We start from the raw sequence: 140014 nt of genomic DNA on the forward strand, positions 1-140014 counted from the left end.
TTGCTAACCATTGACGTCATACCCTCCTGCTTTCAGGAAAGATCACACAGATGACACTATTGCTGTGGTATGTTTCTGTCAGAAGAGTTGTGAAGAGAATAGCAATGAGACAGAGGCAAGGGATATGTGTAAAGTACCAGGTAAACTGGGGGAAATAATTAGATGCTAGTAAATTGTCTGTTTCTCCTCTTTCAACACTGTTCATATCAAAAACAAACAAACAAAAAAACAAACAAAAAACATGTATCAATTTTCTCTTCTGTTCTGGTCAAGAAGACCTGGCATTCTAGGGGCCCACATCTCTCCCATCCTTTGTCTACCTTCTCTAACCTGTCCATGAGTTGTCTGGGGCCACAGGTTCCCATAAAGAGAAAAAGGGAAATAGCATTTATTAAGCACTTAATTTGAATAACTACTGCATCAGGTATGCGACATTCTTAATCTCTATGACATACCAATTTACAGGGAGCAGGTATTTTTAATCCGCATTTTATAGAGGAAATATACTAAGGATCAAAGAGGCTAAAAATATCTACTGCAAGGTGTCTTAGTTTGATTTCAGAGCTCATGCTCTTTTATCTGTGTTGATTAGTAAAGACAGGCAGAGACTGGAGTCCACTGGGATTTTCCTAGTAGAATCTCTTCTGGTTCTTCTAGGAGATTGATGATGAATTCCAGTTCTTGAGTATGATGAATATTCAAAATTGTGGGGATTGCAACACCAGAGTAAAATGAGAAGATTGGTATCTCTGTACTAGGTTGAGATATGGTCCTCACTATTTTTCTACATTTGGTCCCCAGGTGTTCTTCCATGTGGAAAGACCAGGGTCCAGAACTAGGCATTCTCTACCCTTCAGCCTTTACTCTTTCAAGGTAAAATGCTTATGTGTAGGAGAAAAAAGCCTGATTAAAATAAAGTCCTAAGAGTGTCATAGAGTCATGCTATGAGAAAATGGATCTTATTCTGGAAGACAAAAGGGAAGGCAGAGCTAAGGAAAGGGGGTACCTGGGTAGTTCAGTGGTTGAGCATCTGCCTTGGCTCAGGTCATGATCCTAGGGTAGGGCTCCCTGCCGGGAGCCTGCTTCTCCCTCTGCCTATGTCTCTGCTTCTCTCTGTGTGTCTCTCATAAATAATAAATAAATAAATAAATAAATAAATAAATAAATAAATAAATAAGAACTAAGGAAAGGCAGGTGGTTAGGCTCCAGGGCAAAGACCTGAACTGAACCTGACACCTTCCTGCACTTTCTACTTTCTCCTGCAGCACATCTCCTAATGCCCGCTTCCTCCACTCCCTGACCACTAAGCTACACACTTTTTTTAAAGATTATTTATTTATTTATTTATTTATTTATTTATTCATAGAGACAGAGAGAGAGAGAGAGAGAGAGAGAGAGAGAGAGGCAGAGACACAGGCAGAGGGAGAAGCAGGCTCCATGCAGAGAGCCTGACGTGGGACTTGATCCAGGGTCTCCAGGATCACACCCTAGGCTGCAGGCGGCGCTAAACCACTGCGCCACCAGGGCTGCCCAAGCTACACACTTTCTGTACAACCCTCTCCACCCACCACCCACCTTCCCTGTCCTCACCCAACACTCTAAAAGGACCCTTTCAGAAAAACAAAACAAAACAAAACAAAACAAAAAATACGGCTGTGGTTGGTGGTGTGAGTACAAATGTCTAATAAACATAAGGTGTCAACCTGTCTGAAAACCTGAGAAATGGAAATTTAAAACAAAGCTAATAAACCTTGGAAGAGTTTTTAAATAGGGGAGGGATGTGATCAGAACATTTTAAAAATATGCACCTTTGTTTGCCTTAGAATTTTAATGCAGTGTATAATTCTTTAGACTTATCCCAAAAAACAAATGCTTCAATTTCAGATTTAAAAAATATATACCAAAAAATACACTGATGTTTTGATATTTAAAAGTAATGTGGTATCCTTGCAAATGGAAATTTAGTTTTCCAACTGCCAGCTAGTTTTGCAATTGCCAATTACTTTCCCTTTTCCATATTTTTTTCTTTGTTTTCCCTTTTCCATATTTCAAGGACTTCTTTTACCTTGGGATTTTATTTAAAAAAAAAAAAAGCAGTGATGAAAAAGAAAAGGGCAAGGCATGTTCTACATGAACAATTTGCAGTTTGGTAAATATTGTTGAAACATATTTAGATATGCATAAATTCCATTTGATATGCAGACATACCTCTAGAGTGGTACTAACTGTGTAACTCAGAAATCCTTTGAAACTGCAAAATTTGAAAGCTTTTGAAAAGTTCTAAAAGCCAAAAGTTGGTGTTTTGTTTTGTTTTGTAACTCATTCCTGGCAAGACCTAATCTGACCTGAACTCATTTAGTGGCAAACCTGAACTGAGCTCACATGTTATATGGCTATTTATAGTCTTTATTTCCCACTTAGTATGAATATTCATACGTTTCGCTGCAGAATTAATGTTTGATTACGATTAGAGGTCTGCTGTGTAATCCACTAGAGTGTTATATAATATACTTTATATGCACACGTTATGTTTCTTAAATCTGAAATGTTGAATTCTGAGAACTTCTGGCTCCAAATGTTTTAGATAAGGAATTGAGGATGACCATTCTGGACTCAGGTATTAATAGCTGCATTAAAATGCTAAAGAAGGAAAATATCTTAGAGGACGTGAAGTTCACCATCTTCCTCTTTTTAAAGGGTAAAAACTAGTATCCATAGAGAAAGCATCTCCAAACACACAAATGGTAGGTAACTCATAAAGCTAGGGCCAACATTGCCAAGACATCTCCCTGATTCTGTAGAAATTCAGCCAGGGAGTGCTGCCCATGCTGTTCTGCCTGAATTATTTACTTTCACTGTCATGATTCTGAACCTGGCTTTCCTCTACCTTCTCTTGGTAGAGGTATGAGAATGAAAGAAGCCACAGGCCATGCATGGTTTTTGAGAATCTTGGCATGTTTTATAAAACATGCTAAAATAAGATTGTAAAAATTGTGATCATCCTTACATCATGTGGTTTTCAGTAACAGTTTTATTAACATTTGATAAAAACAATATATTTTTGCCATGCACAAATTAGGAGATTGTCATACTAAATGTCTTAATATTATTAAAAATGTCAGTTAACCACACATTATAAGTGGTATGGTTTAGTGATGAAACACAAGTTCAAAATTGCATAATGAACATGACCTTCTTTCAATTCTGTAAGTATATCTCCAGGACAACCACATATATAACTTTATTTGGAGATAACATAGAAAGTCTACACTGGAAAGATTTGAACATGAGGCCCAGGCCTTGCGTCAGGACCCTTGGACTATCCCTGGATTGTTTGCTTTTATCTTTTAATGCTGATATGCACAGAACTTTTACTCTCTCAAGCTGTTCTAAGTTGGGTCTTTCAAATATGTGTTTCCCTGAATTATGTATTTGTGTGGCTAATTTATATTATTCATATGTTTTGTTTCTGTAACTAGTAGTTATAGAACAGATACAAATACCAGGAGCCATGACTCTCTCAAGTCAAAACTCCCTGCAAATGTGCTAGACTGTCAGTGACTCTTCTCAGACCTATGGTGGAAGGACAGGCTCTTAGGGACCTCTCTATATCTAAAGTCTGTTGGAATAAAAGGGCGGTCTTCTGAGCCAAGTACCTCCCAGAAGACTTTCCTCTTACTCAAAAATCTTTTCCTCTTTGGTTGTTTCCCGCTTCTCACTGTAATTGTCTCTCTGGCAGAGGAACCACCTGCTCTGGTTCTCTGGGATCGGAACGTAGCCAACTGACTTGAGTTTTCTGTTTAACTGCTTCATGCCTGTCCCACATGGGTTGTCAGGCAAGGAGACTGAGAATGAGTGAGGTTATGTAATTCGCCCAAGGTCTTATCACTAGCAAATGGCAGAACAATGACATCAAAGTCCATGCTTTATTTCCCCTACGCTAGATTGGCCAGGTGGTCTATTCCTTCTGACTTTTACAAAGCGTTTGTAATTGATTGTTGAATCAATTACAATCTCCTAACTCCACTACCCTGTGACGTACATTTCTCTCTTTTATACTGCCAGGAATTCATGAAATGTGTTGTTAAATGTCTTGAATTCTTTACAAAGTGTGTGATAACTTCATCAAAAAAAGATAAAATTAGTTCCTGGGATAAATATTTTTTGGCTACCTACTATATGTCAAGCTCTGTGTCTACCATGATTTGTTCCTAAAGAATTGGTATGGGATTTTAGTGTTCAATTTTTCCTCTTTTAGTAATTCACAAAGTATTCCTTTAAAATGGCATTCTAGGGATCCCTGGGTGGCGCAGCGGTTTGGCGCCTGCCTTTGGCCCAGGGCGCGATCCTGGAGACCGGGGATCGAATCCCACGTCGGGTTCCCGGTGCATGGAGCCTGCTTCTCCCTCTGCCTGTGTCTCTGCCTCTCTCCCTCTCTCTCTGTGTGACTATCATAAATAAAGAAAAATTAAAAAATATATAAATAAAAAAAATAAAATGGCATTCTAGAATCTACCTGAGGATGAAGAAACCAACTGTAGTTTGCAGAATCCAACTTTTTTACTTTTTTTTTTTTTTTAGAAAATAAAGCTATTATATGCATCCCCAGGAAAATTTCTCATTCTCCCTCATACCTTAAAGAGATAACCAAAGTGGTTCTGCTTCCTCACTTTTAATTTCCTTCCATTGCTCCAATAAATCTCATTGAAGAGTACAACTTTATATTTGACTTTTATTTTTAATGGTAATGCCTCTTCTTTTAGCTATTTCTGAGGCAGCTATAATGTCTGCCATCTTCTTCCAAGATCTGCTCAAATAAGAAAAATCTCTGACCCCATGGAAGCCTTACTCCTGGAGCTGGGATTATTTGTGTTTTATTGTGTAAAATCAACCTATTTGTATTTGAGCAGAGGGTCCTTTGGCAGACTTGCTGCCTTTGGCATTTTTCTGTTTAGGACTACCTGCATCTGTTTTGTGAAAATGTTCTAATTTTCCCTTGCTGCATAATAAACCACCCCAAGACATAGTCAATTAAAATAACAATTTCCCATTATGTTTCATAGTTATATGGGTTGACTAAGTTCAGTTGGGAAGTTCTCACTTAGGGTCCCTCAAATGGTTGCAATCAGAATCTACTACATGGCGAGGGCAGATTTCATAGCATGTGACCTACACAGTCATTCAGGGCCCCATGCTTAGAAGGGCCTCACACTTGGTTCATCACTCTGCTGTTGCTGTCTTGAATCTCTTAACATCTTTTGAACAGGAAGCCCAGGATTTTCATTTTGCATTGAGCCCTACAAATTACGGTGCTGGTCCTGGCTGAGGCTGCAATTATCTGTAGAGTTGACTAGGTGGGATGTTCAAGACGCTTTACTCACAGGCTGTCAGCTGATGCTGGTTCTAGACTGGTAGCTCCACTGGGTCTGTCACCTGGAGTCCCCACATATGACTTATCTGTATGGTCTGAGCTTCTCAGAGAGAGTATTTTAAGAGTGAGTGGTCTAAGAGACCCAAGCCGAAGCTGAAATGCTTCTTATGACACAGCCTTGGAAGACTTTTTTTGTGTTTTGCCACTTGCAACACAAGTGACAAGATTGTGTCAAGCAAATCATTAAGACCAGCCCAGAGTCAGGGACTTTAAATGCTTTAAACTCCATCTCTCATTAAGGAGTTGCAAGATCACATTGCAGAAAGCACATGCGATGAGACATTGTTGTGTTCACCTCTAAAAAAATACATTCTGTTGGGACACTTGGGTAGCTGGGTCAGTTAGGCATCGGATTCTTGACTTCAGCTCAGGTCTTGATCTCAGGGTCATGAGTTCGAGCTCCAAGTTGGGTTCCACACTCAGCGTGGAGCCTACTTTAAAAACAAAAACAAAAAAAATCCAAAAAACAACAAACAAACAAAAAACCCAACATTCTGCCACAGGGCTATTCTATTTGGAGCATACCATTTCTTTGCTTGGGTGCTCCATCTCTCTTGCTTCCCTGCAAGCTCTGTCCCGCTGGTAGGCATTCATTACTAAGTGTGGATGGACAAGACAGGTATTGGCCTATCAAGGGTATTGGCCCTGTCTTTTGGTGTCTTTCTAACATTAAAGTGGGTCTTGCTCAGAATCTCTTCTAAGCATGTGCCTATAAGAAGTATGACATTAAGGAAGATTCTGATCTTGAGTTGGGTAAGGGACTGCTGGGAGACTACTTTTTTTTTTTTTTTTTAAGATTTTATTTATGTGAGGGGGGTGGGGAGAGGCAGGCTGCATGCAGGGAGCCTGATGCGGGACTCAATCCCAGGACTCCAGGATCATGCCCTGAGTCGAAGGCAGGCGCTAAAAAACAAAACCACTGAGCCACCCAGGGATCCCCTGAGAGACTACTTTTTGAGCTTTTGCTACACTTCATTTGAGTAAAAATATTGAGCATTTCTAGATTACATTGCTAAATCTCGAAGCTCTCAGCCTCAAGATTTTGTAGCAGAGATGAAAAAGAAAAGACAGCCTATCACTTGTCCTTGATTCAAGTTACTCCCTTTTAGGTTTCCTTTGCCCCGGAAACTCATGGTTCAGTTACTAGAACCACTCAAATCCTCTGGGGTTACTTACTGATGTAGAGACATAATGAAAACAACCAAGAGTGGCATGGTCCCGTAGCATGGTCCTAGAAGTGCTGGTATGAGGTGTCAGTTTTCTCCTGTCAATGTTGAGGGCTGGCAAAACTACTAGTAGTGGTAATTAACATTTACTGAACAAGGTACTTAAACATGTTAGGATGTTTAATTTAATCCTTATCACAACTCTCTCAGATGGATCTTGTGTTATTCTTAATATTAAAAATGAAGACATAGTAGTTAGGTGAGAATAAGCAATTTGTTCAAAAATCGCCAAGGTGAGAAGTAGTGGGCCAGGATCCAAACAAAAGTCTCTCTGGCACCAGGGCCTGTGCTTCACCATTGTACTATATGGACTGTCAGATGGATTAAAGTATTCACATATGTAAATCCTTTGCATGTAGCCTGAGATCCCAGGCTCTTGTTTAGAGACTGATTTGAGAGCTTACAGCCCTGATATTTTACCATCAAGTCTGATTGTAGGACCTTTTTGGGGAAAAGTTCCTCAGGCTGTCCAATTTTTAGGCTGTTGGTATAAATTCCGCTGGAAGATTATCTTGTGGTGGGCCAATCCCTGGTGCTTGTGGCTGGGTCGCTTTCAGCAAGGCCTCTGACATTTTGGCATTTTTCCTGGCAGGCAGCCAAGGGGCCTGAGTATTTGTTTTCTTTTACTTTCATTCTTAACCATTTCCTCTCTCTCAAAATAAACAAAAAAGAACTCAGGGGTTTTACCAGTAGAAATGCATCTTAAAAAGCAGTTTGTGAGGGAAATGTGTAGCTGGAGAAGGAAGAAAAAGGTGATTGAGGGAAAGGAGGAAACATAGCCATTAAATGATTAACAGAATTCAGAATCCCCTTGAGCTAGAAAGGTTCTAATTTTAAAAGCCACTTAAATTCCTTAGAAGAGAGGCACTTTCCAAGTATAAATATATTGGTCAGGCACTTCTTGATGAGCAATACAGAATCCCAGGTAACTATTTATTTGTTTTGTCCCCAACATTTCCCTTTATCAAAAGTTTACAATGGTGGTCTCCTAACATTTAATTCTCAAAGAGATGGAAAACAGCGAAGAGTTGCCTGAAGTGTGGATCCTTTTTCTTCCACCTCTACTCTTTTAGAAAAGGTGCTGGCAGCTATTTACAAACCACTGACTAGACCACTCGGTGTTAGTGACCCCCCCTAAGGGGAACCGCTTTTTCCTCCTTCTTTCTCTTTCCTTGAGCACTTAATTGCGTGCTCTGCTCTAAGTGTTTTGCATATCTTAACTCACTGAGTCTTCACAATCCTAGGAGATCCTAACAATGATAGCTCTACTTAACAGGTAAGAAATTTATGCTAAACAGGTTAAGACCTGAGCTCCACACACAAGGCTATGAAGTGGGGGTGATGGTCTGATGCGAGGGCTTTTAATTCCACAGCAGTCCATCATGAGAGTCAAATTTACACGCCCTGGGGATCAAGCCCAGACTCTGCCAACAACCAGCATGATCTTCTGCTAACTCACCGTTTTGTGTATTGCCTGCCTGTAAGGTACCTGAAGTTCTCACAAGTACTTCAACCATTCCCAGTGAAATCAATGAGAAATTAAGAGCCTCCTTATAAAGGCCCCTTAATCTCTCCTTAAATAGGCTCAGGACTCTTGGGCTTTTATTCCTGTAGAAGTTGGAAAGGATTCTATTTATTCAGTCCCTCACTGGACAGATACACACAGGCCACATGGCATAGTGTCAGAATGCAGATATTGGAACCAGACTACTGGTGACCCTCGAACAACTCGGTGGGGGTGGGGGGAGCAGAGGCACCAGACCCCACACAGTCAAAAATCGGCATATAATTTTTGACTTCCCCAAAACTTTACTAATAGCCTGCTGTTAACAGGAAGTTACTGATAACACAAAAAGTCGATTAGCACATATTTTGCATATGTATTACATACTGCATTCTTAACAATAAAGTAAGCTAGAGAAAAGAAAATATTAAGAAAATCATTAAGAGAAAATACATTCATAGTACTATATTGTGTTTAACGAAAAAAATCCACATGTAAGTGGACTTGCACAGTTCAAACCTGTCTTCTTCAAGGGTCAACTGTACTTTGTTTGAATTGTGGTTTTGCCATTTATTCACACTCAAGGTCACACCACTTATAAACCTTTCTGTCCCTCTGGTTCCTTATGTACAATGGGTTAATGGTATCACTGACCCCACACAGTTACTATGAGTTTTAAATGAGTTCATCCATATGAAATATTTAGAACTGTGCCTGGCACATAGTAAACGCTCAATAAATATGAAGTATCATTGAAGAGATATTTAGGATATAGAAGCATGCTAGGCACTAGAAATAAGAGTTTATATTGTAGTGGGAGATAGGGGGCATATTCTTCAATAGAGAGATTTATATGCTAAGCACCAGCACTGGGGGCATAACAGCTAAACACCTCCCTCCCCCGCAAAGATTTACAAACCACTGGAAGAGGTAAATAGACAATGACAATGCAGTGTGGTAAGTGTGCAATGGGGTAGAAATGGGTAATATTAGAGCACATGTAGGACAGGAGACATGATGTTTAAGAATCAGAAGAGGCTTCTTACAGGAAGTGAACCCAAGATAAAGACCTGGTGCATGAGAAGGAATTTGCCACATGAATTCTTGGAACAGGATGTAAACTGTTAGGTATATGAAGGATATGGAGCATGTGTGTGTACAAGGGGCAGAGTAAGCAGGTCCCACAGGGTTTGAGGGCTAGGGTACATGGGGTGGGAGGCTGGAAAGAAGGTAGTACTAGATTACTGAAGGCCTCCAGTGCTTTGCTGAGGGTTTTGGACTTTATCCCATATGTAATTGGGGAAGAGCTGTCAAGTCTAGGAATGATATGATCTGCAATCCAGACCAGATGAAATCTGAAGTCAGGACCACCAGATACAGTGATACTCCTAGATACTCCACATTGGAGTGCTGGTTATGAGGAAGGAGAAGTGGAGATGTTTGGGAGAAAACAGGAAAAAGTGTTAGAATGTAATGACTGATCAAAGCAGAATGGAAAAGCAGTAATATTGTATGTTGCCCTCAAAGATGATATCCTTCTACTTCTTATGGGTACTTAATTGGAAAAATTTGAGAAATACTGATGGCATAACAGAAAGAATATGAGTTTTTGGAGCTGGGTGGAATTGAATTCAAATCCAGTTTTATCATTTGTTGGTTTATGTTTAGTATGGATAATAATCCCACCTCAAATTTCATTATATAATTTCATTATCTGATAATATTATGTTAACATAATACATGCAAAACACCTAGTACAGTGCCTTGCGCATAGTAAGCACTCAGTACATGACAGTTGTGAGTGTTGTAGGATTAGAAAATAAGATATGATCAGGGGTTCATGCCAGATAGCAGTAGTTCTTAGTCTTTTGAATATCTTAGATGCTTACTATTAAAAAATTGTTTAAGATAAAATTCACATACCATCAAGCCACCTATTTAAAGTTTATGATTCAATGTTTTCCCATATATTCACAGACTTCTACAACCATCATCACAATCTAATTTTAGAACATTTTCATCACCCCTAAAAGAAACTCCATACCCTAAATAGTCACTGCCCATTCTTCCCTATGGTTCCTCCACAGCCCTAGGCAGCCACTAATCTACTTACTATTTCTATAGATTTGCTCATAAATGCTTCAGAAGAGCTGATGAAAGTAACTTCTACCCTGGGAATATGCAAAATTTTGCATGCAATTTCTTGGCAATCAGAGACTCCAGATTAAAATTTTAAAGGAATACTCATACTAAACTCAAACAGAATTTCTACAAAGTTGGCACTAGAAGAAAGAAGAAACTCCCAGAGGTGGTTGTGGTGGTGGGCAGCAAGAGCTCATAGTATTCACACCTGTATCTGTACCTAATCTGAAATCTCTGCACACTAAATCTGCTCCAAAGTTTCTACACATAATCTCCTCCTGGAAATGTTAACCGTGGAGGCTCCATCTCCTTCACCCTTACCAGTTGTTTCCTTTGGGAGCAGCAGAAACCTAAGCGATTCCAGTCAGCAATCAAGAGTAGTATCATTGAAGATCAGCCAAAGCTACTGAGATAATAGCTACCATTTATTATGTGCTTATTATGGTTGAGCATTGTGCTTATAATTAATTATCTCTCCTAATTTTTCAGTTTTAGGGAGAACACCTGGACATATTCTGTCTCAGCTCTTGGTAATTCCTGATAAATAATATGATATCACTAGGAAGGCTTCTGCCAACAATCTTTGGTGTTGTTGCCTCTAATCCACTTCACAGAAGCGAACAACAATTGGAATATGGGGAGGGGGGTGACTTTTCTCTTAGAAAAAAAAAAGCAATGCTTAAGTTCCCATTGGATCAAGTAGGAATGGCTTTGCCCTCTTAATGCCAAAGGTATCAGGTTAGAACTTCCTCAAGAATGTGTTGATCTGGCCTCTTTAGAATAACAAATGCTAATTTTGATTATAGACTATTTTCCTCATTTAAATTTTAAACTGTATTACCATGTTAGTTGAGGATTCCTCTTTAAATAGGAAACTGGAAACACGCACAGTCTTAATTATGTTTGTATTCACTTCAGGAACTGTCTTCCAGATCGCCATCCCAATCTTGTGCTCATTTGTCTACAGACACTCAGATATTTGGTTTTGCTTTTTTCATCTTGGATTCTATAAGCTCCTTCCTATCTCTCGGTCTCTTGCTTGCTGTTCTTTCTGCTTTCCTTTTTTTTCCAAATCATTGCAAAGCTGGTTTCTTCTCATGATTCAGACCTCAGCTCAGAAGGCTTTCTGATCATGTAATCCAAGAAAGTTGTCCCTTCTTCACATTACACTTGCACAGGACTTATCACTCTGAAAATAATCTTAGTGATGTATCTATTTACTTGGTTTTAAAATATGTTATTAATTATTCATGAGAGACACACAGAAGAGAGAGACAGAGACACAGGCAGAGGGAGAAGCAGGCTCTATGCAGGGAAGCCAATAAGGGACTCAATCCCGGAACTCCAGGATCACGCCCTGAGCTGAAGGCAGATACCCAACCGGTGAGCCACCCAGGCATCCCTATTTACTTATTTTTAATTTATTTCTTTCCACCAGTGTGTAAACCCCATGAAAATGGAAGCCTTGCCTGTTTTGTTCACCAGAGAATCCTCAGGGCTCAGAATAGTGCCGACACACAGGTGGATGTTTAATAAATAATTGTTGAATTAAATGTCTATTCTTAGAATGACTAGATAGTATTAAGTGTAAACCATGTTTTCTATTTTCAAAGGGGTTTAGACAGATGTATTTGGATCTTCATTGGATGTGTTTAAACCTAAAAACTTGCTATTTATTGTAATATCCAAAATAAAAAATTTTTTTAAATAATATGAATAATAACAGTATCTTTTTTTTTCTTCTCAAGTTCTTCATTTTGGTTTGACATATTCAAAACTAATTTAAATTAAAAAGAAGGGAGGGGGCGCCTGGGTGTTTCAGTCAGTTAAGAGTCCAACTTTTGATCTTGACTCAGGTCTCGATCTTAGAGTGGTGAGTTCAAAGCCCCACATTGGGCTCCATGGTGGGTGTGGAGCCTACATAAAAATTGAAAAGTAAAAAAATAGAAAAGTAGGAAATATATGAAACAAAAATAATTTTTAAATGGATGATAAGGGAACACCTGGGTGGCTCAGCGGTTTGGCGCCTGCCTTCAGCCCAGGGTGTGATCCTGGAGACCGGGATCATGTGTGTCCCCTGTCACACTCCCTATGGGGATCCTGCTTCTTTCTCTGCCTGTGTCTCTCATGAATAAATAAATAAAATCTTAAAAAAAAAATACATGGATGATAGGCCTAAGTGTAAAAGCTAAAATTATAAAAAAATATATATAAAAGTTTTGGAAGAAGACATAGATGACATTAGGGCAGCCTGAGTGGCTCAGTGGTTTAGCCCTGCCATCAGCCCAGGGCCTGATCCTGGGGACCCAGGATTGAGTCCCATGTCGGGTTCCCTGCATGGAGCCTGCTTTTCCCTCTGCCTGTGTCTCTGCCTCTCTCTCTCTCTCTCTCTCTCTCTGTGTGTGTGTGTGTGTGTGTGTGTCTCATGAATAAATAAATAAAATCTTAAAAAAAAAAAAGAAGGCATGGATGACATTAAATAAATAGATAAAATTAGGCATAGATGTAAATCTTTGTGATCTTGGTTTAGGCAAAGTCTTGTTACATATGACAATAAAAATACAAGTGACAAAAGAAGAATGGAAAAATTGGACTTCATCACAAATTAAAAGCTTTTCTGCTGTAAAGGTTACTATTAAGAAAGTGAAAAGTCAGCCCACAAATAGGATAAAACATTTACAAATCAAATAACTGCTAAGGCACTTGAAATCTGGAATATATAAAGAATTCTTACAACTTGATTATAAAAAGATAAATATACCAATTAGAACCTGAATAAATTTTCTCCAAAAGATACAAAAATGGCCAATTAATACATGAAATGATGGTCAATATCACTAGCCATTAGGGAAATACAAATCAAAGCTCCAGTAGATAGTACTTCACAGTCACTAGGATGGCTATAATAAAAAAGACAGACAAAGCAAGCAGTAGTGAGGATGTGGAGAAATTAGAACCCTCATAATTGTTGGTGGGATTGTAACATGGTACAGCCTCTTTTGAAAACAGTTTGGCTCTTCAAAATGTTAAATGTAGAGCTACCATATAACCCAGCATTCCGTTCCTAGATATACATACAAAAGAAATGAAAACATGCCCACACAAGCCCTGTAAACAAATATTCTCAATAGCATTACTCATAATAGCCAAAAAGCAGAAACAGCTCAAATGTCTGTCAACTGGCAAATGGATAATTAAAATGTAGTCTATCTGTGTAATGGAATATTATTCATTCAAAATAAAGTACGGATACTACTCTACTATAAGTGAATCCAGAAAACATGCTAAGTGAAAGAAGCCACTCACAAAAAACCACGTTATATAATTCTATTTATGAGATGTCCAGAATAGGTTAAACCTATGAGACAGAAAGTGGATTAGTGGTTGCCTAGAGCTGTGGGTGGAGGGAATGGGGAATGACTGTTAATTGGTATTGGTTTCTTTTGGGGGTGATAAAAATGTTCTAAAATCAGCGAGTGGTGATAGTTGCATAACTCAGTGAGTATACCAAAAACCTTTGAATAGTACCCTTTAGATAGATGAGTTATATAGGGTATATGAATAATATCTCAATAAATCTCTTTTTAAGAGTACAGTGCAGGGGAATAAAAGGAAGGGAAGTTTAAAATTAAGAGGATCAAACTTCAAAGTAAGTTTGAGTTGGCAAAATAGTGTAATATTTCTATTTTTAGCTTTGATATTCTAACTTTAGCAAGAGCGTAGACTTGCAATTTTATACTTAGCATTGCATTCTCAGATACAGAGGACTTGCCCTTTTCTTCACAAGTATCACCTCTATTGCTTTTGTTTTAAAGATGCATAATGTACTTAGAGTACACTAAATATTAGAGTCTTTTATTTACACTTATGTGGTGCCTATATCTAGTGTCCCCAAAGTATTATAATAATAGTTTTACTTTGCTAAAAGGTAATAGCAATATAAAGATGAAAGACTTTGTTCCCTCTGCCATTTCCCTCACAAGTATAACAGTTGGATGCTCAGACTGTGAGATCAGACTGCTTGAATTGTTTCAGACAAGGTGAACTTGGGAGAGGCACAAACCTCAGTTTCTCTATCTGTAAATGATACTATTTACTTCAAAATGTTGTTCTGAGAATTAAAGGAAATAACGCATATGTGGAACTTAGCACAAGATGTCAAGAACATAGTAAATGCTCAAATTACAGGAATTGTTAGCAATTATTTTTAATTTAGCAATAGCAAAAAGGGATTGAGATCCTTAAGAAATGGGTAAAAAGTTGTAATGCGGTTGAGAATGGAGTATTACAATTCTAAAAATGAGGACTGGGAGGACGTATAATATTCTTACTCTCAGTTTTGTTAAAATTAGGTAACTATTCAACATTAATCAAGATATTTGAATAGTTTTAAGCATTTACTGCTAGAAAACTCTTTGGAGAGCTTGCTAAAGATAAAGCTGTGAAGCTGCATGAATATTTTTCAGAGAACAATATGTGATTCAAGCATTGCTACAGAGACCTGATATTTTAGGCTACATTTCTAACCAGTGGTATCTTATCACTTGTCACTTTACAACTCAAGCCTTTGAGTAACAAATCTCCCAAGAAGTCTCCTTTCCTCCTCCCTTGAGGTTTACTCAGTCGATATTTTTCGCTATGGAGAGTAGCAGGAACTTCTTTTTTTAAGGACTATTTTAACTTCTTAGAAGAAGGAAACATGAGTGAAAATAATTACTTATAAAATAATAACTGATTGTGAATGTGAAAGAATTGCCATTTTGAGCTTTATTTGTATACTTTAAAAGTGGGCTTAAAAAAAAAAAGTGGGCTTTAAAACTTTCCCAGATTAACCGAAATTCCAGGAGATAAGAAAGGGAGAGAAGGAAGTTGAAAATACTTCGAAATTTCTCCCCTTTTCCCCCAAAACTTATTCTTATTTTTATATTAATAGGTAAAATTCTCTGAGGAGCACAAGTAAACCTCAGAAACTCATAGCCACACAATTCCTCTAAATGGGGCTTATCTGTAAGTATTCTTATTGTAATAACACTTGATAGTCATAAAGATCTGTTTGAGGAAACCAGGGATCTATACATAAGATAAAAATTGCTAAGGATAGTCCTACCCCACTCCCTAGCTTGTGGTAACAGTGGGTAAGTTAGTAAGAGTGTTACCAAATATGTTTGAATATGCACTGACATCATCTATTGCCTTACTGGACCTTAATATTCCCAACTAATATCAATACTTTTAGTAATGGCAATTAATTTGCTGACATATTTTCCCTACCCTCATTGCATCCCTCGGCACCCTTACACACTCGGATGCTTTAAAACGTTTCTTGAGCACATTTTGCTAACACCTAATCCTTGGCTTCCCGGACGCTAATGGACAATTGGATTGACTTCAGAAAGTGTTCCTACAAACAGTGCTTTTCGAGGCTTGCCCTCTGTCTAGTTAGTGCCGCACTGTTAGGAGTTAGCTGCGATGAAAGCACCCATCGCAACACTCAGGAAAGGCGCGCAACACCGCCCTGTGATACAGTTCAACTCGTCTCTCATTAATTCTGCTAACCGAGTTCGTGTCCCCGCGAGAGAAACCGTATTCCTCCTCACATTGAACACAAGAGTCTCGATTCATTATTGGCGGTGCAAGAGGGCGACTCCAGCACCTGGGCAGCTAGGGACTTGGAACGGATCTGGACCTGCCTCCGCGAGGCCCGCGGGGTACCTCAGCAACACCCTAGCACTAGAAGTTTGTAAAATCTGGAGTCACCTTGACCCACCCCCGGAGGTGAGGAAAGTTAGTCCTGGACTGGAGACGGGGTGAGTAAAACCAGAGACAGAGAACTTTCGCGAGCGAAAATCGCCGTCACGTTTTCCTGTTTTCGGTGTAGCTCAAGACCCAGAGAGTTTAAGGGTGGCTGGAGCAGGTGGCACGACTCCGCCCACCACCGCGCTTCCACTCCCTCTGCTAGCACGCTCCACTCCCTCCGGGAGGTCCCGCCTCTTAGGCGCGCGCGAAGAATTGTCACGCCACGCATCCTGGGAATTGTAGTCTTGGCGCCGGGGGCCGCCTCAGGAGAAGCGACTCTGGCCTACATACCCCATAGTGCCGTGCGGCGCTGGCCGCTCCCGGATGTGTGCCTGGCGCCGGAAGAGAAGCCGGCCCCCCTCTCTCGGCCCGGCCATCTTGTGGGAAGAGCTGAAGCAGGCGCTCTTGGCTCGGCGCGGCCCGCTGCAATCCGTGGAGGAACGCGCCGCCGAGCCACCATCATGCCTGGGCACTTACAGGAAGGCTTCGGCTGCGTGGTCACCAACCGATTCGACCAGTTATTTGACGACGAATCGGACCCCTTTGAGGTGTTGAAGGCAGCAGAGAACAAGAAAAAAGAAGCCGGCGGGGGCGGCGTTGGGGGCCCTGGGGCCAAGAGCGCAGCTCAGGCCGCAGCCCAGACCAACTCCAACGCGGCAGGCAAACAGCTGCGTAAAGAGTCCCAGAAAGACCGCAAGAACCCGCTGCCCCCCAACGTTGGCGTGGTTGACAAGAAAGAGGAGACGCAGCCGCCCGTGGCGCTTAAGAAAGAAGGTAAAGCTGTGGTGGAAGGTGGGGGAGACCGGGATGGAGGGAAGGAGCGAGGGGGACTTGCGGCTACCACTTGCTTTCGGAGTTCCGAGGGCCCGCGGGAGACTTGGCCGCCGATTGCCTCCCATTTCTCCTCACGCTACAAAAGCCAGGTCCCGCGAAGGTGCCGGGAGCGTGGTAGCCCCAAGTTGAAGCCACCTGCGAGGCTCCTGGAGTCACCCCCTTCCCGCCTCATTTTCTGAGCGGAGGAGCGTGCTCCGGAGATAAGCTGCTGCTGCTCGAGCGCGCCGGCTGTCCTGGGAGGCTGTTGCCTTCCCGCCGGATTCCTTGGCGGGCAGGCGCGGCGACCGAGGTCTGGGCGAGCTGGCCACTGACTGAAGCATTTGTAGTTACGGGCAAGCGTGGGGTCCACGGCCCCTTCCCACTCGGAGCTCGCTCTCGGCGTGCTGCTTTGAGGTGCGCTTGGCTTCTCTCCTGCCATCTTGTCCCACGAGGGCGCGGAGTACCCCCCAGTGAGACGCCGGGGGTCCGAGTGCACCTGACCTAGTTCTGGGCTCTGTGGAGTGGGCTACGGCTTCAGGTGCCCCATGTGCCTTGTAGTCCCCTCTCCTCCCTTCAACACGTAAGAACAACTAACTTGCTGGAGCGAATTAAGCTTTTGAGAAGACAAATGTGCTTACACTGTGGTAAGCAGAAGCGGGAATTCTGAACGAAGACTGGTTATTGCAGGAAATCCTGAGCTCGTCCTCTCTCCCCGACACCCCACCCCACCCCCTCACTCAATATTTCATGTGGTGGCCCGGCCGGGGCCTCGTGGTGAATTGAGTGCAGAGGCTGTCACAACGTTAGCCCCAGCAGAGCGCTTTTGAATCCGTAGCTTTTTTCTCCACATGTGCGTGAAGCATGGTCGGGGTTCATTGGCGGGTAATAGTTGTTTCCAGAGGTCACTGTAAACTTCGCGGGGTTGTCTTGAGGTTGATTTCTGCATTCACTTATTGCTGGTTTGCCTTCTGTGTGGACAAAAAAGCAAAACAGTTGGAGGATAAAACCTGTACCCGATCAGCTCCGGAACTTTAAAGTTGCCTTTTTATGTTAAAGTTGAAATTACCACGTGCTCCTGAAAGAAGTGGTTTCTCATTAGTTTTAGTTGAATTTTGTAGCATACAACTGATTTTCAGAATCACCAATTGTGTTAGGTTTTGGCTTAAGTTTTTTTTTTTTTAATACAGAACTTCTGTGATGCTTGGAATGAAGAACCTATGATGAATAAAACAAATAATTAATTCTTGTATCAGAATTACAGGTTGGGGAGAAGCAGAAGTTGGAGTGTTGGAAAGTTGGGTATACTTCGTTTAGACCAAATATCTATTCAGTCATCTTAAGTTTTAAAGCAACCTGTAGCACAGCTAAATAATTATTTAATTTCTGCGTTAAGGGACACAGGCCTGTGTTAATTATTTTTGCTCAAGTTTACCTCCTTGATCTCATTAATCCAAAAAAGTGCCTGAAAACGTTGAGCCTAATGTCTAAATCTTAAGTGTACCAGGTAGATGTATTTCACCCATTTTGAATGTTTAAAGCATGAAGCCTGGTTTAAACCCCTCAGTTGTTTTGATCATAAAGCCCATCTTGGAGGAGGTAAGCACTTAACCTGGGACCTAGGATTTTAAATTACAAAGGTGGAGAATTATTATATGAGTTTATAACCAGAATGGAGTTCACCATTTAGTACTCTTTCCTTGGGAAAACTTCCATATTAGCTATCAACGTCTTCCTTAGATCAGCAATACATAGCAGTCTTGCTCTTAAATTGCATAAAACATAGTCTTAAAAGGGAAGTGTTGAATGAAAAAGATTTTTTTCAGACCCTACTACCTGTCAGTTGATGTTCGGGGCATTGGAGAAGGGTAGACCTGTAAAAAGTCTATCCACTTCGTGCAGTGGGAAAAATTGCTACCTGATGATGTGATCTTTGCCTTTGAATATAGGTCCTGGCAAATGCTAGACATACCTTAGATACAGTATTTAACATGATAGGAGTTTTGTCGTTTGTCTTTTGTCCATTTGAAGAATTTGAGAACTGACACCACAGAATGTCATCGCTAAAAATGTAGACCAAGGCGTTTTTAAATTTTGTTTTTTTTTGTTCCGAAGCCTGGAATCGACTGAAAATCCAGTGAGTTTGCAAGTACATACAAGTAGGTTAAGAGAAGCTTGAATTTTTAAATGTCAGTCATTGGGTGAAATTATTTAGTAAATTTTTTAGATTCTGTAGGCATAATAGTGAAATTGGGTGAGGAAGGAAGCCATTGTTCATTTGGGTGTGTTTGGCTTGGATATCATTGTAAGGACTGGTTCCATAGCTCCACCCCAATACACTATACCTATGACAACATTTGTTTAAGATGCCTTAAGATCTAATATTTGTGGTTTATCCTGAGAGTTTATGTGGAATGGACCTTAAAATTTCATTTAACAGTTTGATATTTACCATTTGACTTTAGTTACAAGCAACTGTATGATGGGATATATACTGATGATGGGTTACTTTCTTAGAAGGAATCAGAGTGAGTCAACTTAAGATCTTGCTATAAAATCGGTTCCTCAGCTGCTTTTTGACTGTGTAAGAAATTATGGTTTGGGAGTTACAACATACCTGAAATTTTACAGTCATGAACTTATTTACTTCAGGCCAACGATAATGCATGTTGGTTGCCTTTGTGGGCCTCAGATACCAACAGGAAAAAATGATACAGGGGGAAATCAGTAAATGCATCAGCCATCACTTAGTGCCACAAGTTTCTATTGCTTAAATACTGTTTTTAAAGGGGGTCCGTGTGTGTGTGTCTGTGTGTGGCTTTTAAAGATTCTTTTGAAACCTACCTGTTAGAGCAAAAAAAAGAGAGAGCTCTCTAATAAACAACTGAACTATTTTCTAGTTGCATAGCATTATGTTTTATTTAGTGCATGTGTATGAATATGGGTAGAAACATGTGAATACATATATAAAAACTAATAGAGGAAAACAGTACGTTTTTCTGGTTAATTAGTTATTTGATACTATGGAGATCTAACCTTCAGTGCTATTTGTTTTCCTTTCAGTTTGTAATTTCATAGAATTATCACTTTTTACTGTAGTTTATTTCCTTCAGATCATGTAAATAGTGTGGCCTTCACTTTTTCTGAGAGTCCTTATCTGATGAGTATGTTGATTTCCTTGGGTATTACTAATGAATGGCCAGTGGTGTTAATCTTTTTTAATATCTTTAAAGCCAAAATGTATCATATACCTAAAATTCCTTAAAAGTCAGAATTTTAAATTAAGACACTGGCATCTTGTGATGGGGAATAGTGGCTACCCTGATGACTTTCAAGTCAGTTACAGGTAGGGGGAGGCATGATTTGGCAAACTAAACAAGTTTGAAACAAGTTTGTTGTCTTTAATAGGAATTTCTTAGGTACTTTGTTATATTTTATAGAGATGCCCAGTTTTTGCCTTTTTCAGCAGCAAGTGCTCGTTACTGGATTAAAAGAATGGCTTTTTTTTTTTTTCATCTTTTAGTAGTCTGCCTAGTTTTTTTTGTTTTGCAAAAATAATTTGCTTATGCAGGTTATTTATCATTTCAGGAATAAGACGTGTTGGAAGAAGACCTGATCAACAGCTGCAGAGTGAAGGGAAAATAATTGATAGGAGACCAGAAAGGCGACCACCTCGTGAACGACGATTTGAAAAGCCACTTGAAGAAAAGGGTGAAGGAGGAGAATTTTCAGTTGATAGGCAAGATCTTTTTAATCTCTTCATGTTATGTCAGTTTATAGAGTCATACCTTAACGCAAAGCTATAAATTGGGCATAATTAGCAAGGTAGCAGTGTGGCTGGTTACATTTATCAGTTTTTCAGAGAAATATCTGAGTGGATGCATTGTTCTACTAAGAACGTTTTAGTATCAGTTTTTTGTGTTCAGTCTTGGATTTCTTGTAATGAAACACTTCAGTTGAATGAATGGACAATTTCTTTTCCTTGTCATCCCCAGATGTTCGCAGGAGAGCCCTTCCTGTTGGGGAACTATTTATAGCAAAACATTACTCATATTATGCATGTTAGTTGTGTTTATTTTAATTTTGAAGTGTATTAGTAGTAGTGGTTTTACTGGATTATACCATGAATAATCATGGGAAAGTTATGGGCACTAGTAGTGAAGTTTCAGAGAAAACAAAAATGTTCTTGTTTGGTCCTGATTTCTTTTATGTGTTTAAAAGTAGATTATGTGTTTAGAAGTAGATTGTTTTGAGTTTTCTTTTTCTTTAAAGTTTTACTTTTTTGAGAGAGACGAGCAAGGGGAGAGGCACAGGGAGAAGGAGAAGCAGACTCCCTGCTGAGCAGGAAGCCCACCCAACACAGGGTTCCATCCCAGGACCCTGGGATCATGAGCTGAAGGCAGATGCTCAACGGACTGAACTGCCCAGGCTCCCCTGTTTTAAATTTTCTAAAACATGTGTTTAACTGTTAATTATTAGCCAGTAAATATGTTTTTACATTTGAGCCTTTGGATGCATTTGTTCTTTTTTTCCCCCCTTCCTGAAAACCTTGGAAATATATTTTTTATTTGTTATAGACCGATTATTGACCGGCCTATTCGAGGCCGTGGTGGTCTTGGAAGAGGTCGAGGAGGCCGCGGACGTGGAATGGGCCGAGGAGATGGATTTGATTCTCGTGGCAAACGTGAATTTGATAGGCATAGTGGAAGTGATAGATCGTAAGTCTTATATTGGTTTTTATTGTTTTTACATTGGAATTTACTTCTTTAATAAAACAAAATTTGAGTTTCTAGAATTAAAGAGTATTATGTTAACTCAGTTTTGTTAGTTCTTTTTCACATTACAGTGGCCTGAAGCATGAGGACAAACGTGGAGGTAGCGGATCTCACAACTGGGGAACTGTCAAAGATGAATTAACGTTGGTATTCTGAATTTTCTGAATAAATAACTTTTAAATAAGATTGATTCTATGCTTTATTAGAGTTTTAGAGTTTAAGCATAACTCTTATATTTTACTTGTCCCCAGGACAAGAACAAATGCTCTCATCTCAGAGCTACTTCCTTATAATATCTTGTTGGATATGTTTGAGTACAATATGTCATATGACAAATTTTTCTACATTATGATACACATGAATTTTTCTTTTCATATGGCTATATAGCTTTTCCTGAAACCTTACAATTTAAGTTATTTGGGTATTCTGATTCTCTGTGTGCTTTTAGTAGTTCCTATTGTAGCAATTGGCCCTATGGTCATTAGAAGAATTTGATAGGCTGGGGAAGTTTTGTTTTAGAGGAAGCTACTCTGTCCTGCTACTTTCTAAATCAAATACTTGAACTATAGTTTGGATCATAATGTATTTTTAAATTATTTTTTCTTAGAGGTCTACTGGGAAGTAAGTTTAGTAAGAAAAGGGTCTTAGGGAATGTGAGGATTTTAAATATGTAAAAAGAATCCTTAAGCTACATGTAAATGGACCTAGCTGCTTTTCTCTTTCTTTTTTCCTTAGAGAGTCCCCAAAATACATTCAGAAACAAATATCTTATAATTGCAGTGACTTGGATCAATCAAATGTGACTGAGGAAACACCTGAAGGTGAAGAACATCCAGTTGCAGACACTGAAAATAAGTAAGTGGTTTTACGGGTAGTGGTTTTATGTATGGTTTTACTCCATAGCATTGGAAGTAGTTTGGGTTTTTACCAAGAAAATAACATAGATTTAATGCTATTATTTGGTGTCTTTTAACAGGAGACTTGTACCCCTATTCCTCAAATAGTATCTATTTAGAGGAATGCTTTACACATTCAGTTTATTGGGCTATATAACGGTTTGAAAAATAGAATGGTTATTTCTATTTGAAAATACCATTGTTATCTCTGAAAAGATAAGGAATACATATTTAAGTGTGATACCTGTTTGCCATAAGAACAAAAATTAACTATTTAACCTGGGAATTGGGAGTAAGAATAAGTTGTCCTGCATTTTACTTAGCTATACTTTACTTCGGAGAGAAGTTGTAATGAGTAATCCTGGTGACGATGGCTGTCCAGACTCTGAATAAGTGGGAACTAGAAGCTGAAGTTGGGGATTTCTAAAAATGTGACCAAATGGTTGTCATAAGAGAAATTATAGTATTTATTTATTTTAAGGTTTTATTTATGTATTTATTTATGTATGTATGTATTTATCTATCTATCTATGTGAGAGAGAGAGTGGGGGGGAGCAGAGACATAGGCAGAGGGAGACGCAGGCTCCCCGCAGGGGAGCCCAATGCAGTGCAGCACTGGAGCCCAATGCAGCACTCTATCCCAGGACCCCAGGATCACGCCCTGAGCCAAAGACAGACACTAACCGCTGCGCCACCCAGGCATCCCCTTAACCAGCCAGGTGTCCAGAGAAATTATAGTATTTAGAACACATAATTCAAAGTCCTTTGAACTTTATATAAATTCTATTCTGAGACAGTTTAAACCAGAAGATGTGACCTTTTTAAAATTTCTCTGGAATTTTTTTTCTTTCCATCAACATAGAATTTGGAACATAGCATTATTGGCTTGTTTTAAAATGTATGGGGAGAGCAAAAGGCCAGAATATGTTATCGATTCACTGGCTTTTCTTTTCTTAATCCTTTTCATTTTTTGAGTTTTTAGGTATAAGATTTGGTTTTGAAGTTTCTATTCAAGGGTGGAAGAATTGTAATGATAACAAGTTATTCTGGTAGAAGTGATTTAATGCCTTCCTCTAATTTCCATCAACCCAGGCAGAAATTCTATGCCAGTCATTTCTTACAATATTATGGTTTAAAGTATGGAATTACCAGTTATTGAGGGCCTGTAACTCCTAACTGGAGGATATTTAAATTAGGGGATTCTTTGCTTTTTCTCCAAGAATTACCCCTACAGTGAACCATTACTGGTAATAGTATATTCTATTCCATATTCCATTCAGTTGGTTTGTTGAAAGAAGGAATAGTAATTGATTTACTATTAGAGTAGATAAAAATATATGGTATTAAGTATATGTTGAACTTGGGGTAATATAAATTCATTTATATAAAACAGTATGAAGTCATAATTTTTAGTGGTAATGAAATTGTCATAGGTGACTGAAATGAACCTTAATATAAGTACTTAACAATGCCCAACACAACTGTTCCTTTAACAAAGCCCATGTTTAAGTGACCTTAAGAGTGATTTGCAAAGATTATAGCTGTTTATCAGAAGAAATGATATATATTGACAGTGTATTTCAAATAAATCCTTCATTCATTTCAGGAATGAAATAGGGGTTTTTAAGCTAAAGACCAAGGTGATATTAGAGCAGTCTCTAGTCTTACTCCAGGGTAGGGGAGAATGCAAATATAGCATTGCATCTTGCATGTGAGCGCATGGATTTAAGAAGCACAGGATGACTTTGATTAACTCCCTCATATATAGTTTCCAGGACTTCTGTTTAATTTCATTTGATCCTTACAACCTCTGAAGGTAGGTGTTGTGGTTTCATGATGTGGTAAAGGTATGCCAAGTTCTATTCTTGGCTGTGTCATGACTTGGGAGTAAGTAGGACCTTTTCTTGATCTTTAGTTTTCTCATTTGTAAAGTGACAGAGTTGGACTTGATGTTGATAGCCAAGATCTTTTTTTTTTTTTTTTAAGATTTTATGTATTTATTTATGAGAGACACACACAGAGACACAGGCAGAGGGAGAAGCAGGCTCCCTGCAGGGAACCCAATGCAGGACTTGATCCTGGAACCCCGGGATCATGCCCTGGGCCAAATGCAGATGCTCAACCTCTGAGCCACCCAGGAGTCCCAAGATCTCATTAGTAAAATGTAAACTTGGTATAGGAAGTTTTAAGATAGAATTTGTCAAATGGTGAAGAGTAGAGTGGAAGGCAGATATTTGAGCTGTAAGGCTAACTGAATCACCTGCTATCTTTGGAAGGAATCAGAGCTCCCAAAATAGCAAACAACTTGTTTGGTGACAATTGCAAGTTGAGATTAGACTAAAATAATGAATTCCTAGGCCCATGCTTTGTTTTTATAAATAGGGAAAAGGATAGTGTATAATAGTTATATCCTGAGACTTGTATTTGGAAATAACTAATTTAGTATTCAGTACTGAAACTGCTGTGTTTTGTGGAGGGTTCCAAAACCAGTGAAACCACAGCCTCTCCTGTCCATATACAGGTTGCTTGAAAGTTTGGAGAACATAGGATTTTGGATTTGTGGGAACCTGGCTTTTAAAATTGTTTGCTGTTAAATGTTGATAAAAGCTAGAGGAACAGTTCTTTCATTTTTTTTTTTTTATTTTTTATTTTTTTTAATTTTTATTTATTTATGATAGTCACAGAGAGAGAGAGAGAGAGAGGCAGAGACACAGGCAGAGGGAGAAGCAGGCTCCATGCACCGGGAGCCCGACGTGGGATTTGATCCCAGGTCTCCAGGATCGCGCCCTGGGCGAAAGGCAGGCGCCAAACCGCTGCGCCACCCAGGGATCCCGGAACAGTTCTTTCATACTCTAAAATATGGATTTTAGTTCACAATCATCTAGTCCTAGATGATTGCCTTTATTTTTGTTACATGTGTTTTAGGAGAAGCTAGGTCATCTGTTAATCACATAAGGATACAGTTTTAAAGTAGTGTGATTTTAAGAAATGTATATTTTGGATAAAGATTGTTTATTACCGATAGTTGATCATTTCATAGTTTATGAAGTTGAATTGTATATTCCTCAGTTATCCATGCTTTCACAATTCAACAAGCACTGAATTTCTAGCCTCTACCAAGTTATGTGTTAACCATTGGGTGACAAGACTGTATCCTCTTGTTCTTGGATAATCTTTTAAAGATTACCAAGCCAAGATTAACTTCTTCCTTTTGATCATAAGTTAAGATTTTATCAGCCCCTTACCGCTATAAAACATTTTTTTCGCAGGGAGAACGAAGTTGAAGAAGTAAAGGAAGAGGGTCCAAAAGAAATGACTTTGGATGAGTGGAAAGCTATTCAAAATAAGGATCGGGCAAAAGTAGAATTTAATATCCGAAAACCAAATGAAGGTGCTGATGGGCAGTGGAAGAAGGGATTTGTTCTTCATAAATCAAAGAGTGAAGAGGTAAAATTAAATTTTGTGATGTCTGAAAATGTTCAGATGTTTATTGAATGGTATTTATAGTTTTTCAAAACATGGCTAATCCGTTTATAAAGAATAAAAGCTTTACATAGGATCATTTGGGGTAGATAAGTTGTTCAAAAAGGAAATAAACTGCATTACCATATATTTCAAGAAAGGTAGTCCTTCAGTCAATAATGTATTTAATGTGGTGGTTTTGTTGTTTTTTTCTAGAAAGCAATCAGGTGTTTATCATACAGTTACTAGTGTTTTAGAAATAAGGTAGGTCTTTTCAAAGTTGTGATAATATTTTTTAAAATCTTGCCTAACTGAATTGTTGAAAGGTTTGCATTTTCCTATGGTTTAACCTAAGACCGTAGCTTCATCAGTATTCAGTTTTTCAAACTCTCTGCCTTTGTCATTTATAATGATCAAGACTCTTTAATAAATGATGCTGTACTTATTGAGGACTGATGTCTTATAAGAACCAGCAAAGTAATTTACTAATGAAAATACTTGAGAAAGGTATGTTCGTGGTTTTTGATTGGGTAATCCCTGGAGCACATTATTAGAGGAAAGTCCCACTGCTACATCATTTAAGGCTTATGCAAGTAGGAGATTCTAATCATAAAGTTAAATTGAAATGTTACTAAGGTAGTATAATTAAAAGATTCAATGAGATACTGCATCTTCATTTTCTAAACAAATAGCTGTGAAACAAACTTGGAACATTGTAAAATAAAATTAAGGTTGAGACACTTATGGTTTAGAAATGATTTTTTAACAACATTGACTCCATAAGATAATATAAACAGGGATATGTTGTAAAGTGTGAAGTCGTGTCGGAAAAGACATTCTGCTTCATTTGAATGCTTTTGCTTATTTAAAAAAAATTTTTATAATTCTTGCAGATAAAGTTGTGTATCTGGGTTAAAGTATTCCTGATTAAAGAAACAATGAAAATTCATCTTGGGGAGATTGTTAATTTGTAGTAATGATTAAACTGCTTAGGTTAATATGGAAAAGATTTACTTAAGGTACCTTTGGCGTAATTTGTAACTTTTTTGAGGTCCTGACAACTTTTCTCCAAAACAAGACACATACACAAAATACTGATACATTTTTCTTGATTCATTAATTACTCTGAAGTCTCTTCATGCATTTTGTAGACATCAGGTTAGGTATCATATTTTTACATTGAGCTTCTCAGAAATAACCGTTATATATAATTAGAAAGTTTTAAAATTAAAATGTGAAATTATGAATAACTGAATTAGGGTATTAATTGACAGAGCTGAAGCCAAAGCTCTTATTTCCTGATTATCATTCACTGCTCTAGAAAAAAAAACCTGCAGATTTATCCTACTAGCTGTCTTAAAGGGATGTTCACCAACATTTAAACTTCCTCTATATTATTGTAATAAAACCTTTGAGGTGTTTCAGTAGTATATCAATTAGGTTTTTTTGCTTCTGTTTCCTAGAAACTTAAATGCTTCTAATTAATGAATTGATAATATTGTTTTGCAATAGCAAACAATTAGTATGTATAAATGACTTTGCAGGTTTTCTGGATTTACATTTAAACATTAATTTAAAATTGATTGTGTGTGTGTGTATGTGTGTGTGTGTATATATATTTAAAGATCTTATTTATTTATTCATGAGACACAGACACACACAGAGAGAGGCAGAGACACAGGCAGAGGGAGAAGCAGGCCCCATGCAGGAAGCCCGATGTGGGACTCAATCCCAGGTCTCCAGGGTCAGGCCCTGAGCTGAATGCGGTGCTAAACTGCTGAGCCACCCGGGCTGCCCTAAAGTTGATATTTTAAGAAGAACATCTACTGCCTTTAGATTGGCTTAGCACTAAGGAATGACAATTATTTTGGATATTAGACAAAGGGGCGAAGACGCAGATATAAAATTCATTGGTACTTAGAGTGGTAAGTTATTAACAGTTGTGGTGTTACAGGATTTTAAAAGAACAAAATGTTCATTATTCCTTCAGAAAAGGATTGTACCTGCATTTAGAAAAACTAAAACACACTCCAAAGTAGTATAAGAAAAGTTTGGAACTAGAAGGTGAAAATTTATTCATTCCAAACATACAGGAAGAAATTAGGAATTAAGCCGTGTAAAATTGTCTGGCTTTTGTTTTGTTTTTTTACAGAGTGGGTGGTATACCTTATATATAAATACAAAGGAGGACCTGGATTTCACAAATATGTTGACATTAAGGTTACCTGGCTATATTTAAGGCTTGGATTTATTTGTGCTTATAGCTTTTCAAGGTTCCCTGATTTCACTTTTGAGTCTGTAGTTCTGCAGTTTTCCCAAGTCAGACTTGGAAGAGCACAGAGCCCGAATTTTCTTTAAAACTCAAAAAGTGATTTAGTATTAATCACTGATACAGACCTCCCATGCAATCTGTACAAAAGTCTTCATCAGGGGTTCACATTGGAATCTAATCTGAAGGACATATTTAAAATGTACTTACCCAAACTTCACTAAAGATTATGATTTGGTAGGTTTCAAATGGGCCCTAGAGACTTGAGTGGTTGTGATTACATACCTCTGATCAAGACTTGCCAATATCTCATATAGTTTATAAAGTTAAGAGAAAAGTGAAAGGAATTCATCCTTTAAGATCACAGCTGATCTCCAAGTTTACATATTACCTGTAGTGGCATTGATATTTTTAAATTATCATTTGTTGTATTTGTTCACGAAGTACAGATTGGATTTTTGGTCTTTTTTTTTTTTTTTTTTTTTTAAGATTTTACTTATCCATGAGAGACCCAGAGGGAGAGGCAGAGACACAGGCAGAGGGAGAAGCAAGCTCTTTGCAGGGAGCCTGATGTGGGACTCGATCCCGGGACCCCAGGATCACGCCCTGGGCCAAAGGCAGACACAACCGCTGAGCCACCCAGGGAATCCCGATTCTTGGTCTTCTTAAGAGAAACCTCAGTAATTAGAAATTTGCAGTGTTGCTTTCCTGTTAATCACCCCATGACCTACTCTTAAATTTTTAGGCTCATGCTGAAGATTCGGTTATGGACCATCATTTCCGGAAGCCAGCAAATGATATAACGTCTCAGCTGGAGATCAATTTTGGAGACCTTGGCCGCCCAGGACGTGGTGGCAGGGGAGGACGAGGTGGCCGTGGGCGTGGTGGACGTCCAAACCGTGGCAGCAGAACTGACAAGGTAATTTTAAGAATTCTTTTTAAAGTAATTTGAGGACCTCTTTTGGTAAATCAGTGCCCTGGGTCCTTTTGGGGCTAGGATTAGAAGGAAGAAGTAGTTAGATATACCTTCAAGAAATTACATTTTAGGCTGTATTTTTGCTTAAAAGCACTTAAATTGACTGAGTAGTGCTGCTAGTAAAGTTAAATTTTCACTTTTTTGAGTATTTGGTGCTGGTCATGGTGGTGTGCTAGGTATTTTATGTACTATGGCATTTCATTCTTATTACTACATTGATATCCCCATTTTACAGAAGAGGAAATTTAGGGAACCAAGTTAACTTGAGCTTTAGCTATAAAGTCTACTTGAAATGCCAACTACCTCCTTTGCCTTGACTCTTGGCTACATTTTGAGTATCAGTGTAGTATTTGTGTGCATAATTGTGTGACGCTAACCGGATGATTATTGGCACTTTTTCTAGATTATTATTTTTTGTTTTAGAAAAAACTAGACTGCAGTGTTGAAAGCTGGGATTCATTTTTGTCCTCTTTATAATTTAATGCCTCATACAGTGTATATGACAGGTTCTTAAATATTTTGATAGAAGACCTAGTGATTGATAAATTTTTACTCTGATCATTTGATGCCAAAGTATATGCTGTTAATGACTGAAATTAAAATATTAGCAGTAACCTTTGCGTTAGGTTAATTCATGGTCTCTGGCTAGGAAACCAGTGATGTCCTCCTGAATTCTCAACCCCTGATATGCAAATTGGGGACCTGATTGAATCTGTCAGTGTATTATAGTGGTAGCTTAATATCATAGAATGGTCACCGGTAATAATGGAGTGATTTCTTTTTCTTCATCTGAACATTAGGCTTTTTAAAGGGCCAGTGTTGTGTGTATGGATCTTTTAATACATTTTTGTTGTTACTTGTTCTTTGATTGTAAATAGCAGTTGGGTCCCTTCCTAACATTGATGAATGAATCATTATATATAATAGGTTTCTTAGGCTGCTTTCAAATTGATGCCATTCTTATTTAGCAAGTGAGGAGAATAAAATACTAAAAAAGAATCCACATACATAAGTCCACATACATACATACACAGGTGAATCTACCTGTGTGATTTATTAGAAAATTAAACCCACGATATTATTAAAGAATTTTCCTATTTTTTTTTTTTTTAAGATTTTATTTATTTATTCATGAGAGAGATAGAGGCAGAGACACAGGCAGAGGGAGAAGCAGGTTCCATGCAGGGAGCCTACCTTGGGACTTGATCCTGGGACTCCAGGACCATGCCCTGAGCCAAAGGCAGTGCTAAACTGCTGAGCCACCCAGGGGGTCCCCCCCCCCCCTTTTTTAAAAAAAAGATTTTACTTATTTATTCAAGAGAGGCAGAGACCTAGGCAGAGGAAGAAGCAGGCTCCATGTAGGGAGCCCAATGTGGGAATCCATCCCAGGACTCCAGGATCATACCCTGGGTCGAAAGCAGACTCTATACCGCTGAGCCACTCAGGCATCCCGTCCTAGGTTTTTTTTTTTTTTTTTCTTTTAATTTTTATTTATTTATGATAGGCACAAGTGAGAGAGAGAGGCAGAGACACAGGCAGAGGGAGAAGCAGGCTCCATGCACCAGGAGCCCGATGTGGGATTCAATCCCGGGTCTCCAGGATCGCGCCCTGGGCCAAAGGCAGGCGCCAAACCGCTGCGCAACCCAGGGATCCCCTGTCCTAGGTTTTGACAGACATTCAGGACAAGACTCATTGCAAATATTTATGGTCCTGATCCTTAACAGTAAAGCTTTGACACATTTTTACATAGTACTTAATGTCAAGATTTTTTAGGGTTATATGCCTAAATGTAGACACTAGTAATCCAAGATTTGAGAATTGTTAATTTTGATTTGTTTCTTTTTCAGTCAAGTGCTTCTGCTCCTGATGTAGATGACCCTGAGGCATTCCCAGCTCTGGCTTAACTGGATGCCATAAGACAACCCTGGTTCCTTTGTGGACCCATCCCATCTGAGGTTTTGCATGCTTAAGGATCCCAAACGACTTAAGAATTTAAAAAAAAAAAAAAAAAAAGACTGTCATTCATACCATTCACACCTAAAGACTGAATTTTATCTGTTTTGAAAATGAACTTCTCTCGCTACACAGAAGTAACAATATGGTAGTCAGTTTTGTATTTAGAAATGTATTGGTAGCAGGGATGTTTTCATAATTTTCAGAGATTATGCATTCTTCATGAATACTTTTGTATTGCTGCTTGCAAATATGCATTTCCAAACTTGAAATATAGGTGTGAACAGTGTGTACCAGTTTAAAGCTTTCACTTCATTTGTGTTTTTTAATTAAGGATTTAGATGTTCTCCCAATTACAAACTGGTTTTAAATATTGGACATAATATCAGTTTTAATACCTGCTTTGCATTTTCACACATGGTCAGCTGGGTCATGTAAACTTTGATTTGTCAAATTTTATGCTGTGTGGAATACTAATACTATATGTATTTTAACTTAGTTTTAATATTTTCATTTCTGGGGAAATCTTTTTTTCACTTCTCATGATAGCTGTTATATATGCTAAATCTTTATATACAGAAATATCAGTACTTGAACAAATTCAAAGCACATTGGTTTATTAACCCTTGCTCTTGCATGGTTCATTAGATTCAAATTTATAATTGACTCACAATTTCAACTATATTTACTTTTAAAATGTGTGACTTTCCCATTTTAAAAACCAGACTAGACACCTTATTGTTGAAAATTTAAGCTACTTATTGTTGATACACATCCTATCAAGTGAAGTAGTTTTATGGGTGTTGGGATTTTTTTTTCCTCCAAAGGGTGGGTGGAACAAGTTGATTTGGCTACTGCATAATATTTAAACTTGTGTAAAATAAGTGTCTGGCCACTCAGTATGATTTGTGTGTGTGGAAGGTCCCAAATCAAAATTGTTCTTCCATAATCAATAACCCTTAAACCTTTCCTTTTTCTAAAGAAACCAAAGGGCACTGGTTTGTATGGTAAGATGGGGGAGTATGTTAATTTTTAGAATTTGGAAAGCAGACAGCTTTACTTTATAAGGTTGGAACAGCAGCACCATCCATGAAATATACCAAAAATTTTACTGTTTCTGAATTTCATATATTGCTATTAATTTTGGTCTTAAGTTGATAGATGACTGTTCCACAGAAAGTGATAAGTATCTTTGACCTCTTCCTCCATTAGAAAATTAGATTAATGGATTCCTTAAATGGGAGCATCACCACTTACTAAAGCATACATGGAGAGAATTATCAACAGATTTTTTAGGATCTTTTTTTTTTACTCTTATGCCACATTTATTAGTAAACAGGAAAGGAATTTTCATGTACAGTTTTAAAGATCTTTTGTCACTCAGTATTTTCTACCTGTGTATGGTAATGTCCAGTTTTAAAATATTGAAGATCTTAAATCATAAAATGTCTGCTATTTAGCTGATTCATTCTCCCATATACTCCTAAAAGAAATTGTACAGTACCAGAGTTAATTCATTTGGATTAGATTTATTAATCTAGTTACCTGCTGGTTGGACATCTTAGGAAGGAGGTAATTGGTTTTTAATGATGGATAAACTTTTGTGCTGGTATTTTGGATCTTATGCTGAGCATGTTCTGCACTGGTGCTAATGTCTAATATAATTTTATATTTACAAACATACCTGCTACCCAGAGGCAAGTATTAATTTAGTCCATATGGACTATTGACCCCTCTTGAGATTGCAACATACACTCCTAAATCATTGTGGTTAGACTTGCAAGTATCTTAACTTGTTTCTGGACATGTAACGCGTTTATAAGCCTCTTGATTTTTAGCAACATATAGAAAACACCTATTAAAAACACTTCACAAGTTCTACTTAGTGTCAGCCATTGCTGGCATTCTGTCACTAGAGAATACAGCAATATCTGGTATGTTGCAAGCTTTCAAGATAGCCTCAACTTTAAAAAGTTGGTCCATTAGTTGTATCTGATGGATGTAAATTTGCCTCCTAGTTCACTTTGTGTCAAGAGCTAAAACTGTGAACCTAACTTTCTCTTATTGGTGGGTAATAACTGAAAATAAAGATTTTATTTTCATGCTCACTTCTTAAAAATCATGAAAACAATCAAATAGGAACCCATATATCGTTACATGTTTTCTGACCTGTGTGTGCACTCCAAGGTAATCATATTTCATCCCCCCCCGCCCCTTATATTTAGCGTTTGTCTGTGTGGAGTTTTTGTTAAACCAGGCCATCAGATCACATTTGGAAGGGATAATGCCTACTACAATTAGAAAGCTGAATTTTTAACTTGTAAAATGAATTTCAAGGACTGACATGGCAATTGGCATTTCTTAGTAATTTACATAAGTGTTAAGGTTAATCATACTGAATGCCACTCTTTTTAAAAATAATATAATACTAAAAAAAATCCCTTAATACACATCTCTAAATAATGGTAGCTGATATAACGTTTTAGTGAACACTTATCTTTGATGCTTTTACATAGGAATAATGCGAGAGTTCATATTAAGACATTTTCAGCTTGCATTGAAATGATTGGGATCTAGTTTCTCATTTAGTTGTCTTTGGAGACCTGTGTGGAATCAGGAAAGATTTTTAAATGTGCCATAGGTATTATATATCTAGTTATTTTACTGTACTTTAAACTGGAAGCATGACACATCATCTCCATGGTTGTAAATATATTTGGGGCTTATTTCTGGGTATGGGTTTGGAGGGGGCATATTAAGTACTCTGATTTTATTATTTTTCTAATTGTTGCTAGAGGTCATTGCACTGAAAAATTTAATTGTGCCATTAGGTAGTTGCATACAAAGTCTATAATGTATTGGATATTTAAAACATATCTTAGAGCACTAACATGTGGAAGGAACCAACAGCTATTAAAAGGTTAAAACAGAAGTGTGAAGCTTCTGGAACCTGAATGATTGTGACTTCAAGGTAAGATTTAAGTCAGGTATATTAATGTCCATCTTTCCCAACTTTGAAGTAACTGGTATGCAAATTCTAGGTTTCTCAGGTACATGTAAATTATACTTCCTAAAGAAAGTAAATTAATACTTAGCTTCCAACCCATACATCCGTAATTCTGAAATTACCTGTGTTTAGCGAGTCTAAACAGAAGCCACATCTCCAAATTAATTGGAGAAAGCCCAGAATGATTACTAGTACACTTTACAGGATATCTAGTAACAAGCTGTAAAATGATTGCTTACCAAATTTTCAGACCTAGTAATTATAGTGTACTAATTTATCAACCTGATTTGCAAAGTTGTCAAAGCTGTATCATTAAGATTATATTAAGTGACAGCTTTTAGGAATTGGGGTGGTTTCTTTTTGCTCAGCCTAGGTTACCTTGGAGAGGTGTTCTCTTCACCTTGAAAATCCTACTTGATTTTTAGGTTAGATAAATAGAGGTATGAGGACTGATTGAAGTGAGCCTGTTTCAGGGTGAGAGGAATTCATGAAATCAATATAAGGAAAGAAAAATTGTAACTAAGGAGGAAAAGCTTAATTTCAGAAAATGATTAGAGTATAAAAATAAAGGTATGGAGATTCTGGCCTCAGGAAGGGAACACTGGAAATGAGTGTTTAGGTTCTAGATCCCCAAACTTCAGCCTGTGGCCTGCTCTTGAACAGTTGATGAGCTAAGAATACGTTTGCATTTTTAAAGGGTTAAAAACTATAACTATACAAAGATGCATGTAGCCCACAAAGCTTAAAACTAATCTGTCCCTTTACAGAAAATATTTGCTGACTCCTGATCTAAGCTATCATTCCCAGGTCAACATAAAAGTTCTTTTAAATGAAAATTTAGTTCTAGGTACAAATTAAATCATCCTACCCTATGAGAAGTTGAGAAGTTAGAAGTATGTTAAAGCAAGTTACCTCTTCTACATTCAGAATAAGGGCATGAAATCTGGTAGCCTCAAAGATGGTCTTGTTATTTTTTAAAAGATTACATAGCTTGTAACTTAAATATATTCCGAAAACTTTATAAATTTGCTCTAAGAGTAAGCTTAATGCCACAATTAGTTTAGTGTTTTATGTTTAGTGCTAGTTTTTGTCAGTGCTAAAGTCTGTTCTAATTGGTTTTTTTCCATGAGGTGAGAGTTGTGAACATTTTGTATGGATGAGAAAACAAATGTCTTTTAATTAAACTCCATAGGTTGAGCTGGGGTGTGAAAGAAATACTGGCTTCCTAACTGCGTTTCTCAGCTTAGAATATTCATTTGGGCAGAATTTAGATTTTTGTGCCATTGTTTACCTCATAAATAATTAGGAGTCAATTGTTCATTTTAAATGGAGGGAAAGAAAAGATGAAAAATGACCATACAAGTTAGGAAATTACCAAATTACACTTTTGAGGTGTCAATTATATAAGTACTTACATGTTTTAAACTAGTAACAATGTCCCTTTTCCTGCCTGCTTGGGTAGGATGTAGTAGTTCCTAGTGTGCTTATGTGTATGCTAAGCTTTGTGCTTGGAAGACACAAAAAATATTTGGTGATAACTAATAGGTGATAATTCTGATTAATTAATGGATTTTTTAAACCTATTTTGGATAACCGATACCAGGTGTTGAGAGAGTTCTTCTGACCTGATCTTGATAGGGCTTTTATTTCTTAAAGTGTTACTGGTATGGAAATGTGGAGAGGAGAGTAAAGGGCTAGTTAATATTCAGGATTTTGATACTCGAACTGAATGGGGAAAATGGGCAGTATTGATTATATTATCTCAATTGCAGTTGTAGCTGATTATTTCTCTTAAAAGATTTTAGGAATTAAAGAGTTGTCTTAATTTGAAGAAATGGCACTGGTGTTCATCTACCTATCATGAAGATTTCTGTATGAGGTGGTCCACCTGAATATGGTTTTTGACATTTGACTGCATAGTTTTGTAACCTTGGGCCTAAAATATATTAGCTGATGAATAATGTCAAAATGTTTTGGGAACTTGAATTCCTTGTTTCACATGTTGGGTGTAATGTAATTTCCATAGGGAATTGTTGCTTTGTTTGGCAACCACACTGTCAAACTGCTCAGACTACCAAAGGTGGTTGTGGAAATTGATGACTAAATACATCAAAGAGGATGGTAGTTCTTGCCACCCACGTACCTCCCCTTCCAATTTTTAGGCTTTGGTGATTGGTGAATTGAACTAAACACAAGTACCTTTCTGTTCAGAGAGAGATAGTTTGTCTTTTCCCTGGAAATCTTGAATTTCCAGTGAAGCTTCCACACTTTGTTCCAGTAAAGGAAAAAGTTTTCCAAAAACTACAGATAATTTTGTTTCAGCATGATTTTATGTACATAGTTACCAAGATTTCACTTAAGTGTTAAAGTCTAAAGAGCTGAAGAGTGAATGAGAAGAATGGACCTGTTTATTGGTCACTAGGAAGGAAATAAGCATAACTAGCTGGTATATTTTATTCATAATGGTATCCCTTGAAGATTGAGTGGTATTTAGTTACTGTATTAAGAAAATCCAGTAAATTGAAGTTTTTAACAATTAGACTGACATGTCACCCTCTTCCCCCCTGCTCCCAACACATCTTGGGTAGAACTCTGGAAGTCGTGTTGACTGAAGTAGAGAAGGGCTTTGGATGCTGTGTAATGCCAAGTGAAATAATCTGAGAAGACATTCTCTTCAGGAGAAAATGGGCAAGATTTATTAAGAGAAAATTGCCAATATATTATCGATTGAAGAACTGGAGTAACAAGCACCTCCCAGTTACAGGAGGCTGTGGATGTTCCCCTTTTTTTCAGGATCATCAGTCTTGCTACTTAAGAGTTATTAGACTTTAAAAATAACTGCAGGTTTTTAGATTAAAATTGAATTGATTTGAAGATTGCATCTGTAGCTGGAGAAATGACTTAATTATCCTTGCAAGTTATTTTGGTCTATTGCAAGCAGGTCAAAGTGGGTGTTTTCTAAAAACTTTGCTGCTGCTTTGAAATCTACCCTGCCATAGACCAGGAGGGATAAACTAAAGGGAGTATATAGGAATGCAAAGGAACCTAGTCATAATGAAGTTACAGTACAAGTATTAGGAGAAAAACTTTAGGAAAAATATTTTCTGCAGGGTTGTGGAAAGATGGCAAATGATCTTTTACTCTCTGTGATGGAATAAAGTAGGATTTCTGTTTCTAAATGAGATCTTGCGACACCCTATTTTTACTTCTAGAGTTTTTGTTTGGGAAGGGTTGGGAATGGGGGTTCCTAAGGTTTCTTGGTTTAGCTGGCACAAGAAATGTGCTCTGAGCATAGGCCATACTGTCTGCTATGATTGTCATTTTAGCAGGTGAATTTTTTCTTTTCTAAAGAACAAGTTATGTTACTGGTTTTCATCTGATTTTGAAAGGATGTTTTTGCAGGTTTTTTTTTTTTTTTTAAGATTTTATTTATTTATTCATGAGAGGCAGAGACATGGAGAAGCAGGCTTGCTGCAGGGAGCCCAGGTCATGACCTGAGCCAAAGGCAGACTCTCCACCACTGAGCCACCCAGGTATCCCTGCAGTTTTTTGAACTAGTAAAAGTATCCTGCTATGCGATATTCAGGCCTTTTCAAAGACAGTTCAGGGCCTTTGAGAACAGTTTTTTTCTCTGAGAAACTCTTAATAGTTACTACAGTATTTCTCTTGGGTCCTATTGACCTATAGGTAGTCAAATATTGGACACTGACAAGGAAGGGTATTTTGAATCTCCCATAACATTCTTTTGCCTAGGGCAAGTCCAGGGTGTCTTAATAACTTTGGAAACTAAAAAGAGGCATGAATTGACATAAAGGGAACTCATGACAGCACATGAATAGGTTTGTAGGTCTTAGAGATGTGATTGAAATCTGGGAGAACCAACTTAATGGTTTTGCTGCTGTAAATAAATGACCACTAGCTAAATGTGGAACCAATTTACCACAGAATGGAGGAAGGACATTTATGTTTCAACAGTTCACATACACAACAAAATTAAGTCAAATGCAGCCCCAAGAAAGCCTTCATGTGTGAAAAATTCAATAGGTCAGTTGGCTGGGGTAATAGCTGTTTTAATTAAAGAGAAAATCCGATGCTGTGGTTAATTTTCTATTTAAAAGGCATAATGCACTTACAGCCTTAAATACTAAATTCCTTAAAATAATGGACTTTACTGGGAGTGTTACTTCCTTTCTGTGGCCTACCTGTGCCTTCTATGAGAAGATTTAGATTAGCTGGGTAGATAAATTTGTAAATTCAGGGGTGCTCGATTTTTTTCTGGTCATTTAAGATTTACGAGTTTTAGGTTAGATTTCTCAAGAACCAATAATCATCTAGAACTTTAGAAGTATGGGAATGCACTTTTTGGCTACCTAGTAAAAATAGGCATCAAAGGTTTTTATGGAATTAATAGGCACCTAGAGTCAGGACCTTGGTTGATATAAATTCTAAAGGTTATGCTCTGAAACAAGACTGCCCAGTATCAGGTACCAATTGAGTTAATTTGTATGTTTCCCCACCTCTGTAGTGGTAAAATACCTTAACCAGAGTGAGCATTGTATTACGTCCTTCAAAACTGCATGTACTAAGGACTGTGTTAGATGTATTGATTATTATCCCTCTTTTAGACCTGGGGATTTGGGAAAAATTGGCTTGTGATATAAACTATTTACAAGATCATTCTTTAAGTTACTACCCTAAAATTTCCAAACCCCACCGTCATTGAGTGTGTCCTTTACTTTGCCTCTATTACTCTTCTGCTATACCCTCTGACAGGAGTACTAATGGTCAGTGAACGTGCCAGACATGGTGGAGGATGAAAGTGGCATGGGCTTAAAGAAAGTGCTCAATAGGGTCTGTCTCTAGATCTACTGTTTCAAGTCTTCGGAAAGAAATTGGTAATACTTCATATTTATTGACTTTATCCAATTTTAAGAGTAATGAGTATTTATGAAAAAAATGCAAAAAAATGTAATTTAAAAAACCTGTGGCTGGAGATAACCACTATAGCATTTGGGTGTATATTCTTCCAGGTTTTTTTTTTGGGGGGGCGGGGGGTTGGCATTGGTTTATAAAAGATGATTCTATTCAACCTTTTGTAACTATTTCCATGTCAAATTTTGTTAAACTTCTAAGGAAAGATTGTATAGTATATTTGTCAGCAATTCTAAAATCCATTCCAATTTCTGCCATGTTAAAATGGTGGGGACGGGATCATCCACCATAGAAATTGACGGCATATGACAGTTTAATTAGCAATTTTTTCTTCTCAGAACATAAAGTAATGGTGTGTCCTAAAACTGGTGGAATCTTAGATTCCATGAAATTGAGTGTTTTATTATATAGATTATGATATAATCAGATCCTTACTGAAGGACATTTAGGGCCTCTCTCCATTTTAATCTGTGGTGTGATCAATCATTTATCCCACTTAATGATATTTATACTGTTCTTTGGTCTACAGTGCTAGGAGTGGAGTAACTTATTCAAATTTTGCTGAATATTACTGCCCAACTGCCTCCAGATAGGAGCCAGCTAACATTCCTGGTGTGAGCACCAGTTTCTCTGATTAATACTGGCTTGGTTTTTCTCTTGATTTTGCTAGTTTGATAAGTGAAAAACGGTATTTAACTTTCATTTCTTTGATTACAGGTGATTTTTTTTTTTTCATGTTTCTTGGGCAATTGAGTTTGCTCAGTCCATTTTTCTTTAGTGTATGTGTTTTGCAAACGTTTTAATTACTGGAGATTTATTCTAATTAATCTAGGTTGTGATGTAACGATCTGACTTCTTTCCTCATCTCTTATTCTAGAGAAGTGATTTATTTCAGAGTTCACTTATAAGCCTTTCATAGAGTGGATAATGTGAATGTCCAGGAGTCCTGCAGGTTAGGAAAAGAAAAATGGGTCTCTTTGGAGGGTTTAGCTGCAATATTGGAACAGATCACAACTGTATCAGATGAAGGAAAAAGCCTAGTGGAGAAAAACCAAGAATCAAACATAAAGAGATTGACTAGAATAGAATGTGCCTAGCTTGGCTTGTCTTTCACTGGCCTCAGGGCATTGGTGAGTTGCAGCTGTGGGCTATTAATGGCAGCTGAGAAATTAGGACAGAATGGAAGGGAAAAGTCAGTAAAGGGAAAGAACTAGCTAACATTAGTTTGACTTTATTGCCAAAAAGAATGGTAGAGGTCCAGGAAGTAGAATCTCTGACTTTTGGCAAGGAGGGCCCTTTCAAGGAGCAATTTAAAGAGAAGGATCTCTACACAAGAATTAATGGTGGAGATTCCCATGAATGCACTAAGAGAACTTGGACTCTATTTGTAGTAGTTAGGTCTCAGAGAATTAAGGAATTTGGTGTGTTTCAAAAGAGCAGAGATTTCTGGGTTGGCTTTGCGAATGTACAGGAGTGAGGATTAAGATCAAAGCTAATTTTCCTGAGTAATGAAAACTGGGTATATGAATATACATGAGCCCCACCTAGTCCTGGTTAAAGGAGGCAACCTGATTTGGTATTTTGACTGCATCTGCAGGATAAGGGGATTGTGAAGACTACTACCTGGCGAGGTCAGAACAGTTACCTATCCTCTTGTTTGTGAAAAGGTTACTTTATCTGGTAGAGTGAGCAGCCAAAGGCATGCTCAAAGAGGGCTTTTTAAAATAACCACTGCTACATGTATTATATAGCAACATCGTTAGTGAACAGTCGTGTAGAGTGTTGGGAATGAAGAACAAACACAAACTCAGTAGCCCCGGTAAAGAGGGAAGTAGGCACAACTAGACTGGCTTCTGGAATTGAAGGAACAAGGTGAAAACAGTAACAGGTGATGGTTCTTTTTATCGATAGCCTATTATGAACCAGGTGTGCTGGGGAAGCAAATTACCATCATTCTTGCCTTTAAGTTATTTAGTCCAGTAGAGAAAGTAAATGGTATGGACATCTTAATTACGAAAGCATTGAGGGGATGAGAGCTCTGTTTTCTTAAAAGGATCCTTTAGGAGTCAAGGAATTCTCTTTTAATTTTTTTTTTTTTTTTTTTGTATTTTTTAGGAAAACAAATGCAATATCCTCTTGGGAAAGGAAAAGCGCCTAGGGGGTAATGAGATGGGAGCTGGGTGTTGGGTCCAAGCGGGGAGGGGATGAATGACTAAGAATGGGCAATCAGAAAATCAGAGATAGGTAAAGCAGGAATTGTAAAAGAAGTTGCCTCTCATTGTCAAGAGGTGATAGGTTAACCAGCTTCTGAGGGGGTGGCCTTGTTGTATGACTCATTGTAAACAACAGGGACCACATCTTGGGTATAGACAAACCAACTCAAACTGCTGAGATGCAAGGAACCATGTGCAAGGGTGCTCCTCACCACCTAAATAGAATAGAGATGGAAAGAAGGATCTGCTTTTCAAAGAAAGCCTGAGGAAACTATATTATATCTGGAATGGCAGGAAGACTAGATAAACATGAATAAGCAAATATTCAGTTCAATTTCTAGAGCTCTGAGGGACATCTGGTAAACCACCGCTGTCTTGGTGCCAGTGTTTGGGTTGGGGTCAAGGTCCGGGGCTTAACAGGGATTTAAGAAAAAGGTTCTTGGACTTTCATCTTGTTATTTTGGGAAGGGTACTATTAGCATTTTAAAAGACTTCCCTACCATCTTTGCCCAAGGGCCTGTAGTGAAGGGATAGAGGCAGTGATGGGATAGGGGAAGGGGCCACAGCTTTAAATGAGTAAAGCATGTATCATGTTCTAAGTTCATGCTGGGAAAAAGAAGTATCTTCTAGGCTCAACTTCAGCTGTCTGAGGACCAGCTCAGTCTTCCTGAGGAAGGAAAACAGGATGCCTTGGAGAGAAGGGGATGACACGAGTTTAAGTAACCTTGGTGGTTTGGGTCTTAGACCCGGAGACAGCCCTGATTCTGAAGGCAACAGCTGCTGCAGCAGAAGGAAGAGGAAACAAGGTGTCAGCCTTTGGGCCACTACTTTCCAAGACACTGGATTTCAGAGAAGGGAAGCTGTTGGCCCAGGTTCTTTACAGCGGCTTTATGGTTAACTTTCCACCATCAAGCTACTCTTGCTTCACTGAAATAGGGTGAAGACAAAATAAAATAGGAAAAAGGTACTTTTGTGTAGGCATTTGAAGAAGTCCTGGCTATTGTGGGAGGCCTTTTATATTGGTGTTCACCAGCATTTTTTATGTCCTCATCTGTAAAATTGGGTTGATCTGTTTTGAAAATTCATATTCTTTATAGTCTGTCATTTAGATTTGTGCCCTCCAATACAGTAGCCACTAGCCAAGTGTGACTAATTACAATCAAAATCCAATTCCTCAGTCATACTACTACACACATTACAAAGTGGTCAGTAGCCAATGTGGTTCATATCTACTGCATTGAACAGTGAAGAACTATAGAAAACATTTCTATCTTAGTCCTGTTGGGTGCTACTGACCTAGGTATATGACCTGTTATAGAGCTACTTTATGAATAGTTGTACATGAACCTGTCCCCTGGACTGTTAGTGATTGCTAGTAAGAGCCTTGGTTTCTACTTTATCCTTTCCCTTTACTGGCCAACATAGCCAAGAAAGTTGTAGGAACTCAGATTGTAGATGCACATGGTGTACAGGTGACCCTTGAACAACATAGATTTGAACTGTGCGGGTCTATTTAGGTGGATTTTCTTCAGTGAATATAATAAGAGTACTATACTTTCCTTATGATTTTCTTAACATTTTCTCTAGCTTTATTGTATGAATACAGTATATAATACATACACAAAATATGTCATCAGTGGTCAAAAGGCCAACAGTAGTTAACTTTTTGAGGAGTCAAAAGATATGCTGATTTAAGCCTGTGCCCCTAACCCTCACATTGTTCAAAGGTTAACTATGATCCTAAGGCTCTGGAGAAGGCAAGTTGAGGTATCTGGGCTACAGCCAATTCTCAATCCCCAAGATTCACCCCGAGCTGCCTGTCTGCCCTCTAGTTGCAAACATGCCTGATGGCAGCACCCAGAGGTGATGACTGGGGAGGTGGGACACACTGCAGGCTTCACCACTCAGAGCATGAGGGAGCTGCACCCCATCTTTAACCGATCCAGAGTCAGCTTCTTGTCACAGGAGAAGGTGAGAGGGTGAAGGGAACTTGAAGGGAAAACAGAAAGACAGATGTGCTGAGGCTCCAGTTCTTCCAGAGAGTCAGTCATAGGATCCTCATGTGAAGGGAGATACTCTATGTTAGAGGGTAAGTATCCCTCATGAGTGGGAAGGTAGTCCACTGAGAGGACTGTCAAGGGGCTGGTTAGGTGTTCTGGCTTTGAGTCAGGGCCCCTGCTCCCCAGCATCTTGTACAGATCCACTAGTTGTCCTGTCTCTGCTATGAGAGCTTTTGGAGGTGGTAGGCTTGGGGCACTATATGCTGCGTCTTCCTCAGAGGTATAGTGACCCTGGACTCCTTGTCCCTTGTCTGGCCAGTTGGGGTGATGGGGATGTCTGAAGACTGGGGTCACTTGAAGGACTTCATTGATGACCAGGAGTTCAGGTTCTTCAGGATTAGACCAGTCTGTCAGGAGCCTGTCCAAGGGTAGCTGTGTCTTCTGAGAAAGGGGAAGAAGAGGCTCATACATTATGTAAGTAGCCCTTGACAACTGACTTCTCCAGGGTTCTGAAAGGCCTTGCTGCCTGCACTGCCTAGTTGGTTTGAGATGGGACACTGTGGGCCCTTGACTTTGTGACAGGTTTGAAGCAATTAACATTGAGAAAGACAGGAGCCATGAACTCCTCAAACCCACCACCCACCCCTCAAGCCAATGAGTGACTCACTACCCAGCTCAACCTTCAACCAGACTCTGATGAGTCCAACTGCACTAGCTCTTTATCTAGGATAGAGGGCAGGGTGGGTGCAAAGGAAGGCTGAGCTTGCTCCTGTCTGTGCAGGGAAGACTTTGAGAGTCACACTAGAGCTGAATCTTAAAAGATACTTCCGAGGTATGGAGGTAATGGGCAAGGACTGATCTGCTCTGGAACCTGCTAGTTCTTTTGATAGGCAAACTGAGGCTTTGGAAATCTGAGGTCACGTGATGAAATTTTTAAGGGTTGTTAATGAGTTTGGGCTTTGATGAAAGGTTGAGGGTAATACTCTATCAGTTCTGCTCTTAAGAACCCAGAGTAACTTTTGGAAAAATGTTCATTCTTTTTTCCTGCATGGCTAATTTTGTCTGTCTTCTGTCTTCTCTTTGTCAGCATCACATCAATTATCAGCTCTTCAGTGTCCTTTCCTTTCCAAACTAACTGCGGATTCCTGAGTCCAAGCCCAAGCACTTTGATAACATTTCTCTTTCTAGGCTTTATTGGGCTCTACCTACACCCTAAAAACTATCACACTGATCATTCTAAAGCAGAGTTCCAAAGCCTTTATCAATTCAGACTCACAACTGCAGTGAAGCCTCTAGCCCTTAGTTTGGTAGTCAGGTTCCTGCACCTTCCTCTACCTCTCCAAGTTTCCATTCAGAAAGGATTTCAGGTACACCTCAGTGTGCTTCCACTGCTAGCCTCCACCCTGCTCTGTTTGCTGCACCATTTCCTGCTTGATGCTCTTCCTCCCTCATGAAGCCACGACTGATTGTTTCCTACCCTGGACTCCTACAGCAGCAAAGAAACCACCATCAGGTTCTTGGCACATGATGATTTATACTGTCACTTTTTTTTTTAACATGTTCATAAACCATCTACAAATGGGGATCATTCATGAGAGAAGTAGGATGACAAAAAATACCCTTGGGACGGGGAAAACCTGAGGACTAGTCTCAACTCTGATACTCTACAGCCTGGGGAAACTCCATCAACCTCTGGCCTTTGGTTCCATCATCTGTCAAATGCCAAGTTGTGTAAGAGTGGTTTGGTTTGGATTGGCCTCTGATGTCTGCTGCTTTCCTTGAGCATGGCAAGCATCCAACAAATGAATGGTGGTGCTGTCTCAGGACAGCCTTCTGTAAAGGACACTGACAAACTAGAGGTAAATGTGTGCCCTTTTCTGATCATTACCCATACTGGCCCTGGCATAGTGGTCTGGTTTGGTAGATGGCCTTCAGCTCTGGAAAGCAGAGCTAATCAAGCATTGTTACCCTAGATGTGGGAAAGACTATACAGGATGCAGAAATGGTTTGTTTTTGTTTTTGTTTTCATAAGGTGAGGCATCTGCTCTGCCTTCTTGAAGGCTTTGGCAGTATCGATAGAGCCTGCTCCTCCGAGCTTGTACAAGGCAGGCCTTCTGGCTAACGAGTCCTGGGACAAGGAGGGCCTCTGAGACCAGTGTTAGTTCAGGTGCCTCAGACACAGTTTGGTTTCTAGAAGTTTAAAATGGAGAACACCCCAGTGATCCCCCTTTATGATTTGGCCTTTTTCTCAAGAGCTTGAAGACCTATTTTAGCCCATCTTAAAAGTGGTAAGGGGGAATCTAAGGCCTGAGAACTCAAAAGAATTCTGAGAATTTTGTTGGAGGTGAAAGAATATTGTGTTTCTAATGTCTACCTCAGCCTGTCACCAGGAGAGCAGTTTGGTTCTTTTAAAATAGTCTACCCACTTTGGGGTTCAAGTGACATGGGGTTCTGAGGCAGCCTCAAGGCCATCATCACAGATGCCATGTTTAAGCTAAATTTTATTTTCTAATTTACCGGTTATTTTTACAAGAGATATATATGCACACAGTTTTGCAAAAAGAATTTAAAAGTTTGAAGAGATTTTTTTTTTTTTTTTTTTTTTTTTTTTTTTTTTTTTTTATGATAGTCACAGAGAGAGAGAGAGAGAGAGAGAGAGGCAGAGACACAGGCGGAGGGAGAAGCAGGCTCCATGCACCGGGAGCCCGATGTGGGATTCAATCCCGGGTCTCCAGGATCGCGCCCTGGGCCAAAGGCAGGCGCCAAACCGCTGCGCCACCCAGGGATCCCTTGAAGAGACTTTGTAATGAAAATTAAGTGGCCCTCTTACCTCCAATCCACCACTTAAAGGCAACAAACCTTATCAGTTTCATATGTAGGCTTCCAGAAATATCCTGTCCATATACTGCAGTTGTATATGTATATAAAATCGCCCTCCTCTTTATACAAATGAGAACCCATTTCAGACAACTGTTACAAACTGTTTTTTTCACCTTTAAATTATCTTAGGGATTTTTAGATGCCTTTTTTTTAGTAGTTGCACATTATTCTGTTGTGGATGTACCCACATGTTTAACCTCCTCCTCTGGTGGCAGGTTATATCATGCCCAATTTTTTGGCTTCTACCATGAACATACTATATAGCTTTGGACACATGTATGCCAATTTCTGTTATCTTCTCCCTGTGTTACTATCTTTAACCCATTGTGTGTCTTTTTCAGCATTTCTTCTAGGTTTCTATGGGCCCTTCATAGGCCCTGGATGCCTCTGTATCTCCTCATGCCCAGGCAGAGGCAAACAGAGACCATGATGCCAAAGCTGCAAGTTTGGGAGCCAGGTGTCCGGGACTGACCCAGAGAGATGCTTCCCACTGTGCTATTTCAGGCTCTTAGGACATGGGACTGTGGAATCTCAGCATTGGAAGAGAGAGATCTTAAAGCTCAGCTGATTCAGCTTCTGGTACCTGAATCCCCTCTGACACCAGCAACGGCATCCTTATCGAGTGCATGCCCATAGGTCATCAGAAGATTGCAACCAAATGCATTGCACACTTAATAGACTGCAGTGTAGTATAAACATAACTTTATATGTACTGGGAAACCTAAAAATTCATTTGATTTTATTGCAATACTTGCTTTGCTGCCGTGGTTCAAAACCAAACCTGCAATAAATCTGAAGTATACCTGTATATATGTATATATAAACATGAATATATTAAATAATACAATTGTATCATGTATATGACATATGATGTAAAAATATATATAATTAAATATAAGGCTACTGTTGTTGTTATTGTTCTTGCTATTGTAACTTAACAGGGAGGCAGTCCCTCAATAGTGAAAGGAGATGTCAAATGTGAGTCTTCCTGGGAAGAAAGTGAACCACCTGTGCCTTGTCTGACCCACATGCCTTACATGGCCTCTTACTTAATCCTCACAACAGTTTACACTAGAGATACTGTCAATTCCTGTTTCACAGAGGGTGAAACTGGGGCTCAGATCATCAGGCAAGTTGCCCAAGGGCCATCCACATAGTGAGTGACAGAGGTGAAGTTTATGCCCCACCTTTCGATTTCAAAGGCACTGACACCAGTGACTCGGTGCCCAACTGAGGCAGACCTGGCTGAAACCTGCTCTCTCCCTGAGCAGTGGCTGGTACCACTGGCTTGTGGCCTGAGGAAGGGTGTGGATGAGAGGATGCACAGCGTAACTGAGGAAAAGAATCTTGGAAGAGAAGCTCTAAGGTGTGAGGAAGAGTGCAAGGCTGCCAGGGAAGAACACTGTCATAACCTCCTTCCTCCACTTTGTTCCCCTGAAATGCACAGTCGTGCTCCATGTGCAGAAGCCTCCAACTCCCAGACCCCTCACCCTAGATGACCATCTTGCCCACCGTGAGCTATTCTCACCTCCTCGGGCTGTGCAGCAATGACCTTCTCATCCTTTAGTCTCTGCTCTCCCATCTGCCAGCCGAGCAGCCTCTCCTTTAAAATCCTTTCCTTACACAATGGAATAACTTACTGGCTTCCTGCCAACACCAAAATAGTCAGAGCTCTATTTATCTGTTCTATGCTCAGGACAGGAAATGTCACGTTATAAAGCTCCAATTCTCTTGAATTTGGATAAGTCAGGCTAGTGCTCAGAAAATGGCAAAAATACTTGCTTTTTAAATTTCTTTTGAAGTAGTTGAGGTAAGGAAGGGAACATAAGGCATAAAGAGGAATGAAAAGCTATGGGTCTGTCTTTTGGTCATAGGCTTCAGAAAATTCCTGTGCATGGAAGGGGGTGACTCAGTAACCTAGCAAAGGAGGCTTCAGCTCATCCATAGGAAGTAAGTACCTAGGTCTCCTTGTAACTACAATGGGGAGTTCGCTGGAATCCTATCAACTCACCACTAAGGCCTTATCACCTTACCTCCATGATGGGGTATTTCTTGGCCCAAGTGCTGTTCGCCGGGTCTGGAATTTCTTTACTACACCACTGAGGTCTGAGGGCCGAAAGAAGAACAAATAGCCTGTAGATAAAACAATGACAGCTGATTAAGTGTGTATATGGTGGCATGGAAGTGTTGGGACTTAGTGCACTGATTTCATTGTAGAGGTGGTTCAGCATAGGGGTATGCAAATGAATAAAGTAAAAATCCTGAAGGAGAAAGATGATGCATCATGCAAGGCTAGACTAGTTTTCTGTGAAGTTTGGATAGATGATAGAGTTATGATGCAGCCATTTGGGATTTGCTAAATAAACTATGAAACTTTTACTCAATGTAATGTTTAGATGTCACTATCCAGCAATGCATTCATACCGCAAACATTGACTAAACCCCTAATCTCTGATGAGTATGTGCCACATACTGGGGATGGACTAGCAAACAAGAAGACATAGTTCCTATCTGTGGAGAGCTTACTATTTAGTTTAGAATGTTTATAAAGAGTTTGTATTAACAGGTAAACTATTATGCTAAAGGTAAAGAAACAAAACAAACCGAAAATCCTTGTAAAGAGCAAAACAGGATACAAGGACACCTGGGTGGCTCAGTGCAACGTTGAGCATCTGCCCTTGGCCCAGGGCGTGATCCCAGAGTCCTAGGGATTGAGTCCCGCATTGGGCTCCCTGCGAGGAGCCTGCTTCTCCCTCTGCCTGTGTCTCTGCCTCTCTGTGTGTGTCTCTCGTGAATAAAAAAATAAAATCTTCAAAAAAAAAAAAAAAAAACCAAAACAGAATACAAATGGCATAAGTAGCTTGAACATAACCATGTTTTAAAAGAATGCTGAGAGGGGATCCCTGGGTGGCTTAGCGGTTTGGCGCCTGCCTTTGGCCTGGGGCACGGTCCTGGAGACCCAGGATCAACTCCTGCGTGGGCTCCTTGCATGGAGCCTGCTTCTCCCTCTGCCTGTGTCTCTACCTCTCTCTCTCTCTCTATCATGAATAAATAAATAAATCTTTAAAAAAAAAAAGAATGCTGAGAAAAACAACAACAAAGGAAAATAATTCAAACTGTTAACCGTAGTTGTATTTGATGATCAGAAGAAACACTGGTCTTTTTTTTTTCCTTTATCATTTCTGGGTTTTTGAAAATATTTTAAAATGTGTTTGTATTACTGGAAGGAAAAAAGTCCTAAAAATGTGTCTTATAAGTGCATGTGACTTAAATGTTTTGATTATTTATAAAAAACTCAAAACTAGTAAATATTTTTGAAGAATTTGCTTTAATAAGCTTTGATGTTTAATAAGAATGGAAGGCTTCCAGGATGTTCAACCCTTTGAAGCAAGAGATGTGCCCATGTGACTAGTTTTTCTCCAAACGAATGTGAGCAGATCATGCAGATGAGGACAATGCCCAAGGAACGGAAGAAATGCCAGTAAAGTGGAAGAAAACTGGGTCCCTAATGACTGTGTGGAGCACAGCTGCCAACCAACCTGGATGACTTACCTCAGGACTACTCTATGGGAGAGAAATAAACTATCATAAAAGCCATATATCTGGGGACTTTTTTTTTAAACAAAAAAGCCTTCACCCTAACTGATAATATTTCCCTGAAGAGGATAAATGTGATCCTACTTGACTATTTAAATTAAACTTTTTCAAAGTCTACCTAAAGAGAGGTCTGCTTTGAAGTATCTTTCACATATGAGAGCTCCAATACATGTAAAGCCTTTTAGACAAGTTCAATGACTAGTAGGATGACTCTGAGCTAGTTTTATTTTGGCCTCTTCTCTTACTTTACACAACACGATGAAGACTCTGTGTTGAATAACTCATTATAAAATTCTCTTTATAAAATAATACTTGTTTAAAGAAATTGTAGAAAATTAGTTAAATAGAACTAAAATCACCTCTTATTCTATCCCCTGATATAACCATCATTATTATAACCACTCTCTTCCTCAGGAAGAGGATCCTGATTTACTGGGATGACAATCAGCCAAATATAAGACCACAATTTTAAGTCTCCCTTGCCTTGCCAAGTTCTGGCCAATGAGGTGTGACCCAAAGTGTCACGTCTGACTTCTTCATGTAAAGGCTCTTGAACAGGGAGGTGTGGGCACCTTCCTTCCTTCTCTCTGCAGTTGTAGAATGCAGGTATGATGGCTATAGTTCCTGCAGTCATTGGACCAAGTGAGCTTGAGGATGGAAGCTAAAAGAGGATATTGGCACAAAAAGATAGAAGGAGCCTAGATTCCTGACCATAGAGCTACTACACCAGTCTTCAGCCTCAGTTTACTTCCTTGACTTGGATGAGAAACTGTCAGCTAGTTTCAGTTATATTATTTTGGCTTTTTATGTTATATAGAGCCAAATTGAATGCTAAGATACATCTTGCATATGAGGGTATTTATATGTACTTTTTAAAAAGAGAAAGTTTGTACCTCTTTGTAACATTTTTAAAATGTAATATTGCAAATAGTATACCATTTAATTTTCTTCTGCCTCTTTAATGGATATAATATGCCATACAGCATGAGATATATTTTGATGCCTTCAGCTCAAGGCATGATCCCGGGGTTCTGGGATCAAGTCCCGCATCAGGGTTCCCTCAGGAACCCTGTTTCTCCCTCTGCCTATATTTCTGCCTCTCTCTGTGTGTATCTTTCATGAATAAATAAAACCTTTAAGAAAACAAAAAAGGACTGAATAAGGAAAAAATATTTTTAAAAAAATTATCATATACTGTTGTCCAAGAAAGTTGAATAAATTTAGTCTGCTACCAGCAATGTTTGAGGAAGCCCATTTCTTTGACCCATAATGGCAACAGCTATTACCGTTTTAAAAAAGTGAATTTACTGAAATTGGAAAAAGTAACCAACTCACTTTTGCCGGAAGTAACGCATTGAGAAAATGCCCACTATGACGACAGCAATGCAAATGCTTGGTGCCACAAACACACTCCAATTGGCTTTACCTGAAAAGTTAGCAAACCCTGTGACTGAGTTATCTGCAATGAATATCTAAAAATACTATTGTGTGAACCCTCTGGCACCTGCCCACAGCAACTAGGTAGCTGGGCTCAGGAATGAGGCCAACTTGTTTTTGTCCCTTCAGTTCCAGGGAAAGGGCCCTAAGGGGCCAGCCCTACAAGGACTCTGTCCTCCAACAAAGGCAAAAGGAGATGGGGGGGGGGGTATACAAATCACTGGCTGTGAACTGGGAGCCCTGAACTCTAGTCCTGGTTTTGCCACTGACTGCTATGTGATCAGTGGACTTCAGATTCTTGATCTATAAAAGAGGAATGATGACATCTACCTTGCAGGTTGTTGTGAAGAGTAGAGATGGTGTATATAAAGCATGTGGTGATGTATCTGAACATAGAGAGCCCTTGAGAAATGGTAGTACTGATTTTCCCAAACCACTGGATAAGCCTTCTGTCTAACTAGGGTCTTTGAAATTGTTCTGATTCCTTGCTATGAATAAGTGTTTTGCTCTGCATCAGGATTCTTCATTAATTCATCCATTTATTGAGTTATTAATGTATCAGGCAGGCCCTTGTAGGAGCTGGGATGCAAAGATGAAAGGACATGGGCTCTGCTGTCTTGGACTAGTCATGAAGCTAGTCCAGGAGACAGATGTGTAAACGCGTAAGCCATGATGCCATGGGATACACATTTAAAAAAGGCATGTACAAGGCAGTGTAGGCTGGGACCAGCATGGGAAATGACATCAAAGGCAACCCAGGATGTTCTCCCAAAGGCATGTCAAAAGTCACAGATTTGAAGGATGGAGCTAGCAAAGTAGACAAATTTAGGGAAATGGACTACACAGAACTAGGCAAAGGCGCAGAGAGAGCAAACAGGGCGGCACTTTCAGGGGACTACAGGTAGTCTGGTCTTGCTTTCAAGTATGAATGATGAACCTGTGGCAGAGGATGAAGCTAGATGAGTGATCAGGAGCAGATCATGCAGGGTTTGAGAACGGAGCAGTTTGAATTCCAGCTTGAAGGCCTTTGGGGAACCACTGATGAGTTGCCACAGGAGGTGAATGCCAGCAGGGATCAAGGTGTCTTGCAGAAAGATTCTTCTGATAGTGTCAGGATAGGTGCAGGTGGAGGGAGGAGAGTGAGCAGGGAGGGACAAGAAGCCACAGACCTGCCAGCCCCCGTGAGAAATGTGTCACCAGGGCTGAACAGGGGAGTTGACGCAGGCAGCTTTGCTACCACCTGGCACAAATTGACATTTATTTAGCATCTGCCTTCCTTCCTGGGCAGATGGGACAAGTCTGGAGTACTACAAACAGGAAGATGCGGAGTTGTTAATCCAATTGCTTGCCCACAAGTTAACTTTCATGGGAGTACTAGGGGATGAGAAGAGGGCTTGCCAGCTTTCCCAGTGGAGAGGTACCTGGCATAGAACAACAAAGTCCTGGATGATCAACTTGATACTCCATGTTGCAAAGCAAGAATAGCTTGTTTCATACTTGGAGCAGACGCAGACAGGTGCTGCCAGAGAACACAGCACCATTTAAGCAATGGAGGGAAGCCCATGTTAGCTAGTCACTTCTTTATATACTCCAATTTAACTGAAGTCACTATGATCTGAGTTTGATTTGTAGTTTTGCCACTTACCACTTCTATGACTTTGGGTAATCTTTCTGTACCTTCTGGACCTTATTATAAAAGTTATCTGAATCCCTTTTTATTCATTTATCTTGAATTGAGTGCCTGGTACTGTGGCCAGGTAAATCATGTAAAGCAAGGACTTCATGTGGCTATGGTCAAGGATTAAATGAGTAAAAGTAGTGTTATGCAGGTTGAATTGTGTCCTCCCACCCCCAAAAATCCATATTGAAATTATAACTTCCAGTACCTCAGAAAGTAACCATTATTTGGAAATAGAATCATTGCAGATGTAATTAGTTAAGACTGGGTCAGACTGGATAGGGTGACCCTACTCCAGTATGACTGGTGTCCTTATTAAAAGACAGGAGATTTGAATGGAGACACACACAAGGAGAACTCCATGTGAAGATGAAGGCTTCTATATATAAGATCTATAAGCCAAGGAACACCAAAGACTGTCACTAGACTTGAGGAGGAGAAGCAGGGAACTGATGCTCTCATAGGTCTCGGAAGAAACCAACTCTGCTGATACCTTGAACTCGAGACTTCCACCTCCCACAACTGTGAGAAAATAATTTTCTGTTGTTTGTGGCACAATGTTACAAGAGCCCCAGCAAACTAATGCATTACGCAAAGCACTTAAAGACTGGTGCATGGTATATGTAATAGCTGCTATTATTATTGTTGAGATTATTTTCATTGGTCATTGGAACAGAGATTTAGTGAAAAAGTACTATGTGCTGGGTACCATACTAGACCTTGAAGATAAACAGGTAACAGTTTCTGCCTATTGGATTCAGAGTTTCGTTTTTGTTTTTGTTTCTTTTTAAAGATTTATTTACTTGAGAGAGAAAGAACAGAAGTGAGCACATGGGGGAAAGGGAGAAGCAGGCTCCCTGCTCAGATACAGGCCTCAATCCCAGGACCCTGAGATCATGACCTGAGCTGAAGGCAGATGCTTAACTGAGAAACCCACATGCCCCAGGATTCAGAGTTTTTAATAGGGGCCAAATGTAGTGCATTATGAAAGAATTATGGAGGTGCATTTGGGAAGGCTTCCTGTAGGAGGAAACATTTAGGCTGAGTTTTGAAAAATAAGTAGGTACTATCTTTAAGGAGACATGAAGTGATAGGATACTCCAGTTAAAGGAAACAGCAAGTGCAAAGGTGTAGCAGCAAGAAAGTAGCTAATGAATTACAGAACATTTGATCATCTCTATGCCAGACACAGTGGGAATGTAGGCCTATGTATGAATCCAGGATGGACGCACCATCTTTAAAGTTGTTTCTTACCTGGCAGACAAAATTCCCTCTTGTTTCCTGGGGGGCTTTCACCAGCAGCTGTCAGAGCTGTCATCCACAGGACATATGTCACTCTGGGCTGCAGGTTGTCTATTGAATGTGAATTTGGTGATACTCTATAGGGAATTTCTGAAAGGAGGATAAAGATAAAAAAGAAGAAAGGCTTCTATTAAAGGAAGTATTTTAATGTATGATTTTACTTGTTTTTGTTCTTGTTGTTAATCCTGTAATTAATTTGAAAGAGAAAGGCACATTGCTGTTTTAAAACAGTCCTGATTCATTAGTACATACTTTACTAGGCCCTAGACAATGTCATTTATGGTGGTCCCACTTGACAGCATACTAAAATAATTAAATGCATTTCCTGCGGTAAAATCTTTTGAAAGAATTTTTATTATTCTGCTTTAAAAAAAAAGATTTTATTTGGGAGAGAGAGAACATGTCCAGGAGCATAAGTTGGGGGAAGGGGCAGAGGGAGGTAGAGAAGCAGACTCCTCACTGAGCAGGGAGCCCAATGTGGGGCTCAATCCCAGGACTCCAGGACCGCAGCCTGAGCCAAAGGCAGACGCTTAACTGACTGAACTACCCAGGCGCCCCTATCTTTCTGCTTTTGAAATTATGTAGCTGTAGTAACTCCTTTTATTTTCTATGACTATAATGTTTCCAACATTTTTAGATATAGTTGAGAACTCTTGGGGAAGAAGTCAAATACACAAGTTGTTTTCAATGGAATTTTTAAGCAAGCTAAGTTTAGCAGTTAATGAAATAGACATTTAAGTAACATTAATTTTGATTTTCTGCTTTTTTTTGGGTAGGTTCTAGATACAAGTCTTAATGGGTTTAATATGATGATCTGCTTTAATTTGACATAAAATCTAAAAATAGGAGCAATGGTACCTAGATTGGATATACTTGGCTGTTTAAGCCTAGATTATCAGACTCTTTTGCTCTTGACACTCCTGGGGGAGTCTCAGCAGGGAAGATTTGGGGTTTTTTGAGCAATGCACTGATGTTGTTTTCCTCCTCCATTAGTACAGAGCCATTCTTCTCTAGTGATCTGCTGGGTGTGAGCTTTGGAGTGACTTCTCAAACGCTGGGGATACAAGATCCACAGCAGAACTCTGGCAGGAGTAGCCTGCTGGCTCCCTCAGCAGACACGCCTGTGCTGGTGATCAAAGTAGAAACTGGGACCCAGCACTTTGAACCTCAACATCAGTTACCAGCTCACAAACCTCAGGGCAGGTCAGACAACGCTTCCGTTCGCTATATTTATTTTAACAGCCACAAATATTTATTGAGCTTGTGCTCTGGACAAGTCACCAAGTATATAAAGGCACAGAATCTGCCTCAAAAAGTTCACCATCTAGTGGGGAAAACAGACCCCTCATACTTCCACACCCAGGCTTACTATGGGTAAGCAGCGAGGAGTCCTGTAATATCATGGCCACTCCACCCAAAGGGACTGAGGCCTGAGCAGATCACTTAACAGCTGTGACTATCAGAGCAATGTCTATATTCAACATCCTATTGAGAAAATGTACCATGTGGAGAATTGCAAGCTGACTTTAACCTGATGAAATTGCTTGGACAGACTTAAGTGGTGTGATTAAACTCAAAATCTCTTTCTTTATTTCTAAGGCAGGAGATTAAAAAATTAATTTTGGAGAGACCTTCTACTCATCTTGCTGCAGCGAAGCATCAGTGAGCATCAGAGTCAACTGTCCAACTGTGTGAAGGCATCATTAGCTCTGAGAGTGAAATGAGACTTTAGAAATGAGAATTTACACTTTAGAAGGGATTTGAATTGTTCGCTGGGCCAAAGAAGTTTATATGCAAACAAACACATACACATATGTATATTTGAAGATCAAAAATAGTAACTGTGGAGGGAGCAGTCAGGCAGGTGATGGCGCCAGCAGTTTGGCTAGCAAAATAGGTTGCATTGAGTAATGGGAGAAGGCGTGCCAGAAATACTGGTTCTGCTGCTTGGTCTGGACAGAGATCAAGGGGGGCATTCAATCCGTGGGGGTCTGAAACTTTAGGCTCAGGGTGGTGAAACAAGGAGGTACCAGTTTAGGAAGATGGGATAGTTGCCAATCATTTGAAAGGCTGCAGGTCGGATGGTCAAGCGCTACCAGACAAAACAGCTGAAATTACTGGGAACTAGTTATAACCTAACAATCCACATTGGTTTAACAAAGTGGAGGGCAATATTCACTCATGTGTTAGTCAACGAATACCGTTTTTATTAAGCACCTCCTGTATTCCTGGCTGTATTGTAAGTATGGGGAGATACCTTCTGCCTTCATGATGCTTAGAGTCTGTTGACAAAGACAGCCAAGTGGTAACAAAACACAATGTGTGTGACAGTAGGGAAATGCACTCCTGGTGCACATGGCAGAGGAGTGGCTGTCCACCAGAATCATCTGTGCAAGGTACTAAAAGGCAGACACCCCACTCTAGCTGTACGCCGCCTTTCTGTACAGGCAGGACTAAGTGCTCCCACTGCACTCCCCATGGGCCATTAGTGCTGCTGCCTGCTAGACTGAGGACACAGAGAACAGGACCCCCCCTTCCTTGGCACTCCGTCCTCCTCTTCCATTTGCAATGCTTCTCTCCGCTGTCTCTTTCCCTTGTCTTCAACCTAATGCCCTCTACCACTCTCTAAAAACTGTACTTGTGGATTTGTCAATGATTTCTGGTTGCCAAATACAATAGGTTGTTGTCAGTCCCTGAGTAAAGTGGCTATATCACTTCCACGTACTTTCCCATCTTCCTCAGTAGACTGAGAGCTCTCTGAAGATGGGGGACAGGTCTAATTCATCAAGTGTTTACTGAGTAAAAGGAAAACTTAATTTAAATTGGTGTGAAATAGGACTTTGAATCTGCACCTTGCTTCAATGTATTTTAAAATGCTCTTACATAGGGGGTGCTTGGCTGGCTCAGTCCATGAAGGGTACGACTCTTGATCTTGCGGTTTGAGTTGAGTGTAGAGATTACTAAAAAAATAAATAAAACTTAAAATGCCCTTACATAGACTTTAGATGATCAGATTTGTGATAAAATAAGGTAGAGGTTTTCTTCAATATATATAAGATCAGCTTTAAGAACCAAATGGCCATGTTGATTGTAAATAGGCATCATGGTTTAAATTCTGCTAAAATGACAATAGGAGGGTGGGGAGCAGAAGCAAATTTCACACGGAGAATTCCAAAAGGCCCACAAAGAGGTCAATGAAGTCATTAGGTTCTGGGGCGCATTTCAGAACTGACTTACATTGACAGGCCCGGTAGGAAGCAGTTCTGTTCAATTATATGTTCTATTTATCGATGGCAGATTAGTGAAGAGACTGATTGCAAGGACTTATGATAGAATTCTATAGAGCTGTTTTAAAAAATGATGTAAATCCATATGGAATGATGTGAACTGATGTATTATTGAGAGGTAAGAGCAAGGTGTAGCTCAGAATACAGATGATTATCCCAAATATATGCTTGTATGTGCATTAAGTTTTTCCTGGAAGACATGTGAAGAACTGCTATTGCTTAAAATGGAGAAAGAGATAATTTCCATGGTAAATCTCTCTGAACTATTTGAATATTTGTTACCATGTGCAGGTGTTATTTATACAATAAAAATTAACTAGAATTAAAAGTCATAACTTTCAGAATAGCAATAATGAAGATCTTCTAAGGTCAAGAGAAAGGACCATCCTGTAAAGTTTCCCAGGTAAAAGTTGCTCTTGCAGGCAGCTCTCTGGCACCCACATCTCAGGGTGGCCTTGTTGCATTCTTCCTGGACCTAACAGCTCTCATGAAGGGATAAAAATATTGCTTCTTCATGATAAATGCTCCTGAAAGAAAGCCAGTTGTTTATGAAATGAAAAGAAGGTCAATCCAGGAAAAAAAAAACAAAAACAAAAACAAAAACAAAAACCATGATTCTGAATAAATCAAAGATTAGAACATCAAATCTGGCAAATGACTAGGAGCTGCTACATAAATGAGAGATGAAATCATTTGGGATAATGCTCTAGCCAGAATTTAATTGCTTTCATTTTATAGTTATAGAATAATTATGGGTCATAAGAAGTTACTTAAACTGTATTGTATTTTACCCATTTTAAGGAGAAAATAATAAGCTCTGATAGTATTTATAGATGTGGGAGTTCAAAATTTCTCTAAACTCATCCCTTGCAAACCTCAGGGGTATATATAATAGTGCTGAAGTGCTATTACTGCTTTCTGAAATGCCATGTGCCCACATGAGCGGCTCCTGAGAGCCTAGTCCATTATCTTCATTTCTTCAATTTGCTTTGCACAAATCATATTCAGTAACTTTGTGTGTGTGTTTAGATATCTTGTATTTTTCTTTCTTTTTTTTTGTATTTTTCTTCATTCAATTAATTTCACAAATATTTATTGATCACCTACTGTGTGCCACTCACCGTGCTAGCACCTGTGTGTATGTATGTGCATGGACATACTTATGGTTCCCCAACAGCTAAGTAAGAAAGATCCCACTGCATTTGTTTCTCACACATACCACAAAGTTGAGGCTGGGAATTGGAGTCCTGTTCCTTCCAATATATCCTGTAATGGAGGAGGCAGCCCATTTGTTCTTGGGCTGGAATTTCGTTCCATGAAATTAACACGCTCCCCTTTTCCTCTGAGATGGCATTAATGTAGGGGCCCCTCCGTGGTGCTGCAAAGTAGAACACAGGAGGCTTTTGTCATCCTCCAAATCCAAACTGTTGAACTAAAGCAAAATTTGACAAAAGGTCCCAAGACTCACCTTTGTGCTTAGAATTACCCCAGGTGGAGCTACATCCTCTCTGGTCCCCTGACAGTGCATACACATTGATTTCATAACAACTGTAGGGTTTTATGTTCTCTGCAAGGAAAAGGGAGTTCTTATAACAGGTTTGGCATCACATGTGAGTCACTAAAGGGAGACATTTAAATGTCTGATATGGATGCATTCAAGGCATTTCTTTGCTCTCCTTAGTTTGAAGACAGCTCAAGTACAGTCTGGAATGAGGGTGAAGGAATGACCTAAGTCACAAGATCTCAGCATCCTGTTTGCCACGTTGGGCTTCTAGAAGCCACTGTTCCCACCTCCCAAGTTTGCCTCATGGTGAACAGACAGGCAAATCTGAAGTTTCTTTCCAGGGTCATCATGATTAAGGAGACAAAGCTGTTCCATTTCCAACAAAGATTTAAATATAACCATAGAGACTGCTTTTGAAACACAACTCACTTTCAAGAAAAAAACCACTGACTTCTACAAACAAATCATTTGCTCTTTACAGAGAAGTATGGCTGGTGTTTTGCAGGCATAGAACCTGGACAGATCTTCTAACTCTAATTGGTGCTTATCTGGATCTGACATGGCAGCAGGGTGATACATTCAGGTGTGACTTAACCAGGGCACGTTCAGCTCAGTGCAATCCAACCTCTCTTTCTGCCCCTCCTTCCTCATGTTCCCCTCCATGCTCCAGTCAGATTTCACTTGCTTCACAGCGTGGAGATGAGGAGAATACCTGGGAATGGTAATGCGACTCCCTAGCTTTTAAAATGCCACATCTCGCTATCTTTTGTCAGTCATGAAGTTTTTTGGTAATTGGCTCTTTCCTATCAAAACTCCTTATTTGCATGAATTTCAGATTCTACTTCCTGTAAAGAAAAGGGCCTTCTCATAGATACTGTGACATGTCTTTAAATTCCCAAGGAAATTTAAAGGGAAAAGAGAAAGAATCCCTATGAGGCAACTATAGGATCACATGGTCAGAGTAAGGACTCCCTCCCATAGTGTTTAACACCCAGCCACAGGCAGATCTGGTCCCCTCCACTGACAATTGATTAGGGTTTAACATTTTATTTTTGAGGGAGAGGAATTTTATATCACAGAATAATTTACTAAATAATGTGTATTTTCTATGAAAATCCATTGTCTCTTAAATATTCCAGTAAATGGCATAGGAAAAGAATGTTAGAGTTCAAAGCCAATAGCCAAGGAAGAATTCTTGAAATGCCTTTGGTGCAAAAAAGTGATTTTATTAAAGCACGGGGACAGGACCCATGGGCAGAAAGAGCTGTGCCAGGGTCATGAGGAGTGGCCCATTATATGCTTTCAAGTTGGGAGGGAGTTAGGGAGAGCGTAAGGCTCTGAGGAATTTTGGAAGCAAGGTTTCCAGGACTATGAGGGGGTACCTATTGTTAGGAAAAGGTCATTTATTATTGTCTAATAAAACCTGATGTATATAGGTGGGTCACATGCTTGGGGGATGATTGCCAACATGTATCTTCAAGTTCAAAGATAAAGGAAATTTCTAAAGGAATTTTTATATGTTAAAGTAGATTTACAGGATCCTTGGGGTTGGGCTAAGATTGACTTTAGCCCTTGACAAACAAAGTGTTAACATCAAGGCAGTTGAGTCCCTAGAGGAATGTCACTCTGTCTGTTTCAAGGACTTGTCAGTGGGCGGTAGGCAGTGAGGAAATTTAATAACTTTACTTCTGCCTTTGTTTCCCACATCAGCAAGTACCCTACATAAAGCTCAGCTGTGCAACCAGTACTGTCAGAAGAGACCATGAGGAGATCCAAACTCACACTGTGGTGAGTTCCTATTTGTATTCATGAACCAAGTGATATGGACAAAAGGACATAGTCAGTTTAGTCCAGTCATCCAAAGATTCTTTGTAGTGGCATGCAGACCTAGAAGCCAAAAGGGCAACACGGAATATGGAATCATATTTCATTTGGGAGAGAGTAGGGTCTGGCTGCTACCTCTAGTCCTAGAAGCAGCTGACCAACTACCATGCTGTGTATAGGTGTGGGAATTCCAGATAAGCTCATTAGGCAAATGCTATCATTGCATTTTGCCATGCAAAATATGAGTTCAGGGTGGAGGCCTTGGGACTGCTATATCAGAAGCTGTGGAATTCTTCTTGTGAACAGCCTACCCTTAGTGGAGGAGGGAAGAAAGTGTGGCATCGTAACCTAGCTGACACTTCCCTTTGCAAGAAGGGAGAGACCTAACAAACTTGTTCCCTGGTTCTGACCATAAGGACTCCTGTTTTATTGGCTAATTCTTACACAAACACACCCTAATCATATTTAATTCCTCACCTCAAAAATTCCTTAGCTTTGTTGTCCACTGCACAACATCCACATTCCTAAGATTTTCATTTCTTTCTACAGTCTGGCCCCAACTGGCTCATTTCCCACTACTTTTGTGCATATACATATAACTGGCACCCTTGGGCAAAGGCTCTGACCTTACATTTATAAACCAACCCTTTGGTGGATTTTCTGCAGAAAGCTGTTTTCATCTATTAGGTATGGGAGAAGACAAACAATAAATGATCAATAATGAGGAGAGATCCTAGAGGAAGTACAGTGAGAGAATGCAGAAGAGGGAACCAAAGAACCAAGGCATTGGGGAAGGCATTTCTAGACACCTACAGATTTCTACATACTAAAAGGAGTGGCTCTAAATGGTCAGAATCATTTTTACCTAATAAGACAGTACTGATGGTCTTTAGCCTAGACCCACCAAACTATAAGCAGGAGTTGAATTATATTCTGGCCTCCTGAATATACTCCAAAACACCCAACTCTGCCCCAGCCAGGTTCTAGGAAATGACTTAAAAAGATCTGATAGCAATGAGTTACCTCACTTACTGGAGAGCACCATATTGAATTTGTAAGTATAGATTACCTAATTTTTTAAGTGTTTTTTTTCCCCCCAGAGTATAACATCAACACTAATAGCTAACCAAGTGTCTTCAAGCAGGGGAACAGCTTTAATAGTTATTTTACCCCAGTATTATACTGATTTCATTCAAATGAGTATTTCTAAAGTACTTAAAAATATTTTAGTTCCCTAAATATGCAAAACATTCTCTCTCGTCATCTCTTTTATGGTATTTGGATAGTGTTATAGAATTTCTAAAAGGAGGAAAGTATAGGGATCACTGGGTCCAAACTATCCCAGAGAGGTAAATCCTAGTGTAGTTTATAAGTGTTACAATTTTGTAGCAGTTTAGAGTTCAGTAAATGCCTTTTCCACCCACTGTTTCATTTGATTTGATGGGCATAACAGCCCTAAAGGGAAATTGGTTCTACTGCAACAATTCTAGGGACAGGGAATGCACTACCTTGAGGACCAATCAATTGTCCTATTGCAGACTATCACATGTAAGGAAAATTGAGCTGAATCTGCCTTATAATTTCCATGTAGAGGACTTAGTTTTGTTCCCCACAGTAACAAAGGACACATACTCTTTCTCACATATGCATCAAAGCCAGCAACAGCCATTAAACTGCCCACCCACATCTAGAATTCTCTTCTACAGGCTAAATGGTTCCCACATTATTATGGAGCCCAGCATGGAGCCCAGTGTAGAGCTTGAACTCAACGACCCTGAGATTAAGACCTGAGATGAGATCAAGAGTCAGATGCTTAACAATCTGAGCCATCCAGCAACCCTAAATGGTTTCAATTCCAATTAAAAGTTCCAGACCCCAAATGACTTGTTCATCTTTTCTGATGTTCACTGGGTTATCTAGACGACATTATCTTTAAGTGTAGTGATTACAACTGAATGCAATCCACTAGAAGTTTGAGCAGCTAAACTATAAGAGACCTACAGTTTAGGACTAGATCTCATATTGCCATGTAGTATGTATGCTTATTTAATTTATCTTGTCTCCATCCTCTTGGACAGGTGTAATGATTGCCATGGTGTAATAAAAATATAGAATTTAGAGTCTGAAATCCTGTGAGAAGCTTAGCCATGTCACATATAATAACAGTGACAGCTAAATTATCAAGTACTTATACTGTGTTTTTTCTACATTAGTTCAGTTAGTCCTCACAATAACCCAATGAGGTAGGTATTATTTCCCCCCTTTTACAGATAAGGAAACTGAGGCAGTAAGAAAGAAGTTAAATAATTTGCCTGAGGTTACACAACCTAGTAAGTGGCAGAGCCAGGACTTAAACCCAGATAGTCTGGCTGCAGAACCTGCGCTTTCTACTATGCATCACTATCATCAACTTATTCTAAAAGTGACATTGACTAAGTTCTGTCCAATCATTTTAATATCTTTTCAGATGCTTTCTATCACTTGATAGAAACCTCTGACAGATTTAGATTTGAGGCCTGAGATGCCAATTATTCTATAGATAATTCTGGATTTATTATCACACAAACAATATGCAGCAGAACTAGGAATGAAAGATCTCCTGGTCTTCTCATCTGTATAATGGGTATAATCAAACACTCGGCTACACATGATTGTTCTGAGAATGACCTACACTCCCAAGTGAAAGGTGCCCATCACACTGACTGGTTACTACTTAGCTTTTAGCCATGCTTTTTGGATTTAATGATGCATTTGTCTTATATGGCTCTGTGCCAGGCACTTGACTTTTCTAGAGTTTTTAGTCAATCAGTTGGTCTTCTATGGCTGCAGTGGTGTATTCTGAGGATCTGTCCTGAAGAACACTACGTCATCACTGTCCCTCTTACGCAGTTTCCTATAATTGAAGAAGGTTCTGGGTTCCCACCTGTGACTTCTTAAAAAAATAAAAGTGAACTTAGTAACTCCCCAAAACGAAGGTGAACAATTAAATACCTGAAATCAGAGCGGACACGTTGTAGGGGGTACTCCGCAGCCAGTTTAGAGGGGGCGTGTCACCCCTGGGATGGAGCTCCCTCCATTCCACCACATACTCCTGGACAGCAGGAGCAGCTTTCCCGGGATGCTCCCACGTCACCATAATGTCGTCCACACCCTTCGAGTTTGCAGAGACCTGGCGAGGAGCCAGCAACCCTTTTTGAAGAAAAAGGGGGAAGCACAAAAACAAAATCACAGGTGGAAAAGATGTAAAAAACAATTCATCCCAGCAAAGTTTTAGGAAGAACCAATTTCCTGTTAAGAATTTCAGATTTGTTCTTAATTAGTGTAAGGACTCGTGTAAGGTTAGTTGTAGAGTTATTTTCCCCTGCACCTTCCACTTCTGTGTCCCCAAAGGTACCTGCTTTATGGATACATGCATCCTTCTAATCCACCTCCCACATGTTTATTTAGGTATTTGTGTATCCTTGAAAGTTAATGTTGCTTTGTGCTTGTGTTTTGTATTTTCATGAAATGTGCTGAGAGTAAATTTAATGCTTTTTCTTACTTTTTCCTTCCTACTCAATATTATATTTCTGGAATATGTCCATCCTTCTGCTATATGTAAATCCAGCTCGTTCCCTCCAACTGCTACCTCAAACATTTTCTGTCCAGTCCCAACTGATGATCAGGAGGTTCTTTCCAACTTTTTGCTAACATAAACAAAGATGCAATGAACATTCTCTTGCATGTCCTCAACTGTGCTTGTGCAAGAGTGTTTCTGAATATATCTGTACAGAGCTGCTCAATTATAGAATCAGTCCACATATTATTTCATTAAACACAGCCAGAGTGATCTCTAAAGTGGCCAATCAGTTGATATTCCAACAAGAAAAGCATGAGGATTCTTATTTCCCCATCAGCACTTGGTATCCTCTTTCAAATTTTGGCCAACCTGCTACCTGCAAAGTGGCATTTAACTGTGGTTTTATTTTTATTGTCTGATATATTTATTTATTTTTAAAGATTTTATTTATTTATTCATGAGAGACACACAGAGAGAGGCAGAGACATAGACAGAGGGAGAAGCAGGCTCCCTGCAAGGAGCCGGATGCAGGACTCAATCCCCGATCCCGGGATCACACCCTGAGCTGAAGGCAGATGCTGAGCCACCCAGGCGTCTCTGATTTATTTATTTTTTAATAAATTGCTTTTAAATTTCTTATGAAGCTGAGCTTTTCTTTATGTATTATTAGCTATCTGACTTCCCCCTCTGTAAAATCCCTGCTGACATTCTTAACTCATTTTTTGTCTTTTCTCTGATCTACAAAAATAGGTTTTATACTCTAGATATCATTTGTAGTTTTCAACACTAGAAATATTATACTCCAGTCTTTCAACGTTCTGATAACTTCATGATGTGTTTGCTGCACATAATTATTCACTTTGACATATGTAAACTTATTTATCTGTGGCTTGTGCATTTTGAGTCTTGTTTTTTAAATTCTTCCATCCTGGGATCACAAAGATACCCAATTACATGTTCTCCTATTGGCTTTTGGTTTTACCTTCCCCAGTTAAAGTTTTTTTAAAGATTTTATTTATTTATTCATGAAAGACACACACACACACACACACACACACACAGAGGCCGAGACACAGGGAGAGGGAGAAGCAGGCTCCATGCAGAGAGCCTGACGTGGAACTCAATCCCGGGTCTCCCGGATCATGCCCTGGGCCAAAAGCAGGTGCTAAAACACCGAGCCACCCAGGAATCCCCTTAATTTTTAAAAAATATTTTATTTATTTATTCATGAGAGAGACAGAAGCAGAGACACAGGCAGAAGGGAAGCAGGCTACCTGAAAGGAGCCTGAAGTGGGACTCGATCCCAGACCCCGGGATCACGCCCTGAGCCAAAGGCAGATGCTCAACTGCTGAGCCACCCAGACATCCCCCTAGTTAAGTTTTTAATCCAAATCTAGCTAAAAGGCTTTTTAAAAGGTAATAAATTTTATTCTTTTTTCCATATTGTGAGTCAATTTTTCCAAATGTGATACTATCCCTACCATATACCAAGTTCCACTTATTCATGGGTTTGTGTCTGGAGTCACCTTCTTTGCCAGAACACACTGCTCTCATTAGGCCTTGTGATGTCTAATTATGTGGTTAGTAAATCCCCTCCTCATTCTGTCCTTCATTTTTCAAAGTGGTCCTGGATATTCATGACACGTTTTTATTCCATATAGCTTTTAGAAATCAGTTTATCAGAATCTTTGCTCTCAGCCCCCCTCCACAGTTAGGTGTCAGGGCTTCTTTGAAGTTACTGTGTTCTGCTCTCTGGATTTCCCTGCTCCATTGTAGAAATGTCCAAGCAATGTTTATATCAGGGCAACAAGAGCAAGGAGGAGGACTAAAACCAGAAAGTGCTACCTCAGTGCTCCCCCTTATCACTATTCACCACTGCACTCAGCCATCTATCCTGTCCCTCCTGTGGCATCCTCAGAACTGTGCTTGGTTGGTGGTGAGAACCTATAACCTGTGTACTGTCTATTTTGCCAGGGAATGGAATTCCCTAGTAGAGGTTCCCTTACATTCATTTGTCTTGGAATTGTATGTCGTGGCTATGCCATAAGATTTTTTTTTTTTTTTGAGAATGAAATGCATTCATTAAGTAAATATTTATTGAGCACCTATAGGTTCCAGTACACTTTGCCAGGTGATGGACTAAAATAGCCAAAGAACCCTTCTGACCACTGCTTTCTCTGGAAAGAGAAATTAGCCAAGCAAATCAACTTGGCATTGCCCTGCCTGAGTCATCAGTCATCATATTTACCAGGAACCAGCCTGAATTTTCAGGGCACATACTCTCCTTTAGAACTCTGCTGACAACTCACCTTATTTCTATCACCTTTGAAAATTATTTCTTTAGCTCAATCATTCCCATCTCCTTTTTCCCTGAGAGCCTCTGAGCAGAGTTATAAAATTCATAAGGTATTTAGAATAAGTGCCCACCTAAGAGACAGGTGGCTTGGTTTTTCAGTCCAGCTCTGCCACTAATTGGATGTGTGGTCCTGTCTAGGTTATTTATTTCACCTCCTGAGGCCTCAGTCTCTGACATCTGTGTGGGTCTCTGTTTATGATTGTTTTGGCTTCTGACTCTCCGTGTGGTTTCAAGAATTCTTGCACAGGGACTGGTCTGAAATATTAAATATGTTTTTACTTGTTGACCGATGGGTTTAGCACACATTCAATTTTCATTGTAAATCAACAAAATCATTCTTATGCTTCTTTATAGGCAATGCTGTGGCAGGTGCTTTTTACGACAAAGTTGTCCCTACTTCCTCAAAATCAACATAATTCTGCCCCCCCAGGGGTGGAGGGAGGTGCTATTTTTCCTTCCTAAAAGGAAAGCTATATATGTGAGTAGTGTGAACATATACTCAAAGAGACAAAGACAAAATCATGGTATGCTATTCCTACAGATCATTCAGAATATGGGTGAGACAAGAGTACTCAAGGATGGGACTGTGTAATTTGCCAATGTGTCCTCCATGTCACTCTGGGATACAAAGAGTATTGGGTAGTTGTATTGGGTGGTTCAGATGCGGTCTTAGAAGACACAACAGACCCTTGATATTCCAAGATTTCCAGGACCAGGACCCTCTTAGTTACAGCTCAGTTCATGTACTGTCCTATCTTACTTACCTCCTTTGCATGTTCATTCTTATTGAGTCTTATCCTTATGCAACACCTGTCCAATCTGGGAAGAACAGGTTTCCTCTTTCTTTGCCATTGGTTTCCATCATCTTCCCACTCCCCATGGACCTCATTCCATGAGGTCCTCATTCCACTAACTAGCCCTCTGTCCCCTTTATCTCTAAATTCTTCCCTACCCAATTCTTTTCCTCAACTTCCATGCTTGCTCAGATCTCACTTTAAAGCAAACCCTCATGCCCACATATCTCCACTCCCTCACCTGGCTCCCACCAACTTGTCTCTCCATACCCAGTCACATATTGCCTCCTTCCCTGGCATCCTTCAAGCCCATGCTTCATCTTTTGTCTATTCCTAGAATTACCTGGGCATCCCTCTAATCTCACACTTATACTGCACCACAGTTTACTCATTTATGTCTGTCCCTCTCATGTGACTAAATATAACTGGAGGACCTCAACAGTATTTCTAACCTATTGCTGGATGCTAGCTGCCTTATGTAGTATATGCTCAGTAAATAACTGTTGAATGAATAAAGAAGCGGCTAGCTCTAACATAATGAATGTGTCATTTTAAGAAGTTGTTACCAAATCCAAATAAAGCACCTGGAACAGACTCAGAAAATTCATCAAGTTTATAGTTTCAAGACTCATCTGCAGTGACATTTGAAGAAGTAAAGTATTCTGAAATACTACATTTTAACAATAGCAGGATACTAAATAGTGGTAAGAGTTCAATTTCCTCCACAGAATTCACTTTAAAAACTACATATGCAGAACTTAGCCATAGAAGAAAAATTATAAAAATATAAAGCACAAAAGGGAAGGAAAATCACTTGTAATCCCATGATGCAGTCATGGTCTCTATTAACATTTCTATATACATTCTACTAGATTTTTTATCAGGCAAAAAATGGGTACTCATGTAAGTACATATTTTAAACAGCATCATCCCATATATACTATTGAAAGCCTATCTTTTCACTTATTATGTACATCACTCCTTGTCAATAAAAGCATAGCTACAACATGGCTTTAATGCTAGTGTGCGGTTAAGGCAGGTGAGAGTCATGATATATTAAACCAGTCTCTCTATTATTTTACATTTAGGTTGTTCATAGTGTTTCACTATTTCAAAAATTTTCCACGATCATCTTTGTGCCTACACTTCTAAGCACTTACCATTTACTGAGGATACATTCATAATGATAAAATTTTTGGTCAAAGATACATTAGTATTTAAAGTTTGTTACATATGGCCAAATCGTCTCCAGAAAGTTATACCAATTTACATACCCACCAGCAGGGTACATACAGCATATCTTTTCCCTATACACCCACATGGGTTATACTAATTCTACTTACTCTTTCTCAGTCTGATTTGGTTTCTCATGTTTTCTCAAGATTTGCATCTGACTGATTGCTAGTTAGACTATGCATATATTCATATCTTTATTGCTACTCTTCTATTTAGTTTTTGAGTTGCCTGTTCATGGCTCCAATCTCTTATTTATTTGAAAAAGTAGATAGATAATCCATCTCCTTTGGTCAAAAAATGTGACATATACTTTTCTTAAATTGCTATTTACACTTCTAAAGCTTTGTTTATGGTGTTTTAAAATTTTTTATTTAACTATGCATAGAGTTTGAGCTTTCTCCACCCCCCCCAACTAATTCATCTTTTCACGTTTCTGCCCTACATACCTACCAACAATAGGCAGAAATTACCAGTTGCCTACCAAACATTTTGTCCTTTTTTAGCAAGGGAACATTGCTGCCTGAAATATATTTCTAAGCCTCCTTTGCAGCTAGGTGTGACCAGATGACCAGTTAGAGACAATGACCGTAAATGTGTTGTGTGACCTGGAGCAGAGCTCCTCAAGGGTGAGGGGTGGGCCCTTCTCTCCTCTTTTTCCTAGAAGGAAGTAGATAGAGCTCTGGCAGCCATCTTAGACCATTTCCATCTTGAGGATAGAAGCCAATTTGGCAGAGGAAACAGAAAGAAGGAGTTTGGAATCCTAATGATGTCACCAAGCTGTCACACCAGCCCTGAACTGTATACCTCTGGACTTCTTTTATGTGAGAGAATTAATAAGCCACTGTAGTCAGGCCTCTAGTAAGAGCAACCCTTACTCCTAAGAGCAATTCCTAATTCATATACCAATTAGAAGTTACATTAATATTTACTTGTACTTTCTTTTAGTTATTTTTTATCTACTCTATCATCTCTATGTTTATGGAATATATGACTGAAAAGATATATAACTAGAATTTAACAGTGTATATAAAATAATCATATTTGGGTAGAAGCTTCTTTCAAATGATGATTGCTAGGCTCATATGTAGATAAAATGTTCCACTGAATTTTTAAAAAGGATTTAATTATAGTTTTATTAGATATTTTTGGAAAAGTTAGGCCAATGATCTGACATTGAGAAACAGCATTTATATCCATTTTATTGACTAATCATAGGCTTTTATCTTGAAAAATGAGTTTTCTAAGCATGCAGCTTAAAATGTGTATCACTAGCTGGGAGATTTCAATGTAGATAATTTGATAAATGTCTACATTTGTGTAATAAAGTGCTGTAGTATAGAAAATTTTTACTGCAGTTTCATTACAGCCAGAATTTCATTTTAGTATTATTGGTTTTAAAATATGTTTTGCTGTGGAAGGAGCCTCAGTGTCCTGGATAAAGAAGATGTGGTCTATGTATACAATGGAATATTACTCAGCCATTAGAAATGACAAATACCCACCATTTGCTTCGACATGGATGGAACTGGAGGGTATTATCCTGAGTGAAATAAGTCAATCAGAGAAGGACAAATATCTTATGGTCTCATTCATTTGAGGGAATATAAAAAATAGTGAAAGGGAATAAAGGGGAAAGGAGAGAAAATGAGTGGGAAATATCAGAAAGGGAGACAGAACACGAGAGACTCCTAACTCTGGGAAACAAACAAGGAAGGGGTGGTAGAAAGGGAGGTGGGCGGAGGGTGGGGGTGACTGGGTGATGAGCACTGAGGGGGGCACTTGATGGGGTGAGCACTGGGTGTGATTCTATATGTTGGCAAATTAAACACCAATAAAAAATAAATTAAAAAAATAAAATAAAATATGTTTTGACTATAAGTGCAGAATGTTTCCTAGATCTTGACATCACATAGTAGTCTTACACCTAGAAAAATTAGCTAGACATTAGTGTTCAATTTAATGTAACTAACATTTTCTTAATAACATTTTTAAGCACCTGCTATGTTAGTCTCTGTATTTAATCTCACAATGACCTGCAAGACAGATAATATAATTCCTACTTTAGAGAGGGAGAAATTGAAGCTCAGAGGTGTTAATTCACTTGTCTAAGGCCACTCATACTCTAAGTGCAAAAGAATTCCTGTAGGCTGTCAGCTCCAAAGTTGAAACTCCTGTGCTATTTATGCCAGGCCCTAAGCTGAGCCTATGGGAGATGAGAGATAAGTAAGAAACAGTTTCCCATAGGTAATATGAAAGGAAAGTTGGTACTTACCTGCCCCACACAGGTCTGTTATGTTAATATAAGTAGGCAGGGTACTGCCTTTTGAGTTAGTTGCAGACACAGTCACAACCCAATTCCCAGTTCTGGGAATGACCCAGGTCCAGAAGGTGTGTTCTGTGATGTTCTGTAGTGTGACTTTCACCACTGCCACCTCCTGCAAGGTCACTCGATAGTGGAGGATTTTTCCTCTTGCCTCGGACATACTCATATTCTGCAACAAAACATATCCACTTACTTGTGTACTCCCAGACAAGGTCACTGGATGCTTTGTGGCTGAACGTGATGGCCTCCACAACAGGAGGTTACATATGAGTGACCTTTTTATTTATATCTTATCATCTTCTCCACTGTGTATCTCTACGTCTCCACCCAAACCCACCATTTAGGGGGAAAAGTAAATTTATATTTTTAAAAGCTAATTCTTAAAAACACATTGAGTTTCTTTTCTTGCTTCAAAATGAAATTTCCTAATAGTAGAAAATTCAAATACATCCAATGGAACAAGAGTGGAATCTGAATTCCAATGATCTGGGTTTCAGTTCCATCTATACTAATCATCACTAGCTGTGTGATCCAGAGCAAGGTACTCAGCCCCTCTGAGTCTCCATTTTTAAATCTGTGAAACACACACACACACACATACACACACAACTTTTTATATAGAAAGTGTAATGCTGCTCATTAAATCAAAAATGAGATTTTCAAGAGCTAAACTAGTAAAATTCACACTTAGTGAACTGGATTAACCATCTGTGCTAGGAAAGTAAGACACTGTTTATAAATGTGTGGCTAATGAGTTTTGAAATTGCAAAAATTCCAATTGAGATCATTTGGGAGCAATCCCAGAAAATAAGCAGAAAACTAATTATTTGTATTATAACCCTGTTTGGATAAGGACCATGGGAAACAGAAGCAATGAATATGAAGAGCTGCCAAGCGCAGCGCGGGCAGTGCCTATCCATGCTTAGTGCATGGAGAGAGAGGTTGAGTTCACTAGACTTAAGCATGATGGTTTTCTTGGCAAGGCTATTCCTTCTATGGGTTCAGGTGCTATAAGACACATATTAGGACTGGCAAATGCCCCTTTCTCTGGTTCCTACCCCTTAAGCATTCTTTTAATAATTTGGTTTCCTGTGTATTTATCTGTCAGAAGAGGCTGGGGTAACATGAACATCTGGTTCACTTAAAATTAGTATTTTTCACTTTAAGTGAATAAATTGGCCTACTGATGATAATTTGGCTTCTGAAATAATTAGCATGCTGAGAAAGAATGTTCCTATCTGCTGACTCAAGCCTTCTGGGTAGCCCAACAGCTGCATTCCTCATTGTAAATTAATCCATGAACATTTAGCTTTTTATATTTTAGTCTCTGGGAACTTGATTAAAGCAGGTCCTACCCTGGGTGCCCTTCTGGATCCTCAAAGTCTGGGACTGGATCTTAAACCATGGTCAATGCACCTGGTGAATGTCGTGTTGCTGAGAGCTCTTTTGGGTGCACTTTCAGCCTTTCCCTAGAAGACATCTTTGTTTTCTGGCAGGAACCAAGAAAGTTAGCATTTTCATTGTCCATCACAGTCAATCTTGTAGGCCTGTTGTGTGGATTAAAGTAAGTGACTGCTTTTGAAATTGTGATGTTCTGAACTGTTATTAATAAACAAGTCCTTTGTCACAGGAGAAAAGCAGGATAAATTAAAGCAAAAGCTGGCTGGAGAAGACCATTCCCTCAACTCTCTATCCTTCCCTGTCTCCTCTGTAGGTTCAGAGGTAGGACTATTATTTCACCTCCACATCATGCACCCTTCCCTAAGGCATTCCTCAAGAGTTAACTAAACTCAAAAAGTTCCTCAGTCTTGTCAGGAACGCAAGGGGCTTCAGTCTTACTCTGACAACTGAAGACCAGAGCTCTAATTGAAAAATAACACCTTGTAAATCAGCTCTTACTACTTTCCTTTCATTGTCCATCATAGACCTCTCAGCAATCTCATTTAATCCTATGGTAGAGCACTGAAAGAAGAGGGAAATGTCAAATCATCTTACAGGAAGATTCAATGAACTTGCCTCATGACTGCTGTGGAAATCTAACTGAGGTCCATGCACTACACACTACAGTCATCTTGTAAAGAAAGATGTGGATCTGAAAGATGAGTAAAGGTTCCTAGAGGGTAGTGAAGGGCCTGGGCCTAAACCCTTACATCTCCCCTTCGATATCCCATATTTTAGAGTTGAAAATCTCATTGAGAAGGTAATGGTGGAGTTAAGGTAGTTAGAGAAATAAATATGGTATCCCATGAATTATGCTTGTATAAAATATCAGGCTCAAGTTTTGGGATAAACATTAGCATCTCTCAGGCAATTGATCTCTTTCACCAATTTGAAAATGGGCCTCACTTGTCCAACATGGTCCATGGAACAAAAAACCTAATAAGACAATAGGGAAGTAGGTATTTATCCAGCTGGCATGTAGTCTCCTGAAGCAACTGAAAAGTTTAATTTGGTTTTAAAAAAACAGCAATATAAAGTTTGCAAATAATGCATATATCTGGATTATATTTGGCCCTGATGTAATGGAATATCATCACAAAACTACAGAACCAGGAAGGATTAATAATTAATTCAACATTTCATTCTATCAATAGGAAATAAGTCCAGGACATGAAATGACATACTTAAGGCCACTCAAGGAATAGATGGAGGAGCTGAGAGTGGAATCCAGGGCTCCTGACTTTTAGACTAGCAATCTCTCTCCTCTGATGTGCTACTCCTTATGTTGGCAAGCCTGAGACAATGAACTGGTCACCACAGGACACTATGTTTCATGCTGGAATCCCCAGTTACCCTTCTGGCCCAAAGTTGGAAAGCAGCTTGTCTAATTGTGAGGTTGTGGTACATTTTAATGTGGAGCATCAACAGAAGACATCAGGTCAGCAATTTTGGGACGGTGGAGATCCAGAATTCTTTGTTCCCAGAATCAACAGGCCTTGGGTCACTGGCTGTGAACCCAAAACTGTCACCTGAAGAGCCAGCGGGTCTTTTCAGATGAACTTACTTTTGCTCTAATGTTTACATATTTGAGTGGGAGATAGGGAGAAACTATCATTTATTGGAACATATCATGAGCCAGAAGCTTTACATCTATTGTCGCATTTAGTCCTCATATCTCCTTGACCTTGAGGGAGCTTGGAGAGATTAAGAAACTGACTCAAGTAATCCCCACAGAAAAGTAAGGTGAGATCTTAGTGTGCCCCCTGGTGGGCATGAGAGAGGAAGGCAATGTCCGGGATGTGTGTGGTGTCCTGGTACTTCTTGTACCTTTATGGGCAGTGCTGAAAGGGGTGTCAAGCCAGTGTTCCTGTCATTGTCACCCTCTCCTACTGGTAAGAGTGTGCTAAACAGGAAAAGCTGTCTTATTGCCTCCTTCAGTTTTTTTTTTCCTCTGTGTGTGAGAAATAATCTAAACTTAATAAACTTAGCTTTTCTGACTTAGGTTTATGAGAGAAGCGGGAATGTAGCCTGCTGCCTTATAAAACTATTGTGAGAGTTCTAGTGGCTGAAAAGGCTTTCAGCACCAAAAATTACCTGGTGAATATATCCATGACAGGACAAAAGTCTGGTCCATTTTAGAATGCAAGACCTCTGTGTTTTGTTTTCAAGATTTTATTTTATTTTTTTAGGTAATCTTAGACCCACTTGGGGCTCAGACTCACAAGTCTGAGATCAAGAGTCTCATGCTCCACCAACCAAGTCAGCCTGACACCCCTGTTTTGTTTTTAAGTATATGGGAAGAAGGGTGTTTCTATGAATTGACAAATAATTTCTTCTTAGGACTTAAAGAAAAAGCTTCTGTACTTGTCATAAAGTGATATTTTATTCTGAACTCCCCCTGATGCAAACAAGCAAACACACACCGTTTGTCAGAGCTAAGCCTACATCAAATAAGAGAAGTTATAATCAAGACCTCTTTGAAAGCTGGGGAATTCGAATATGTCACAGACTTTTGGGGGGATGAGGTTAGTTTTTATTATTAGGGCAGATCCTTTGCTTTCCTGCTCCATCACAGAGTAGCTCTGTGACTTTGGGCAAATTATTTTACTTCTCTGAGGCTCAATTTACTTATCTGTAAAATGAGATAATTCTATGTACGGCATAGACTTACAGGAAGATACAATGGGTTGAGGGAGGCAATGGTTTCAACGAGTACTTGGGATATGGTAGATGTCAGACACTTGATGAGTTTCCTGCTCTCTGTTACTCAAATATAAAAATCTTCATAGTTAGCACTTTTCCCATTGTATTCATATGACTCTTCTACCAGTGTATGGAAAGACAGGCCATCTTGACTCGGCTCCCACCATGGGTCTGTATGGAAGTCTCACCAATGTCATACAGTTGATTACAAAGGACATATAATTTGTGAGGTAAGCCTAGGTACCTTGATTTCAGAACTCATGATTGCTTTCAGCAACCCTAGTCCAAAGTGAGGGAGCAACTCAAAAGACAAGCTCATCTGGAAGTTTTAAAAATCGCTGTATTGAAATGATCCATCTGTGGATCTGTCCTCCCACTTGTCTATCAGCCCATCTTTGTGTCTCAGCGTCCTGTACAATGTTTGCCTCCTAGTGACTCAGCCAACACTTTTCATGATTCTCTCATTAATCTTTGCAACAACCTCAGGTGGTGTATGCTATTACTATCTGCACTTTATTTGTAAGGAAAGAAGGCACAGAGAGGATAAGCACCTTGCTTAAGAACACACAGCCAGTAAGTGGTGAAGCTGCAACTTGAACCCAAGTAGCACAGCTCTACCTAGAGGATGAACTCTGAATTTCAGCTGTGTTAGTGCTCAGTAGATACCTGCAGATGTTTTGCTACCCTGAACTTATTTAATTGATACTAATACCTCATGTTAGTTATCCTGACATAATGATTTCTACCTTACTTTGCAGCAGAAAAACAGCAAAATAATAGAAAATTTGTTAGAGCAAAACTTGAACCTCCCTTCCATCTGTTTTCTATCTTGTTAATGCACTGCTACCCACTTTATCTTCATCATTGACCACATTCTGTTACTCAACTGAAATTCCCTACATTACAGTTAGTATAATATGTACGACTAGTAAGCAGGCAAAACAACCCCGTTCTTTCCAAAAATACCTTCAGAAATGCTGTGCCAGCCTGTTGGGAAAGGGAAGGAGACAGAGCTGAATATTACAACAAAACTATCAAAAGCTTCCCATTTGCTGCTTTTGGATTTAAATATCATTTTTTGAGATTGGATGCTTCCTCTAATCATATAAAGGCCTCAGGCTCCTGATAGCCAATCTTCCCTGTGGATTTTTGAAAGATCTTTGTTTTACATCAATATAAATCAGATTACAAATAATACTTTCCCTCGTTTACAGGATTTCTTTCATATGAGAAGCCCAAAGCACACATCCCCTCAGTGCAATGTGATATGTATTGGAATATTCTTCATACAACATAGAGAGATACAGGGAGAAAAAGACAAAGGAAATGTACTAAAGAAGCTTCCTCTGAGGCTCTGCTGTAAAGTGGTGTACGGGTCTTGTTACTTTCTCTTTCCTTTAGCCTTCTGTGGTTTGAGGGTAGCTGTTTATCCGAATGAGTTACTTCATTTAGCAAATGATTAAAACCGACCGAATCTTTCCCCCACTTTTTGGAATCAAGTTTGCCTAACACTCTTCCCTACTGCTTGTGAAGACCCTACAGGGGCGCTGTTCATTACAGTAGGGAGCCACCAGCCGCACATAGCCGTGGTGCTCTTGAACTGTGACTAAGATGTATTGCTTTCTGAGGGTGAGCTCTTAGCCAACATACCCACTGGCACTTAGTAGACACATTAGTTTTCAAAGATTTAGTAGGATAAGGAGAATGTAAAATAGCTAATCAATAATTTGTAAATATTGATTACACGTTGAAATGATAACATTCCATACATACTTGGGCTAAATAAAATATATTGTTAAAATTAATTCCACCTGTTTCTTTTTTATTTTTAAAAGTAGCTACAAGAAAATTTTAACTTATAGATGAGGCTCTCATTTGAGGTGTGTTTTATATTTCTATAGTGATCCTTCATATGCTGAATCCACAGTCCCCAGTTTCCTGCCAAATGTTCTCCCATCTTTGTCCCAGCTAACTCGTTCTTCTGGGGTCAGTTCTAGCATTACCTTTCAAGAGGTCTTCTGTGATTCCTCACCCATTCCCCTGATCTACTGGTTGACCCTGATCATTATTCCCCCAGCTGAATCTTAAACTCCTTAACACCTGAATGCCCTAATCAGACCCATTTTGTCCTTCTGCTGGTCTATGAGCTCAAGCACCTGAGGACTGCATTTGTCTTATTCACTTCCATATCCCTGGCATGCAGCACAGTGTCCAGTATTAAAGAGAGGCTTGAATATGTTTGTTGAAATAAATGAATGAATGAATAAATAAATAAAGTGGAGTTGCCTTCATTTACAAACACATATTTCTCTTCTCGATCGATGGCCTCAACCACAATTTCAGAAAGTTTATGATCTGCCATGATTAAGAAATTAACAGAGGAAACTGGAAAGGTTAATGTGGTTTTAACCCTTTGTCATATCTTTTCATATACTGTCTGTCTATCAGGTGATTTTCTTCTTAAAGAATACATGTGTTAACTGGAAGAAAGGTGTATTGGAATCATGGGTTGAAATGCTTAATCGAAGCAAAGGAAACATATGAGACTTTGCACAAAAGGAAGATACAGGGGATGTGAGAGAGAGGATGCTAAAAGCCCCCATGAAGGGCTTTAACACGACGCTGAGGCTGTTCATTACAGGGCGACACTTTCTACTTATTATTGCATTTATTGTTTTAACAATACCTAGGTGTTTTTGTTTTATTTCATAGATTAAATTGTACTTTTTGGCTTAAATATAGAAAGAATTTTTGTTTTAAAAATAGCTATGGCAAGAAATTATACAAAATATTTTTTAGGAAACAGAACTTTCAGAAGAAACCTTTTTAAGAGAAACCTGAAGTAGGTAAGAACCAGAACAAGAAAGCAAAGGTTTCCTTCATCTTCAACACATTCCCACACTCACATTCATATACACACACACACACATTCACAAATACACCCACACTCATACCCCCCACACACACCTTCCACACACTCATACTCACTGCGATAGTCTGAATGTGTGTTTGTGTCCAAGATTCACATATATGTTGGAGTCCTAATGCCCAGTGTGATGGTATTAGGAGGTAAGGCCTCTGGGAGGTGATTAGATCATGAAGGGTGGAGGCTTAATGAATGGGATTAGTGCCCTTATAAGGAGCTCACTAGCCTCTTCTGCCACGTGAGGATACAATAAGAAGTCTGCAGCCCAGAAAAGGCCCCTCGTTGATGACACCTGGTCTTGGACTTCTAGCCTCCAGAACTGTGAGAAACCGATTCCTATTGTTTATAAGCCACCCAGTCTGTGGTATTTTGTTATAGCAGCCAAATGGTTTAAGGCACTTACCTACATGCACCCACACTGACATGTATATTTACATACCCACACTCATATTCTCACCCCACACACATATTAAAAACTCACACTCATTCACACACATTCACACTTATCCATTGTACTCACACACATCTACAATGCACTTGCACACACATCACTCACATACATGCATACTCACACACACATACTCACACTCACCTACATCCACACCTTGTTCCTTCAAGGTGTGCTGATTCCATTTAGCACCAATTACTCTCTTCTGATGTAAACATCCTACAAAAATGAAAGGACATCTCACATTTCCCCAGCTGCAGGAGAAACATGTCCCACTTTATTCATAGACTAATGGGGTTTTACTTGGTGCTAAGACCTGAAATCCCCCTCTCCGCAGTGGCAGGGTGTCCCTCTCATTGGGTTTCCCAGTATTGATCAAAGTGAAAACAAACAAAAAAAACCAACAAACCACCACACATACGTCTTTGCTTTCTTTCCTGAGGTCTGATTTGGGTCCCACCACAAAGCACCTGATCTGGCTGCAGTATTTCTTTCTAGTCTGACATTCAGATGAATCCCTATGTCATGGCACCATCCCAACAAATTCCCAAGCCTGCCTAAGAGTAGCATAAGAAATCCTCAGTTGGATGAGTGGGACAGGAAGGGTTCCAGACAGAAGGGCAGTGATTTCTGCCAGCAGCAAGCATCATAGTACCTGAAATCCTTTCTCTGGCATCACTCAGCTCCCTAGACCTGTATCTGTGTTTGTAACATGAGGTAGGACTGCATGCTGCTTACATTCCCTCTAGCTCTTGGGCTCTGTAGTTCTGTGGTCCAAAGCAGGCCTGCTTGTCTCAGTAGTTCTGGTCAGTCTTTCAATCTCACTGCCAGGTGAGTGGCCTACTTGAAGCCACTAAAGAAACCCAGAGTTTTGCAGGAAAAGACTTACTTCTGTATCAGGCCTGCAAAACTGAAGACTAGATCCAACACTCCTTAAGGAGATTCTCAGGCTGGACTCAGGAGATTCTAAGGTTTTGAAGATGCCCTGTCTTGATCACCGTCAGGTGCCAATTTGTAGAAGTTTCTAGTATTTACATTTTTAGGATCTTAAGCCAGTACTGGTCCAAAGCACTCATAATTCTGACTCTGCAAAAGGGAAAACTTTCTTTTTTTTTTTTTTTTTAGAGTTTTATTTATTGATTTGAGACAGAACGAGCGCTTGTGAGCAATCACACAAGTTGGAGGAGAGACAGAGGGATGAGGAGAGAATCCTCAAGCCGACTCCCCACTGAGCATGGAGTGCAATCCAGGGCTTGATCCCAGAATGCTGAGATTGTGACTTGAGTCAAAATCAAGAGTCAGCAGCTTAATTGAGCACCTTTCCCAGGTGCCCCAAAAGGGAAAATTTTCTAACAGTAAGAGATGCTCACCATAGCATGGATTGCTTACAAAGTGAGAATTCTCTCTGTCCCAGATGGTCCCACCAGAGGTATCCGTCTGTCCTGGCTGGAGTGGGAGCAATGTTTATGACAGGAAGGGTAGACTAGAAGAGAGTTAAAGTCTTTTTGAATTCCAAAACCTCACTTTAGAATTTAGGCTTTTCGAGGATTAGGGACAAGATTAAAATGAGAACCAGAGAAGAATTTGCATATGCACCTTGGCTGAGCCTTACCTGTGGCTAACAAATGTTTATTGGAATGAAAACAATATATTTTTTCAGATCACTGCTGAGGACATTTTGGGAGACGGAATCTTTACGGAAGGAGGAATTTTGGTTTTGACCAGTTGCTTACTTGTGAAAATGAAAACCAACAGCCAGGAACTAAGCTGGGTTCTTCTATAATATTCATAAATTATGGCTGCTCTAAATGTCTTGCTTTGAGAATTATCTTGCTCTTAAACAAGGCTTTATTTTAAAATAAATCTTAAGCTGCAGTTTTAGTTTCAAAGTGAAGAGCTTGATTATGACTCACTAAGCTATTTATAGTAGTCTCATACCAGACATTTTGTGTGCATGTGAGAGAGAAAGGAAAAGAGGGAGAAAGAGCTCATTTCTTGCCTGGCTCATTTCTTAAAACTGAAGAAGATTGCAGTTATCAAAATCTATCATGCTAACCCCATCAGAGGACTTTATATTCATTTCTCTGACTGTTGGGGTTTCATGCTCATCAGCTTCATAATTGCAAAACTGTTGATTTACCCTTAACTGGAAGAGGTGTAATGAGAGGAATCCAGGCTTGGAGAAGTAAAGAGGAGTACAGCTCACCTGAAAACCTTTTATTATGAGCATGTCAATCAGGAGTTCAATTCAAATAGTATTTTCTTTTCATAAAGATGAGTCACAATGTAGCAGAAAGAATTCTGGATGGGGTTTTAGTCTCAATTCTGCACTATGTAGCTGGGTGACTGTGGGAAGAACATCTTCCTCTCTCTGACCGTTTTTCCATTTGTTAAATGGGGATACCTAGTACTTACCTCACAGGGTTTTTAAAGGATTAAGTGAAACAACCACACCAGATTTCAGCATTTTGTGAAACTCTCACATCCTGTAATAACATTAGGCCTCATCATTTTCTGGAAGGTTGTTCAAGTGACTACTGTTTTACTGCTATTCCTGAGGAAGAGCTGTTTTCCCTTCTGTTCATAATATTTTCTACTATTACTTGAGTTCTTGAGGCAGAGCAGCCTTCCTTCAGAGAGAGCCTACCCTCTCCCTTTTTGGTGACTATAGAAAATATATTTCTGAATATCCATATACACAGACTTCCCATCTTTAATTTCCCAAAAAAGTGAATAAGTAAAAGGTGGTATGGTCACTGCTGGGCAGTTTGTATGTAGAGGACATAAGGGTGGCAGGGAGGGACAAGAGCCCAAAGAAATGATGCAGTGGGGTCAGAGGATGGACATGCCTGGAGGTGGGAAGGGATGGAAGTGGATGAGGAAAAGACATAGCTGTGTGTGGGACAGAACTCAGAGCTCTCACCCTTCTTTGGCAAAGGTCAATGGCATTGAATCAAGTGTCAGGAGGATATTGGTGAGAAAATGAGCTCCAACCAAGTCTCTGAAGCCTCATATAAAGCCATTATGGAAATAAAACTTAATTTTTGGCCTTGAAACATTGTTCAAATATATAATTCTTTTTATATATCAATTATATCTCAATAAAAACAAAGACAAAAAACCACAACTAAGTATATAATTCTCTTAAATTTTACATTGACACTGAAGACTTACCTTCCAGAAAAGAGAAATCTGTTGTCTACTGTAATCAATGTGCTTTTTCATGTACCAGACATCTAATGTACCTGTAGGTTCTGTTTTGAAGGGGGAAAAAAATATATATATATATACACACACACACACACAGATATATATATGCACAATATAAGACCTTTCAAAGTCAATTACTTATTTAATAAAAATTCTAGGAGAGTAGGATTTAGGACAATTTTAATTTTCTTTGTACCCCAGTATTGTTTCCTTTCTGTCAAACAGTGAACATGTATATTGTTGGTCATAGAAAAATCAAGGTTACTTAAAAACAAATTTTAAAAAATGATGAGGAGGAAATTAGATTCCTAACTTGCCCTTAAAATATGTATTAATAAAATAACTCAAAGAAGGTATGTGTGGTTATTTCTTTTTTGTTGGAATGCAGAAAAAATTCTCAGCAGAAATATAACCTAAATCACAAGGAGCACATTTTTTTGATCCTGTAAAAAAGGCAAAAAACAAATGATAATCTCTGTGTTCACATCTATTCCTGAACTTATCATGTTGTGGCATAATTATTTGGTTTTATGATCATTAGGTAATGATCTACTTGAAAGGAAAACCTATCTCACATATCTTAATATATCCTTCATACCTACACAGTGCCTAGAATGTAACAGGCTCTCGATAACTCTTTGTTAGGTGATGAATGAACAAATGGAAAATTCAGACAATATTAGCTACTTGATGCAAAAACACAGGCTGAACTGACAGAAGGAATGACCATCAATCTATAAGACAATGGTCAAATACGACCTGCTTTAATTTGAAAAAGTCAATCAAATAGACTTGAAAAGAAACTGAATAATCAGCTCCTGTAAGAGAGAGTTTGTGTGCACGTGTAAGTGGGTGAAATAGTTTTATTTCTCCCATTATCAGATTTGTTTTGATTTATAGCCAGGGGTGGAATCTATAGAAGCAGCCACTGAAAACAGTGATAAATGTAACTTGTTTATCTCTGACACTTAGAGTGTATTGAGATGAGGCTACACAGAGGTTCCTTCTGGAGTGGCAAGTTCCATTTAACCAGATGTAAGTTTCCAGAACATTAAGTCTCACTGGGAAAGCAGAGGACAAGAAGTTAGGGAGAGGAGAGGAGGAGAGGGAAAGGAAGGGAGCACATGCACCCACACATAATATGTGCAGGTCCTATGGGGGCCCACTCACAGTTACATCCATGTTTTCCTCAACCTTGTGACATACACAGGTCAAGAGCAGTAGTTAAAGAGTGAGCGCCAGAGCAGGACTATAGGGGCAAATCCCAGCTCTGCAATCTTGAACAAATGTTAACCATGTCCTTAAGCCAGTTTCCTCATCTGTTGAATGAGTGTCATAGTTCTCTGTTACATGGAGCTGTTGTGAGAATTAAATGAATAGAAGAATCCTGATCCATGGTAAGCACTCAGTAAATTTAGCTGTTGCTATTTTCTTCATTTGGAAAATGAAGTGCTGAGAACTAAAGGAGCTTGTTCAAGGCCCCAGAACTAAAAGTGGAGAAGCCAGGTTTTGAACACTAGTCTGTTTCATCCCAGAGCCCGAGCTCTTTGCTCTGCACTTTGCAATTACCTGGCTCTGAGAAAGCTTAAAATTTCTCTACAACACTTCTACCCCCAACAAGTTCCCTTTCATGTTCTACTCTCTTCCTTTGTCACTTCCTTTTCCTGCTTCTCTCACCTTCTTCCCTGTTTTTTTTTTTCTAAATATTCACTTATTTTCTTCCCTTCTCTTCCCACTAGTGATAGCTTCTACCCTTGCAGTGAGGACCTAAGACATTCTGAAAATGCTTTCCATGCTGCTTCAGGATTATGAATAGTGACCCAGAAATCAAGACTATGACTTTTTTTTCCTGCTAGTCCAGATGCAAAAGGGAAAAAAGCATAAGCAAGAGAAGGAAAGGGGACCTGACCATTATCAACCACATACTATGTGCCAGAAAATATTTGGACACTTTAAAATACTGTACATTATCTTACTTAATCCTCACACAATGCAGGAAGTGCATGTGACTACACCTGCTTTAGAGCTGAGGACAAGGAGCCTGATGAAGGTTAAATGATCTACAGAACACGTGGAGCTGGTAAATGGTAAAGCCAGGGGCTGAGCCCAGGTTTCACTGTTTCCAAAGATTCTGCTCTTCTATTACAGTTCACTACATTGAGCAAAGATCTGAGCAAACTAGATTATCCAGACATTGATTACATAATCAGTATTTGGAAACTTGGGTGTGCTCAATGGCAAAGCCAGCTGACTTGTTAGTGCTAATGTCTCCAGTTAATTACATGTTGGTAAGAAATTTAAAGGAACATTCATTGCCTCATTAAAGATCTATAACCTACCAGATTACTACAGAGCTAAGAATTGAATTCTAGAATCACAGTCTCTTCAAAGGAAAAATTGCAAGTGAAACTGAAATTTTAATGGTGCCCACCTGCAGTGTTAGCCTCTATGGGAGAGAAATCATTAGTTGAATCTGTGTGAGTTTCAAAGCGTAAAATTTCATGACCAGGGGTGTCAAACACTGCTGCTTAAAAGCAACATAAGAGCTGATATTAAAGAGTATGTTTGATATTCAACTGACACAAAATCACTTGAAGTTCTAACCTCAGTGTTATCTAACAAAGGCAGGTAAAACTATTATAGGTAGGCCAGAAAAGGAAAGTCAAAGGCCAATATCCAAGTGAATCCAAAGCAAGTGGGTACAAATTATTAAAAATACAAATATTGAGAAATGGAAGTCAGGTCTCCTGAGATGAAATTACCTCCTATACAATAAATGGGGAAACTATAGGGTTGGATAGAGTCACCAGTGTGGGAAAAAAAAAAAGCAAAGATACTAAATTAAGCAGGAGATTCGCCTAAATGACCTTGAGTGTGCTTTCAATTCTAAAAGCCCAAGATTCTGTGATTCTGTGCAACAGTACGTGTGGCAAACAAATCAGAGCCAACCAATGTGCTTCTGAAATGAGCATCCATATCTGAAGCCAAGGCAAGTGCAGGAACGTGGACAACAGCAACTGAATCGCAGGTGAAAAGCAATCCCTCAAAAAGAAGTTTTTGCAGGCAGTAAGGAGGAGTATAAAGATTTCCAAGAACAGTGAAAATGGAGAATTTAACACAAAGAGAATATGGAAAAGGTATTATCTTGGGAGGTTTCAGGCAGTGAACTAAATGAAACACACGAGAATTTTTTTGGTCCAAGTCATGCTCCCAGCATGGCAAGGCAGAGATGAGTTATTCACTGCCTTGGTTCCTTGATGTGCACTTTTTGGGGATGACACATTTATCTAAAATCTAGTTTTAAACAATTTGATTCAAACAGATCTTACAGGTATCTATTTGGTTAAACAAGTTTTACATTGAGACATTATGACCTGCTATGCCTGCATGGGAAGCCCTATACAGACTCCTACATTCCTCTTCCTTCTTGATTAATAATATTTAAAACTTGGTTCACTCTCTCTTTTCACCTTTTTCTGTCCACTCTTTTTAGTCATGATCTGAAGGGCCACCATCCATAGGTTGTTTCTGCCCTGGAGCTGGTACCGTCAATCCTTCCACCTATCTACTTCTAATGATATGTTTCTCTTCAGTTGCTGTTCTTGTTTCATACTTCACTGAGCAAAAGGAAGTAATCAGACAGGGATTCTCTCATCTTTCCACCATGAAAACCTCCAAATTTTTAATTAATTCCCAAACATAGCACCCCTACTTCCATCATATTTCAACCCCTTAACCTGAATGCTGGATCCCATTCTCTTGCTTTATCAAGGACTTCTCCCCCACTTCTCCTGTGTCATTAATTTCACCCTCTCTGCTGGGACTTTATCATTACCTTGAAAATATACTATATTTCCTCTGGTCCTAAAAACAAAACCAGGCAAAGCATTTCCTGATACCTCATCCTGCTTCAGCTACTGCCCTGCATCTCTGCTCTCCTTCACAGAACTTCTTAAAGAGGTGAACCGTCACTGACCCTCACCTCACACTCACTCTCAACCTTTAGCACCTAAGAGTGTCTTCCCATCATTCTACTGACACTGTCTCTGGTTGGCAGTGAAGTTTGTGTTGCCAAATCTAATAGTTACTTCTTTATTTTTATGTTATTGGACTTCTCAGCAGCCTTTTCTATAGATGAAGACTCTCTCCTTTATTTTTTTTAAGAAACATAACCTTTTAGCATTTTTTTTTAAAAAGATTTATTTATTTATTTGAGAGACAGCCAGGGAGGGGCATAGGGAAAGGGAAAGAATACCAAGCAGACTCTCTGATTAATGTGGAGCCTAATGTGAGGCTCAATCTCATGACCCTGAGATAATGACCTGACTGGAAATCAAATGTCAGACACTGAAGCAACTGAGCCACCCAGGCAACGCAACTTTTTAACATTTTTAATATCCAGGTCACAAGTGAAGACCTTGTTTCTCAACAGAAGCATGAATGTTTTGCCTATACTAAAATTAATGGAGGCATTGTGCCAGAGTGGTAATGGGAAAAAAGCAAGTTACATATACAGTATATAATTTTAATTAAGCTCAAAAACAACCAAAACCAATAATTGTTTAAAGATAGATACATTTCTGAAAGCTATGAGAAAAGTACTGATAAATGTACAGGATAATAGTTACCTCTGGGGAGGCATGACAAGGGTAAGAATATATTGGTAATTTTATAGTATTTAAGTTGAATGGTGTGTTCATAACTGTTCATTTTGTTGTTATCCTTTGTAAGTAGAAAGTAGCTTAAACTAGGATAATCATAGTGGCAACAGAAGGAATGAACAGATTTTGAATATGTTTAGGAGAGTCAAGTGCTGATATAGGGAAATGGGGGGAAAGGAGAATGTTTTTAAAAGAGAATTTAAGGAAAATTTCTCAATTTTTGACTTCAGTAAGTAGGAAGATGGTGACAGTGTTTACTGAAATAGAAAATATCGAAACTGAAGTATTTTAGAGACATTTTGTTTTGGAGAAAAAAAGTTCTTGTCTAGGCTATGCGGGGTTCAGAATGCTTGTTGATATCTTGGTGAAGATATGGAACAGGATACCGGAGCACAAATTCTGGATAAGGTCATCTCAGAAAAGAAGGAAGCCCTGGGTAAAGCCATAAGGACTGATACTGAGAAGAGAAAAATTACCAGCAATTCTGGCCAATAGAGCAGAATAAAATCCAGGAATATTAGATTCCACAGAATTCAAAAGAATCTAGTACTTCAAGGAGGAAATAGCTCCCTTCTACTGCAATGATCATGGAAACCATATGTTCCAGGTAAGGGAAGGCCACAAGATTCTCTTGAAACTGTGAATTTCTTCTTGGTATTGTATCCTCCAGGAATCTTCCCCTAATGTTTCAATATAGATGATAAGCCCCTGAGTCTGAGGATCTGATTGTTTTTCACTGTATCCCAGCACCTGGCATAGTTCTTGATACACACTTTCCTCTAAGATCCTCCAGAGGAGCATATTTTTTCATCTGTTTTTGTTTGGAAGGCTTCATGGAAAGCATTTCTTCCTATTGGGATAATCACCATCTTATCAAATAATTGAGCCCAGACATTGACTTCTTCCAGGATAAGGATTGGGCTTAGAGGGCACCAAAAGAAGAAAGGAGAGCAGGGCCTGTCATTGGATTTCAAACCTAACATTTTCCTTCTAATGAAAATGTTTGCATGTAAGTCTCTTTTGAAGGCTAAGAATCTTTCATTCTCATTTTCTTAAGCCTTAGGCAGAAAGACACAAATATGATATTTTCAAGTTTTGCTAGCTTAGGAGTCAGCAAATTCTGGCCTGAGGGCCAAATCTGCTCCCTGTTTTGGTACAGCCTGTAGACTAACAGTGGTTTTTACAATTTTTAAATGGCTGAAAACAGATAAAAGAATATTTTTTCATGATATATGAAAATTACAAAAAATTCAAATTTCAGTGTCCATAAATAAGGGTTTATTGGAACACAGTTTGTCTATGTATTTATCTACTATCAATGGCTGCTTGCACACTCGAATAGGAAATTTTAGTACTTATGATAGAGATATGGTCTGCAAAGCAGACAATATTTACTGTCTGGACCTTTACAGAAAATGTTTGCTGACCCGCGAGCTAGATTGCCATGAAGTACCTGCTAACTAAAATGGTAAAATAACCTCTAGTATTTAATTGGCCTTCTCAGAGCCAGGTAACTGAGGGGTGCAGAGCAAAGAGCTTGGGCTATGTGATTAACAGACAGACCAGTGTTCAAAACCTGGCTTCTCTGCTTACTAGTTCTAGAACCTTGAACAAGCTCCTTCAGCTCTCAGAACTTCATTTTCCAAATGAAGAAACAACTAAATTTACTGAGCGCTTACCATGGGTCAGTGTTTTTCTATTCATTTAAATTAACCCATTTTAGCAATATTTCAGAGTTATGAATGAATGAATGAATGAATGAATTGTCTAGTTTCTCAATGTGAGAAGAGGTGGCTACAACTGGTCTGCATCCTCTTTGGGGGTCTCTAACCAATCACCCATGCCATCACCTATGATGGGGGAGGATTACTCTTTTACTGCTTCGGCATAAGTTTGAGGATGTAGCATTTCTTTTATTAAATTGTCCATAAACATGTAAATAAGACTTTAAAAATGGGGAATGAACAGACGGAACACCTAATTCATACTACAGCTCTAAGAAATGGCTTGTTCATCTTTATTTTGGAGTCTCTCCCGGGTGTTCTGAGTGGTGAGGGAATCAACTTCCCCCAACACCTGGGCATATTCTCAGGCATGTCTGGGTGCCATGCAGCCCAAACTCAAGAATGTTTTTCCACTACAGTCAAAATATGGTTACTCAGTTCCCAGTATCAGGCTTGCTTCTGACAGATATCAAAGAACGGGCTGTCCTCCTAAACAGAGGAAAGCAGTTTGTTCCTTCCTACTCCATACTTAGGGGCCATTTAAAAAGTGTTTTTCATGGAGGACCATGACAGGAGTTGAATCTAATGACATAGGAAAGGGCCATATGGAGTAAATAAAGCCCTCATTCTCTGCTGACATGATCTAAATAACTGTGCCCAATCCACCAGGAGATAACATTGCTCTCAGTTTTGAGCAGCAAAGGCTACAAAGAGCTCTATTGTAAGGTCATTCACAGTTTTAAAAACTAAAAAAGAAAAAACAAAAAACCTAAAAAAAAAGCTTACTAGTAATTTTTTTTAAATGCCAAGTTACATATGAGTACGCATTCAAGGGTTGTAAAGGAAGAAGTGCTAAAAAAATTCACACCTTTTTGGCTGACATCAGTTGGTGTTTCATAAAGAAACTGATGACAGAAACAGCGGTAAGGGGCAAAAACCATGCCACTCAAAGTAAGAGGGAAGAGGTCTTGCATCAACCCACAGAAAGATCAAACACAGACAAGGGAGATGCAGACATTGAAAGGAAGCCCACAGAGCTTGGTAAAGGTGGTGTCTCAGAGGATGGGTTTCCTCACAAACACCTGTGAGTACTCTGAATGAGCCAGTTCCTTGGTTCAATTCATAACTGTCCATGAGTTCACAACCCTAATTAGTACTGCACTCATTGTTACGATAGTGGTTTATCTTAGGGGCTATGAGAAAGTTATTGTCCTACCTTGAAGTCTTTTCAAGTCAAGAGATAGACACTTAAAAAAAAAAACTTTTTCACACATCTCCAAACCGGTCGTTATTAAATGTTAGTAAGAATTACAAGAATTCACAAGCTCAGAGCTTCCCTGGTTTATAGATTTAAGCCTCATGTGACAGAACATGAAAACTTCTCAGCTTATTTATTTACTACCTTGGCCTTGGACATAAAATATGGCCCACTTTCAAATATTGCTCCAATAAAATGTTTGGTTATACCTTAGTAAGTTGTCTTCCCTATAATTGTCAGAAAGAAAAGCCCATCAGACTGAGAACTATATTTGACATCCTTTCCATAGCTATAAGCAGTCTGGTGGCCATCATTTGAGCAGTAAGTATCAAAGGCATGATGCAGTGCAGTGCCATAATATTTGGAGGAGAGATGATTGCTGGATGTTAAATTTTATTTAAAATGTTATATCTCCAGAGTCTACCTTCTTTCAAGCTTTTAATTTTCATAGAATCCAAAAGGTAAAATGTATCAAGTTTTAACTATAAAGGAATAAAATTACTGGTAATGGTTTTGTGGAATGAGAGAGTTCCTGAGATAGGAAGTGAAATAGAAATAAAGTTATAATCAAACATTACTGAAGCATCAACTTGCAACCAACACGACAACATGTGGCAAGCAGGAGTAGGACTTACCTAATGTTAAAAATTTCCTAGCAATATAAACACTTCACCCTGGACAATTACAGTACTTAAACTAATGTAAAAATTAGTTTGTTAATTAAGGTACTCATTTACTTGTTAGTTAATGCTAATGTTAGTAAGAGTACATTTACTTGTTAGCAATACACTCGTTTACTGGTTAGTTATTGGTACTGAACTTGTTGATTCAGTACCAGTATTTTAGAGATCCTGATCCAAAGAAATCCCTGTATCTTCCTCTCCCCCTCCTACCTCTCCTTCCACTCCTCTCACTCTCCTCTTTAAAATACATACCTTCTTCTGGTGTTTGTGTTCTCAACGATTCACTCCAATCACTCCAAATACCTTTATGTAGGTGTAGCTTAGAGGAAATCTGAAATTCATACTCTGTAAATGGTTTCAGATCCAGTAAATCATATCTTCCTTTGGCATTTGTAGCATGTACCTTGAATCAGATAAAATTTTTAAGGTGGTCTATTAATATTAAATTAAAGGATTTTGACACACATAGGTAAGAAACTTGAGTAGATAACTTATTCCTTTCTATTTTTTTGAGATCTGTCATTCATTGAGAAGAAAGATCAATGACTGGGTTACTGAACACATGACATTACCTGAATCAGCTTTTCAATAAAAACAAACTCTGGGGACTAAGAACTCATCTCTAAAGGCCCCAAGAGAGATCCTAAAACAAGCTGAAAAATGAGTAAAGGCTAAAAAATACCAATTTTCAAAAAAAAATTACCAATTTTCAGAAAAGCCTTGGAGAATTTTCTAGAGATTATTTTTATTTGGTCACAAATACAATGTGTAAATGTTTTAACATAGACATAGAACTGGCCTCAAAAAGAAAACTTTAATTGTATTAAAATTAATTACTATAATTCTCCTGAGTTTCAGCTATATGTGAAACTTATTTTTTTGCTATTATAAGCCACTATGTTTTACAAATATACTAGCAGAAATTATAATCTTAAAATTTAATTGTAAAAAAAATTGATGTCTAATATTAGATCAAAGTGTGGGTCTTTAGCTTTGGAATATTCAATTCCATATAAGCCTCTATGCACATTCCCTAATACTCCTCTTTCTAATATGTTAAAAAACTACTAAAAAGTAATGCAGAGGGAGGGTGAACCTAGCATAGCAAGGTGAAACGAATCCTTTACTAGAAATAAATTGCAGAAAATTAATATTTTAATATTAATATTAAATATTACAATATATTAATTAATATTAATATTTCAGGTTTATAGAAGCCTGTGGCTTAAAAAATTTCAGAATCAATGATCAAAATTCAAGATATTTCTTAATAAACAAAAGTGTATATGTCTATCTGATCTATCTCAAGTGTGTACTTTTGGACTAACTATTCTTAAATCACATACATTGATGGCATGAAAAGACAGAGATCTGTGCAGTGATATTAAGAGCCCCTCCCTAGTTTTCCCCTTAACTCTAAAAACCATTACCATTTTCCAGGACTTGCTGCTGTTGGGGCGATATCTGAATCGATTAAGCAACACCAGCCCCTCATCTCTCCACTGAAGGATACATTTGTTCACAGAAGCATTTACACATTTGATTCTGATGTCCCATGGAGGGAGAGGCCTCACTGGTAATCAGGACAAACAAAAAGAGTGTTATTCAGGTTCCCCAATCAGAAATAACATTTATTTTTACATGAGCTAGAAAGAATTGAACAAAATGCATTTCTAAGATATGTGACCACCAAAGTTGGTAAAATATATAAAAGAGAAACCCCTGGCTTTTACAGAGAAGAAAAAGTTTGATTTACTACTAAGTAATTTAAATAATTCTCCTTAACCTACCCTCATTTTTACCAAATAAATTACTTCCAACATTAGTAATAGTGTCAACTGCACTTAATCCAACGTATAAAGAAAACCAATGTGCCAAACCCGAGAGTTCTGATGGCTGAGAAGGCAGAGGTGGCTAGTAGTGAATCACCTCTCAGAGAAGAAATGCTAGCAGGAAAAATACAGAAGGGAGAGAGGAGCAGAGGAAAAGAATAAGAGGAATATTCTTTCTAGGAGGAATAGTCAATGTAAAGAAATGGAACAGAAGTTGGGGAGAAGTATGACAGGAGACGGTATAGTAAATGCCTATGTCCAGACTCATAGCAGTATGTGTGCAAAGAGGTGTTGTGGGAAGAAAGAAGAGACACACACAGTGAAAGGCCAGAACTTAAGGCAGGCCAGAAGCCCAATCCTACCTGGGATGCTCAGAACGTGAGGATGCTTGAGATTGGTGTCTGATTCAACTGGGCTAATTATATTTGCTCAGAAATGTGCCAGAACTGGTTCACTCCAACTTCCAAGGTGATGAGAGGAATGGAAGTAGGTATTCTCAAAGCAAGATGCATTTGTACCTTGACACACCCTATTGATAGTTGGCACCTCTGCTCTGGCCCAGCAGGCCCACATGTAGCCTATCTCAGAGCAGTGGCATTAACTGTAGAGGTAAGAAGATGCCTCTGCTGAGAAGTGCTTACACTGAACTTCATGAATAACCTTGCAGGACATTTTCCTCAGTTGAATGGTATCACTGGCAGCTCGTGCCTCCAGGGGACTGGGTTCTTTTTTCTCCAACAGGGAGAATAATGCTGACTATTCCATTTGTATGATCATCTCTATAAAGCTCTAGGATTTGCACCCTTTTCCTTGCATCAAAGTAATATCTATTCTTTGTGCCACTGTCCCTCTTGAAACAATCAAACATAGAATATTCGAGTGATTTTAAAGATAATGTTCATGTACCAATGAACGACACCTACAAAAAGTGGAATAAAATGTACCTATATCCAAGAAGGTAAAGGTGGATGGGAGTGAAGAAGCACTTCCAAGGCTATTGATAGCAGTAACCTGGGCTGTGTAGCTGGATTCAGGCAATTCAGGTGTTAGGTTGACTCCAAGGTCCAAATGGTCACAATAATGATCATTACATTGCTTCCACCAAGTTAAATTTTTTGGTCCATTTAACCTGTAAATAAAAGATAATTGTGTTTAGCATGATACTTTATGAGCTACTTGCTCCTTCTATTACAGAAGAATAGAATAACCAAATATTTAAAATTCTAGACATTTTGTTAAGGTCAGTCTTATTACTAGAGGATACACTATGGAAATATTTGTATTATATGTTCATAAATAGGACCATATTTTCTCCCTTCTCTCCTTTTTTTCCCCCTCTACCCTTTTTTGGTAGGATTTGATGTTCATATAGCTAAGTAGCCATACATATACTGCCTAAATTCCCAAAACCCTGGCTAGCATCCTGTCTCCTCAGGGCAGATCTAATTGTTATACAAAGGACCCATGGCCATCGAGGCATTTTCTGTACAGAGTGCCAGCTTCTAGTACAGACTGGAACCCTGGGCTCCACTTCCTTTCCCTCATTTCCTGCTCACTTAGGCATAGTGCAAACAAGCTGGATCTCTGGATGAGATTATGGGATCAACTCCAGGGAACAGGCTCTCCCAAACTCTCCTTTGTGTGGACTTTCAGGTTAGGCAAAGGTGCTTTAAAAAGAAACTCCTCCAAAGCTAATGGAAAGCTACCACAAGGATGAATCTATTTATATATTATGACCCCAAGAGTCTGCAACCGCAAAACAGAGAAGGGATATAATGCAGCCAGTTTAACTCTATTAGAGCAAGGAAGAACATCCATATCATGGGCCTTGGATGCCCTGAAGAGAATTCCAAGTTATATCTCAGACCCAAGACCTCAGTTCACACTTCAGATGAAATGATAGAACTTTTTCTTTTTAAGTACCTAATTATCTAGAGGTGTCTATTGCTTCTTCTCTCTGGTAAAAATAAAACTATTAGATATTTCTAAGTGTAGTCTAAGATAACACCTACAAAACAGCTGCAAAAATACAATCTCTCACTCACTGTAAAGTATATGCAGTATATAGATGGGTGTCTCGTCCTCTGTCCCAGATGCAGGTCACAGTCCCATGTGCTCCCTTCTGTATACAAGATAAGTTTTGAGGTTGTTCTGGAACAACTTTAAAAAGAAAGTGCAAAGCACAGTTGATATCACACAATTGCATTGTTATTATTTGGCAATAAAATAACAATACTTCCCCTACGTCTAGATTCTGTCAAGTTCAAATTTGCTTCCAAGGCATGACATCTTCTAATAACAACAGTGAATATGGATCAAACACTACGTGCCCAGTCCTATGCGTTACATGAGGTTTTTCTCAATTAGACATTGGAGCAGCTCCATCACTATTATCCTCAATTTACCAAAGAGAAAACTAAGACTTAGAGGTTCAGTATCTTGTCCCCAATTACAAAACTGTGAAGTGACAGAGTCAGAGCTCCAGCCCAGGCATGGCTGACTTGAGTCCAAGCCTTTTACTACCACATTCCACCATTGTCCCTGACAACTGAACATCCAGTGCTAGATCTATTACCACTGGTGATGATGAGCTTACTGATTTAGAGTCCATTCAAATATTAGATATCTCTAAAGATTAGGGTCACTTTCTTTCCATAGGCCTGATATTTACAGCCAATTCCACCCACTGGCCCTAAGCATGTCCTTCTAGGCTGTACCAGAAAAATCTAATTTCTGCAGCATCACTTGGAACACTTCATAAACATTTATGAACTAATTCTTTATGTACATGGACACTGAGTACCTCTCATGGGCTGGGCATAGTGCTAAACATGGATATACAAAGGTGGACAAGGCAGGCAAAGTCCCTTTACCAAAAGTGTATATTTGTAAATTAAGCCATTTTATAGTCAAAGGTAAACCCAAAGCTATGAGTTTCTCAGATTACATGGAGGTAAGAGAAAATATTCTGTTATTCATTCATCTCATTCTACTCTAATACTGAGACTCACATGTAAGAGATGCTTCCTTTGGGTGAGATTAAACAAGTATGCTACTAAAGCCCCAGATGTTGTCTACACCAAAAAAAAAGAAGAAAAAAAAGCTGTAATTGATGGAACAAATGACTTTTTTTTTTGGTCCTTAGCCAACATCACAAACCTGGACACAATTGCCCACTCTGTGGTAGTGGGCAGGTTAACTTTTCACAGGTTCAGTTTCCTCATCTATAAAGTGCATATGATAATATGTAGCTCTTATGGTTTTGTTTAGTGGAATAATAAATTTTCATTTTCTGAAAGAACAGAATTTTTCATATACATATGAAATATGTTTATCTTATATTGAAATACATATGAAATATATATATACACACACACACATATATATACACACACACATACTCTGTATACATTGTATACAGTTCCCCAGGAAAGGGTACAGAGAAGGAAATATTTTGAGCCTAGTTAGGTTTATATATACACTGTATAATATCTGTATACATAACTACTTATGACTGATCCACTTAGACTACTACATTAACTTCTTACTTTCTGTACTTTTTGTTTATCTCAGAGCCAACACAAAACTGTCTGGTTTTTCTATGAGTTTTCTTGTTACTAATATAATTCCAAACTCTCAAGCCAGTTATCTGAATCACTGTTCAACATATTAAAATGCTATTTCATTTTCCTGAGACCTCTTTCTTGGGGCCTTGGGAACTGCCCAATAAGATAGGTTTGCCCCTGTGCCTGGTACACAGCTGTTACTGCCAGTCCTTAATATTATGGAAATTCCTTCACTTTCCAGTGTTAGATTTCTTGTTTCTTTTTTTTTTTTTTTTTTTTTTATTTATGATAGTCACAGAGAGAGAGAGAGAGGGAGAGACACAGGCAGAGGGAGAAGCAGGCTCCATGCACCGGGAGCCTGATGTGGGATTCGATCCCGGGTCTCCAGGATCGCGCCCTGGGCTAAAGGCAGGCGCCAAACCGCTGCGCCACCCAGGGATCCCCTAGATTTCTTGTTTCTTAAATCCAATTCTTTCTTCTCCCCTGATTTAATTATTTGTGTTGGTGGGGTATATCCTCCAGTAGTTCCCTGGAAACAGGTACGGGGAAGAAATATTTTGAACATAATTAAAAATGTCTTTATTCTACCCTCACACGTGACTAATACTTTGGCTGAGTATTGAATTCTGAATTGAAAAGAATTTTCATCCAGGATTTTGGAGGCTCTGTTGTCTTCTACATTCTAGGGTGTTATTGAAAAACCTGATGCTGTTCTGATTCTTTTTTTTAAGATTTTTATTTATTTATTCATAGAGACAGAGAAAGAGAGAGAGAGAGAGACAGGCAGAGACACAGGCAGAGGGAGAAGCAGGCATCATACAGAGAGCCTGACGTGGGACTCGATCCAGGGTCTCCAGGATCACGCCCTGGGCTGCAGGCAGCGCTAAACCGCTGTGCTGCCCGCTGTTCTGATTCTTGAACCATTGTTTTTAATTTTTAGAAGATTGTAGAATCTTTTCTTTGTTCCCACTATTCCTTCTCAGTTCAGCTGAGATTTCCCAGAAAAGGATGTTCTAACTTGAGTAGAGGAGGGTACAGGACTGAAGGGAGCTGAACGTCAATGTTCCTTTAATCCCTGTTTTCCAGCATGGTACTACCAATCTCAGCTGAACTGGTTGGAAATAGTTTAGTGATCCTTTAATGCTAAGCCTCCAGTCTTATGCCAAAGTAGTGGAGAATCAATGTTTAGCTACATGGAATTGGGAAAGAGATCTGAGAATATGTTTTTCAAATAGATTTTCAATTAAAATAGCTCATTTTTAGTCCCATTCTTACTCTCACTCCCAGAAGGTCATGTTATCACCAATTTCTGAGTCGTTCTGGGTTGGGAGGTTCTACATTCAATCATGTTGCATCATGATGTTTCTCACTGCCAGCTGCTGCCTGAGCCAATTATCACTGGTCTACCTACTTTCTAGCTTCCAAAAGTTTGTTGATATGTCTCCCCTCCAATTCCTTTTGTCCTTTAGGATTTATACCTCTAGAAAACTTTCTTTACTGCATCTTGACAGATTTCAATCTTGACAGATTAATTTCATGGGGGATCAATGTAAATACATGTTTTCAAACCACCATCATTACCTTAACCCTTCATAGGGTCTTTTGATGACCAAATGAGATATAGAGCGTGTGGCCCCTTTAAGTAATGAAAACATTTCTCACTCATACCTTTACTCCTAAAAGTTTGCAGAGACTCCCATTTTAAAGAGTACAGAGGCACCTGGATGGCTCAGTGGATGAGTCTGCCTTTGACTCAGGTTGTGATCCTGGGGTCCTGGGATTGAGTCCTGTAACAGGCTCTCCACAGGGAGCCTGCTTCTCCCTCTGCCTATGCTCCTGCCTCTCTCTGTGTCTCATGAATAAATACATAAAATCTTAAAAGAGCACAGCTTTTATTCAAAAATCAAGTCAACTTTCCCAACATGAGGTCCCCATACCATGAAATCAAGGTGTCTACTTCAATCCAGGACTTGTTTTTGGCAGAGACAACCTGTCCCAGGGGAAACCAAACTTCATTCTCTTCAATATAAGTATATAATAACTGACACCAAAAAAAAAAAAAAGGATAGAAATCAAAGACTCTGAAAGTTAAAATAGCTTGCGATATAACAAACTGTTATAAGTATTATGGTTGTTAATATTTTGGGGTGTTTTAGAGAGCACAATGAGGAGAGGGACAAAGGAAGAGGGAGAGAGACTCCTAAGCAGGCTCCACATGGAGCCCGATGTGGGGCTCAATCCCATGACCCCAAGATCATGACCTGAGCCAAAATCAAGATCTGGATGCCCAAATGACTGAGTCACCCAGGTGCCCCATGGCTGCTATTGTTTTTAAAAGCCCTACTTACTATGGGAAATTAAATTGTCTTAGAAAAACAACTTTCAGAAATATCAGCAATCAAGCACATATTGAAAACAACCAAGCAAGGATCCACTGTCTTTCATTTATTGCCTTGATTTTCTTAGTAGTTTGTGGACCAATCCTGTGAGCTTAAGCTAGAGCACTGATTGCTTAGTTACTACACAACTTTAAATGAGGTCTTGATGGCAGAGCAGCCCAAGCCTAGGAAGGTGCTGGGGAGAAAAGGCTAAATTACCCATTTCCAGTTCTGAAAAACCAGCCAGCTTTATGATAGCATTCTCAGGATATACAATGGCACTTATGGACACCACTTATCATAAAAAGGAAGAGGGGCTGTTTACTCCCTCACTAGATAGGAATAAGTTTACTATACTAGATGAAACCAAAATTCATTGTGTCTTTTCTTGGAATGACTAGCCATTATCAGAAATAAGTATTGCTTCCAGTCAGTCCTTCACCTCAAAGTGCTAAACTTGCTCAAAAAGCAGCCATTTGATGGTGTGGTTACCATTTGAGAACACTGTATAAGCAACATTCCAGCAGTACCACCCAACTGAGCTGTACCATAACAGATCCTCTTAACCATCTCCCTAGGTCTTCTGATGCTGCAAACTGTCACGAATGCATCTGCATACTCTAGATGAAAAAAAATTTTTTAAGTAGGCTGCACATCCAATGCAGAGCCCAATGTGGGGCTTGAACTCATGACCCTGAGATTAAAACCTGAGCCTATATCAAGAGTTAACACTTAACCAATTGAGCCACTCAGGAGCCCCACTGGGTGGAAAACTTTAAAAGTGAAAAGGGGTTGCAGCACTCTAACACACCTGAGAAAAGGTAGGAAATAGAATGGGATGGCTAAGGGCATGTGCAAGGATACTGACTTCCAAGGCCTAATATGTAGAAAACATCAGCAGAACCGTGAACACCTGCAACTGGACATCACAGGACTGGGAATATCTAATAAAAATACATAATATTTATCTACTAAGATGGTAAATTACGTGGGTATAACATTCAGGTGTTCTGAGGACAAAAGAGTTGAGGACCAATGGTGCTTTTTAGATAAATTTTCATTCGTTTATCACTTTCTTGCAGTTTCTTTTAAGGGAAATGGACTCACCTACCTAACATGATGCACACAGGAAGAAGAGTCAAGCTGGATGAAACTTCCACCCTAGAGCTTATCACCTCAGCTCCTTCTTCGTGTTTCGTATGAGATTAAGTACTATGCATACCAGGTGTTATCTAATCACTACAACCATCTTATGAAGTAGATGTTAGTATCTTCATAACACAGAGAAAGAAACTGGGGCTCAGAGAATTGAAACTGCCTAACAGTACACTGTTAGGTCACAGGGCTGGGCTTCAAAGCCCACATTCCTTTTAGGACATCCCTGGCAGGCAGAGCTGAGAGTACATGATCCATAAGTGGTATAAATAAGAGGCTACAACTGGGAGAGGAGGCCTGGACCTGGTTTCTGTCTCATTAGCCTCCACTGATTCTTTGGCTGTTTGTTTGGTGTTCTGCTCAGTGCTTCTGGTGGCTCTCCAGCAAGATTGCTCAGCACCAACCATATTCTTATAGGTTACAGAAAAGTGGTTTCCAACTTTCCTGAAAAGAGTCTCATTGAGCTCTGTATCAGTGTCTTCATGTCAGGGGCTCTGACAATCCTGACATCTTGGTCAGTCAGCCTGCTGTAGCAATTCCTCCTACTCTCCCCACTCCAGAGGTTCTCTGGAACCATGGGGGCACAGAGTGTCCTGGGATGACTCAGAGCCCCTGCATGCTCACTGGCTTGCCTGGCTGGGCCTTCAAGTCTACAGGTTTAGGCTGCTGGCTACAAGCTTTAGGCAGGTGGACTGCTGGCTCACTCTGGGCACTGTGGTTCATGCCATAGATATCGACTCTGATGTCTTAATTCTTACTTGCAGCAGCTGCCTGGAAAGACCAGCAGTGTAAGCCGGCATGGAGGAGAGTTGATCCCTGATGGGTGCACTTTGACCAATGATAGTTGAATTCTTCTTTCCTTGTCATTGTATTCCCATATGTTTTTATTCTGGGAATGTCCCTAGCAACCAAGCAACCAGCTATATTTTCTGTTGATGGCATGAGCATATCAGTTCTGCCTCATAGAGCTTTCTAGAAAACTCAGGAAAAGACAGTGTGCCAAGAGTTCTTTCTTAACTTCTGCTAAGTATGATAACCAGTGGTCAGGAGTGAAAGTGGATGTAAGGATTAAATTAGGGAAAGAAGTGCTCAGCCTTGTATGAAGTCCAACCTGGGCTTCATAAGTCAAAAAATGTATCTCTTTCTTCTTTTTAGGATATTGTAGCTTTGAACAAATTCTCACAAATCTAGAAGGCATGAAGATTCAGCTCCAGAGATTCTCCTTCCTGCCACTAGAGTCTAAGCACAATAGGTTCTTGCTCTTAATGGGCGCGCGCGCGCACACACACACACACACACACACACACACACACACACAGCTGGTTGGGGGCAGGGCAGAGAGAGAGAACACTTCTAAATGAGATCCCAATTCTATTGATTTCTGGATTTCTCACATTGAGGTACTCATTTTGCTATTAAGATAAAATATATTCATGTGGCAGGAGAAGAAAGAACACTACCCTATATTTGGACTTCTGTCTAACACATGACAAATACCAAAAGATGACTAGTTTTTAAAAAGTTCAGAATGGAATGCTCACCACCAACTGAGATCTCTGCCCCACATATTCGTAATTCCTTGTTTTTGCTACAGGCCAATTTGCAGAGAAACACTGTTGTACCCAGAGGAAGACCTGTGACTTGAGAACTGAGGAAGTGACCATGCAGAAAATTGATTCTTCTGTTAAATTTGTAGAGGATTAACATGTTAAAACTGGGATATTGTGAGCAGCCTTGTTCGGGCTTCAAAGAACATGAAATATTGACAGCTGATCCAAGTGAAATTACATGAGAAGGCTCCACAGTCACATCTCCTCTCTTGCATGCATCTGCAATAAGACACAAGTCAGCACATAAGAAACCCATTTCAAAATGGTGGGTTTGCGTTATTATCAAGAGCAGGATAAAATTAATCCCAACAAATTGTGGAAAAATAAATAACCCACATTGCTCTGGGTGTATTGGTGATGCACAATGAGAACAGAAGGCACACACATTAAAGTCTAACTGTATTTTAATTAAAAGATGCATCGTTCTCAAATCACTAAGACTAAAAGTGCTGAGAAAATAGGGTTGGAAGACATTCAGGAACAGAGGACCAGGAGAAAACCAATCTCTCTTATATGCAAATTATTCACCAAATTATTGAAAAGTACTTCCTACATTAATCACATTTGCTTCCATCCCCATTTCTAAGACTTATTTCAATACACAGACCAAAAAGGAAACATACAAAACAAACGACAGTTTAAAAGGTTATTACATACTCCTAGGGGTCGATTTAGGAATAATACTTTCTCTTGCTATATTAGTGGTATAAAGTATGTATGATCTATAACATAATTTTATAACAAAAGAAAATATTCAGTAGCTCTGGTATATTTGTGGTTGGCATCAAGGATGAAAATGCCACACTTTGGTATTCCTTCAAGATGCAAGACCCTGGGCTAGATGAACCATAACCCAATATAGCTAATATGACATTACATGAATGTATCCTTCTTTTTAAAAAAGTTTGTTTGTTTGTTTAATTAATTAATTAATTGCCAGATACCATACCATATTAAACTCATTAAAAGAGAGGTCACTCTTACTCTCTAGGAGTTTTTATATAAATAAATATGACAACTATTCAGAAATGAACAGGTTTTGGTGGTACTGCCAATGAAAGAATCTCAGAACTATAGATTTGCCCTGAGTTTTCAGATGTGATAGAAAGCCTCCACTGAACGTCTTTTTTTTTTTTTTTTTTGTAATTACAAGATTGCTTTAATTAACTACCCTAAACAGGAATTAGTTAAAAAGTTATTTAAATCAAATAAAGGAAATGCTAAAAATTCATTTTTAATAAAAAATTCTTTTTTATTTCCAGAACTAAAACTAAGCCCCTCTCCCTCTCTCTTTTTCTCCTCTCCCATTCTATTCTATGTTTTTTCCCTGCTTCTTTGATTTTCATTGATTGTAATGAGTTAGAAAGTAAAAAAGTAAGCTCCCATAAAGAAAAGGCAAGGAAAATGTCAGCCGTTATTATTTTTAGCATAGTTGGATTCACCCACCAATATCCTCTGTTAAAAAGCACTATCATTTTTCATTTTAGTAAAACATTCATTCATAATTCCAGTTTTGTGGTTACCTAGCCACTTTTTAAAGAGAAATTACATGATTGGACTTGTACATTAATCAGCATAAATTAAATAAAATGCATTGTAGTTATAGATAGTGGAACCAGACTTACCCATTTAAAATGAGAGAAGATTGACTACAAAAGACTACCAGAACGATTCCCACAAATACATTATTTCATCTGTAACTGATAATTTAAACCACAAATCCTTCTACAGATTCAATTATAGAAATATCTTACCTATATTTGCTTTAACCAACAATAACACAATGATAAAAATAAGTGCCAATGAGCATCCTCCAACTGTATGTGCCATGAACAGTCAACTCTGGAATATACCTCTGTATTTTCCTTGTAAAAGAAGACAAATTCATCCATGTTAAATACATTCAGAAAATACCAGAACCAACATCATCCAGAAGGGCTTAAAATGCCCCTTTAATTTCTCTATATTGTTAAGATTTTTTTTAATGAAGTATACCTTTAAAACTAGTAAATTAAAAATCTTAGCCAGTTCTAACCCCCATTCACTTAAGCTTCTTGGAGTCAGCAAAGGGTGAGAGAAGAGACATGGCCTTTGGTGTCCTTTAGAACTGGGTTTAAGAACTTTGAGACTGTGGGGTGCCTGAGTGGCTCAGGCCTTTAAGGTTGAGCATCTGCCTCTAGATTTTGGCTCAGGTCATGATCTCAGGGTTATGAGACTGAGCCCCGTGTTGGGTGTGGAGCCTGCTTAAGATTCTCTCTCTTCCTCTCCCTCTGCCCCATCCCTAAAAAAATAAAATAAAATAATAAAAATAAAAAAGAACTTTGAGACTGTGGGCAAGGTACTTAACCTTCTGAGTCTCAGTTGCAAACAAAATTTTTTTTCTTCCAGACAGGGCTACGTTATCATACTCAAGCGTAAGTGTTGAATCCCTAGAGTAATGAGAATTTCTGATCTATCTGCGTGGTTCTAGAAGTAACAGGAGATTAAACAGCAGTCCATAGGGGCACCTGGGTGGCTCAGTTGGTTAAGCATCTGCCTTTGGCTCAGGTCATGATTCCAGGATCCTGAGATGGAGCCCCTGAGTCAGGTCTCCTGTTCAGTGGGGAGCCAACTTCTCCTTCTCCCTCTGCTGCTCTCCCTGCTTGCGCCCTCTGACTCTCTCTGCCAAATAAATCAATAAAGCCTTTTTTTTTCCTTCAAAAAAGTGGCTCATAACTCTCTCCTAGAACTTAGTAAAAGATTGATCTCTTTGGTCATAAGAAACAGAGTTGCTGGAATCTTCTAGAAGTTCAATTTTACTTGTGTATTTGCTTCTTTATTCATTATTTATTCATTTTACTAAGTATTTCTATCTTGAATACTTCAGAAAATGCAATTTGGTGATTTCTGATTGTTTTCAAATTTAAACCTAAAGAATGGCTCTACTACATATTAGGAAATTGTCTATATTCTATTAAAGGTGGGCCAAAAATCCATAAAGTAGGCTGGAAAGTTCTGTGATGTTAGGCTACTGGGAACCAGACAATGCAAATGTTCACCTCTTACTCTCATACCTAGAGATATGCCAGAGCATACTGACCATTCTCAAAAAAACTCACTTATTCATTCAATAGGCCACCTTTCCTGCGCCAGGTACAATGGTAGTGCTAGAGGTAAAATAGTACTACTCTAGTGGATACACAGAAATGTGCCCACTTGCTTCTTTGACTCTTTTCCCTCTAGCCTAGTCATTATTCAGGAAAGCTCCAAAAAATTTAGCACCTTTTCAATAGTCTTTGCTGGTTGCTCCTCCTTCTCCTAACTTTCTACTCTGGAAGGATGTCTGCTCACTCAAGACATTATTTTTTTTTAAATTTCTACTCCCTCCCCAGAGGATCGCATCTGGTCACCTGGCTTTAGAAATTATTTGTATGCTAATGACTCCCAGGTGCATATCTTCAACTCAGACATCTCTCTGTGCTCCAACCTGTCCCCTTGCATTACATGTTGGGCTTCTGATAGAGTGCTCAATATTCACATGTTCTGTTGGAACTCTTGGTCTCCCTTCCCCTTATTGGTTCTTCCTAGTTTTTTTAAATTTCAGCAATTAACTGAAGTTGCTCAAAAACCTACAAGACAAAAAAAAAAAAAAAACCCCACCTACAAGTCATCTTTGATTCCACCCTCTTTCTTATCCCCTACAACAAAACCATCACTAAGTCCCATCAATTTTGCCTCCAAAATATATCACAGATCGATCTGCTTCTCCCCATTCCTACTATGCTCACTCTAGTTCAAAAGACTGTCATCTCTTCCCGAGACGGCTACAGGAGCCCCTCAGTCTGTCTCTCCAAACCATCCTTACCCCTTTCTAAGTCATTTTCACATAGTGACTATCTTTTAGAAGTATAAATCAGATTACATTACCTGTTTCATACCATCACTATTTAAAGTTCTTCAATATGTCCATTGTTGTTAGATTAAAATCCAAAATCCTTACCGCACATGATCTCTCAGGCACTGCATGGCCTCACTTCTCCTGTCTTGCCACCATCATTTGCTCTACTTTTTCTGCCTTGCTTACTCTGCTCCATTTGCACTGGCTTTCAGACTGTTCCTTGAATAAGACATATCTTTTGCTGCTCTGAGACTCTGCACTTTCCATTTCCTCTGTGAGAATCCTCTTCCTCTGTTTCTTAGCAGCTGGCTGACTTATACACTTCAGACCTCAGATCATGTGTCACTTCCTCAGAGAGCCCCTCCCTGACCACCTAGCCAAAGTGGTCTTGCCCAGCTACTTTCTACTCATCACCTTATGTATTGCCTTCATGGAACAGATGTAATTACTGTGTTTATTTACTAGACTACTTGTTTGTCCTCTATCTTTGGGCTAGAATTTAAGCCACCATGAAAGTAGGAACACTGGCTATCTTGCTCACTGCTGTATGCCAGCACTAGGAAAGAGTACTTAATAAGTGTTCATTAAAAGAAAGGGGAAAAAAGGGAGGAAGGAGGAAGGAATATGAGCTATAAAAAACTCCCTATAAACAACCACATGGCTGGGACGCCTGGGTTGCCCAGTGGTTGGGCGTCTGCCTTTGGCTCAGGGTTGATCCCAGAGTCCTGGGATCAAGTCCCACACCGGGTTTCCTGCATGAAGCCTACTTCTCCCTCTGCCTGTCTCTGCCTCTCTGTGTATATATATCTCATGAATAAATAAATAAAATCTTAAAAAAAAACAACAACATCCCCATGGTAGGCAGAATAGTGGCCCACCAAAGATGTCCATGCCCTAATCCCTAGAACCTGTGAATATATTACATTACATGACAAAGGGATCTTGGAGATGCCATTATAGCAAAGGATCTGAGATGGGGAAGTTATCCCATATTCTCTAAATGGGCCCAGTCTAATCAAGTGAGTCCTTAAAAGTGGATAAGGGGGGAGGCAAAAAGGTCTCTCAGAGAGCTGTGATATGAGAAGGACTAGATCTGCCACTGCTGGCTTTGAAAATGGAGGAAGGGGGCCATAAGCCAATGAATGTAGCAGCCTCTAGAATCTAAGGGTGGTTCTTAGTTTACAGAAAATATAAAATGTATTTCTTGTGTCTCTTGATTAAAAATATTTGAGAAACACTGATCTAAATCAAAATCTGACAGTTTTCCTTTCTCTAAACCATACAGTTCAAGGTCATGGCATATAACAACCTCCGTGAGCTAATTCCTGCTTTTATTACCAACCGCATTTACCTGTTTATTTTTTTTAAAGATTTTACTTATTTATTCATGAGAGACACAGAGAGAGAGAGGCAGAGACATAGGCAGAGGGAGAAGCAAGCTCCATGCAGGGATCACGAGGCGGGACTCGATTCCAGAACTCCAGGATCAGCCTCTCCAAAGGCAGGCGCTTAAGCCACTGAGCCACCCAGGCTGCCCCATACACAGGGATTAAATAAGTTTCTGCTTCCTGACTACAAGGGCTATCTACAGGGTATCTTTCAATATCCACTGCAATCTATGGAGCTATGATATTCTCCAAATAAGTAACATATTTAATACCAAAATACTTAATTAGTTATTATAAGAATTTTAAGTGTATGAATATGAAATATGTCCATATGAAATATGCACATATAAAATACATATGAAATATGCATATAAGAGATATATATGAAATATGCATATGTATGAAATACACACACACACACACACCTATATATGAAATAGGCAAAACAGAGGATAAAGTTGAGCTTTTATAGTACATTCATCCAACCATGAACTTGCTCATTTTCTTTGAATACCCTATAGAATACTTTCTCCTTTTATAAGAAACTCAGAACCTCAATGACTTTCAAGTAAATGAGGTTATCTTCCAATAAAATGAAACCTCCTATCAACTGTAAACATCTTTCAGATAGCCTGCCTGGAGGGTTGATAATGAAAATTAAAACTACAACTCTATCTTGAATCAGAAAATCAAAGAGTATGCTATGCTATGTCACTGACTCATCACTTAAATGATGAAAGTTTCAGATAGTAAAAACAATGTCTCAGTGAGGGGGACAAGGACCAGCCAGAAAAATAGCAACTAGCAGGAAGGCAGAGGCAACAATTACCCTTCAGTGAGTCTCTTTCCCCACTACTCCAGGAAGAAACACAAAATATGCACTACTGCAAAATCATATTTTACTAGGCAAGGAAAAATCTTTACCACAGTGATAATTTCATGCAGGCAGGAACACTATCTACTTCCAAATTACTTCTCTCCTGTAGCACCGTGTTAAGTTCAAGGGACAATGTGGTATTGTGGAAAAGAAAAAGACTAGTGAAGCTCAATCCTAATGTGTGCCATTTCTTCCAATGGGCACAGTAACACAGACCAAGACAAAGTTATTGATAAGATTAATATGATAGTGTCATGGACCCATGAGAGTACCTAAAACGAAGTAGTCACTCCACTGAGGCTAGCTTCCCTTCTGGGTCCTGCTTTTGCATTTCTTTTTTAAATCACTTATGACTTTTACTGTACTGGAATTATATGTTTTGTTAAGGGAGGTAAAAAAAAAATCATATGTTAGGCTATCTTTATTCTTAACTCTAGCTATCAAATAATTTAATAAATCAAAGGAGGAAGGAACTGCGAACTGCAAAAGTTAGCTATTAATTGCCCTGGTCCTACTGCTCTCTTCTCCTTTCAACAGCTGACATTTGAATCTGGGCCACTGCAGAACAATCAAGTGATTGTTCTAGATGTGCATCAAGGCTGGCTGTCTTACAAATGAATGCTCTTACTTACCCACTTGACTCCATGAGGCAGAGTATAAAAACCTTCCCTTCTGTTGGCAAAGCTGCTTACAGACATGTCTTACTGGTAGCAGTTCAGTATAAACACAACACTTTGGAGGTCATCTCTTCTACCTTCCCCATTTTACAGATGGATAAATAGAGGCTCAGAGAAAAGACGGGCCTTGCCAAATGTCATTAAGAGCAGAATCCAGATCAGAACATAGGCTTTGTGATTTCTAATCCAACATTACTTCTAGTATGTGAGACTGCTTCTGATCAGTAGCAACAGGAGCAGCATAATACTAAGAATAGTGCTAATGCTAATTTTACCATTAATACTAACGCTATAGTTTGTTGATCTCATACTATATTCCAAACACAATGCACATTACATACAACCTTTGTGATATACACTAGTAAAGCAATTATGATGCCTGATGCTTTAATCTTCAGAAGTTTGAATCATTATTTCTGATACCCTCTTCCCTCTCTCAAAAGAGAATGAAACAAACACAAAAACCATATATATACAACATATAACCACCTCTAATGATCTATTCTACTATGAGGATAGAAAAGGATAATCAAATCCACCAAGTAATTAATTTGCAACTTAGCCATTGGAGCCAACCTTCTTCTCCATAACTTTTTATGAGCTAAGTCATAAAAAAAGAACAGTATCCTGACTGAAGCATTATTTCCTTTTTCCTTCTGAGTCTATCATTTGGTGAAAAATCTCACAAGCCATAACACGGACAAATCCTGGCCTGGTAGATCCTGATTATCAAATCAGCCTCTCCGTGATGTCATGTTAGGTGGTGTGACAGGCAAGGAAAGTAACATCATCTCAACCCTTTCTGCTCTTTCTTCTTTCTATGCAATAGTCCCAACTCCCTTTATGTGAGCCAAAATGGACAGGACAGACACCTGTTTTCCTTTCTTACACACCTGCTGAAGCTTTCTTGATTTTTTTCTCATCTCACTGGTAAGTATTTGTAGTCCTAAGTTATATGTGTTAACATACATAGGAATATTCTTTTCTTGGTTGAAATCATGTTTTGGTACTTAAAAAAAAATTCTATTGGAGGGTCTTCTTTCCCTCTTTATGACCTCTTTATCATTTTCTTTTTCTTTCTTTTTTCTTAAGCAGGCTCCATGCCCAGTGTGGAGCCCAAAGTGGGACTTGAACTCTCAACCCCAAGATCAAGACCTGAACCAAGATCAAGAGTTGGACGCTCAACCAACTGAGCAACCCAGGCACCCCATTTCATCACTTTTCTTAAAAGTTCCCTTATACTTTTCTCCTTTCTTTTATATTTTTCTGAAATGTCCTTTTGTCAATTCTATTTGATTTTATTTCCATTTCAGGTATATCACACTGGATGTAATAGACAGGTTTTGAAAAGTTGCATGTAAACAAATTACATTCAAAATGCATTAGGGAATCTTATCCCATCCTAACCCTTGAATCAGTTGTAGTATGAATTATCTTATAAACTGAACAAACATTCCCACAAGAGAACTACAAAAAAAGAAGTAAAGGAGAAACAGGACATGGATGGAGTCTCGAAGAAACAAGGTACTTTCAAATCAAGTGGTGGTGTTATGTTTCCTTTTTTCTTTCTTGGATTAGCTCTACAAGTCGACAATTTTCATAGCACTTGTTCAATTAAGTTTTAACCTTCTCTATTTTCATTTTCTGAATTCTTATAGAGCTATAAATAACATAAGCCATTTACTTTTGGGAAGGATTATGTACTGGAAAGAGCATGGTGTCTAGGGCCTGAGGACCTGTGTGCCATCCTGTTTCTTCCACTTCTATCTGTGTCACCGTCGCAAGTAACTTCACATTTCAAAGCCTCTTTTCCTTGTTTGAAGAATGGTAATTGATATTTACTGAGAAAATTATATCTCTTTCACTAAAATTTTCTTCCTTAGTTTATTGGAAGGATCTCTCTTTGAACATCCTCAATCTTAAAGTCTATCTGTGGACAGTGGCATGAGTGGGGAGTTTATCTCTGGATCTTGGGTATTGTGAAATCCTGGCAAGTTTTGCTTCACCTTGCAATATCAATCACCTAGTTGTTTCATAAAGTGCTATGAGGCATGGCAAATATTAAAAAATAATATAATTACTTTGGGGATTTTTTAAGGAATTTCGCAACTAAAGATAACGGGGGGTGGTGAACTAAGACTAGGGATCATTATCCCACAATTTTCCTCAAGATTTCTTATATAAATGAAGAATTCAGTTGAAGTCTCTACACAAACAACCCCATGGCTCAATATATGTGCCTGATGTTTTACTCAATGTTTATCTCTTCCTCTGCATAGCACTGTAAAAGAGATGTAAATTAAGATTCTAATCTTAATCATCTTTATAGGCATTTACTTAGCAATTTATCACAACACAGAGCATATAGTTGAGTTGTTAATATTTGGTCATCTGCTACATAAAGTAACTATTGGTATCTCAATTCTATACATATGAAAATCTGCAAGCTGACCGAGATAATACAGAAAAGCCAGAAGTAAATTCAGAATTAGGTAAATTAGAACCACTTTTCATACTTGAGTTTCCTCATCTGTAAAATGAGAATAAAAATAGCACCTCCCTCACGGAATTCTTATGGGGGTAATAAGAAGCTCTTATCAGAGGCCTGATATATAGCAAGAACTCAATATATACTATCAGCTATTATTATTATAAGGAAAAGGATAATATCACTTACTTTTCAAGGATAGTCCTGCTTTTTTACTTCTCTTTGCCTATTTTTCTGGCTCATCACTAAAAGATTAATTTAATTAAAACTAGATTTAAAAAAAAACTAGATCCCATACCTCCTTTATAACAGGTGACTTTATGCCAACTATTATCCTTGACATACTAAGTGTTCTCATAATTATTGTCTTCCCAAACAGTTTTAACTTCTTGAGGACAAGAACTGTGTCTTACTTTTTTTTTTTTATATTCACTACAGTGACCAGCACAATGTCTTGTACACATAGCTATTCAATACATATTTGTATTTTTAAAAAATCATTGTTACCATTAACAAAGACCACCACAAGATTCCAAGAGCAAAGGGCACTGGACAAGCTTTCTTTGGGATTTGGCTTTCTTTTTACGTTGGTCTGCACAAATTTACACGTAGAAGTTAAGAGGAATGCTGTTAGTGTATTTACAAAGATGATAGATAACTTGGCAGAGAACAAAGCAGGTTTAGTAATACATGAATAATTCCACATTTGAGAAATGATGTACAACATCTACTAAGAGGATCCTTCTTCCATAAAAATCCTACATATGCTTTAGAGTTTTTTTCACCCTAGAACTCATTCTAACACAGGATTCAGAGCTTACCAAAATTTGGGAATTGACCATCCCACATAATCATCATGACATTCAAGAAACAAGACATATCAAAAAAGAATGTCGCAGAGCCTTTCCTGACTAACAAAGTGCTGGTAATGGCTGAGGATTTTACATTACCATGGCGGAGGAGAGTGTCAGCTCTTTGCCACTAAGGCCCCCTTGGTTATACGTTGGACAGAGAAATAGCGCACTGTACCATTTCTAATTAATGGGAAATGAGAATATAATGTTTGTCCAAGTGGAATGTTACGAGCAAAGATAAGAAACAGAAGTTGGAGCCAGAAATCTGTAACTTACCAGCTCTGTAAAAGTGTGAAAATTTCCATATCTGTAAAACGAGAATACTAATAACAACTTCATCAGCTTTTCAAAGATTTATATCTCATAACAATATATACCCAAAGTCCAGGTATAGAGTGGAGGCTCAACAAAGGCTTTTATACAGACAGGATGTACACTGTGAGGGACTATAACAATTATCCAGAGTGAAGGGATAAAGATTAATTTTGTCCTGTTCTCCAGACAAACCTGGGAAAAGTCTTTTTGCATTCTTCTAGGTCACTATGTTTAAGATGTCCATCTACTCATGCAGATACTTAACCTCTTACAGTGCTTATATGTACTGCCTTTAACCAAGTGGGAAGCGCCTTCCTAAAGCCATCTCATCCGCGAGAAAATGGAATCTGGCCAGCGGCTAGCCAGTCGGCCTGCCCCAGAACATTCCACTAGCATAACTAACTGGCCAGGTAGGGACTCTGGGTTTGTCTACAGAGGACACAGGAAAGTGCTGCTGACAATGGAACAGTACACTCCCCAGGCGAGACTAAGACTTCTGGAAATCCTAGTCAGAGAAGGCCTGTTTTCTGTCCCGAGTCACGCCTGAGCGCCCGGACCAGCACTGGCCCCCGAGGGATGCCCTCAGCCCTTCCCCAGAGCCAGCCCTCCCTGCCCCACGCACCCTCCATCCTGCGTCCTGCCCCAGGGAGCGCCCGGGAGGCTCAGTCTGAGTCTCTGTCCCCCTTCAATCGGCCAAACTCCAACCTGGCACCCGCAAGAGCACATGAGCGCCCAGAGAGCGAGGACCTCGGTAAGAAGCGCAACCGCACCCCGCTCCAGCCCCCAGCCTCCGGGGGAAGAGAAGCACAGAAGCCCGGGCGTGCAGACCCCAGCCAGGGCCACGTCCCCTCGAGCCCCCTCGAGCCCCCTCGAGCCCCCTCGAGCCCCCTCGAGCCACCGGTCACTCACTGCGCGTCGCGGTCCCGCGGGCGGCGGCTTGGGCAGGCGCGCACCCCCGGGCCCCGCGCTCCCGGGCACGTGTCGCGCTCGCCCCCGGCGCCGCCGACTTCCCGCTGCCGGCGCGCGCCCTCCGGCCGCCGAGTCCGCGGCGCTGCGGGCGACCCGAGGCGGGGCGAGGGCGAGGGGACGCGGCGGCGACCCCCGGCTGCGCGCTCCAGCGGCCGGCGCCCAGCCTCGCGGGTCCCTGGCCGCGCTCCAAGCTGCGGGCGCCCGTGCGCCCCCGGCGGCTTCCAGCGGCTCCTCCAGCAAGGTGAGTTACGGCCCCGCACCTGCCCTCGCCCTGCACGCGGGGCGGCGGGGGGCGGGGTGGCGGGGGCGGCCCTGGCCTGCGACTGGGCGAGGAGCGACTGGACTGGCGCGGGTGCGACCAGCGCGGCCCGTCCCGGGGCTCGGCGCGCGCGGCCACCCCGAGGCGCTGTGTGTTGGGGCGAGAACTTGGCTCGCACGTTCTCCCCCTGCGCGCTCCGCGGTGCCGGCTCTCACCACGCGCTCCCGCCGGCCGGGCCAAGGCGCTAGCGCCGTCCTTAGGGTTAGGGTCGGCTCCGAGAAATGGACGTTTAGTAGACGACGTGACACCGACCCTGAGCGGCCCCACGTTCAAGAGGCTTTGTAAGTGGAGTTCGGGGGGAAGAGGGAAAACTGCGCCAAATGCAGAGGGGGCTGACAGCGGTGCCTTAACTTAGGACACTACCTAGGAATTCATTAACTGTACGACGTACCATTTTCTATGTACCAGTAAGAAATAAGAGCAGTCACATAAACTTTGACATGAGCATTCTTTTTTTTTTCTTAAGATTTTATTTATTTATTCATGAGAGACACAGAGAGGGGGGGGGGGGAGAAGCAGGCTCCATGCAGGGAGCCCGACGTGGGACTCGATTCCGGAACCCCAGGATCACGCCCTGAGCCGAAGGGAGATGCTCCACGGCTGAGCCACCCAGGCATCCCGACAGGTGCATTCTTATCACTTCATATACTTAAGATGAAAATGTCATTTATTGAAAGTACCTTTTAGTTTATTTAGAAACACGCTTATTATCTAACACTTATTCATTCACAAAAGGAAATAGAATAAATTGGTTAAAATATTCTTCAGATACATTCACAACGAGTCCAACACTCCCGATCACTTTTTTGTTTCACCCAGTATCATCCTCAGTGACATTAAGAGTTTTAATAGCCAGCATTTCTTTTCTTTTTTTTTAAGATTTAATTTATTTATTCATGAGAGACACAGAGAGAGAGGCAGAGACACAGGAAGAGGGAGAAGCAGGCTCCTTGCGGGGAGCCCGAGGCGGGACTCGATTCCAGGACCCCAGGATCATGCCCTGGGCCGAATGCAGGCGCTCAATCACTGAGCCATCCGGGGACCCCTAATGGGCAGCATTTCTTAGTGTCCCAATATTGTCTCTGGGATATTTTTCCAGCCGGCTAAAACCAACCCAAGTTTGTTGAGCATGCACAGAACCAACCACATCTACATACTGTTTGGGCAATAGGCAGTAAGACTTTCAATTTTTGGATATGTTAAATATTTTAAAATGTGCGTCTTAGAATCAGCAACATACGCCAGATTGCTTTTATGAGAATGTGACGTATTGTAGTTTACATACTTTGGCAATTTGTCTCCATAAATAATTTGATAAAAATAAGATTTTTAAATTACAGAAGCTTAACATTACTGTGCAGTGAGATGGTGATGATTGTGAAAATCATTTGCAACAAAGTCAAAGAGTTATCTTTGTTAAAAGTGAGTTATTTTTTGTTATCTTTTTCACCAAAAAAGGCAAATTGTACATTTGCTGAACTTTTCTGTAATGTTGTGCATCTCTCAGTATGTTACTGAAAAGATTTTTTCTGAAAAAAAAATCACTGTCACTTCAAGGTAAAGAAAACATTTTAACACTGAGTGAGAAAGTGCTACGAAGAGAACATTTGAAAACAAATATTTCAAAATGTTACCATTATTGGGTGTGGGTGGGGTGGGTTGGTAAAATTATATGTTTGTCACCTACAAAAATAAATGCTTAAAAACCTTGGAAACCATTTGCTATCTTATTTCAATGTTTCAGTAGAATAGTTCAGCAAATGTTAAACCCATTTGTTAAAAAATAGGAAAATGTGGCAGTTTCTGGAAGGACCACTAATCAATATCAGAAATAATAAAATTATGGCAGCCAAATGTTAATAGTAAGCTTGTACAATTCATGAATTGGCTTACTTTTTAAATATTTTTTAGTAAAAAATAAAGGCTTTTATTTAGTTAATAAATTATTCCAAAATGTATTGTACTCTTTATCTCATTTTGAAGTTTATATTTTTGTGTACATCTTACTATATATAGTAAATATATATTTGCAACACACATTTATTTATGTACATATAAATTTTATAAAGAAGCGTAAAAACAGCTAAACATATATTGGCAATGTATTCTCAAATCCCTTTTTCCCTTAAGGAGTGCACAATCTATAACATTTCAATGCCAGCATGTTACAGGAATAGTGTTCCTAAGTCAGATACAGGATAGTGTTCCATATGCATCCTGAACTATTTTCTTTAAGAGAATAGATGAAAGTACTGGAGAAAGGACTTGAATCTGATTGTTAAGCAAACAAAAAACAATGATAAGAATATAATAAATGCAGGTAACAATGATGGCCCTAGTTATTCTCTTCCTTAGATGAAAATAAACAAGACAACCGTTCTTATATAAATATTATTAGAGAAGTTATCATCTGAGTCCATCAGTATATCATTCAGTTAGGGTTAAATTTTGAGGGAAGATTTGTGCTAATAGTTTTGATAACAGCAGTTCTCTCATCCTTCATGCTCCCTCCCTGTATTGTGCGGACCACAGCTGTTTTGCTTATTCTTTTATCTCCAGCACCTGGCACAATGAGTGGCACATGGCAGGTACTCAACAAATATTTATTGAACCAAACTGACTTGTTCTAGAGAGATCTAACTCTCTTTGGTCAACCAAATTTATAGGTGATGTTGAATCTTCAAAACTTTCAAGTTAAAAGAAAAGTAGTTGGAAAATTATATGTAGTTTTCCTTAGCAAGCCAGTGACCCGTCCGTAGGGAATCTAACCATCCCATATTTTAAAAACGGTTCTTTATTTGATAGACTATAGAGGCCTTTATATTTTCTTTCTTCCTTTCTCTTCCTTTCCTCCTCCTCTTTCTTTTAATATCTGGGAGTTTCCCTAGTAGAAGCATGTCTATTGTCAGCAGCTGCCTGTGTAGTTAGAAAAAAAAAATTGCTTCTGTGTTTCTGAGAATAAGCTCTAAATAGTGGAGAATACCTAATGAAGCAAGAGCCTAACATACAAATCAAAATATCAATCTAGTATGATTATTAAGTCTATGGGTGTGAAATTGCCTCTGTAAAGCTGTAGCTAGATGAATGTACTTGCAATCAAAACCTCAATTAAGTGAATAACCACAGTGTCAGTGACAAAGACTTTTCTAGGAAATACTAGTTCAGTTTCCATTTCTGGTACTTTTCCATTCCTTTACATGTCTGTTTTATTTCATTGTTGTTACCAAAAGCCCCCAAAATACTTAACTCACAAGGTGCTATGACAATGGTGTGTCATTTGTCAGAATAAGTAATAAGAGATGGTTGCCAACAGAGGGATTTAGTGCATTGGACAAATGCTGGCACCAGTTAAACTTGGTGAGAAAGTCTTGACATATTTTTTAATCTTTTGCTTTAATAAGGAGTCAGAATCCAAGATTAATTATTCATCCTTGCTGCTTCACTTTGCAAAAGTTTCATTTCTAAAAGTTTTCACTTAATTATTCATCTATCCAAAGTGTTACACTTATAAGATACCAGTATAGCTCCTAAACATACTTGTAGTGTCATATGTTGAAAGACTTATATAAAATACTATATTTTCAGATTCTTAGATTATTACTAATCCCCAAAGATTCTTAAAATACAGAGTTATTTTTCTATAACTGACATTTATCATCAAGGACAGATGTTGTTTACAGATGAACAAACCACATGGGAAATGCCATGTCTTGGATAAGAGCGATGTCTATTCAAGAGGTTTCGAGGTTGCCATAGGCCTTATTAAATTAAAATAAAGGTTAAAGAGTAAAGTGAGACATGAGGCAAATTTAAAACACTGACACAATATAAACTTGTTTATATAAAACACCCACACAATATAAACTTGTTTCACAATCTGGCTCTGCTATTCTCAATAGCTAAATCTAAGAAACACATGAGGTAGAGGATTAACAAATTTCGTAATATAATGGCTTGTAATCCTTCATCAGAGGCAGGATTTCAGTGACCCAAGAGAAAGTGTTTTATAGAAAAGAGAGTGTTTCACATAAAGAACAAATTTCCTACAAATATTTCTACATAAAACCAAACATATTTTCCATTAGTTAGTTGGCTAGTTATAGAGCTCCTTGATGAAAGCCTAACAAAGAATACTCTAGAACGTGGATGCTTAGTGAGCATTAACATTCTATTCCATTTCATTATTTGAGGCTCCAAATATGCCTTTGCTCTGTGCTTCCCATATATAGAAGATAGTCTCTAATTTCCCAAGTGAGATAGCAAAAATCCTGTCCTCTCACTGCATTCAACTCAGAGCCAAGCTCTCTGGGTAGTGAACACGAGTGGCTACCTACTGGGATATGACTCCTCTGCTTGTAATCCCAAAACACATGTTATCTATTCCCCACACTCCTCCCATAATGTAAAATGGTAGAACAGGACCAGAGAAGGCTCCCCTTTGGAAAGGAGAAACATGCGAGATGCCAGAAGTCACTGATCTGATCTGCTGGGCCATGTGCTAGGGTTTTTAAATTTTGATAGGATCTCTACTAAAACTGAGACAGGAAGAATCTCGATTAAGTGTCCTTTTCTGCAAGTAAAACACAACAGAGTAATACCAAATTTTAATAATTTGCTCTCTCCCCCCCCCCAATCTCTTCTCCAAAAGTAATAGTTTTGTGAGAATCTTTCCACATTTTTCTTCATGCCTTTATTGGTGTATAAAAACACAACATGCTTTTTCTCCCTACATTGAAACCAAAACTGAGCCATACTATTATCATCTATCTTTGTTTTCTTTTTTTTTTAAATTTTTATTTATTTATGATAGTCACACAGAGAGAGAGAGAGAGAGAGGCAGAGACACAGGCAGAGGGAGAAGCAGGCTCCACGCACCGGGAGCCTGACGTGGGATTCGATCCCGGGTCTCTAGGATCGCGCCCTGGGCCAAAGGCAGGCGCCAAACCGCTGCGCCACCCAGGGATCGCTTTGTTTTATTTTTCTTTTCCACATGGCATAAACTTCATTCCATAACATACATAATTGATCTAATTATGTTTTCAATAACTACAATTTTCCATATTATGTATGTACTAAGATTTAGTTACTATTCTCTTATTTATAGGTCTTCAGGGTTTGTTTTTTACTTTTCCCCCCAAACAAAATATAATATAGTCACCAAAATAAAAATATTTCTATACATATACATATACATATACAGATATATGGAAATTTTATTTGTAATAGAATAGATAGATTCTGTTTGTAATAGAAGTCTATTTGTAATAGAATCTCACATATGGTTTGTTGAGTCAAAGAGCATGAGCTTTTTCACTTTAAATGGATAATGCTAGATTTTTATCCAAACTGTAGCAATTCACTTTCTACTAGCACACATTATCACTAATAGTGAATGCTATCTATCTTCTGTAATTTTTATCAATCTAATAGATTAGAAATGGTCTCATTATTATAAACTGTATATCCTTCACTACAAACATCTTTTCATACGTCTGTTAGTTTTTATAAAATATGTATTATCAGTTTGTCTCAGTGTATCTTCAAATGGTATATAATTGAAGAACTTTACAATACACTTCTATTTTCATATCCTCTGTGCTATTTCACTGTACATTTGACTTTCATAGATAATATAAACCCACAACATATTGTTACTACTCTTGTTTTAACTATTAATCTTTTAAAAGAAATTTAAAAATAGAAAACAAAAGTTTTCTACATTTTCCCACATATCTATGATTACTAGCACCCTTCATTCTTTGTATAGATCAAAGTTTCCATGAGGTATCATTTCACTTGTGCCTAAAAAAATTCCTTTAACATTTTCTATAATGCAGATATGTTGGTGACAAATTTTCTCAGTTTTTGTCTAAAACTGGTTTTATTTCATCTTCATTTCTGAAGAAATTTTTTACTGTATATGAAGTGACAGGTTTCTTCTCCCTAGCACAGTAAAGATATTATTCCACAGTCTTCTGGCTTGCATTGTTTCTGATGAGAAGTCAATGAAACTCTCATCTTGTTCTCTTGTATGTAATGTCTTTCTTTCTGTCAACCTCTTCAAGATCTTCTTATCACTGATTTTCAGCATTATATTTTGATGTGCTTTTGTGTGGTTTCCTTTGTGTTTATTCTGCTTGGTGTTTGTTGAGCTGTTAGAGCTGTGGGTTTTTTTGTTTATTTGGTTGTTTTTTGCTTTTTTTTTTCCCTTAGTTTTTGCTGACTTTGGAAAGTTTTTTAGACATTATTTCTTCAAGTATTTCTTTTGTCCCCACTTCTAGATTCTAATTATACAATTTTAGAGTGCTTCATAATGTTCACTGAGGCTTTGTTCTTTTTTTTCCTCAGCTTTTCTCTCTCTCTCTCTCTCTTTTTTTTTTTTTTTAGTTTGGATAGTTTCTATTGCTACGTCTTTCAAGTTTATTGCTCTTTTATCTTCAATGTCAAATCTTTTAAATGCATCCAATTAGTTTCATATAAGGTGTTAAAATATTTATCAGCTCCAGCTCCAGCTCCAGGTCCCATTTGATTGTTTTTTATAGTTTCCAAATCTCTTATTTAAATCTTAGATTACATTTATAATAGCTGGGTAAAGTCTTTGTCTTCTATTTCTGTCATCTCTGCTATTTCTAGGTTTATTTCTATTGTCTGATTTTTCTCCTACTTATGAATCACATTAATTGTGCTTCTTTGCCCATTTAATATTTTAGTTTACCAAACTCTAGAGATTGTAAAAGTTATGTGATCTACCAAGGCTAAAAACATTTGCTATCATGTCCTTTATAGAAAACATTTGGTGACCCTGTCCTAGATGTACAGAATTGTATTGAGGATAATTGTTAGTGTATGAAGTACACAGCATGCAGTTGTCTTTTAAAGTCCTACTCCTGGGCAGCCCGGGTGGCTCAGTGGTTTAGCGCCGCCTTCAGCCCAGGGCGTGATCCTAGAGACCTGGGATTGAGTTCCCTGTCAGGCTCTCTGCATGGAGCCTGCTTCTCCCTCTGCCTGTGTCTCTGCCTCTGTGTGTGTGTGTGTGTCTCTCATGAATAAATAAATACAATCTTTTAAAAAAACAAAGTCCTACTCCCCCCTTTTACTGCATCAGCCCTTCCCCCCCTTTTTTGGTTAAGATTTAAGAATACAAAAGAGTGAAAAACAGTATGAACAATCCCTTTGTTCCCCACCCCCATCACAAATTCAACAATTGTCAACCTTTGGTTTAGCGTGGTTTGAGTTCTTTCATCATCTCCATCAGTCCCCTACACCCATACTTTGAGAGTGACACTTGCCGTTTTTTCAATTTATGCAAAGTTTTAAGCAAACACAACTTTGGGGTCTACTGTTAACAATTTCTAATCTCTACACCACCTTCTGTTCACTGTATTATCAAAGATACACCTTTATTTGCGTGAGTGTATTTGGGACTATAGAATGTGTATTGTTCCTTTATTACCATTATTCATCCTAGAGTTCTTTCCACGTCAAGGTATATAAGTTTACCTCATACTTTTCTTAAACAATTTCATTTCATCTATAGTACATATAAGCCACAATTCATGAACTATTTCCATTCTAATGGACATTTTATTTGTAGTTTTCTATTACACATGATATTGCAAGAAACACTCTTTATGTAGCTTACATATATGTTTATGAACATGTGTAGCTGTTTCATAGGATTTTGGAAATAGAATTTCAGCATCAGGGAAAGTGCATGTTTATAATTTTTTATTCAGATTTATAATTGCTCCCTGGTGGTCTAATGGTTAGGATTCGGCACTTTCAGATATATAATTGACATATAACATTATATTCACTTTAGATGTATAAGATAATGCTTAAATATACGTATATATTGCAAAATGATCACCACAATAAGTCTAGTTAATATCTATCATCACATATAGTTGCAAATTTGTTTTTCTTGTGAGGAGAACTTCTAAGATTTACTCTCTTAGCAATCTTCAAATATATAGTACGGTATGATTAACTATAGTCACTGTGCTATTATTATATTCACAGGACATATTTATTTTATAACTGGAAGTTCGTACCCTTGACCCCTTCACTCATTTCACCCACCACCCACTCCCTGCTTCTGGCAACTAGCAATCTGTTCTCTGTAGCTATGAGTTCAGTATTTGTTTTTTAGATTTCACATTTAAGTGAGATCATATAGAATTTGTCTTTTTATCTGACTTATTTCTTAGCATAATGCCCTCAAGATCCATCCATGTTGTAAGTGACTTAATAATACTCTGGGATGTGTGTATATACCACAACTTTAACCATTTATCCATCAATGGACATTTAGGTTGCTTCTATATCTTGGCTATTCTGTATGTTGGCTATTATAAATAATGCTTCAGTGAATATGGGGGTGCAGACATCTTTTTGAGTTATTGGCTTTGTGTCCTTTGTTTACTCAGGAGTAAAGTTGGTTTTACTTTTCATTATTGAGTATGATATTAGTTGTGGGCTTGTCATATATTGGCCTTTATTATGTTGAGATGTGTTCCTTCTATACCCACTTTGTTGAGAGGTTTATTATTTTTTTTATCACGAATAGATCTTGAATTTTGTCAAATGTTTTTCCCAAATCTATTGAGAAATTATCATCTGATTTTTATCCTTCATTTTGTTAATGTAGTGTATCACATAGATTGATTCATAGATGTTGAACCATTCGCATCTCCCTGGAATAAATCTAACTTGATTGGTGTCCTTTTAATGTATTGTTGAATTTAGTTTGCTAGTGTTTTGAGGATTTTTACATCCATGTTCATCAGAGATATTGGCCTGCAATTTTATTTTCTTATAGTGACCTTTTTTTAAAAAAAAAAAAAAGACATTTTTTTTTTTTTTAAATTTATCTACGATAGTCACACACACACACAGAGAGAGAGAGGCAGAGACACAGGCAGAGGGAGAAGCAGGCTCCATGCACCGGAAGCCTGATGTGGGATTTGATCCCGGGTCTCCAGGATCACACCCTGGGCCAAAGGCAGGCGCCAAACCGCTGCACCACCCAGGGATCCCTTCTTATAGTGACCTTGTCTGATTTTGGTATCAGGGTAATTCTAGCCTCATAAAATGAGTTTTGACAGTGTTGCTTCCTCTCCTATTTTCTGGAAGAGTTTGAAGACTGGCATTAGTTCTTTATAAATACTTGTTACAATTCACCAGTGAAACCAGCTGATCCCAGACTTCTCTTTGTCGGCAGGTTTTTGATTACTGGCGTACTCTCCTTACTAGTAATCAGTCTGTTCAGATTTTCTATTGGTTCATGATTCAGTATTGTTAGGTTGTATGTTTCTAGGAAGGTATCTATTTCTTTTGTCTGATTTTGGCATATAATTGTTCATAATAGTCTGACAATCCTTTGTATTTCTTTGGTATCAGTTGCAACATCTACTCTTTCATTCTGATTTTATTTAAATCCTCTTTCTTTCTTTCTTTCTTTCTTTCTTTCTTTCTTTCTTTCTTTCTTTCTTTCTTTCTTTCTTCTTTCTTTCTTTCTTTCTTTCTTTCTTTCTTTCTTATGAGACTGGTTTACATCCCCTTTTAACTTCTTGTTTTGTCTTCTTTTTTCATCCCTTAACCTCCATTTCCAGATCTATCCTCCCTCCCACCCCATTGATGTTCTCATTTATATAGTCTTTCCACTCCATATTCCTAGTGTTTATGTACATATGAATCTGTGATAAATATCTAACATTTTTATATTTTAAAATTTAAATGAATAGTATTATTTTATAAATTTAAAGTTTTAGTTTTCTCCTTAAATGTTTTAAAGAGAATTTTATTCTTCTTTAAACATGTTTTTTTTTTTTTAAGATTTATTTATTTATTCATGAGAGACACAGAGAAAGAGAGAGAGAGAGGCAGAGATACAGGCAGAGGGAGAAGCAGGCTCCATGCAGGGAGCCCGATGTGGGACTCGATCCCAGGACTCCAGGATCATGCCCTGGGCCGAAGGCAGGTGCTAAACCACTGAGCCGCCCGAGGATTCCCCCCTCTTTAAGCATGTTTTAAAGAAATAAAATTATGATCAATCCATGTTGTTAGTAGTTTTGGTTCATTGTTTCAGCTTGCTGCATGGTATTCCATCAAAAGCATAACCCAAATTTCTACATCCATTCTCATACTAATGGGCTTTTAGATTGCCTCCAACTCTTTGCTACCACAAATAATACCCCAATGAATAAACATCCTTGTATATGTCTCTTGTGCATGTATTTGGATGTTTCTCTGAGGTGTATACCCAGAAATAGAAGTGCTGGGTTATACTTCAATTGCACCAAGCCCTAAAATATTATTTTCCATAACTGTCTGTACCAGTTGCCATTCACAATGAGTGATACATGAAGCTGTTTCTCCTCATTCTTTTCAGGATTTATATTATTCAATTGTTATTACTTTCCTATTGCTTTGCAACAAATTACTACATGCTTGGTGGCTTAAAACAACACAAATTTTTACAGCTCTGGAGGTCAAAAGTCCGAAATGGGTCTTACTGAGCTAAAACAATGTGTTGACAGGGCCACATTCTTTTCTGGAGACTCTAAGGGAGAATCCATTTCCTTGCCTTTCCAGCTTCTATAGTCTACTTGCTTTCCTCAGCTCATGGCTCCCTCCCACATAAAGATAGCAATGGCCAGTCAAGTGTTTTTCACATTGTATCACTCTAACCTCCATCTTCTGCTTCCCTCTTTCACCTTTAAGGATGCTATAATTACATTGGACTTGCCTGGATAATCTCCCTCTCTCAAGGTCAGCTCATTAACAACTTTAATTCCACCTGGAGCCTTGATTCTTTTTTGCCATTAACCTAATCTAGTCACAGGTTCTGAGGACTAGAATGTAGGTGTTTTTGTTGTTGTTGTTGTTTTGTTTTTTGTTTTGTTGTTTTGTTTTGTTTTGTCTTTTTGTTGGGGGGCTATTTTTCTGCCTATCACACCAATTTTCTATTTTTTTGCTAATCTATAAAGCATCTCAATGTAGCTAAAATGTACAAAGAACTATAAATTGGTAAACAAAAAATGAAGAGAAAACCAGTTATGGATATAAATAGACACTTCACAGAAGAAAATATCTGAAAGGCAAATAAATGTATAGATGCTCAACTTCACACTTAATAATAGCAATGCATATTAAAACTACGATGAGACCATTTTTTGTAACAACTTGAGATACATTCAGATATTTCATGTACCATATAATTTAATCATTTAAAGTGTATAATTCAGTGGTTTTAGTGTATTTACAGAGTTGTGCAACTATCACCACAATGAACTTTAGACTGTTTTCATCACCCTCCAAAAGAAACGTTGTAACCTTAGTTATCCCCTCCAACCCCTCCATCCCTCCTGACCCCAGGCAACTACTTATCTACTGTGTCTCTGGATTTGCCTATTTTGGAGATTTCATATAAATAGAATCAAATGTGGTCTTTTGTGACTGGCCTCTTTTACTTAGCATATGTTTTTAAAGTTCATCTGTGTTGTAGTTTTTCTTTATTCCTAGTATTTCTACTATCTAGTAGAAATGTAGTATTTCTTTATTCCTTTTTATGGTTGAATAATACTATTGTAATGATATACTACATTTTGTTTATCCATTCATCAGCTGACGGACATCTTGGTTGTTTATATCTTTTGGTGAAATGATGCTGCTACAAGCCTTCCTATATAATTTTTTTTTTGTGGGGATATATGTTTTCATTTTTCTTGGGTGTATTCCTAGAGATAAATTTCTGGATCAAATAGTAACTCTATTGTTTAAATTTTTGAGAAACTGCCAAAGTGTTTTCTAAGGTGGCTGGATCATTTAAAATGTCTACTGGCAGATGTTCATTAAAATGTCTACTGACATTTATGTCAGCAGTGTATGAAGATTCTTTGCCGAAATTTATAATCTGTCTGATTATAGTCTAGATCCTAGTGTATGTGAACTGGTATCTCTTTGTGGTTGCCACTTGCATGAGACCATTTCACCTGTCATATTGACAAAGATAAAAACTTTTTAAGAACACTGAGGTAGAGAATATATTGAGAGAAAACAGCACTACATTACTGGTGGGAAAGTGCATTAGTGCAACTTCTATGGAGGCCTATTTGGTTATCTATCAAAATTATAAATGCACATACCCTCCAACTTAACAACTCTTCTAGTAATTTGAAATTGAGATATCCTTACACATGAAATTGTGGAAAACAATTTAGGTACAGAGATTTTTCACAACCGTATTGTTTGTACCAACTTCCATTTGTATAGAATCAATTGTATAAATGAAATACAATGCTACACTTAAAAAGAATTAGGTAATTTCATGTGTCTGGGTATGAAGTTATCCCCAGATATATTGATAAGTGAAGAAAAGTGGAGTGCCAAGCATTCTACTATGCTGTCATTTTGCAAAAAAATAGCAAAAAAATATATTTGCCTATGTATGCCTAGGATATCTCCAAAAGAATGCATAAGAAAATAAGAATGGTTGCCCCTGGAGAAGGAAATTGAGTGGTTAGGGAAGAGTGGGAGGGAATTTTTAAATAATATTTCATTCTTTCTGTATTTTAAAATTTCAAATTATACATATGCTATAGTTATTTTATAGATAATTTCTACTTAAAATTTTCTATATACACACCTGGTGTTACTATATTGATTCTAACTTACTTTGTTCTTTTTTGCTATTATAAATGAAATCTTTTGGCTGTGTTTTCCAATTGGATATTGCTGAAACCAAGGGACACTAATGATTTCTTTGTTCTGATCTTACTTTGATAAAGTATTCTAATAACCTTTTGCCATAGTTTATCTTATTAGCTATCATAGTTTATCTTTTTTTAATAGTTTAATAGTAAATATAATGAAGCCTTTTGTATCTTCACTTCTAATTCTTCTACTAATTTGTATTAATTGTCTTAATGGTTAGTTTGATAGAGTTTTCCTTGTCTCATTTTCACTAACAGGACAGCCTTGTGTCTTCCACAGGATTATTCAAGCTTTCCGTCAAGCATGGGTCTGAAGCTGTCCACTTACCCTCCTCAGAGTAGTAAAACTCTCATCCCAAAGTTCTTATAAGTATCTCCTTTACCCTGTGAACTGAGTAAGAATTTTAACTCTTACTTAATGCTTTTACTTTTGGCCTCACTTCATTTCTTGCCAGTTGGGGTTGTGCTTTCCTGCTTTTGGTTTGGCTCTGTATTTATGTTATGTTATGTTGTTATGCTATTTTCCTTTATCTTTTAAAATATTTTATTTAAATTCAATTTACCAACATATAGTATAACACCCAGTGCTCATCTCATCAAGTGCCCTCCTTAGTACCCATCTCCCAGTTATCCCATTCCTCCATCCACCTCCCCTTCTGCAACCTTTTGTTTATTTCCCAGAATTAGGAGTCTCTCACAATTTATCTTCCTTTCTAATTTTTCCCCACTCAGTTTCCCTCCTTTTCCTTAATAGTCCCTTTCACTATTTCTTATATTCCACATATGAGTGAAATCATATGATGATTGTCTTTCTCTGATTGACTTATTTCACTCAGCATAATACCCTACAGGTCCATCCATGTCGAAGTAAATGGTAGGTATTCATCCTTTCTGATGGCTGAGTAATATTCCATTGTGATATATATCATATACATCATATATCATAGCATTGTATTTCATTTATACAATTGATTCCATACAAATGGAAGTTGGTACAAACAATACGGTTGTGTAAAATCTCTGTACCTAAATTGTTTTCCACAATTTCATGTGTAAGGATATTTCAAGTTCAAATTACTAGAAGAGTTGTTAAGTTGGAGGGTATGTGCATTTATAATTTTTTTAGATAAGCCAAATAGGCCTCCATAGAAGTTACACTAATGCACTTTCCCACCAGCAATGTAGTGCTGTTTTCTCTCAATATATTCTCTACCTCAGTGTTTTTAAAAGTTTTTATCTTTTTATATCTATCTATCTATCTATCTATCTATCTATCTATCTATCTCACATCTTGTTTTCATTTGTCAAAGGACATCTTGGCTCCTTCCACAGTTTGGCTGTTGTGGACATGGCTACTATAAACATTGTGCAAGTGTCCCGGCGTTTCATTACATCTGTATCTTTGAGGTAAATACCCAGTAGTGCAATTGCTAGGTCATAGGGTAGCTGTATTTTTAACTTATTGAGGAACCTCCATACTGTTTTCCGGAGTGGCTACACCAGCTTGCATTTCCACCAAGTGCAAGAAGGTTCCTCTTTTCCACATCCTCGCCAACATTTGTTGTTTCCTGTCTTGTTAATTTTAGCCATTCTCACTGGTGTGAGATGGTATCTCCTTGTGCTTTTGATTTGTATTTCCCTGATGGCAAGTGGTGTGGAACATTTTCTCATGTCCTTGTTGGCTACGTGTGGGTCTTCTTTGGAGAAATGTCTGTTCATATCTTCTTCCCACTTCATGAGTAGATAGTTTGTTTCTTGGGTGTTGAGTTTGGTAAGTTCTTTATAGATCTTGGATCCTAGCCCTTTATCTATATGTCATTTGCAAATATCTTCTCCCATTCTGTACATTGTCTTTGTTTTGTTGACTGTTTCCTTTGCTTTGCAGAAGTTTTTAATCTTGATTAAGTCCCTATTTTATTTTCCTTTAGAGAGAAAGAGAGAGAGTATATATGCATGAGTGGGGTATTGGGAGGGGGGGAGGGTGGCACGGAAGGAGAGGGAGAGGAAATCCCAAGCAGGCTCCATGCTGAATATGGAGCCTGTTGTGGGGTTTGATCTCATGACCCTGAGATCATGACTTGAGCTGAAATCAAGAGTTGGGCACTTAACTGACTGAGCCACCCAGGTGCCCCTTGGCCCTGTATTTTAAATAATTAAAAAAATATTTCAAATTTCTGTGTGTTTGGAGTTAAAGACAGCTTCTTGTGTCAGCTGCTATATTATTATCTAGAAGTCTCCAACTGCTATGGATGGTATGTTTGGGTTTCCCCACCCCAGATTCATATGTTGAACCTTTAATCCCCAATGTGATCATATTTGGAGGTGGGGTTTTGAGAAGTAATTAGGTTGGGATGAGGCCATTGGGTGGAGCCTCCAGGGTGGGGATTAGTACCCTTATAAAGGGTTGAAGAGACCAAGCTCTCTCATACTGTGATGAAACCAAGAAGACTCTTACTAGCATCTGATAATGCTGGTACCCTGATATCAAACTTCCAGCCTCTGGAATTGTGAGAAATAAATGTTTAAGCCACCCAGTCTTCAATATTCTTATTATAGCAGCCCAACCTAAAGCAACCACCCCCTTTTAATACCCACTACTGTCCCTGTTTCTTTTCCTAGACATTCAAATGTAGGTATATGTGTCAGAATTTTTTTTAACCCTCTTTGGTTCTCTCCATATTCTTCTTCCCTTGGGGTGTTAGTATTCTACTGTTGCATCACAAATTGCCACCGATGTAACAGTTTAAAACAATAGATATTTATTGCCTTACAGTTGTGGTGAGTGAGAGTCTAGGTACACCTCAGCCGAGTTCTCTGCTCAAGAGTTCACAGGCTACAAAGTGTTGACCAGGGCTGTGGTATAATTTGAGTCTTGGGGTCTTCTTCCAAGCTTAGAGTTGTTGGCAGCATTCATTTCCATGTAGCAATAGAATTCATGATGGCTTGCTTCTTCAAGGCCAGCAGGAGAGGATTTCTTTGAACTCAGGAAGGGCTGCAGTCTCTCTTTGAAAAGGCTTATCTAAGGTCAGGTTCATCCAAAATAATTTCCCTTTTGATTAACTCAAAGTTAACTTATTTGGGACCTTAATTATATCTGCAAAAATATTTTCACATTTGCCATATAAAGTAACATAATTAGAGTAACGATAGCCTATCATCTCTACCATGTTTTATTGGTTAGAAATAGGTTGCTAGCTCCACCCAAGGAGAAAGGATTACACAGAAGTGTGAATACGAGGGAGCAGGAATCATGGGGCCATTGCAGAATTCTACTTATCATACTTAGTAATATTATACATAGGTATGTGAAATTCACTTCTCAGCAGGAATGACTCTCACTCAAATCCATATCTTTTTTTTTTTAAATTTTTTATTTATTTATGATAGTCACAGAGAGAGAGATCATCTTAATTTCAGTTTCTTTTCCAATAATTATTTCAACTATCTAATGAGCATCCCTGCCTCCGCAGCTCAATAGCATTTCAAACTCAACACAGTAAATCTTGATATTCAAGATGAAGGAATGTATCTACTAATTTTCTCATAAAGAAATGCTTGTTTGGATTCATAACTTAAATTAGCCTTTAAAGTCATGATTTTCTTTTGCATCTACCCATTCCAAAGCTGATCTTTTTAACTTTGTTAGGGAAAGTGTATAAAGAATTTAAGTTTTATTTGCGAAGTGCTCAGTTGGACTAACTTCTAAGTGACTTGCTTATATAGCAGTGCCTCAGGATTCAAATATGCTTCAGCATTCTTAGAAACTATATATGCTCCCCAAAGGTCTCCTCGAAGGTGTCAAAACCATGCACATTCTAAGGTCTTGTGTATTCTCAAAACCCAACTTCCCTCCACTCCTCTAAACCAGCTATTTTTCAAAGTGTTTGGAGAGGGTTAATTTTGTAACCATCCTCCAAACCATCTATCTAATCTCACAACTTTAGAGTAGCTGTGTGTGGACTTCAGTGGGGGGTGTTTAGGAAGGGTATCTCCTGATTTCACGTGCAAAAAAGTTTGTGAATGAGCATATAGGCATTTTTTAAGAGATCATTTATTTATTTATTCATGAGAGACACAGGCAGAGGGAGAAGCAAGCTTCCTGCAGACAGCCCAACGTGGGACTTGATCCCGGGACCCCAGGATCATGATGACCTGGATGGAAGGCAGGTGCTAAACTGCTGAGCCACCCAGGGATCCCTGCATATATGCATTTTAAAAGGAGTGAATACCCTTAACTTTCTTCAGATTTTCAGAGGTGCATAACTGAATAAAATCGACCTAGAATAATTTTGTTTGTTCTTTTTTTTTTTTTTTAAGATTATTTATTTATTTATTCCCTAGAGACACACACAGAAAGAGAGGCAGAGACACAGGTAGAGGGAGAAGCAGGGCTCTATGCAGGGAGCCAGACGTGGGACTTGATCCCCGGTCTCTAGGATCACACCCTGGGCTGAAGGCGGCACTAAACTGCTGAGCCACCCGGGCTGCCCGTGTTTGTTCTTTCTCCTTAACTTTTGCTTGATTGTTAAATCCTTTTAACCTTGCCACCTTGATATTCTTAGTATTTCTATCAATACTAGAGCATAGTTCAGCTCTCGATTGTCTTTGTATTTTTTTAAATATTTATTTATTTGAGGGGAAAAAGAGAGTATGAGTTGGAAGGGCAGAAGGAGAAGGAGAGAGAATCTCAAGCAGGCTCTGAGCTCAGTGCAGAGTCTAACACTGGGCTTGATCTCATAATCCTGAGATCACAACCTGAGATGAAACCAATAGTCTGACACTTAACTGACAGTGCCACCCCAGCATCCCCATTGTCTTTGTATTTTACTCCTAATTACTCTTTTGCCAATTTAGCCTCCCTAAAGTCTATATTTAAACATTTGTTTAGCCATTCAACCACTCATTTGATTTACAGTGCCAATTACTAATATGTAGACATTTCATGTCCTCAGTTTTTTCTCATTTTTTCCCTTTCTGATCTTTTTTTTTTTTTTTTACATTTGTTTTTATTTAAGTTCAATTTGCCAACATATAATATAACATCCAGTGCTCATCCCATCAAGTGCCCTCCTCAGTAGTCTTTTCTCATTTTGGTGAAGAAAACAGATATAAAGATATATTTTTTGAAACCCACAACATATGTGTAAGTTTTAGAATGTATGCATTGCTATGGGAATAATCCGAAGAGTATCTAACTTATTCTGAAGGGATCAAAAATAGAGTTGCACACGATGTAACACTTGAAATGAGTCTAGAAGAATGAATAGGAACTTTGCAGGTTCAAGGAGTGTGGAATAGTATGGTTAGAATAAGGAGTTGGGATGCCTGGGTGGATCAGCGGTTGAGCACCTGCCTTCTGCCCGGGGTGTGGTCCTGGAGTCCTGGGATCGAGTCCCACATTGGGCTCCCTGAATGGAGCCTGCTTCTCTCTCTGCCTATGTCTCTGCCTCTCTCTCTCTCTTTTTGTGTCTCTCATGAATAAATAAATAAAATCTTAAAAAAAAATGAGTCAAAGTGCAGGTTGAGCTTGGGAAGGTTAGAGTAATTTCTGTGAAATAAGATTCATGGGATAGAGTACTGGGAAATGAGCTGAAATATAGGGTGAATCAGATTGGGAAGATACTCATTTGTCCTTTGTGAGGACCTATGAAAGATTCAGCTATTCATTTCATTAGTAACAATTTGTGAAATGCCTGATATAGGTTGAGGATTATGATAAACTCACAGGAAACAAATAAGAGACACACTGAAATTTGATTAGAGAGCAAACTTAAAGGTTCTTACACAAAAAGATAAATGTGTGAGAAGATATATGTATTAATTAACTTGATGGTGGGGGGATCCTTTCACAATGCATATTTATATCAAATCATCATGTTGTATACTTTAAATATCTTCTAATTTTATTTCTCAATTATACCTCAGTAAAGCAGAGGAAAAAAGAGACCTATAAATAAGTAATCACAATAGAGCCTGATAAATTCTATGAAAGTGGCCATCTTGTGAAATGGGGAGACAGGTCCCAGCGTTTAGCACATGAAAAGCACTCATTAAAGTTGATTGGAGGATTATATGGACAAGAGACTTGCAGATTGATAAAATGGGAAGGGTCTTCCAGGGAGAGAATAAACGAAGGGCATTTTATGATTAGGGAAGGATAATTATCTTGAAGGATATAGAGAGCTATTGAGGGGCTGAAAACATTGACCCAATCCTCTTTTTAAGTCACTAAGTTTTAAGATAGACAGGAGAATGACTTGGAGGAAGGAGAGTGAGTACTCTGCAAATGGGACAGAAAGATGCAGAGAGGATGGAATTAAGAGACATTTAGGGACATACTCTAAGGTTTGACCTGGAGATTATGGTATGTTACAGAAAAGAATGAGTCTAGGATGGCTTGGGAGATAAAGAAACCTGAGGTGCATCATTTCTGGTAAAAAGGATGATGAGTTCCGCTTTGGACATGATGAGTTTGAGGCAGTTTGGGGTATGAAGCATGTCTAGTAGGCAGCTGGCTATGTAAGCCTGAAACGTTGAAGAGAGATCTGTTTAAGGCTTAAGATATTAAAGGCATCAGCATGAAGGTAGTAATTGAAAACATGAAAGTATATGAGATCATCCAGGGAAGTTCTATAAAGTTCTTGGGACCCTTAGGAACACCAGCTTTTAAAAGATGTGAAAATACGGACTGCGTGGGTGGCTCAGTTGGTTAATTGTCCAATTCTTTTTTTTTTTCATGAATAAAATTTATTCATCAGAGACACAGAAAGAGAGGCAGAGACATAGGCAGAGAGAGAAGCAGGCTCCATGCAGGGAGCCCCATGTGGGACTTGATCCTGGGACTCCAGGATCACAACCTGGGCTAATGGCAGGCACTCAACCACTGAGCTATATAGGAATCCCAATTGTCCAACTCTTGATTTCAGCTCAGGTCATGATCTCGAGATTCTGGGATTGAACCCAGCATCTGGCTCCATGCTCACTGGGGAGTCTGAGGATCCTTTCCTTCTCCCTCTGCCCCTCCTCCCCTCAAATAAATAATATTTTGAAGTAAAGGATATGAAATATGAGATAGACAAGAAGCAGTGAGAGGTAGGGCAGAGAATAAGGCCATGGAAACTGAGGAAGGAGCTAGCTTAGGAAGGGAAGGAACAGTCCAAAATATTAAGTTCTGCTTCAGAGGAATACCTTTAGTCCTTCAATTTGTTTGTAAAAGTTTAATTGGGAACTTAGTCTGTGTTAGCTTCTAAACATTAAAAATAGAAGCAGTTGTAAACATAAAGGATAGAAACTCATAGTTAGGCAACTTACATTTTAATAGAGTGAGTATATACATAAGCAAATGTGTGTGATGAAATTTTAGGGTGCTTGATCAAAATTTCCATAAGGTACAAAAAGAGTACCAAGGCAAGCAAAACCTGCCTACCTGTGGAAGGCAAGGGGAAAGGAGAAGGTGATCATTTATATCACCTGCTGTGATATAATCAAGTATCAATTGATTTGGCATCAAGGAAGTCAGTTATCTGCATGAGAGGAATTTTTTTAGATTTTAGGTAAGGGAAAAAATCAAATTGTAGTTGGTGAGGAATAAATGAGAAATAGTCCAGAAATATAAGTTATTCTTTCAATAAACTTGGGTCTGAAAAAAAGAAATTTCAGATTCTATTTCCTTCTCTCTCAACTTCTCTCTACTGCTTCAGCTTCTGGGGACTTCTGTCTGTATTAATCTGCTTTTCATTTTCTGTATCTTATGATGCTTTGACATTTGGGGACCTGAGGGCCCCAAGAGAGACTGCCCCTCCCATAATGAACTGATTCCTGACATAGTAAACAACTTGCCTAAAAACTCCTTTCATGTAAAAGCCAACTATCTGCATCAGCTCAGGCTGCTATAACAAAAATACCACAGGCTAGATGGCTAAAAAACCAGACATTTATTTCTCAGAGTTCAAGAGGATTAGAAGTTTAAGATCAAAGTGTCAGCAGATTCCAGTCCTGGTGAGAACTCTCTTCCTGGCTTGTTTATGGCTACCTTCTCACTGTGTGCTCACATGGCCTTTCCTCAGGACATGTGTGTGGAGAGAAATCTCTCTTTCTCTTCCTCTTCTTACAAGGGCACTCATTCCACCATGAAGATCCCACCTTTCTGACTTAATGTAAATCTAATTATTTTCCAAAGCTCCTACCTCCAAACACCATCACATTGGGGGTAGGGCTTCAATATATGGATTTGGGGAAGATGACAAACATTCAGTGCATAACACCAAATAATCCAAAGTTTGTATCTACAAACATGTAATTTTACCTAATTCCCACACATCAAGCCAGTATTTCCCCTGCCTTAAACTATCCCATGTTCCAGCACCAGACAACCAAAGACTATCCTTATAGTCCACAGCCCACTGAAATTATTCCAACTATTCCAATTCTAAACTTGGTCAAATTTGTCCATTTCTTCAAATACACACACTCCCCACAAAAAAAGTCTCCAAACTTTTGTCACATAAGGCTGCTCACAGAGAGTGCTCATGATGCTGGCTATACTTACATCTGAAGCCCAACTTCATGATGAAGTTTATTATATAATTTAAAATATATACAGATTTGGCTGAGGTGTTGTGGAAAATGAGTGTTTTTAAAGCAGTAATTCTCTACAGATGTAGTGAAACAATGGGACTCCTGCACCCTAATGTTCACAGCAGCAATGTCCACAATAGCCAAACTGTAAAAGGAGCCATGATGTCCTTCGATGAATGGATGTCCAGATGAATGGATAAAGAAGATGTGGTATATATATATACAATGGAATATTAGCCATCAGAAAGGATGAATGTCTACCATTTGCCTCAATGTAGATGGAACTGGAGGGTATTATGCTGAGTGATAGTAAGTAGGTAAATAAGTAAGTCAATTGGAGAAAGACAATCAGGATATGGTTCCTCATTGGAATAGTGGAATAGTGAAAGGGACTATAAGGGAAAAGAGGGAAATTCAGTGGGGAAAAATTGGAGAGGAAGACAAACCATGAGAGACTCCTAACTCTGGGAGACAAATAAAGGGTTGCAGAAGGGGAGGTGGGTGGGGGAATGGGGTAACTGGTTGATGGGCATTAGGGAGGGCACTTGATGGGATGAGCACTGGGTGTTATACTATATGTTGGCAAATTGAACTTAAATAAAATATAAAAAAAATAAAGCAGTAGTGCTCTAAAGAATTTTTTAAAGAGTTTATTGATTTATTCATGAGAGACACAGAGAGGCAGAGATATAGGCAAGGGGAGAAGCAGGCTCCTTGCAGTGAGCCTGATGCAGGACTTGATCCCAGGACCCCAGGATCATGACTTGAGCTGAAGGTAGATGCTCACACACTGAGCCACCCAGGTGCCCCTATTTTTTGTTTTAAAGATTTTATTTATTTATTTGAGAGAGAACATGCCAGCACATGCCAGCGGGATGGGTGGGGGCAGGGATGGGGAGAGGAAGAAGCAGGTTCCCTGCTGAGCAGGGAGTCCAAAGCTGGCCTATCCCAGGATCCTGAGGTCACGAACTGAAGTCAGATGCTTAACCAACTGAGCCACCCAGGTGCCCCAAAAAATATTTTTTAAGATTTACTTGTCCCTAGGTGTGTGTATTCCAGCCTTTTAGAGAGCCATGTGATTCTTCATGTACAATGTTTAGAACTCAGTAAAGAATAACAAAGCTTACAGATATAATGATTGACCTAAATAAGAAAGAAAATGGAAACAGAGCCAAGGGAGATACAAATATTGGAGTTTTTGTTTTTATTTTATTTAATATTGGAGCTTATAGACATGATTTTAAAATAACTAGTAGGGGCATCCCGGGTGGCTCAGTGGTTTAGTGCTGCCTTCAGCCCAGGGCCTGATCCTGGAGACCCGGGATCGAGTCCCATGTCAGGTTCCCTGCATGGAGTCTGCTTCGCCCTCTGCCTGTGTCTCTACCTCTCTCTCTCTCTCTTTCTCTCTCTCTCTCTCTCTCTCTCTCTCGAATAAATAAATAAAATCTTAAAAAAAATAAAAACTAGGAGAATATGTTTAAGAGATTAAATGACAATATGGAGAATTTTGGCTGAGAGCTAAAAACTAAAAATCAAGTGGACGTTCTAGAACTGAAAAATACAAAGTAAGTACTAAATGGATTGATTTAATAGTAGATTAGATGCGGCTAAAGAGAAAATAAGCAAATTGGAATGTAGGTCAGAATAAAATATTCTGACTGAAGCTGGGAAAGATCAAAGATCTAGGTAAAGGACATATGGGATACAATAAAGAGGTTTAACATACATCCACCTGGAGTCCAGAGAGAAAAGAGGGTTAATAGGACAAAATCCAGAATGTGTAAAAAGCTCCTAGCAGCAAACAACTCAAAAGAAAAATGGGCAAGAGACTTGAAAGACATTTCTACAAAAGGGTGTTATGGGCTGAATTGTGCCCTCCCATTGATATGTTGAATTCTTAATCACTATTACCACAGAATATGACTGTATTTGGATATAGAATCTTTGAAGAAGTAATTAAGTTCAAATGAGGTCATTAGGATGGGCCCTGATCCATTATGACTGGTGTCCTTATAAAAAGAGGAGATTGGAACACAGACACACACAGAGGGAAGACCATGTAAAAACAGGGAGAACCAGACATCAGCTACAAATCAAAGAGAGAGACCTTAGAAGAAACTAACCCTATTGACACCTTGATTTTGCACTTCTAGCCGCTAGAATAGTGAGACAATAAGTTTCTGTTGTTTAAGCCACCTAGTCTGTAGTACTTTGTTATAACTGTCCCAGCTAACTAAAGAAGATATTTGCAAGGTCAAAAATACACAAGGAGTTCTACCTCATTAGTCATCAGAGAAAAGCAAATTAAAACCACGGTGTGATGCTCCCATTTAAATGTCTAATAGTGCCAAGTGTTAACTATTACTAAAATTATTGGCTCAGTTTATAGATATTTATTTTTTTTTAAATATAATTCAACAACCTTATTATTATTTTTTTATTTATTTATGATAGGCACACAGTGAGAGAGAGAGGCAGAGACATAGGCAGAGGGAGAAGCAGGCTCCATGCACCAGGAGCCTGACGTGGGATTCGATCCCGGGTCTCCAGGATCGCGCCCTGAGCCAAAGGCAGGCGCTAAACCGCTGCGCCACCCAGGGATGCCCTAGTTTATAGATATTTATAAAACATCCCAGGCACTGTTGTAGAGAAAGGAAATTAAGGATGTGGTAAGCATTCAGGGCTCTTCTAATGAGATATATGGGTTCCACAAATAGGCTAACAACTGGTGTTCCTTCAGGGAGATGGTTCTAAAATAGAGGCTCAACATTTGTACAAAGATGAGGCTACATCTGTTTGGAAGAACAGCAGAGAAGATCACAAGATCTGCCTCAACCCCTCCCCTACTATTCACAGCAATCCCACTCTAGCCTCAAACTCATCAAAACAGAAGTGTGCAAATAAGGCTGGCTTTATGGGTGTGTGACCTATACAGTTGTACAGGCCACATACTGAATAAAGACCTGTGCTTAGTTTAATTTTTGCTATTGACTTCTAGGAATTCTTAATAATTTTTAAATGAGGGGCCCCACATTTTCTTTCTTTCTTTCTTTCTTTCTTTCTTTCTTTCTTTCTTTCTTTCTTTCTTTCTTTCTTTCTTTCTTTCTCTCTTTCTTTCTTTCTTATTTTTTTTTTAAGATTTTACTCATTTATTCATGAGAGACAGAGAAAGAGAGGCAGAGACATAGGCAGAGGAAGACGCAGGCTCTTTGCAGGGAGCCCAAAGTGGGACTTGATCCTGAGATCAAGGGATCAAGGGACTCAAGATCCCAGGGACTTGACCTGGGATCATGACCTGAGCTGAAGGCAGATGCTCAACCACTGACCCACCCAGGCATCTCAAGGGCCCCACATTTTCATTTTGCACAGGGCCCTTAGTTTAGGTAGCTGGTCCAGCCTGCAGCTTGCAATTCTTATAGCCGTTTAGCACACTCCTTAGGAGTTTTATATGGCCAGGTTGTTGTAGATGCAGACTCTGTGGGTCTACTCCAGAACTACTGAATTAGAATCTGTATTTTAAAAGTTCCCCTGGCAATTTAATGCTCATTAAAGTATGAGAAGTGTTCCTTGAGTGCCCCTCGTCCCCTATATGTGCTGATAGTAAAGCTAACCCCTCAGCTCCTTTGGTGGGCATGTGACTTGGCATGGCCAATAAGAGCATTGCATTCCTGCGCAATAGTGATTGGTTTAGAGATACACACATGATGCATGTAATGCCAAACACACTATTGGAATTTATGTAGGAACTACTCAGCTGAGACCATCTCTTTTTCCCTGGGGCTGCTAGCAGTAAGAGTGACCTGAATCTGGAGTTGTTGTGGCTACTGCATGAAGCCTAAAAATAAAACCAACATTATGGAAAGACAAGCTAAGAGATTGGGAGAAACTGAGACTTGATGCTATTGCCTTAGCACCTGGGTCAGAGTGTACTTGAAGTTAAATCTACCCCTGAACTTTTGAGTACTTGATCCAATAAATTTCCATTTTCATTTAAGTTCGGTTGAGTCAGGTTTTCTACTCTTTAGTACCCAAAGAGACCTGATGGATAAACTCCTGTTCATTTCTACGTAAGGTGACTCTCAGAAATAGGTAAATATGTTTCACTGTAATCATATGTGCACATCAGTATAGGTGCACTTTTTGCTTGAACTATCCAGTTTGGTTATCAAGTTACAGAAATTCAGTGGATAATTGCCAAATTTCCCCTTCATTTTACGTTAAGTGATACCAGTCCTGGATCAAAAATATTTTTTCTTTGCTTGTGTTTTTTTGCTATTTCAAAACATGCCTTTCAGTTGTAGTTATTAATGAATGACCAGTCAATTTTAATGTGTAAATAACGTGTTTTCTTTTGGGCTATAACTTCCTTGGGCAGGAAGGACAAGCAGAAATTGGACATTTCTCCAATGCCTGCCCTTCCCCTCACACCCTTATTCTTTTTGACCTTTAATTGTTGCTTAAGTTCTATTATCTTAAGGAAATGATTAACCAACATTTTTTCTTTAATACAGTATCAGAGGTTTTTTTCCTTCAAAACACGCCAAACTAAGTTTTATTTATTTCTGACTACCTGGTAGGTAGCTCAATGCCTTGCATAAAGTATTTTCTCAATATGTGTTTACTGAATTCTGTTAAATTATGTCTACACACACTCATAAGCAGGCTAAAGTTGATAATGTTTGTTAAGGTAACAAATCTAACTTTGAATATAGATCATTAGACCTGGAAGAGACAGAGATTCTTTAGTTGAACCCTTTTATTACACTCTCTGTTTCTCCCTCTGTATCTCCCTTCCTTCCTCCTTTCCTCTCTCTTTCCCTTTTCCTCCCTGCCTGCCTTCTGTCTGTCTTTTAGAAATAAAACGTTATAGATACAACTAAAGCCTGTACTACTCTTCTCTCTCTTTCTGCCCTCCCCTCTAGGTAAGCTGTATGGTGAAGTTGGTGTGTATGATTTATACTTTTGTATAAATATAAAAAATAAATTTTTTGTATAAAAATAAAAAAATAGTATTTTTATACTTTTATGATGTATTTAATGTCTGAAAAATTTTACAAATGGAATCATATTAATGTATCCTTCTGCAGTGTGCTTTTTTCCCCCACTCATTCTTATATTCTTGAATTTATCCCCATTGATAGATGTGGATTAGCTCTAGAACAAGCTTGTACATGAGCACAAGGAAGCATGTATATAGCTGCTCATTGTGACATTGTTAGTAATAGTGAAAAAGTCAAAACTACTCAATGTAGGGGAATGCATGAGCTATTTCCTATAATAGAATGCCAATCCACATTTAACACAGAACTTCTGTGTTTTACATGGTCCAGAGAGGTTATGTGAAATAACAGATGCCACTCAGGTGCCTAATGGGAAACCTTAACCTGTACTCAGGACTCTAGGTTGAAACCTAGTACTCTTATATTTTGAAATAACTTCAAACAGAAAAATCATGAAAACAATACATACAAAGAATTCCTATATCTTTTACCAGTTTATTTTTAATATTTTATCAGTTTTCTCCCCCTCTCCTTCCCTCTTCTTTCTTTTGGTAAAATTTCTCTCTTTAAAAAAAATTATCTGAATATAGTTGACACAGAATGTTACATTAGTTTCAGGTATACAATATAGTAATTCACCTTCTCTGTGCTTTATGCTATGGTCACCACAAGTGAAGCTACTATGTGTTTCCATACAACTCTATTACATCGCTGATTATATTCCCTGTGCTGTGCCTTTTATTCCCATGATTTATTCATTTCATATCTGGAAGCATGTTTGTTAAAATTTCTTTACTAAGCCATCTAAGAGAAGTTGTTTGCATATATTATTGTCTTTTAGCTATACTACAATATGTGTTCATATAGATAAAGATACATTTTTAAGCATTCATATTACAGATATCAAATGCAGGAAATTTAACATCGATACAGCATTTTAAAAATAATCCAGTTTGTATTACTGTTTTGTTGACTGTTCTTTTTTTTTTTTAATTATTATTTATTTATGATAGTCACAGAGAGAGAGAGAGAGAGAGAGGCAGAGACACAGGCAGAGGGAGAAGCAGGCTCCATGCACCGGGAGCCCCACGTGGGATTCGATCCCAGGTCTCCAGGATCGCGCCCTGGGCCAAAGGCAGGCGCCGAACCGCTGCGCCACCCAGGGATCCCTGTTGACTGTTCTAATAATAATAA

General features: G+C 38.8%; 2 protein-coding genes and 1 long non-coding RNA gene across 14 annotated transcripts; 2 read left to right on the top strand and 1 right to left on the bottom strand.

The window, feature by feature from the left end:
* Nucleotides 1–16450: 16450 nt before the first annotated feature.
* SERBP1 (SERPINE1 mRNA binding protein 1) lies at nucleotides 16451–31529 on the top strand. Of its 4 annotated transcripts, none has more exons than XM_041770159.1 (8): nucleotides 16451–16873; nucleotides 20498–20648; nucleotides 21487–21627; nucleotides 21738–21827; nucleotides 22420–22539; nucleotides 25850–26027; nucleotides 29057–29230; nucleotides 31135–31529. In XM_041770159.1, the coding sequence occupies exons 1-8, from the start codon at nucleotides 16561–16563 to the stop codon at nucleotides 31189–31191; spliced, it is 1224 nt and encodes a 407-aa protein (XP_041626093.1). In that variant the 5' UTR covers nucleotides 16451–16560; the 3' UTR covers nucleotides 31192–31529. The 4 variants fall into 4 exon arrangements, with proteins under 4 accessions (XP_041626093.1, XP_041626095.1, XP_041626094.1 ...); XM_041770161.1 differs by having other exon boundaries at nucleotides 22465–22539; XM_041770160.1 differs by having other exon boundaries at nucleotides 21756–21827.
* On the bottom strand, nucleotides 29174–112246 carry IL12RB2 (interleukin 12 receptor subunit beta 2). Of its 9 annotated transcripts, none has more exons than XM_041770156.1 (16): nucleotides 112149–112243; nucleotides 102518–102628; nucleotides 100695–100982; nucleotides 94100–94214; nucleotides 92999–93183; nucleotides 91653–91795; nucleotides 90475–90625; nucleotides 81861–81940; nucleotides 71119–71338; nucleotides 63893–64090; nucleotides 59042–59140; nucleotides 58793–58951; nucleotides 54239–54376; nucleotides 51205–51295; nucleotides 48306–48405; nucleotides 29174–29304 (listed from the first exon to the last, which is right to left on the bottom strand). In XM_041770156.1, exons 2-16 carry the CDS (start codon nucleotides 102591–102593, stop codon nucleotides 29281–29283), a joined length of 2067 nt encoding a protein of 688 aa, XP_041626090.1. In that variant the 5' UTR covers nucleotides 102594–102628; nucleotides 112149–112243; the 3' UTR covers nucleotides 29174–29280. The 9 variants fall into 9 exon arrangements, with proteins under 9 accessions (XP_041626090.1, XP_041626091.1, XP_041626084.1 ...); XM_041770150.1 differs by lacking the exon at nucleotides 29174–29304 and adding an exon at nucleotides 42983–43833 and having other exon boundaries at nucleotides 112149–112246; XM_041770154.1 differs by lacking the exons at nucleotides 29174–29304; nucleotides 112149–112243 and adding exons at nucleotides 42983–43833; nucleotides 111862–111918.
* Nucleotides 43779–47170, top strand: LOC121499496. The gene is made up of 2 exons (XR_005990144.1): nucleotides 43779–45251; nucleotides 46614–47170. It is a non-coding gene; the product is annotated as an uncharacterized LOC121499496 (long non-coding RNA).
* Nucleotides 112247–140014: the final 27768 nt, after the last annotated feature.

Source organism: Vulpes lagopus, chromosome 10, assembly GCF_018345385.1.
Source record: "Vulpes lagopus strain Blue_001 chromosome 10, ASM1834538v1, whole genome shotgun sequence".
In the NCBI taxonomy this organism is placed as follows: Eukaryota; Metazoa; Chordata; class Mammalia; order Carnivora; family Canidae; genus Vulpes; species Vulpes lagopus.

Excerpts from the sequence above, each read along its gene's own strand:
- SERBP1 (XM_041770159.1), top strand. The coding sequence starts at position 16,561 with ATGCCTGGGCACTTACAGGAAGGCTTCGGCTGCGTGGTCACCAACCGA. Across the intron at positions 21,828-22,419 it reads ACTGTCAAAGATGAATTAAC|AGAGTCCCCAAAATACATTC; the intron begins GTTGGTATTCTG and ends TTTTTTCCTTAG. Across the intron at positions 29,231-31,134 it reads GTGGCAGCAGAACTGACAAG|TCAAGTGCTTCTGCTCCTGA; the intron begins GTAATTTTAAGA and ends TTTCTTTTTCAG.
- IL12RB2 (XM_041770150.1), bottom strand. The coding sequence starts at position 102,593 with ATGGCACATACAGTTGGAGGATGCTCATTGGCACTTATTTTTATCATT. Across the intron at positions 90,626-91,652 it reads GCAGCAAGTCCTGGAAAATG|GTACATGCTACAAATGCCAA; the intron begins GTAATGGTTTTT and ends ATCTGATTCAAG. Across the intron at positions 48,406-51,204 it reads ATGCGTTACTTCCGGCAAAA|GCTATTTGTTCTTCTTTCGG; the intron begins GTGAGTTGGTTA and ends TTTTATCTACAG.